The sequence below is a fragment of the Leptonotus elevatus genome, chromosome 3, assembly GCF_054856555.1.
Source record: "Leptonotus elevatus isolate MCC_2025b chromosome 3, RoL_Lele_1.0, whole genome shotgun sequence".
In the NCBI taxonomy this organism is placed as follows: Eukaryota; Metazoa; Chordata; class Actinopteri; order Syngnathiformes; family Syngnathidae; genus Leptonotus; species Leptonotus elevatus.
Genome location: NC_141241.1, coordinates 24,947,621 through 25,091,799, shown reverse-complemented (window position 1 = coordinate 25,091,799; position 144,179 = coordinate 24,947,621). Strand labels below are relative to the sequence as shown.

The 144,179-nt window shown below is 39.4% G+C and overlaps 4 protein-coding genes, 1 long non-coding RNA gene and 1 pseudogene across 7 annotated transcripts in view; 2 read left to right on the top strand and 4 right to left on the bottom strand.

The window, feature by feature from the left end:
* Positions 1 to 3,790, top strand: part of LOC147177529 (low choriolytic enzyme-like) — a 4,186-nt gene extending 396 nt beyond the window's left edge. The window contains exons 4-9 of the mRNA XM_086070539.1: positions 140 to 271; positions 840 to 960; positions 1,510 to 1,688; positions 2,166 to 2,247; positions 3,314 to 3,438; positions 3,663 to 3,790. Of these exons, the coding sequence (XP_085926665.1) occupies positions 140 to 271; positions 840 to 960; positions 1,510 to 1,688; positions 2,166 to 2,247; positions 3,314 to 3,438; positions 3,663 to 3,667 (644 nt within the window). The 3' untranslated portion in view covers positions 3,668 to 3,790. The remainder of the gene's footprint in view (positions 1 to 139; positions 272 to 839; positions 961 to 1,509; positions 1,689 to 2,165; positions 2,248 to 3,313; positions 3,439 to 3,662) is intronic.
* Positions 3,791 to 47,014: 43,224 nt separating this feature from the next.
* On the bottom strand, positions 47,015 to 55,569 carry LOC147177528 (high choriolytic enzyme 1-like). 2 transcript variants are annotated; one of them, XM_086070538.1, is made up of 11 exons: positions 55,512 to 55,569; positions 55,355 to 55,419; positions 55,225 to 55,258; positions 55,054 to 55,104; positions 54,207 to 54,251; positions 53,927 to 54,073; positions 50,669 to 50,789; positions 48,628 to 48,806; positions 47,543 to 47,624; positions 47,326 to 47,450; positions 47,015 to 47,218 (listed from the first exon to the last, which is right to left on the bottom strand). In XM_086070538.1, coding segments are annotated over exons 2-11 (840 nt in total). In that variant the 5' UTR covers positions 55,409 to 55,419; positions 55,512 to 55,569; the 3' UTR covers positions 47,015 to 47,216. The 2 variants fall into 2 exon arrangements, with proteins under 2 accessions (XP_085926664.1, XP_085926663.1); XM_086070537.1 differs by lacking the exon at positions 47,015 to 47,218 and having other exon boundaries at positions 47,318 to 47,450.
* A 21,947-nt stretch (positions 55,570 to 77,516) lies between these two features.
* LOC147177527 (high choriolytic enzyme 1-like) lies at positions 77,517 to 91,710 on the top strand (annotated as a pseudogene). The gene is made up of 9 exons (XR_015094373.1): positions 77,517 to 77,527; positions 87,703 to 87,788; positions 88,521 to 88,574; positions 88,731 to 88,880; positions 89,092 to 89,222; positions 90,583 to 90,761; positions 90,993 to 91,074; positions 91,339 to 91,463; positions 91,575 to 91,710. The product of XR_015094373.1 is annotated as a high choriolytic enzyme 1-like (transcript).
* Positions 91,711 to 104,547: 12,837 nt separating this feature from the next.
* Positions 104,548 to 108,687, bottom strand: LOC147177526 (uncharacterized). Its single transcript, XM_086070540.1, has 8 exons — positions 108,676 to 108,687; positions 108,498 to 108,583; positions 107,859 to 107,892; positions 107,727 to 107,780; positions 107,421 to 107,570; positions 105,064 to 105,145; positions 104,677 to 104,801; positions 104,548 to 104,564 (listed from the first exon to the last, which is right to left on the bottom strand). Coding segments are annotated over exons 2-8 (501 nt in total). The 5' UTR covers positions 108,552 to 108,583; positions 108,676 to 108,687; the 3' UTR covers positions 104,548 to 104,562.
* Positions 108,688 to 115,129: 6,442 nt separating this feature from the next.
* Positions 115,130 to 116,338, bottom strand: LOC147177525 (uncharacterized). Its single transcript, XR_015094449.1, has 2 exons — positions 116,130 to 116,338; positions 115,130 to 115,431 (listed from the first exon to the last, which is right to left on the bottom strand). It is a non-coding gene; the product is annotated as an uncharacterized LOC147177525 (long non-coding RNA).
* A 3,731-nt stretch (positions 116,339 to 120,069) lies between these two features.
* Positions 120,070 to 128,565, bottom strand: LOC147177524 (high choriolytic enzyme 1-like). The gene is made up of 11 exons (XM_086072228.1): positions 128,542 to 128,565; positions 128,392 to 128,456; positions 128,264 to 128,297; positions 128,093 to 128,143; positions 127,277 to 127,321; positions 126,997 to 127,143; positions 123,719 to 123,839; positions 121,684 to 121,862; positions 120,598 to 120,679; positions 120,381 to 120,505; positions 120,070 to 120,273 (listed from the first exon to the last, which is right to left on the bottom strand). Coding segments are annotated over exons 2-11 (840 nt in total). The 5' UTR covers positions 128,446 to 128,456; positions 128,542 to 128,565; the 3' UTR covers positions 120,070 to 120,271.
* Between the last annotated feature and the right edge of the window lie 15,614 nt (positions 128,566 to 144,179).

Below are 144,179 nucleotides of genomic sequence, written 5' to 3'. Positions count from 1 at the left end.
AGTAAACAATAAACAAAACAATTGTTTGATAGATTTCAGGATTTTCCGTGACGTGTTTTAAAAGTGGAAAAATGCAGACTAATTAAACGACCAATCTTGATTGCTTAATAGAAAAATGCTTCTGCTTGTTCTTTGACAGCTAAACATCTGGTACATGGTGACATTGCAATTAATCTGCTCAGGAATGCAGTCCCCTGCACAGCCATAGGATGTAAATGGCCTAAAACAGGGGATTATGTCTATGTGCCCATCGTTATCTCCAGTGTATTCAGTAAGTCTGTTGTTATTGTACTACATGTATTATGAGACAAAAAAGCTGAATATTGTCTTCAAGCAGACATTTTGAGGCATGATAATGAATTAATTGCCAATCCCTGCTCTAAATCAAACCACGACACATCTCGATACACTTTGTTATGTTATAATTGCAACAGCAGAAATACAGGTATCTAAATCATTAACAGATGAACCATTTGAACCCTGCCCATCACAGAGAGCAAGTGACATGGAGCTAGGAATACCATCTCTTGATTTCCCAAGTTAAAATATTTATGTTGTACCAACATATGAATAACTAATGTAAATATATATAATATTACAATTTGATACTCACCACATGCAAATCTCCAAGCAAACTGGTTGTTGGTAAACATCTGGAAACATCAGAATTTTCATTTATCAGTAGGTGGCTTTTGCAAGAAAAGGTTTGCACACCCCCGGTTTAAATAAAGGAGCTAACCAGTGAATTTTGATTCTGCAACTTAAAAAATAAATAAAAATAAACCATGTTATTATTTGTTATGTTTTATTTTGTTCTTGTTCAACATTTGACTCCACAGGCTCGCAAGAGCGCTCCATCATCATGCAAGGCTTGACTAGTTTCCACGAAAAAACCTGCATTCGCTTTATGCCGAAGCGCTGGTGGCAAAGAGATTACCTGCACTTCGTCTCTGGAGAAGGGTAGAGATATGCACACAGTACATTAACTGTAGATGCTATGTGTTGGTGGCCTTTTTAAATGTGATTGGACTCTAAAGCCCCTCTGTGCGTCGTTACCTTACAGTGGTGGAGGGGTTTGTGTGTCCCAACGATCTGAGGCTAGGAGCTAAGTTAAGTGCGACTTTATGCCCCTGGCAGGGTCACCAATGGCAAACAGGTCCTTGGTGAGGGACCAGACAAAGCATGGCTCACAGACCCTTTATGATGAAAAAGATTATTGGATCACGTTTTTTTAACTCCCTTAAACCCTTACATGAGATGTGTAAGAAAGGTTCCAAGACTACTGTTGTAAAAGATATACTTAAAATCTAGTCTTCCTCTTTGAAGTAATCCACCTGGGGTCAAACACACTTTCATAGCCTTTCACTGAACGAAGCAACCAGCCGGATCTCTTAGTGGATGCACGGGTTGACCATCTGGACCACAGAGAGGGCAACTTGGATAGGGGAAAACTCTACTGTAGTTTGGGTTTGAAACATATCTTTGATGACACATCTCCTATTTGCTCAGGTGTTGGTCGTTCCTTGGTCGCAGGCCGAATGGACAGCAAATCTCCTTGCAGAAAAATGGCTGTGTGTTCTTTCGCACTGTGCAGCACGAGGTTCTTCATGCTCTTGGATTCCACCATGAGCAGGTTCGGTCTGACAGAGATGATCACGTCACCATTAACTTTGAGAACATCATTTCAGGTGAGCCTTCCTGATATAACCTCAAAGAGGCCGTGTTTAACCACATTAAAGTACATCAAAGACAAAGTTTGCATTCAGAGCTAAACACTTCACTGCATTCAGTGTTTAATGATGCAACTAAAGTGTCGGCATACACTTTTGCACTCCCACAAAAACACTTAATAAGTGAGTGTTTTATTGTTGTTGTTTTATCTAGTTGAATTATCAATTTAGCATGATTATGTTGCGATGTGTTAATGTTGGTGAGTGTATATAAGGTATTGTATAATACCAACTTTAAGGATGCAGTATTATAGAAACGTTTTTTGAGAGAGAGAGAGAGAGAGAGAGAGAGAGAGAGAGAGAGAGAGAGAGAGAGAGAGAGAGAGAGAGAGAGAGAGAGAGAGAGAGAGAGAGAGAGAGAGAGAGAGAGAGAGAGGATTGTACTAGACAGCATCACCATTTCAATATTTTATTCCTGTCTCCTTTTGTGTGTAGATCATGTAGACAACTTTGTGAAGGTGGAGACGAATAACTTGGGTACTCCCTACGACTTTAACTCGACCATGCACTACGCCAAGTAAGTGTTTGGCAAATCTAAAATGAAATACTTTATCCATCTACAAAACGTATCAGGAATTCTGGCATAATTCTTCTTTCTGTAGAAACCCTTCAAATTTTAAACAATTACTGAGGAGTTATCATGCCACGCTCAAGATTGCATTAAAATGTTCAAGACCCAAATAATAACACACAAAGTTATGTTGACAGTTTTCTGGGATATAAAAGGAACAATAGAACAATAAATCTGGATTTCCTAATCTAGACCGCCCCTGTATAGATTTGACACCACGCCTCATGATAGATCAGGCATGAAAATAGAGTCCGTGGTCTTTATTTCTTTAAATAAAATTGCAAGGTGAAGCAATGAATCTACCCCAATGACAAATAGAAGTTATAATTAGCTTTATGTATAATTAGTAATTAATTAAATTAGAGAGAGTCCTTATAACATAAGGTGTACAAGTGTCTAAACATTTTTTTTAACAAGAACAAATATTCAGCAAAGGCGTGTTTCTGTGTTAATTTGTGGAATGATTTTGGAACTGACCTGAAAAGATGTCAGTCACTTGCTGAATTTAAACAATTGTTTAAAAGCAAAGTAAAAAAAAAAAACTTAAATCAGACATGAGCTGTTAAAATTGTATATATGCTGTCATTTCTTTGGATGTGTCGGTATGAGTCTAATGAAAATGGTATATGTGAGTAAGGGGATATGATTTATAAATGTATTATGATATATGCCTATGAATTTCATGTACATGTGTCGCTGGCAAATGTGCATTTGTATATATGACTAGATTTATACATTTCCTTTTGTTGAAATACATTAACCTTATAATTTTATCAACATAAAACAAATAAGTGGTTGACTAGATACGTTTTTAACTTCCTCCTACCCCTTTTGAACATATCAACTCTTTTCTCTCTTCCTAGTCTTGTTTTTCTTTTTTTACTTCAACTTATATTTTAAACTTGTAATGTGTTTTCTTTATGTTTATATGTTCAGTAATTCCATAAACCAAACTGCTTTTCATTCATATATATATCCAAAGCTGTTTATTTTGATATTATCTTTCATGCAGATTTTCCTTCTCCAAAAACGGACTACCAACCATTGTTGCCAAAAGTGATCCTGACCTTACATTTGGTCTTTCAAGAGAGATGAGCAGCAATGACATTGCACGTGTCAATGCGCTATATGGATGTGGTAGGTTTGAAAACCACAGTTTTCTTAAGTGTGATAAGTTGGTCAATAACCTTGCAGATAACGTAACTTCTCATCTAATTGCTTGTAATCTATCTAATCAAACTGAAATGTGTAGTAATCTGTGTTTCATCTTGTGTGCATTGAAAACGTGATATAGTAGTTTACATTAACAAGGATGTCGTCATTTGGCAATTCAATCATACATTCACACTTTTTTTTCCCAGGTTAAAAATAGAGGGATTGCCCATCAGATTCTCCCAAGTCTTTTTTTTCTCATCATTATTACACAAGATGACATCATCTGCCATGGAAATGAACTGAAGAAGGGAAATCTACGCTGTGTTCGCTGAAGTCGCGTTCCACTTTCTGATTAGCTTTATTATGCCGTTTGCTCTTTTCCTTTTTGTACACTGGCATAATACTGTATTTGCCAGGTAAAGGAGAGATGTGTCCGTAGGCTACATTCCTAAAATTATATTTGTATTTACTCAAACACTAAAAAACTAAGAAACTCTTTTAACGAGTGTATTTGTAACCAGGGTAGATAGATACAAGATACAGTTTTACTTAAAGCAACAGAAAGCTTAAAATGAACACTGGTGCCTCACTAGAGCAATTTAAAATGGCATCTTTTCTTTTGAAATGTTTTGATGTCCTTAGGCATATTTGTCCAACATTACAATAATTACATTTGAGTGATGTACAGTACATGGTGAATGGGGATGTTCGGAGAATAAAAGAAAATTGATGAGATGTGTTGTGTATTTTTATCAATGGTGCGTATTCCCTTCTCTAATCAAGCTGTGAAATTATGTTCAAGCAACAGCCTGGGGTTTGAACTCAATGTCATGTTCATTGTAATAATTACTATAGGGCTGTGCAATTATTTTATGCCACAATTAAAAAATCGACATAATCATAAAAAATAATAAAAGATTAATACTAATTTTGAGTTACTTGAATTGATATATTTGCACTTTTTTTTTTTTATGACTTATAAATCTTGTTTGGTCCAAAAGGAACTTGCATAATTATAGTGTTTAAAATAAATGTATTTGTCTTAATATTTTTTACATGTTTAAACATTTTCTTGTTTTTTACCCAAAAAAACAAATGATTGTATGAATCATGATTGCAATTATTACAAAATTAATAATTATTAAAGAATCTTTGTGCAGTTTGTCACTTTTTTACTCATGACTGCCACCTCTGGCCCAAAGCGTAACTGCAGCATCTGTATCAGGCTCGTTCATGGTGCGCGTGCGAGTACGTGCACGATCTTAAAGCGACAGCCACAGTTGACAAAAGAAACTGTGGAGTGTGCAGGGTTCCGCACACTACTATAAAGGCAAGATAAACGCTGATAGGTGCAGTCAGAGTAAAACAGTCAGGGGTCTTCGTGCTCATCTGAGCATTGGTGGAGCATGCATGATGTAGAAAAAGCTTTAAAAAACAAAACATAAACAAAAAAAACGATAGAAGTAAGCTTCTGAGCTGGTTGAAATGATACACTACTTCACACTACAGACCATTAAAAGATAAATTAAATCAAATGACTTTGGGTGTTTCCTGTGTCTCAAAAGCTGCATGAATAAAAAATGAAGTGTTCCATTCTAACTCAAATTGGAAACTACTACAGAATGTTTTGGTGTGTCATTTTCAGATGGCTCACGTGCACATCACAGAGAAGGACAGAGTGCTTTGCAGCAATATTGTACAGTACAATACAAGCAAATGTTGCACATGTCTTGGGATTCCTCTTGCAAGTAGTTGAGGCACACAAATCGCCTCAACTAATACTTAACCAAAAAAAAAAGTTTCAAGGTATCAAATTTAAATGGATTCTTAACTCATTGAGCCATTTTCATTAGTAAAAAGTAAGTATTTTGTCCAGTATGAATTTGATAACTACATTATTGTACTATTTTTACCACTTGCCATTGACTCAAGATGGCATCACCTATGCTGAGGAAGTAGGTAACGACCAATCATGGCTCATCTGTTTTCTGCGTTTGGTCAGCAAACTGAGCCATGATTAGTCGTTACCTACTTCCTCAGCACAGGTGATGCCATCTTCATTTGATAGCAAGTGGAAAAAGTCGTTTTTAAAGGTATTAATTCAACATGAAAAATAATAAATTCATCAAATACATTCAGGACAAATTATTAATTTATTGCTGCTGAAAATGGCTCAATGAGTCAAGTATCCCTTTAAGTTTGAATCTGAAGCAGAGAGTTGCTTTTTTTATTAGGCAAATTAGTTTGGGCTGCTGAAAATATATAATTAAAAATTGGGTATTTGTATTTTCTGTGCTTTCTGTTTCATCAAGTAAATACACTGAGTGATCCCATGCTGGCCAGGTATTTTTGTATTATTTTTTTTTAAATGTAGCCTTCAGTATAATATTAAGTTTAATTTAGAGCACTAGTTAACAGGATTTAGTGATCTTACAGAAATTATTGGTCAGGCTTATCCAATCCAAGTTGCTTTGATAGCAAAAAAATCTGAATACACTGTTGATCCAGATTACACCATTTGAACATCGTGGCCTAGTGTTTGTAATTGATGTACAGTACTTCTAAATGGACAGACACTTTGTATAATTTTTCAATTCTTCATTGTTCATTAATTTTAAAACCCATTCATTTCAATGATACGCAAAAATATATCACATCAATGTACTTTTAAATAAAAATAAAAAAATAATTATAAGTCTAGCAATTGCTAATTATATTACATAGGTCGTCCTGCAACAGGAATAGTGCTCAGTGGACTGCTGTTGCTTTTAAAAGTTGCTTTCTCCTAAAGGAATGAATGTTGAAACAAAAAATAAACCCTTAATAATCCTGATGTAGATTATCTTATTGGATGATACAATGCTGGCTGTGCAAACTGAGGCCAGTAAGAGAAGCCCACAGTATATTACTCTGTGCCTTTGTCCTGGAATGAATTTAAGACTTTCAAATTGGCCATGATGATCTCTTTGTTTTGTTTCAAATTAAAAGATGACAACAAATTTTATGCCAGTTGCTCCTGCTCTGACTTGTAGCACACACGCACGCACGACTGGGGGTGGAAGGCGTTTTCCAAGCGCCCATCCACAGTGGCCAAATGTACATCATCCACAAGTGGAGGTCTTTTTGCAGTTCCTTTGAAATGTGCTTTGCCCATGCCGATCTCCTGCATCTACATGATATGTAGACTGCACGGTTCTATCTCTGCGCTGAATTTAAAGAGATTGTGGGGAGCTGCTTCAAGGCGGTGTAGCGATTATTTGGGTTGCCGTAATGGCTTAATGAGAAATTTAGACGGTACTAAGGGGTGTTGTAATTTCCTTAGCAACCTCTGGGGCACCACGTTGACTTTGCTTGTTTGTAGGAGCAAAATAAACGATAAAAATCCTATTATCAAGTATTCATAATCTGAAGTTGCTACTTTAGTTAATCATGGAGTTCTTTGCTTTCATAAGAGAATTACTTATCCACTCAGTAAACACAAATGATTCGGCAGAAATTGAATTTCTAGACAACAAATGTATTTAGTAAACACATATATCAGTCACAGCCTAACCTATTAATGAAACGGAATAAAAATGTGAATCAAAGATAAAAAGAAAACTTTGAAATTGTACTTTATCGAAATAGTACAATATCGCTTTTATTTTTGCGAAAAAACTGTAATGAAAACGCAGCTATTGTCATATAAAAATTGTAACTCAGCAAATTTGCATCTCAATTCAAGTCGCCACCTATTTGTGCACAGCCAAAAACCAAACAAAAACCAGACGATGGCATAATGTGCACCCCTGAATACGCCCAAATGACATGATGATATTATCAATGCTGTGAAGGATTTTTATTTAGATTTTTACATGAAAACACAACAGATAGTATGATGGGTACCATAGCTGCCTCACATGATGAATAATTATTTTGGGTTGTGACCTTCTGTATGGGGTTTACAAGCAATTCGTCTTTCAACACACAAATCGTTGAAAATGACTACCTGAACAAGAAGTGAAGTGAAGAGTGAAGTCTAATCACTACCCACTGTGATGGAAAGAAGAAATGGAGAAATATTTTGTGGAGTGATGAAAGCAACATTTTTCTTTTTGTGTGCAGAAAGTTGGCCATTACAGTACACTGAAGAAAGTGGTGTTACAAGCAATAAATTGCAACATCAGAATGTTTCCCTCACTGTGTTCTTGGGCCTATTTATCACATTCGGTGGATCATGGATCAGCTTGCATGCATAAAAATATTTTGAGCAGCATCTTGGTTATACACCCACAAAAGCAAGTTATGGCGTGGTAAACTCAATCCCTGGACCTTAATCTAATAGAAATGTTTGGGGGTAAAAAATAAATAAATAATAAAAAACGCTGTGTCTGTTTCTCATCTTTATTTTCATGCTATGGTTTGGGAATTTTGGTGAACAGAGGGGTTATCATTAGACCAGCTAAAAGCAAGTCTAATTTGTGGTGCAGGTGGTGTGACCTAATTTTTGTGGAATTGATCGAGGTGCAGGCAAATTCTGAGCTTGGTGGATGGATGTCATCGTATTTCATTCATGAATATGACAACAGCGTGCATCGAACCCGCGTAATCATCTTACAAATTAACTGAACTGAATTGAATTGTTATTGGTGTTATTATTATTAATTCATTTATTTGATCAACGATCACATTGGAAAGTGATTAAATGCGCATTCCACAGCAGCAATCTGATCATCCTGCCTAACTTTACATCATCCACCCGAGGAGGTCTGCTTCGATTTTTCGCATGAACTCCAGCAAGTCTATTTCTGTTTTCACAATGTCAAAGGGTGAGCACGCTGATTTTAAAGTGTATGAGGGGAGTCACTTACGTTATCTGGCAAGCCCTCCCGCAACGACAAATTGTCAATTGTCAAATCATAATGGGTTTGAACAGGTAAGGTTAGATTTTTTTTTCAACAGAATGTTACATAGATAACACTGTTTGTACAATTAATACTGGTTTAGTGATTCACAAGAATGCTAAATCCTAATTAAATTACTCTAAATATTTGGGTTATTTTAGTTATTTTAAATTGTTATTAGGTGCGTTTGCTGAATTTTGCTTGTTTTGTAATTATTTTTCATTTTATTTTGTTCTTGTATGTTTATTACAGTTTTTGTTTTTGTTTTGTTTTCATTCTTTTTCATGTTCAAATAAACTCAGCCCAATACTGAATTGTCTTCTTTTTTTGAGAAAGGATCTAAAATATGGAAAAATGTATCTATGTTTTGATTTACTGTATATAATGCAATGTTTCCAACTGCTATTGTTTTGAACACTACGGCACCATTATTGCTTATGAACAAATGAGGTGACGTGGAATGCATACGCTATGACACCACATCCCATGACACGGAAACAATCACATTTGTTCTCAAACTCTTATATGGAAAGTTCAGTACAAGTGCCTCAACGCTGAATCAGTGACCGTTGGGCATATTATGCATATACTATAACCACTATTTGTTTGTATTTTGACATTATTAATGTTGTTTTTACATACAACAGAGGCATAATAGGCAGTTTGAAGCAAGAAGGTTTTGTTTGGACGACCTTGTTCTGGGGTCATCCAATTTGAAATCAAAGGAAAATATTCAAGGAAAATATGCATCATATAATAGTTCTTCCAAGACCTTAGCTCAGTAAACATTACATGACTAATTCTAGGTGTGTGTTTTTCTTTTTCTTTGACTTCTTTTTGCAAAACTTCTCAGTATTCCAACTGTGTATCAACACAAGCTTGTTTTCATTTGTTGACAAAATTATGGCAGTGTATTTTATTGTGCTTACATTTGATATTTGCTCAATCTTTTTTACACTTGTGTGGTTTGTGAGAATACTAAACAAAAAACAAAAAAATCCTGAAAACTCACTTGAGAATGCTACCCCGTAAAAGAAAATAATTTGACTGACAGGAAAGAAAACTACATATTTTTAAAAAAGTCAGACACACCCTTTTTTTGAGACAAATATTATCAGCAAGAGCTGAGCAGAGCTGAAACATCCAAGAATTGGGGCGTTCGCGACACAGGGAAACCTGCTCTCCACAACTGCATCAAAATGATTCTTGTTTTTTCCAAAATAGAAAATTTACTCAATCAGACTGCAACCATGACTGCAATTTTTTCAGTCATCATCCTACTGTCACTGATGGGCATTCATCCAGTAAGACCACAAAACATATTTTTTAATTTATATTATTTTTGGCTTAAACGCCATTTTTTAAATCTTGTGTTAGAGAGAACAAAGATAATCTAATGAAATGCAATTTGTTTCAGATCACATCCCAGGACGAAGACGGCCTACGTAAGTAAAACCTTGCTGAAATTGACACACAATCTTGCTGTAAATACACAAAGGCAGAAGTACTTGTTCTATTTTTATTTTAGGCAGCATTTGCTCCCCCAACAGAAAACCTAGGTGTCAGTCAAAGGATTGAAAAGGCAAATGTTAACACAAGTAAGAGAACAATATACACACTTCAAATTGACTAATTAATCAAACTACAGTGTTGTTTAATAGATTTGGGCAATTTCTAGCTCATATATTAAAAGTGGACAAATCATCTGACACATTAAAGCGCCTATCATGAGTGTTTGCAATACATGTTTCATCCGGTGCCTGTTTGACAGCAACACGTCTGATACATGGTGACATTGCCCCAAACGTTCAAAGGAATGCAGATCCTTGCACAGCCACAGGATGCAAATGGAGAAAATATGGAAAACATGTCTATGTGCCCATCAGTATAGGCTCTGAAGTCAGTAAGTTGCACATCCCTCTTTAAAAACTGTGTGTGCAAATGTTGTAAATTAGAGCATAAGAGAATTGTTCTTTTCATGTTTTCATACACAATCCCCAAAAGCTATATAATGCATACGTCAAGCTTTATCAAAGGTTTTACCCATCAACTGTGAGAATCTTTATTTTATTTTTTATTTTTTATTTTTTTCTAAAGAGTTCAGTATTGTTCATTCGGTAATGTCATCATCATTGCTCTTTTTTTTTATTATTTATTTTTGTATGTGGGTGAGTATGTGTATGTGCGTGCGTGCGTGTGTGCATTTGTTAGCTCACCAAAAACCTATTAGAAAAAATCCCATACCGTTCACCTAAACCAAACACCGCCGTCAGGAGACCCGAGGGGACCAAAGAAAACAAAGGAAAGTGAAATCCAGCACCGACCAGACACCACCCACCGGGCAACCCACCAGAATTCCTCCCCAACCCCCCCAACATCCAAACAACAACAAATCCAAAAAAATCAGGGAGACCTCAAGAGACCAAAGGAGAGACCGAGGACCGACCCAACGCAGCAGGACGGGGCACTGCAGGCCTACCAGGCACCCCACCGGTCCACAACCGCCGCCCCCCACACAACCCCCCCCCCCGCCCCCCCATTCACCCCCGCCATCCACCCCAACCCAGCCCCAGCCGCCCCCAGGCCCCCAAGCCCCCAGACACCCCCCACCCCCAGGAGGCGCACCCGCCCACCAAGCCCCCACCCACCCCACCGGGACCCCGGCGGGCATATGGGACCAGCCCGGCGGGGCGATAGGGCCCGCCCGAGGCGCCAGGACGCCCACCGGAGCGGGGCGGGCACAACACCAAACCCCAGCCACCCCCGCCGGCCCCCGGAGCACCGAGACCCGGGCCATGGATGGAGCCCCCGGCCCAGGGGAGGGGAAGGAATGCGTACCGGGGAGGGGGAAGGGAGGGGGGAAGGAGACGACAAGAAGGGCAGGGGGCAGCGGCAGGGCCGCAGAGAGAGGGGGAGAGGAGGAGGAAGGGTGACGAGGGAGAAGGGACAGGGAGGAGGAGGACGGGCGGGGAGAGGCGAGGAGGGAGAGGCAGCAATGGGGGAAGAAGGGGGAGGGGAGAGGGAACCACGGGGCACCCCGGCGGCCCACAGGCCCCGAACCGCGTCGCCGGGCCCAGAGCGACGGACCGCGCCAGAGCGGCGCCACCCCGGACACCAGGGAGAGCCCTGCAACGCAGCACCCCCCAAGAGACCCAGGGAACGGCCAAGACACAGCCGCCACCCAGAAGCCAACAGAGGGGCAGACCCACAGAGGGGCAGACAGAATTAACCCACTGGCATGCCGTGAATCCGAATATCAACCCCTGGTGCCCATCGGAGGCGAATCCGCTCGATCCCGCTGGCAGCAGCCGGGTTCCTGACTATAAAAACACAACCATTAGTTACAAATTGCCAAATACAGAAACATCAATGTAAGTTATCACGCTGCTGTAACCAGGTTTAGGTTAAAAAATTCTATATACGTAGACCATGTTTCTTTAAATTTTGATATTTGGTTTTTATTTGAGGCAGATATTTTTTCCATTAAAACATCATTTATGAGGAGGTTAGACCATTGGTCGATATTCAGACTGTGAGAATCTTAAAGGGACCCTGTACTTTGTTGAACATTGCCACTTACAGACAGTTCTGTACTTAAAAGTACAAAATACCCACAAGAAACAACACAGTAGGTATTTCAGGCTTGTTTTGTGTATCACAAACAATGTTATGAAGTTGTAAGTAGCACCAGCATACAGCAGTGCTTTAAGCTTCACGACAGGAGTCACAATTTGTTTTATTTAACCATTTATTTACCAAAATAGAAATGACATTTCAGCTCGTGTTTTTGTTGTTGTGGATGAAAACGTCATTTTGTTTTGAATATTACAGCATTGACGCATATGTAGTATGACTGACCTCAGTAGATGATTTTCATTTGAGTACCTCTGATATAGTCCATGTGCTGTTGTAAATAAAGTCAATTTTCCTATTAAATGTACAAACTGTAAATGTATGTACAGTAGACCTCTATGACAAAGACTGTGAATTGCATTATTTGTTGTTGCTAAGAGAACACTTTTCAGCAGTTCAGTATTTGTCTCCTCAGACAGTCAAGAGCGCACAATCATCATCCGTGCTTTACTGAGTTTCTACGAAAACACCTGCATTCGCTTTATGTGGAGGCGCTGGTGGCAAAGAAGCTACCTGCACTTCTTCTCTGGATCTGGGTAGGGTTATTCGCACAATACGTTTAAAGCTATAGACAGTATTCACTGATGTCACGGGATGACGGGATCTCACAAGTCAGCGCCATTTGGTGTGTCTGGATTTACAGTGACTGCTGTTGTTTTTCCACCAAATGTTATTTTGTTTTTGCTAATGTCATCCTCTCACGCTACTTGTAGGCCAATAAACAAGGATGGATGTGCGGAAAGTTTAGATCAGGAATGACGAGATCCGGTCCTTGAGGGCCCTGCAGGTTTTGGATATTTCCCTTCTTCATCACAGCTGAGTCATAATCAGCTCATCAGCAAGCTCTACATAAGCCCGATCATGATCCTGTTAATTGGAATCAGCTGCTGTTCGAGTAGGGAAACCTCTAAAACCTACAGAAATCGCGCTAACAACAAGCACCAGCATGTTTACAACAACAACATTCTTGACTCATCACTTATTTTCATACACTGATAACAGATTCAACTTTTGGGCTTCTGGGAAACGAAAATAGAGACCTTAATATTTATTTTTTCTTAGTAACAACACAATTTCAATGATAACAACTGCCAATAATTCAAATACATTCATACATACAATAATTGAACAATTGATATGAAATCAACCCATACATACATTGCAAATACAATGCCAAAAGTTTAACTTAAACTTTGAAAACACCAAATCCTATATTTATCTACTACTAAACTGTTTATTATGGGTTTGTAAACTTGATCTTACTGGAGAAACAGATGCAACAGACAGGAGCAGAACAGTGATAACAATTGGCGTCATGGTGTTGCTGTTGTCTAAAAATGAAGAAAAAACTGAAGGTAAATCGTTAAAAGTGTGTAAGTATGTGTGAGAGAGAATTTGAACACCCAGTAGGTGAATGCGATGTTAGTGTGTAGTGCTTTGAGGGCCTGTACAGGTGGAAAAGTGCAATACAAGTGAAAGACCATTTACTATTGAATCTCCCATCCATCATATTACTAAGAATTGCTTGGTGGAAAAATGATGGTTGTCTGCCACCATGCATTTTTAATTTGTAAGTGAATTTGTAAAACTGAAAGGGAAAAAACATCATTAAAGAGTTTCGTCTACTCTATTGTTCCAGATTGATACCTAAAATCATGACTAATGTTTTGGGCTGAAAGGAATTTGGTGCTCTACTGTAAGGTGTAATTTACTTGTCATTTGGAGAAAGGCTTATTATTTAGTTTTTTCCCGTGTTGTGCAGTTGGGCAATTATCACTTCGAGAAAATATAATATTCCCTCAAATCAAGCCCTTATATGGAAGTTTCCATGGTTTGTTGTAATGAATAATGACACTTGAGGCTGGAATGAATCAATAACAATAACAACTAAAGGTGTGTGTGTGTGTGTGTGTGTGTGTGTGTGTGTGTGTGTGTGTGTGTGTGTGTGTGTGTGTGTGTGGGTGGGTGGGTGGGTGGGTGTGTGTGTGTGTGTGTGTGTGTGTGTGTGATTCAAGTTATTGCACTGAGTTTTGCACTTTGCTCTAGTTGAGATGAATTATTCTGACGGGTTTATTGAACTTGTTTTATGCCTAATGTCTTTTGTATCGTATGCAAATTTATTTATTTTTACAATTGAAAATTAAACTTTAATATACTGTTATTTAGAGGTTAATAGTGGCTAATTCAAGTCTGAATGGACAAGTGTAAATTATAATAAATCAGTTAAGTCAACAAGGTGGTCTGAATGTTCATTTGCACTGAATGGAAAATAATTACATAAATGTCATGTATTTTGAATAATTATGTGTATTAGATAAGATAAATAAAATGTAATTCAAACAAGTATATGCTATTCATCTTGTATAGATAACCTGATTATTATGCAATTCAAACAATATACTTTATGTGTTTTAAATAAATACTCTCATTATTACTTAATTGGAGTAATTATACTTTATTAATACTAAATACATACATCTGAGAATTATGCATTTCAAATAAATAGGCTTTAATACACTAATGAATATGTACCACAAACGGTTTATTTGCCAGGTTTGTGTTAAAATTATGTAAAAATGGTAAATGCTAATTTGTCATGTTCCGTTCCCGTCTTCAATTCCGCTTATCCGGGGTCGGGTCGCGGGGGCAGCAGCTTTAGCAGGGAAGCCCAGACTTCCCTCTCCCTAGCCACTTCAGCCAGCTCCTCCGATGGGATCCCAAGGCGTTCCCAGGCCAGCCGTGAGACGTAGTCTCTCCAGCGTGTCCTGGGTCGTCCCCGGGGCCTCCTGCCGGTAGGACATGCCCGGAACACCTCCCCAGGGAGGCGCCCAGGAGGCATCCGAACCAGATGCCCCAGCCACCTCAACTGGTTCCTCTCAACGTGGAGGAGTAGCGGCTCGACGCTGAGTCCCTCCCGAATGACCGAGCTTCTCACCCTATCTCTAAGGGAGAGCCCGGCTACCCTGCGGAGGAAAATTTCGGCCGCTTGTATCCGGGATCTCGTTCTTTCGGTCACGACCCACAGCTCGTGACCATAGGTGAGGACAGGAACGTAGATCGACCGGTAAATCGAGAGCTTTGCCTTTCGGCTCAGCTCCTTCTTCACCACAACGGACCGATACAGCGTCCGCATCACTGCAGACGCTGCACCGATCCGTCTGTCGATCTCCCGCTCTAACCTACCCTCACTCGTGAACAAGACCCCAAGATACTTGAACTCCTCCACTTGGGGCAGGACCTCATCCCCGACCCGCAGAGAGCACTCCACCCTTTTCCGACTGAGGACCATGGTCTCGGATTTGGAGGTGCTGATCCTCATCCCAACCGCTTCACACTCGGCTGCAAACCGCTCCAGCGAGAGCTGGAGATCACGGCTTGAAGAAGCCAGCAGCACCACATCATCTGCAAAAAGCAGAGATGCAATGTTGAGGCCACCAAACCGGACCCCCTCGACACTCCGGCTGCGCCTAGAAATTCTGTCCATAAAAATTACGAACAGAATCGGTGACAAAGGGCAACCTTGGCGGAGTCCGACCCTCACAGGAAACGAATTCGACTTACTGCCGGCAATGCGGACCAAACTCAGAGTTTAATTTGTCATGTAATAAAATTAAATAAAACTTCAATGTTAGGCTTAAATATTTCTGTGAGTTACTTGGAACATAAACGTAAAATTATTGTGTAACAGTGAATTCTACGCATAATACAGGACAATTGCCGACCCAGTGCAAGAGCCCAACACAATCTGTACAAGTCTGCTTACTAGTACCTTCTACTTCATTCGGTTCCTTCTCCTCCACCTCCTCCTTCAATGAGGCCAACACACCTTCCTCTTCCTTCTCCTCCAAGAACGGCACCACCTCCTCATCACCATGACTTGAGTCACTCAGTCCTTCAATACTTCCTCCACTAGTGGCCTTAACAGCTGAAGTTTCTGTTGCTAATAATAAATGTATATGTAATTATAATAATGTTAACTATTGTCTTAAGACACACAGCAATTGATGTAAGAAAACCACACACATAAATATCTCTCTCACACGCGACCCCCCTCTCCCATCACACACACACGCGTGCTTATGCGAAAGTAATTCAGCTAATTTGTCCACATATCAATTAAAATGGAAGCATTGCTTAACTGCTAACTGTGTTGTGATCAAATCACAGATGGAGGTCTTCTTGATGATTTCTTGATGCTGAGCATTGCAACAACAATCAATCAATGATGCTCCATTACCAAATCCTTTGCATTAAATGTATGGACTATTTGGTCTAATATTGAGCCATATTAAATGTGCTTTCCACGGGGCCTACCTGTCGACGTGTTGCTGGAACCTGCCTCAGCATCTATGGGCCCCCTTTCTACACTAAAAAGCTTAGTCATTTTTTCACATTTGGTTGCACTTTCATGAAGCATTTATATTTTCTCCCATCTTATTTTTTCAGACCACCCATTTCCTTCACTTACTACACATAAGAGAATCTCTATACAAAGTTATACAAAAAAATTATGCCGCGTGGGATTTTTTTTTTTTAATACTCAGTTTAGAAATATTAGTTGGAATAAAGCATGGCTTGTTCCTTTTACGTTCTTCATTACAAATAAAATTAAGGAACTACATTTAAAAAATATTACATAATATTTACCCAACAAACATGTATGTTTCACATTTTGTAAATATTGATAACAAATGTTGTTTTTGTAAAGTTGTACCGGAAAGTGTAACACATTTATTTTTTTGATTGCCCTATTAGTGCTGCTTTTTGGAAGGATATTGAAAAACAAGATTATATTGGAAAGCAAAAACATTTTGAGTTTAAAAACAAAACATTGTCAGCTTTGGTTAACTTGTATGTTTTAAGGGGAAATTTCTATATCCATAAATGTACATTTTTAAAATTGAAACCTTTGTTCAAATTGTTTTTGATTGAAATGGAAAATTACTTTAAGTCTCTTAAATTTGTAACAAATAAGAAATATCATTTGATAATTAGTGATACTTAAATGTTTTTCTTTTTAAATTGTATTTTTTTTAATGTGATTCATGTAAATTGGATTGATTGATATTTGTATTCATTTTCTATGTTCAATAAATAGTTAAAAAATAGGATAGAGAAGCTCAAAGAGAGGTTGGTGCTATGTCATTTAAAGATTTGAAAACAAATAGAAGAAAATGCACAGGCAGCCAGTGGAGGGAGGCTAAAATCGGGGTAATGTGGTCCCTCTTTCGTGCACCATTTTGAACCATCTGTAGACGTGCTATAGAAGACTTGCTAACTCCAAATTACAGTGCATTACAAGAATCCAGGTGACTCGTGATAAAAAGCATGGATTAAAATTTGAAGGTGTTCATTTAAAAAAAAAAAAAGGCCTAACTTTAACAAGTTGCCTAAGTGATCAAAAGCTGGATTTTACTACGGCACCAACGTTCAACTGCTTTTAACCAAAATGGATTAATTCAGAGGAAGAAAAGTGAGGATGAGAGGAGGGAATCCATGTAGGACGAGCAGAAGATTGAGGTTGAGGAAGAACTGAAATAGGAGAACGTCCTCAAAGAAGAAGAGGACCAAATTTGTCAAATGCAACTTTGCCGTCCAACACTATTTGATAATGTCATCAACCTGCATTGATTGATGCTGAGAAAGGCCTTCCAACAAGACAATGGGTTTAAAAAAGAAAAAAGAAAAATAATCTAACGAGGATATTGCCTACGATGTTGATGAAATTTGCTGGTCAGATCTAACGAGGCTAGGGGTAAGGCAACCTCAGCCTTGCGTGTTTTAGAGGTCTCCTTTTCCAACACAGGTGATTCAAATGATCAACTCATCAGCAAGCTCTGGAGAAGCGTAGGAGAAGAATCCTCACCTATGTTGGAGGAAGGAGACATCTCAAAGACACAGGACTGCGGCTCTCTGGAAACAGAGACCTGAACTCTGCGATTTATTTGTATTTTTTTTAGGAGTAAAGTATTTTTATTTGTCTATTTTCTGGGCATACAGTGTTGGGACACATTTTGTTGTGATTGTCTAAACTGATTTTGGTATATGAAGACAAATTAATCCTATTTTCAATGGTGTGTAGCATTGATCTTGTGTTTGACTAAGTTACCATATTGTGTTTTTGTACTTTCTTTGTGTACTTCGCTTACTGTAACTTCTGAAAGTTGATTAAGTAAAGAATTGCAGTGTGTAACTGGTTCAAACAGAGTTCAACCTTATGACACGTGTGTATGTCATATGGCAACATAAGATGTTTTTTTTGTACATATGTTTAGAGTTTTGCACAGGATCTCAGATGTTCTGCATCTCATGTGCATGGTTCTGCTAATTGTGTGTAGTGTTTTTAAAATCTGAGCCCTGTTTTGGATTTCGTGCTTAAGCAAAATCGTAAAAAACTAATATCATGGCATGACAACGACGATATATTGTGGCAGTTTTAATATTGCGATATCACAATATTGGCGTTATCGTTACACCCCTATGGATGAGCGGTGCTCCCTGAAACAACTTTTAGGGATCAAAACATGCATTGACAAGCGAGGGACGAGAGCATAAAATGGTTTTATAAATCTCACATTTTTTCTGCGTACGTAAAGTTTGGGTTTCGTTCGTAAGTACTTTAGTACTTTTGCTCACGCACAGTTTTATAAATGAGGTCCCTGGTGTTACTGTGATGAACAAATGTTGCTGTGACTGTCTTACTGACAGCGTACGCTAAATAAGCAAATACCCAGGCATAAAATGAAGGAAAAAAATGATATTATGCTTTGCAGGATGATAAACCTTCTAATGGTTCTAATCCCGCAGTAAGAGAGCTCGTACCAGCCTACTAACTAGCCCAGTAAGTTTCATAGTTCACAAAGCAAAGAAGTGGCTCTAAATGTTTATTTTTCTCCACCATAAAGATTGTATAGGCTTGCACAAAATTGTGAAGAAAAGCTTGTGATCTTCACAGGCATGCAAAAAATGCTCGTCCCTCTGTACTATGTTTTGTTTATTCTAAGAGATGTTCATATAACTCATTGTAGCTCAACAGTGCCACAATTTACAGCATCCGAATCAAACAGCACATCTTTCAAAGTGATAATCATCATCCTGTATCTCTGTCTACTTGTGTAGTCATGAAGTAAGTGTCGGATTGAGGAAGAGAAAGGTGGCTTGATCTGCACTAGTGCACCACAGCCACTCTGCTCACTCTGCAGACATTGGAGCTAAAAGATCCTCCAAATGCCTTCGGGCTTTTTATTATGCAGATTCAGTGCAGCATATCGTTGTAACTTCACATCACCAACTCAAGGCCTGCTTATAATGTATATGGACTAAGAAAAAAGGGTGAATTATAAGTTCATTTTAAGGGTTTGTTGTATTTTATGTCTGGAGGCATAATTACAGTAAAAAGAAAGAATAATACTAATAAGGACTTGTATTCGGCTGTTCGGCTGTAAACCTGTTAAAGTTTTAATTTCTTATAAACAAATAATTAGGTCTGTGGAGTGTGTTAGATTATTAACATTGTTTTTCTGTTTCAATTTATATTTTAATTGTTTTTGATATTAGTTAGAGATGTGTAATGCCAAGTGTTTACCCACATCTGGAGTGGACTAAGATAGGAACTGAAGTAGTTGTATTTCACTCTGCTGACAGGACAAGATGAAAGGGGGGGAGTAAACTGTTTTTGTATAAGTAAGGGAGAAAGGAAAGAGGGGGCACACTTCTAGACCAGATGCTGTTTGAGCAAGGTTCTTAAGTGTCTTCAGAAATTCTGAAAATAAAGCTGACAAAAAATTTCTCCACGAGACTTCAACTTTGAGTTTTATTTTGAACACACAGAAATCATCACACCCGATATAAGCATTTTGACTGATCTTTCAAGGTCCACAGAAAATGTTCTGTTTGGACTATGGAAACACACATACTACCAATTGAACTTTCATCTTTCATTAGAAAAAAAAAGATTGTTTCTACCTTATTCCGTTCTTTAATATTCAACAATAGAAAATGGTTAGTTTCCCTCCGAATGCGCTTGTTTTGGACCAAAATACGGAGAAATCAAGCTTTTAGTGAAACGATATTATTTCATTGTTGCATCATCACACTATCACACATCAACACTCTAGCTCCACCTCACGTCTTCTACTGATGCCCACGGTGGGCGGCCCACCCAACCTTGTGCAAAGAGAGTCATCGCTGCCATCTAGGGGCCAAAACGAGTCATTATACTAACTAGATCTGCTTGATACTTTCAGCACAGCTGCCCAAGGCTTTCCTCCACCCGTTTCCAAAAAAACCCCCCAAAAACATAGTGAACGTCTTTTAACGTCCTCGGCGCCCCTCCGTAGGTTTTTACTAAACGTTTTATAACGTTTATGGCGGTCAAAGAGTTAATGTGCTTCCGGTTTATAGTCGGAACTTATTCTTGGATGCACAAGTTAAGAATGCTTCCGAGGTTGCAGTCGGAGCCATGCCGACAAACGTTGACGAAATATGAAAAAAACTATTGATTGATTGAATGAAAGGCTGTCGCTGGACAAAATGGTACGAGGGACTTTTGTATTTTCTTTGAATGGTGGGAGAGTCGTACGGAATTGTGAAATAAGTGGATCAAGTTATGTGAAATGCTAGAATGTTGGCTTTGGCCAGTTCCGCTAAAATAGCTCGGAGGGGCTTTGATAGAAGCTGGTAATGATACAGTGGCTGATTTTGATGCTATGATAACTTCTCCTCCAAAATATGCTGAACGGTTCACGGGTGATTTGTTTAAAGCTATTAACCCGTTTACTGAATTACCGTATAAAACTGCGGTTTGAATGCTGCATGATTTGCAGATAGCGAATTGATAGAACAAAACTGTTTATTGTTTTACAATGAATAAAGAGTGTGTGCGTATGTACTTGCAAAAGTTTGAGAAATTGGGAGACTTGTTAAGTAATCGTGTGTGACCTAGTTACCAAAGGTGGGGGCTACCCTGGTGGGTTGTGATTGTGAGTGAGAAATGGGGTATGGAGATTTTGTTTGTTTTTCTTCCATATCCTTAACTGTAAGTTTGGGGTTGGTTTTGAGTAAGATGAGACTGGTGTGATAATGGCGTTTGTTTTTCAAATGGGAATGTGGTAAAATAGGTTTTGCGATGTGATAATGCTAAAGATTTTTTTTTCCGCTCCCCCTCTGTCTCTAAAAAACAGAGAAAAAAGGGGGGGGCTGTGTGTGATGGGAGTTCTTCTCTTTTCTGGGTAAGAGAAGGATGATAAAAAATAAAATAAGTAACAGTATTTGAAGGATATTGCTGAGTTCTTGTAGAAGAATATTAGATTAGTGTTTTTTTTTTAGTGACTGTATTGACAGTCTTTTACACTATACTACTTTTGATGCAGACAATTAACTTGTTACCTTTCTCTTTTCGAGGCAAATGAATCAAGAATAATGGAAATATAATGGTATTTTGTATTTGAGCTATATTGAGTTAACATATTATACCTACATCTGTATAGCTGTGGCTAGATTTGAGATAGTTGAATAAGTAGTTATAAATGTTTTTGGAGTCGACATGATAATAATGATTTTTGATATTTGTTTTTTCTCTGAGTGTGTCATTTCAGAAACTGATGCTTAAGTTCCAAAGCAGATGGGGGTTTGATGACTATCTGCGAACGGGATGCGCCCAGCTCTGCTGATACGTTGTATTTGCAAGTATTTCTAGTGGCTATTTTGAAGGACATTCCCAAAAAACAAGTTATGGTTTAGTTGAAACATTTTTGAGAAAGCAGTAAATGAACTATCTTGCTATGATCCCCCCATCCTCTGTCTGGCATTTGAAGTGCATTGGATCAGGCGGGAGCATTCATTGAGTGGGTGAGCGCCTGGGAGGGCCGAAATGTGTCATCGGGTCCACGATTGCAGACAGCAACCTCCACCGTCTTGGGTGGACGTGGCAGAGATCAAAGAGCTTCACGCCGCAACTAAGTCATTCCTCTGTGACCAACAAACATGGTGCTCAATTTCCACAATGCCCAGTGACTATGTGCAAGCCTCATTACAGAGACATATCCCCTACGGCTGTTTTGCAGCCAGTGGAAATCTCAATGCCTGCTTTTGAACATTGCCTGACACAACCGCCGCCCTGCCATCTGCTGGCCAGGACTGAACATTGACTACTAAAAGCTGGTGGTCCGACTGGGATGCGACCCTTCAATCATTGATATGCTACACGGGTTGTATGCAAGGCATTTTTAATGTGTTGGATGGGGAAATGTGATCTATAGCAAGGTATTTCAGGAAATTGAGAACGACATATGTGAATTTGAAATGAGGGATTGGGAAAATTAATTTCAATCTTAGTTCCTCTATTTTATTATTGGGTTTAGCCTACTAAATTTTTGCCTATTTTCTTGGGAGAATCAGTTTGTGAATTGGTATAATGGGAATTTAACAAATACGATACGATACGATATACTTTTATTTTCCCCGTGGGGAACTTTTTCCTGGACTCCGTCCAGCTGCAGCTACAGTATAGAAAAAATAATAGAATAAAAAGAGCAGCAATAAGTAGATGACTTCCCAGAAGTCTTCACAGAAGTATATATTATAAATATATATTATCTAATTATATGTTCTATATACATAATATTGAACCATACATCTTATCGCACTGAGTTAATGGTATTTAACAAATAAAAGCGAGTTTGATGGTTAATTTTAGATTTTTTTTTTTCACAGCACTGTGATTTATGAATCCCAGAGATATTTTTTTGTGCTGTGTTTTTTTACGAGCCCAACTGCTCTGTAATAGAGGTGAGGTTGATTAGCAGTTTGAGAATAATTTTTAGTTTGCTTATATCTAGGAATATTGTTTTTAATTTTTGCTTTTGATTATGAACGTTTGTTTTACTCGTTGAGAGGGTAGATATTTGTAGGTTTTGTGTAATTCGTATCCTGAATTAGATTAATGTGGTTACCTCTATTTTTTCATGTCCCCAAAGTCCTCACATGCTAGTGTCTTAAATTGTATCTGCTTGTACTCATTTTTATTGCAGTGTCCTGCAGCTCTCTCGTTTACCTCACAATCTGATTTAGAGGGTTGTGTTATTTACGACGTCTTTTGCGGAAAGCTATAGTCTGGTATTCCTTATTTATGGGCCACAGGCTGTGTGTCTGGTGATCTTATCTTTGCAGTTTGAAAAGATCAGTGGATCTTTGTCAAAAGGAGGGAGAGTGAACAAAGGACAGTTCATGTTTAAGAAATTAACCAATGTAGACAAATTAGTAGATTAAAAACAAAAATAAAAACAAAATTAAAAGGTTATGGGGTATCGGCCTATACTCCAATTGACAGGGTGAGTCTGAATGTGATAATCCACAGTCTGAATATGAAGAAATCTACCAGAGGAAATCAAGCGGAAACAAAGTAAGTTTGAAGCAAGCGAAGACAATAATGAAGCATATCGCCAAATGAAGGTAATTATATTATATTATATCTTTTATCTCAGAAACAATTGAAAAATGTAATGTTTGGAGCCCAGTGTTTGCAAGACATTATATGATATGCTAGTAAAATGATTCCTTTCAGCATGGTGAAAGGCACATTCATGCAAATTTAGAACAGTAAATGTCGTGGTAAAAAATTACCTACTATTATATGTAATCTTTTTGAAAAATAAATATTTACAAGCTCTGTCTGTTGTATTAATGAATGAGCAAATGTCATTCAACTCAATCAAAGGCTGGGCTCTATTTCAATGTCACAAAAATAGATATGTTCCTGTTCCAACAGCGCAGAACCTACGGATCTTAATCAAATAACATTTACTAATCCCAACTAACAAAAACTATCAGGTGTTTTTTCTCCAAATAAAATTTATGCAAGTTTCTGAGTGACTAAATGAACATTTTTCGCTCTCAGGTTGATGAGAGAGAGGCTATCCGAAGTTCAAAGGAGGATGGAGACGACATTCCACAACTGGTCTACAAGGCTGCCGGAAACGTCCCAGGCTCAGCTATCTCATCAACTGATGATCATCAATCTTATCACCTTCGACTGGGAAAACAACGTCAGCTGATGACCCAGTGTCCGGTTCTGGAGCGGCCGTTTGAGGACATCAGTCAACAGAGATCAAATCAAGTGCCTTTTCTTGGGCAATCATTCCACGAAGAGTCACATTTTTGGGCAGAATAATCCCGGTGACAAATCAAAGAATTTAGGGAAGTCTACCCAAAAATTCTAGAAGAAGAGAAAAACTACCGTGACACTCTTCTCATTCAACAAAGAACAAACCAGAGATGACTTCAAAGCAAGATCATTTTTACATCCGCCGATACATTGCGACACTCTTTCTTGAACAACATTTAGTGTTAAACCTCACACATGCTATGCTTATTCCACTAAAAATCTTTTAATGTATAAAATTGTTTTTTAATGCCATATAACTGCTAAACTATCTCCTCTCCTGCTAAAGGGATGTTTTAATGATAACTATTTTCTCCCACACAACCATTGTTTAATGTTGCGTGTCGTTTGCGATTATGAAGATCTGGCTGGTATTTTCCTTTAAAAAAAAAAAAAATGTTAAAAGGTGTGTTGGACTCTGTAGAGTCCAAATGAGGGATGTTAGATTATTAACATTGTTTTTCTGGTTCAATTTATATTTTAACTGTTTTTGATATTAGTTAGAGATGTGTAATAATAAGACAACAGTTCATTCAGATGTTAGTCAATCTATAGTCTTTGTTCTCTTCCCTGGGGAAGTAAGGTTTCTGATTCAATCTAAATGAGGGGATGTCTGTAAATGCAATCAGAGGTCTGTCCATAAAAGTTCCTGGTGTGAGGGGGCGCCGGGGGCCAAGTGTTTACCCACATCTGGAGTGGACTAAGATAGGAACTGAAGTAAGATAATCAAGTTGTATTTCACTCTGCTGACAGGACAAGATGAAAGTGGGGGAGTAAACTGCTTTTGTATAAGTAAGGGAGAAAGGAAAGAGGGGGCACACTTCTAGACCAGATGCTGTTTGAGCAAGGTTCTTCAGTGTCTTCATAAATTTTGAAAATAAAGCTGGCAAAAAACTTCTCCACGAGACTTCAACTTTGAGTTTTATTTTGAACACGCATAAATCAAAGAAACGATTTCCAACAAGTGCCTGCCCACCAATCACGTATGAAATTACACAAACAAGTAAAATATCTGGGTTGTGTGGCCCTTTGGGGAAGTGTGTGTCAGTGTTGGGGAGGAGGGTGGTCTCTCTAGGGAACTGGTTAAGAGTGGAATTCGGAGTATGAAGTCCATCCTCATTAACGACCCACTTACAAGTTAATTGTTTGATTGACGCTAATATGCAAAGATGACACTCCCACCAAAAGCGAACGGTCGGCGGAAGCGGGGAAGTGGGGAGTGGAGCGTTCCCATCGTTAACATTGATGAGCCGTTCAAAAGACTCGATTCGTTCGTGAACGTCACATCACTAGTAAAACTGAACAATTACAGCAAATAATGACTTGTATAGGACAGGACATTGAATTGTGTATGCTACGTAATTGTGTAGATTCTAAAACAACATGCTTGCGGACGATATTGCCCAAGTGTATTCAGAATATTCACGAATCCTTCGGCGCTCTCCGACATCTTGAACGATAAAAAGTTCTCTCAGCTCAGAAACTCGGGTATCAAAATTAATTCCCAGTTCACCAGTGGAAAATACGACATGAGGGGGCCAAGGGGGCAATTTTCAACTCGACATGTGGTGTTTACCATAATTTCGATGACCGATGAAAGCAGTATATAGTATATATATATATATATATATATATATATATATATATATATATATATATATATATATATATATATATATATATATATATAATGTATGTAGTGCCTCCCGCCTCACTCCGACATCATCTGATCAATACACTTAAAGTGAAATTGATGAAATGTTAATCAACATTTGGAGTAGTGTTACATTTTGAGTGATTCCGCTTCACAAGGCATTATTATAGTTTGAACAGTTGTGCTAGTATAAAGAATGCTGTATCTGTCTTATTCCTAGTTGGCTTGCCTAAGGTCATACAAACACAGTTGTGAACCTACTGTTTAATGTTGCATGATAAAATTTAAGCTGTTCAAAGGAAGTTGCACAAAGGCTGTTAAAAGTTTTTTGTTTTTGTTTTAGTTTGCTTTGCGTTTTTAATACAATAAATGCCTTAATGCACGGGCGCAGATGGCACTGGGGATGCTGGCTCAGTTTCATGAAGACCACTATCCGTCCCCTCCACTTTCGAAGGGTTTGCTTGACACGTGTACGCCTGTGAGCACACGTTATGCTGCCTTCATCATACTCAGCGCGGCCTTTCCACGCTGTGGTTGATATTCTCCCAGGCTATAAGAGGCAGTAAAGAGTGTCTATGGCATATGAACAACACTTGACCCCATTTGAAGTAGAAAACAATGGGTTTTTTTTCTCAAATGGCTCTCCTTGGAGTGTCAAGAAAAATGGGACCTTCTTTCCTTGTTCTGTTCACAAAAGACTGCTGAGGCTCAAGCACTACACTGAAGGTTCATCTGATGTTCCACATGTCCCTGCTCAAGCCAGTCTGTACGAGCAAGCTCAGTCTTTCAGTCATGCCTCATCCTCTTCATCTAGTCGATGGTGAGCCAGTTTATACAATGAGGTCTATTTTGGGCTCCAGAAGAAGGAGTGTTCAATATCGGGTAGGTTCCTTGCTCCTGGATCATGAACCCATCCATCCTCCTTGGGATCCACGTCAATCACCATTCCAAGCCAGGTGGTCCGCTTGTTAAGTGGGGTGTAATGTCACATTCTGTGTTTTGTCCTACATGCAATGTATGTTCTCTCTGCCCTTAATCTAACCTGGGTAATTGGTGGGTGGAATTCCTGAGCCGCATTTTCTGTTTTGCTTTCCATAGATCTTTGTTTTGCTCCGTTGGTAGCGGCCTTCATTTCCTGCTCCATCCACCACTTTTTGGTAGTTTCGCATAACGCGTTTTTGCTTTTGTAATGACTTTTGTCATTCAGTCTGCAACAGTCTCCAAACATTTAGTCCTTATTCAGACTGCCAGCCCAAATCAGTTTTTTACCCCATCCAGATTGAATGTGGATGGTTCTTTTGTAGTCTGAACAGTCACAAAGCATATGAAAACAGATTTTTGCGGGACAGATTGAAACCACATGTGGGAGGTAGTTTCATATCCGATTTGGACAGGGTGGTACCAAAATATTTAACTAAAATGGGACATTTAAAAATGTGGATTTCCATCCATCCTCCGCTTATCCGGGGTCGGGTCGCAGGGGCAGCAGCTTTAGCGAGGAAGCCCAGACTTCCCCCTCCCCAGCCACTTTGTCTAGCTCCTTCGGCGTAATCCCAAGGGGTTCCCAGGCCAGCAGAGAGACAGATGCCTCTTTTCCATTAGCCCCACGCTACCACACCGCACTGCATGGAATGACACTACATGAACACTTCTCCAGGGTGGCATCCGAACCAGATGCCTGAGCGACCTCAACTAGCTCCTCTCAACGTGGAGAAGCAGCGGCTCAACTCTGAGTCCCTCCCGGATGACCGACCTTCTCACCCTATCTCTAAGAGAGAGCCCAGACACCCTGCAAAGGAAACTCATTTTGGCCGCTTGTGGGGAAGTGTCTGGGGGTTGTGGGCCGGTGGGGTGCATGGCAGGCCTGCCGTGCCCCGTTCTGCTGCGTTGGGGCGCGGGCCGTGTTGGGGTGGGGGGCGCTCCTGGCTCCTGGGTTTGCTCTCCGGCCGGTGGCCCCTGCGGGGCCCGGGGGTTGTCCTTTGGCGCTGCTGTGGCCTGGGGGGTTGTATTTGCTCTGTCCTGGCCGGGGTCGACGGCTCCCCTCTTTGGTGGAAGTTTTCATGCATGCCAGATCCACCACACCAGCATCTATCGAAATTCAAACACAATCTGCTTCTTCCTCTGGTCGTTGAATCGGTGGAGGCTGATGTCTGTGGATCTCACTCTGCTTCATCTATTCTTCTTTCCTTTCCTCAGTCTTTCCTTTGGTCTCTTGAGGTCTCCCTAATTTGTTGTAATTTAGATGTTTCTGGGGTTGGTGAAAGATTCTGGTTGGTAACCCGGTGGGTAGTAGGTGATGTCTGGTCGGTGCTGGATTTCACTTTTCTGTCTTTTCTTTGATCCTTCCTCGGGTCTCCTGACAACCTCACGACTCTAGCTGGATTCTGAAGTATTCGGTTTAGGTGAACGGGATGGGATTTTTAATAGGTTTTAGGTGAATTAATGAGTACACACTCACACGCACGCACATATGCACACACACACACACACCCGCACATGCACATACTCACGCACATACAAAAAGAAAAAGAAAAAGAGAAAAAAGAGAGAGAGCAATGATGATGACGTGTCGAATTGGTAAGATTACCGAATGAACAATACTGAGCTCTCTCTAAAAAAAAAGAAGAAAACAAAAAACAATATCTTTATGCAGACAACCTGTTTTCTGCAAGGAGATTTGCTGTCCATTATCCTGTCGGCCAAGGTACGACCAACACCTGGGACACAAACACAAAAGCAAGTTCAAGGTACAGTAAAAGCTTATGGTAAAGAGCTGCATGCTAGATATGATGGAGATGTGACGTTTTTGGCGGTACAAGCCTGATATTTGAAATCAATTAGTTGCGATAAGTACATATCTATCTATCTATCTATCTATCTATCTATCTATCTATCTATCTATCTATCTATCTATCTATCTATCTATCTATCTATCTATCTATCTATCTATCTATCTATCTATCTATCTATCTATCTATCTATCTATCTATCTATCTATCTATCTATCTATCTATCTATCTGGTAGTGCTAGTGATTAAAAAACAAAAACGGTATCTTCAGTGATGTTGATCTGTCCGTTCTGAAACCATACTGGCTGTCAGAGAGTAATTTGTGCTTTTCTATAAATTCATCCAAACGATTATTAAACCGTTTTTCTAGTATTTTTGAAAGTTGGGGAAGTAAGGAAATAGGTCTGTAATTAGTGAGGTGATGTTTGTTCCCAGTTTTGGACAGTGGAATGACTTTGGCTATTTTCATTTTGCGTGGGAATGAAATGATAAATTACAAATACATGTTAATGGTTTTGAAATTCCTTCAATTACTTCTTTCACTATTGTCATATCCATATCATTATAATCGGTTGACTTTTTGTTTTTTTAAACTTCTAACAATATCCAATAGTTCTTCTTTTCTTACTGCATTAAGAAACATTGAATAGGGATTTCTGTCTATAATATCCTCCACAGTCTTCTCAGTTGTCCCAGGATCCGAGATTTTTTATTTTTTGTTGTTGTTGTAAGATTCAGGTCCTATGCTTACAAAATGTTTTTTTTTGAAAACATCAGCCATCTCAGTCCTACTAGAAATTACATCTTCCTTTTCAATTCAACAATCAGGATAATAGTTTTGTCGAGAGTTAGATCTTATGATATTGTTTAATGTATTCCATATTACTTTAATATTGTTTTTGTTTTCATTTAATATTTTTCTATAATAATCTTTCTTACTTGCCCTCATAATATTAGTCAATTTATTTTTATATCTTTTATATTCATTTTCCAATTCTTTAGTTCCCAGTCTCACAAAATCTCGGTATATGGTATTTTTCTTTTTACAAGCATTTAACTCAATAATGTTTCGTATGCTTTATCCACATTTTTTTCTTGATATATTATCTCCCAATTTTGGGTCAGCAGCTCATTCTTAACTGCTTCTATTGTTTCTTTCGATTGTATTCTATGTTCTATTGTGTTTACCTGTTTGTCTGTTCTTGTACTTTTGATCATAGATAATAAAAACTGGTAGATGATCACTGATATCATTAATCAGTATACCTAATTCAGTATAGTAATTCTGGTGGGTCGAATTATCTTTGGAAAGAAGCCCAAACTGTACATTGTGTTGATGAATTCATCCATTATTTTATATCTATGTGGGTTTAATATATCAATGTTGAAATCACCACGTATAAAAACAACTTTGTCACTCATATTTGAAAACGTACCCTCCATCCATTCTTTGAAAGTTTCAGTATTTGTACCTGGTGCCCTGACAATAACATTCTTATTTTTTTCCTTGTATATTTCAATGGTTATGCATTCAATTAAATTGTCAATTACATTTGTCATATCATCGAAGACTTTGAATTTCAGTTTTCTCTCTCTCTCTCTCTCTCTCTCTCTCTCTCTCTCTCTCTCTCTCTCTCTCTACGTATATATATATATATATATATATATATATATATATATATATATATATATATATATATATATATATAGTCACTCCTCCGCCACTTTTGTTATTCCTGTTAATATTCCTTAGTTCATAACCTTCTAACTCAAAGTCCATCCCTTTTTGCATGGTGATCCAAGTTTCTGATATTACAATAATACTGAATGGTTGTGTGAATGTCTGTAAATATTTCTTAATGTGATTGAAATTGGCATAGAGGCTTCAACTGTTGAAATGGATAATAGATAATAATACTCTGATTAAACTGTTCGTCATTGTAGTAAATGCAGTCATTGTTAATACCGCAAAAAAGTTTATTATTTGGGTCTATGTTTTGTTGTAATTCCTGTGAATTGTGTTCAGCTAGTTCAAAAGTCCTCATTTCCATTGGTTTGTGATCGCCAACTGTATGCGTCAAGTTCAGAGCACTCCTTAATTAGGAAAACTTTAGCCTGTTCAGGGGTTCCATTCAATTTAATGAACACCCTACAATTGGATGTCCACGTAGCTTGGATCCTGTTTTGTTTCCGTAGTTGTTGAGCCTGTCTTGCTATATCAGAGTTTTTCTTTGTTAGATGTTCATTTGTGTACACATTTGTCCCCCTCAAATTCCTCCCTTGCTGGGCCAACACAGTTTTTTTTCTTTTCTGTTCATAAATCAGTATTACAGCTGGGTTTAGGCGCTTATCTTGACGGGACATTGTGTGGCAGGCTTCTATGTCTTTACTGTCCATGGAAATACCTTTGCTGTTCATATACCGGACCACTTGTTGCTCCACCGTCTCCAACTCCTCCGCGCTTAACTCCCCACCTGTCGAGACTGCCTTGGCGTAGGTACGCGGTTAAACATCCAGTCCAGTTATAATGCGAACATTTAGTCGTGTGTATTGCTCCAAGTCCGCCAAGCGATTTTCTAGAGCAATTATTTTCTTATCTTTCTCTTCGTTTTGTTTCCTCAATTATTTCACTTCAAGTGCAAGCCAGGTTCATGATGGTTGTTTGTTGTGTTGACATTTTCTGCATTTCTGTTGCCAAGGCATTCAAAGATTTTTTTTAAATCTCCTCCAGATCATCCTCAGCAATTAGATTAGCTTTCTTTGGCCCCATACTGCACAGTGTTGCTGCTAAATTCTGCTTAATTAGAGAGAGAGCGAGAGAGCGAGAGAGAGAGAGAGAGAGAGAGAGAGAGAGAGAGAGAGAGAGAGAGAGAGAGAATGACACTTCAATGCGTATGATCCATCCTGCACAAAATTAGCCTGGAAATCCATAAATCGGCATTAGTGGCGTAATTAGGGGCCGACTGACCATTGGGGATTTTGAAAAAATTCCGTACGGCCGACGGCAGTCTGTCCAAGGCCGATTTAGATCGGTGTTTATTATTATTATTATTTATTTATTTTTGCGCCCCTCGTATTTTACAATACACATATGAATTGTTAAATTAAATATATGTACAGCCAGCTCACTACTTTATAAATACAGGCCGACTCGCCGAGACGCTGTAAAGAATCATCAAGCCCTCAACGGCCACGCAGCCGCGCTCACCGGCTGCCACTTGCGAGGAAGACACATACGGCTGCCGCCTGGCGGACTGACTCGACTAGTGTGGTGTCGTTCACGTACGTTTCGTCAAAAAATAACGAATCTTTTCAGTGAACATGAGTGAACGGATCACTTACTGAAGTGATTCGTTCTTTTCTCAGTTCATTTGAGCTCAGCCACGCTCATGTCGTCAATCTTCGCGAACGACCAATCAGCAGCCAGCGTCAGTTACAGGCGAACGTACTCCCTTGCTATCAGCGAGTGAACGAGTATGGAGGTAAATATGGTGCAAAAGTAACTTGTACCTGTAAAAAATTTTTTTTTGTTGTATTAAAAATTTTGTACCCGTAGAAAAAAGTATACATTTGTATCTGTAAAAGTCGTGATTTGTACCTGTAAAAAAAAATTGTACCTGTAAAAGTCGTGATTTGTACCTGTACAAAAAAATATTGTACCTGTAGAAAAAAGTGTAAATTTGTATCTGTAAAAGTTGTGATTTGTACCTGTAGAAATTACAAACTACAAGAGCACCGTGATTTGTACTCGTAGAAGAAGAGGGCGGGCTTTGGAGGATTTGAGCGGGCTGAAGCTCAACCTCATTGGAAAAAAAGAAGTTTTAGTATGAAGGTAAGATTTATTGTACGATCATAGCTTGTAATCCGGTGCTAGCTAGCTCATCTCATGTTGTTAATTGTCACGAAAACTGAACACATTGAAGTCACGGTTTTTATTTCAAGATTTGAAGCCTACCAGTGTAAACATACAATAAATAGCTTGAACCTGTAAAGAAAAACAACCTAAAAATACCTCATAAACTGCTGCTTAGTGCTTAGATGTGAAAATTACTATAGAGCTACAGAGCCCTATTGAATGTTTTACAAGATAACCTAAACCTATAACCAAAAGTGGACAGTACTCAGCTACTTGTATTTGAGTAACATTATATTCAAGTATCTGTACTCTTACTATCATAATAAAATGAAAACAAAATAGGCTACTTGTTGCCATGATCGCTTTTGGCTACTGTTGAGATGTAACATTGAAGAATGAATATGTAGGTCAATTTGAAGTGCTTTACATTCAATCAATAATTAATAACACTATTAATGTGAAATACACTTTTAACACAAAACAATTATAACTTGTACATTTAGTCTGTCGGCTATTTATTTAATTTTTTTGCCAATGCTATTTCCCTTGTTTTATTGATAGCAGCAGTATTGCCTTTTTTTGTGAGTCTTGAATTCCTCATACAGCTCCGTTAATAACTTTTTTTCGTTTTGTGAGAAAAATACTGCTCTCGTTTTGCTGTCTTTTTACATAATTGATCGTAATTTCGCCTATTGACTCATCAGGGCTTCATGTCTACCCCGGGAGCGTGTACAAAGTGTTGGAAAACGATTCTTTGTTTTCCCGTGTTCACAATGTTGATTATCAAACTCAGACAATGAGATCGGTGAAATCAGGATTTATTTTCATAAGCTTATGGACACATGAAGTTGCAGCCAAATGCCGCCATTGTTTCCCCGCATGTGTGCCGTTCTTCCCCCGAGCAAGCCACCAGTATCCTCTCATGATTCTTCAAACCCCTCCCAGTCTTCTTCGTCCAATCCTCAGCCGTTCTTCTCCTTCCCCGACAGTCACATGATACATCAATACACTCACCAAACTTCCCCCTCCTACAATGATGTTTTCAGAGCAGACCTGCTGACGCCTAGTTTAAACAGAAATCTAATTAACACATTCGCTCTACTCTCAGTACTGTGAAGAGAAAAAAGCCCTCTTGCTCAACTGGTTTTGTAAAGACAAAGGAATCTATTTAACACATTCGCTTCACACCCCCACCTCACCTTAAATTCTCCCACAAAGACATGAGTAAATTAAAGCAGTTTTGTCCACTTCTAAATAGTAATATTATAAATCAAACAGTTATAATTAAATTAATTCATTTCAATCCATCTTTTGGACACGAAAGAGTCCAACATACAGAATAATTAATTGATTTTACAGAAAAATTCCAGCGGGGAATTTCATCATCTCAAACGGCAAGCGCAACATTAAGCAATGGTTGTGTGGGGGTAAGTAATTATCATTAAAATATCCCTTTAGCAGGAGAGGAGGTAGTTTAGCAGTCATATGGCCTTAAAGAACAATTTGATACATTACGATTTTTTATTGAAATAAGCATAGCATGTGTGAGGCTTAACACGAAATGTTGTTGTTCAAGAAAGAGTGTCGCGATGCAGCAGCAGATGGCGATGCGTTCCCACTTTGAAGCCATCTCTGGTTTGTTCTTTGTTGAATGAGAAAATGACTTCAGATTTGCAGAACCCTAGGGTAGATTGCCTGCAAATGTGACTTTTCGTGGAATGATGTCCCAATAGGGGCAGCTGGACACTGGATCAGTAGACGTTGTTTTCCCAGTCGAAGGTGATGAGATTGATGAGCCTGATATGGATCCGGCAGCCTTGTAGACCAGATTTCGTCTCTCCCTCACCTCCTGAGAGCGAAACATGTTCATTTAGTCACTCAGAAACCCACATAAATTTTATTTGGGGAAAAACACCTGATAGTTTTTGTTAGTTGGATTAGTAAATGTTATTTGATTAAGATCCGTAGGTCCTGCGCTGTTGGAACAGGAAAATATCTATTCTTGTGTTATTGAAATAGAGCCCAGCCTTTGATTGAGTTGAATGACATTCGCTCTTTCATTAATACAACTGACAGAGCTTGTAAATATTTATTTTTCAAATGGGTTTCATATAATAGTAGGTAATGTTTTACCACGATATTTACTGTTCTAAATTTGCATGAATGTGCCTTTAGCCATCCTGAAAGGAATATATCTCATCCCAGAAAGATCACGCCGGCCGGATCGTGAACACACTGGGAAGAGGCTGATATATTAATACTATTCTATCTTTTGCAAACACTGGGCTCCAAGCCACGTCCCCACAATGTAAATAAGCAAAAGCAGGTGTAATTGGAGACACCTCAGTGTGAGGACTTTGGGTCAAAGAAGAAAGAAAAAAAAAATAGATTTAAGACAACCTAATTAATCTATTGTAGGTGACAAATCACACAAAACTTCCAAATATCTGCCTTCTCAACGAGTAAAACAAACGTTTTATAATCAAAAGCAAAAAAATAAATAAAAAATTACAATACTCCTAGAATTAAGCAAACCGAAAATTATTCTCAAAATGTTAATCAACCACACCTCCTCTACAGATTAGTGGGGCTTTTAAAACCACAGCAAAAAAATAAATACAAATAAAAAGAGTAACATCTGTGGGATTCATAAATCAGTGCTGTGAAAAAAAATCAAAAATTAACCAGCAAACTCGCTGTTATCGGTTCCACTACCAAGATTTCAATCCAGAAGCTGGGATTTAAAAAGAAAATGGGCATAATTTAGTTGACCAAATCCAACAAGCATCAAATAACGAAAAATAAAATAATTAAGTTTGAACTAAATTTTACCAAATAACCTATCACAAATTCACATATGTTATTTTCAATTTCCTAAACTATAGATCACATCTCCCAATCTGACACAGTACAGAATGCAATGTATACAACCAGACCAAAATACGATGACCAGAGAGCTTTGAGTCAACAACTGGAGACAATATCCATCTTTGTCCAGCAGATGTCAGCAGCTGTGCAGGGCAAAGTTCAAAGCAGGCCTGGGCTTTCACTGTGTTGCTCCCAGGAAGAGTTCATCAAGGCAGAAGGAGGAGATTTCAAGATGTCTGCTCAAAAGATAGACTGGACATTATGCTCAATCCCAAAACAATGCATAAGAGTCATTGAACAGTCACTGGACGTGCGTATACACGGTGCACCATCCCAGATGCAGGCTGCGGCCACTTCACCCCTCCGAAAGTAGCTCTTTGTGCAGCTCGCCGCCCACTCATTACACCAAGCAGAGCAGGAGAACGCTGTCCGCAATCAGGAGCCCAATAGCCAGGTTAATCCAGCACGATTGTTGGGTCACCGAAGAAAAACACCTTTTGGCCAATGATTGAACCTGGTTGACACATTATACACTCGCAATAGACAGAGGGAGATAAGATCACAGCAAGAGAGTTCACTACCTGTATTTATGCATAGTATATATTTTTATTTTGTATAACTATAGCAAGTAGTATTACCATATGTTCATATCAGTATACCTTACTCTTTTTACATGACATGTTACCTCAAATAATGTCTAAAATGTGACACCTATCGATCAGCGCCCACATGGGTGTCCTAAGCCTCGGAACCGCCCACAAAATGGCCGACACCAAATTCTGGAATGAAACTCAGAAAGAGAGAACAAAGGTTAAAAAAAATTCACGCCTACGACTGAGTTATCAGGAAGTCATAGGAAATAAAAATTACAATTAAAAATTATTTATAAAAAAAACAAGTATTACTTCACATACAACTATAAAAGCGGACCTAATCAAATAAAACAATACGGATATCACCTGGTCCTAACATCCCCCTCGACAGCCATCTGCACAGCATGAAGTCAACTAGAAGCAGCAGACGAGTCCTGCAAACATTCATTAAAATAACAATCAGATGTTGCCTGACAAAAGATTACAAGTCTCCTTCTCAAAACAATAGCACACCCCCCTTATCTAATCCTACAGGCCATTTGGAAGCGGGGGAAATTTAAAACTGTTATAGACAGGAAGACATGGAGAACCTGTTCTTCAACATTCCTATCACACACTTTTTTGGGGACAAAGGGATGAGAAAAAAAACATATCTCCTTTCACAATCCTGACACAAAGAAAACCTGTTTTCCCACTGACCTATGCGAAAAGCAAACCCCATTTACACACCAGAACAAGCCTCCTCTTACCTCACATAAACAAAACATACAGTTAAAGACCGTGAGGAGAAAAAAATACAAACATGGCCACACAACCCTTTACACACTATCCCAGTTCCACTCTCCACTTTTCAAACTATTGCCGGCACATACACGCACACACATCCCAAGTAGAAAAACTCCCACAATAATCACACAATTGACCCCAGTCATTTTTCAACAAAAAATATTCTCTTCAAGTCACACCTCCTCCACAAATGCTGCTCACACACGCACGCACACCTATCACAGGGTCAAAACACACAGTATTGCAGTCAAATACACCTTCCATTCCTTACATTATTTGCACATTTATTATCACATGCAATACGTATACACCATTATCATTAATTCAGTGGCATCTCACTGGTGGTACCACAATTCAACAGGTCATATTTACCTCGCAACGTCGCTCGTTACTCCTTCCTTCACAGACATTGAACATACATAAATAACGAATCACGTGATCTCTCGATCGAACAAACAGCGGTACAAACACAATCCCTGCTGCTATCAACCAACCAATTAATTTCAAAAGCCAGGCTATGCAAGCCTGGCTTACGTTAGCCTTGATTAGACACGGCTGCAATGGGTTAGTAGAACGACTTGGCGCTTTATTCGGAGATGGTGTTCCCTCTTCCAGCCTCGCTTTTTTGCATGAGCCTCGCTTTCTTTAGCTGCGTTGATGGAATACCCCCTCGATCTTCAAATCAAGGTTGACCACGGCAATGGATGCAGAAACGGCTCTTCTGGACATCAAATAAAACATTTCAAATGATGCACAATCTTGTTTATTGAATGATACATGTTGTTATTTGATCTGACTATTTCAAATAACTCTCAATATGGATAAATTGTACTCCTTTAACATTTCAAACTCAAAATTGGAAGACGTTCAGAAAGCATAATTTTTCCCAAAGGTGATTGCAGTGAAATTATCTCAGAACAGTAACCAGTGTATCAAGGTTTCTCATTTGTTGGACTTCACAGCCACTTTGAAGCAGGTTTGATGTCACATGTTGGTAATCATTCCTTGATTTCTACGTGTTCAAATAAATTCAAAGTTGAAATCTGTGAACAAGTTTGCCAGCTTTATTTCAGATTCTGAAAGACACTTGGAGTTACTGCTCAATCATGCAGCTCACCCACAAATGTGTCCTTCTCAAAGTTCATGCATGCATATATACACAACTGTACCCCCACCCCCTGTCATTGGAAAAAAAGTACCATTTGGTCTATCAGAACATGTGACATTTCCTGTCAAAACAAGTCTACACACCCCCTCTCCTTATCTCAGGACATGGAGCAAACACTTCCTCTGTACCAGAAACCCCCCTAACACCCCAGATAGAGCATAGCCCCCCAAGGGATGAAAGAGAGACTTTGATCTTGTTTTGTCAGCAAAGAGAAATACAATCAGGCCATCTCCCATTGAGTTCTTTCAGTCTTTAACAGATGTGAGTTAAATTATTGGCTTCCTAGATAAACAATTGAACTCTGTAGCAGCTTCGCACCAGAGATTCCCGCATATCTGCCCTGTAGATTCCGACACCCCTTATTCAGATTAAGTCAGACACCTCACTTCCTTAGGGGGAAAAACAGACCACATTCTAACTAACATATGGGAACAGTTTTACATATCTAACTAAAATCAAAAACACTTTGAAGAATATATATTGAAACAGAAAAACAATGTTAATAATCCAACATTCCCTCATTTGAACTATGCTATAGTTCAACACATTAGATATTGTTTTTAAAGGAAAATGCCAGCGGAATCCTCATCCCCCTCATTCGAAGCAACAGGAGACATCCATTGATTAGCAAAAGCTACCATCATATGAGACGACTTATTTTGTACATCCTGTTTCTCAATCGCAGTGGTAATAAGTCTTTGGCAAAGTGAACGAATACATGGAATAAAACAACATCCACAAATCGTTAATAACGCAGTGAAAACAGCCGCAGATATCAAAATTGAGGAAATCAAAGCTTTATTACGGCCAAACACATTCATCCAATTATCCCATACAGAAGTATCTACACCGGATTGCTCTTTCATTTTCTTATTGAGTGTTCGCAGCCCTTCAATTGCAATTGTCAGACTTCCATCTGGAGCAGTATTGTTAGGAATAAAAGTGCAACACTGATCTCCAAACATTGAGCAAACTCCGCCCTTTTCTGCAAGCAACATATCTAGTGCAATTCGATTTTGGAATGTCATCAAAGATGTAGCGGCTAACTGGCCGCGTATAGCCTCAAAACCTGATTGAGTCCAATTTCCTAGCCTTTGTACATTATAATGTATATAATTAATTCTGTCTACGTTTTTGTTAATGGTGCACCACCAGCAAATTAGAGATTCGAATCCTGAGAGTACTTGATCAGTTAATTTGTACTCATCTGGCACACCTCTTGGTACTCCAATTGCATCAATGTAGGTGGGGACATTCTGCTCTTGCCAAGAATGTCGTTTGGTCCTCTGAACAGAAGAAGAAGGTTTTGGTTCCCAATTATCAATCATTTGTAAAAGGTCATCAATAGAGATTGGGTAGATTTGTACTGGCATGAGAAGGGTTATGAGAGCACAATACCCTCTTGTATTCAAAGGTAGTTTATCAAATATTCTGTTGTCGCCACACCACCAGTATATGTCCGTTCTGGATTTCGGTTGGAACTTCTGTCCCACATCTACTATTGACACGCACTGAGTGATGTGATTTAGTTCCCCCAATTGTTCTCCAGTACCTGTCATTCTTATACATGAAAAATTACCATTTGCAACTGTGTTTGAAAATATTGGTTTAGTTGTCTGCCAATCGACGAGGGGATACACCTTATCCCATTGAAAACATTTATCATTGGGGATAGTCTTATTCATTAGTTCCATTACACAGTGATCATCTATTTTAGCTGGAATGATTCTCAATAGAGGACGCGGACCTACACATACCACACAGTTATGTTTATCAGAGGCACGAGCCGCTTCATTTGCCAATGATAGCCAATTATTACTACCCCCTGAAAATCCAGTTGTAACTCGGAACCTCTCAATTGTCCCATCAATCGGTACGCTGAACGCCTCCACCCCGCTCTCCATTGTGTATTTCGTCATTTTTGGCTGTTCTAACTTACTCATCGTCTTATTCACGCATACTAAAATGGGAAAATATGGGTCATTTCCAGAGAACCAAGCCCACAACAGAAATCCAAAACAGGAGGCGTTATCAATTGTTGTATTAGGCGACCGTAAATTTCCTTCAGGAAGAACAAAAGTCATATCGAGTCGACCCCCTATTTTACGCAATGTTATTCTTTTGCTAAAGAAGATTGCTTCTTCACTAGATCCCGGACGCCAGTATCGTCCTTCCTGTGTTGTTATTAGAGCATTCCAATCTCGTTTTACATGTCCTGTCAAATACCACCAGTATTTTATCCAACCTCCCCCTCCAGTCAGTCTTCCCTTATTAAATCCCCTCAAGGATTTAATAGGAATTTTAACAGAAGTGTTGGTGTTTGGAGCAACTGTCACAACAATTGAATTATCATAAGCCCAGAATATGACCCAGGGATGATATGGAGAATTAATATTTCGCTTAACCCGATACGTTGTAGTTACATTCGAAGTTGAGTCAAGGGACTGACAGGAATCCCAAGTCAATATGAGTAGAAGGGTCGCAATACAGCAGAAGGATATGTTTTTCAGCTTTGAAGCCATCTCGTGATGAAGGTCGATGAAGGTCTTTGTTGAATGAAAAGAGTGTCGCAATAGTTCGTCTCTTCTTTAAGAATTTGGGGTAGACTACCCAAATTCTTCGATTTGTCACCGGGATTATTCTGCCCGAAAATGTGACTCTTCGTGGAATGATTGCCCAAGAAAAGGCACTTGATCTTGATCTTCGTTCAATAAGATTGAATGATGTCCTCAAACGACAGCTCCTGAGCCGGAGACTGGATCATCAGTTGACGTGGCTCCTAGATCGGGACATCCGATGATTGCAGGTTGGATTGTTGAGCCAGCTGGTTTCCCTGACGGCCTGGTGGATGACAGGTGGTACCAGGTGTCCCCCTTCCTATGCAAGCGCACTGCACAGGACGTTCTCTCGGTTACACGATGTGGGCCTGTCCACCTGGGGAAAGACCATTTTCGCTTAGTTACCTTCAACCACACATATTCACAATCATTTATTTCTAAAGGAGCAACTGGCCACTTTTTTGTTAGCTTAGAGAACGTAGACACTAATTGTTTTAGTACTGGAGGTTCTTCAATGTGTGACTCTTCCAGCGGCACATTTGGAGCTGGAAATGGTCTGTTTTTGTGACCTTCAAATGGAGTCCAGCCTTTAGCTGAGTTTAATGACATTCGCACATTCATTAGTGCAATAGGAAGAGCTTGTAGCCAATTCAAATTTGATGAGGCCAGTGCTTAAGCTAATTTTTCTTTTATGTTTCTATTCATTCTCTCAACCTGTCCTTGAGATTGGGGATGATATACGGACCCAAATGTATGTCTTAGTCCCAATGCTTTTTCTACTTCCTGTAGATGTTTATTTTTGAAATGAGTCCCATTATCTGATCTAATTTTCCTGGGAAACCCATGTGATGGGATGTAATGATTTATCAAATGTTTTACCACAACTTCTGCGGTTTCAGATTTGCATTGATATGCCTCCGGCCATCCGGAAAAGGAGTCCACAATTACCAACAAATATCGGTACCCTTCTACGGGCCTGATCATGTCAGTAAAATCCATTGAGATTATTTGTGCCGGGGCAGTCACTTCTGGATCGTGAGTGCCCTGGGGAGGTTTAGATGTAGGCATACTGTTAAATTTATTGCAAACATTGCAGTCCTGCAGTTCACTTTTAACAATTTGTCTCATGTAAGGATGCCACCAATTCTGCAGCCGTCTCATCACTTCTTCTGTACCCACATGGCAAAGTCCATGTGCTTCAGAAATCAGGTTTTTTAATTGCTTCTGTGATGGGATATATTTACCTTGTTTCTGCCATATACCTGCTTCATCCTTTTGTCCTCCTTTTCCCCAGCCACACACTCTGTTCTTCTGGACTGGCCTTTTCTTGCCACAGCTTAATTGTTTCCGTAGTTATTTTTTGTCCTAATTCACCTTCACTCACCATCAGTTGTAAGGTTGGGCTGTACCCTGCTGCATGTTTTGCAGCCCTGTCTGCGGAATCATTTCCCACTGACACAAAATCATTAGTTTTTGAATGACCTTTACACTTAATTATAGCTACTGCTTTAGGCAGAAGCAAAGCTTTTTTTAATTCAAATATGTCCTGATGGTGTTTGATAGGCGTCCCTGAAGCAGTCATAAAGTCATTTCTTTGCCATTCTTTCATGGCTGTGTGTATCACTACATGTGCATACGCAGAGTCAGTCAGAAAAACAATGTTAATAATCCAACACACACCATGTGCCACCATCTAGAGATGGATCAAGAAGTAGCTTTGATTGACTGCATGCTGGCATCTGTGCAAACAGAATGGTTGGGTCACCATATTCATACAATACAAAATTATCATAGCTTCCTAGCTGGGTCATTATCAAAACACAGACACTGACATTATACGTAATCGGTTAAACGTTTAGCTTTATCTTGTTAGCCAGAAAAAAAACGAAGATTTTGTCACATCTCAATATCAGAAATAGTGGTAATACTGATAGACACAGACATTGTTCATAAACATTCCATTTGCATTATTTTTATTTGGCTTCAGTGTTGAGGGCAAATGTGTATGTTTACAAGTGTTAAGAATGACCATTTGAATTTCACTGCAAAACTTGTTTTAACAACACATGGGATACTGTATGTACAGTATAAGCTTTTGAAATAAAAACAGCAAATATGTCATCATGAACTCACATCATATGAAAGGGCGTCGAGCTTAATATATCTCAGTTCAAGTATACAGGTAGTTTTTGAAGACATTAAAGAAGTGCAGGGACAAGCTATTGATTGTATGTTTACGCTGTCTCAGCTATGACAATACAAATGGCCCAAGTAAAAGTAAATACATTCAGGACAGAAAGTCACAGTCCAAAGGTAGGCTTCAAATCTTGAAATGAAAATCGTGACTTCAATGTGTTCAGCTTTCGTGACAATTAACAACATGAGATGAGCTAGCTAGCACCCGATTACAAGCTATGATCATACAATAAATCTTACCTTCATCCTAAAACTTCTTTCTTTCTGCCCACTTTGAGTGCTCTGCATGTCAACCAACATTTAAGCTGTTCCACACGGTGTTTGTATATTGAACCATGTTGAAATTTTCACGCCTGGGACGTCCTCTTCTTCCAAAATGACTCGTAAGCTGGTGTGGCTACTCTGTTTGTTTGGAATTTCGGACTTGTGCATATTAATAATAAAAATATGGCTTTATTTGAGTTCAACCCACTGTCGTTCGCTCAACCAATGAGGTTGAGCTTTAGCCCGCTCAAATCCTCCAAAGCCCGCCCTCTTCTTCTACGAGTACAAAGCACGGTGCTCTACAAGTACGAATCAGTTTTACACCATCTGTAGCAAGAGATTTGGTGCAAAAGTCACGTGACTGGACAGCATCAGAAAAAACACTTGTGACTCCAAGTGGCAACTTCTTTGACTACAAGTTCTCATTTCTACAGGTACAAATCCCGAATTTTACAGATACAAATGTCCACTTTTTTCTACAGGTACAAAAAAAATGTTACTGGTAAGATTTTTTTTTTTAATACAACTAAAACATTTTTTTTTTACAGGTACAAGTTACTTTTGCACCTTATTTACCTCCATAATCCGTGGGCGTTATTTTTTTTTGATTAAATTATTGTAATTTTTGCCCAAATCTGGCATTTCCTTTGAAGTGTGATAACTTAGTCATTTATGAATATTTTTTTCACTTTCAACCGCTCAAAATGTTCACTGGCATCAGACCTATCTATACATATATAGTTTAAAACTTTTTTTTTAATGCCCTCTATGGACAATAATAGCAGTATTATGCTAACAGCAAAATTAACTATGCTGTATATATATATGTAAAATAAAGGTCTAATTTGAATATTTCATATGACATATTTAGAGGCTTGAATAAGTCCATAAGTCATAACAATGTAATTTTTTTATGCATGCCCAGTTTTTCACAATGGCATTTTTCTGAATAGCACAAAACTCTTGTAATTTTGCCAAAATCAGGCATTTCCTTTGAAGTGAGATAACTTCGTCATTTATGAATATTTTTTTCACTTTCAACCGCTCAAAATGTTCAGTGGCATCAGACCTATCTACACATATATAATTTTTATTTGTATTTATTTTTTTAATGCCCCTATGGACAACAATAGCAGTATTATGCTAATAGCGAGACTAACTATGCTGTATATATATATAAAATAAAAGACTAATTTGAATATTTCATATGACATAGTTAGAGGCTCAAACAAGTCCATAAGTCGTAGACGAACGATTCGATGAACAAATCTTTTTAACGGTTCTTTTTAATGAACTGATTCTAAAGATTCAGTACACTTAAAAGAACTGTCATGCCTTTCAATAGACTCGACCAAGACAGCGTCTAACACCGTTCATGCTTTGTCGGATTGTCGCCTTGTGACCAATAATAAGCAGCGCTGGAGCAGCCAATTAACTACAAACACTAGCGCACAAGCCGCACCAGCCCCCGCCCCCTAAGTTGTAGGAGCTTGCTACTAGCAAAATATAGCTAGGGAAAGAAAAGAGAGAAAAATGTCAAAAAGAAAGGTGAGAAGGAAAAGGGTGATGCTGAAAAAATAAGATGGAAGAAAATAAAAATGCTACATGAAAGTGCAACCAAATGTGCAAAAATGACCGAGCTTTTTAGTGGAGGAAGGGGGCCAATATATGCGGAGGCAGGTTACAGCAGCACGTCGACAGGTAGGCCCGGTGGAAAGCACATTTAATATGGCTCAATATTAGACCAAGTAGTCCATACATTTAATGCAAATGATTTGGTAATGGAGCATTTGATTTGCATTCATGAAGTGTGCCTTACTTAATTTTGCATGGATATCTGCACCACTAGGTTGCATAAAGACCAGCGTGTTGCGAACTAAGGTTTTGTGTCGATGAAATTGATGAAATAGGAAGGCGCTAAGCCGTGTAATATTTTATATGTAAGTAACAGAACCTTGAATTTGCATCTCAAGTGGACTGGAAGCCAATTCAAGTTGCCAAGTATGAAGGCTGGAAGGTGTGAAGGCTTGAATTGCAGAGACAAAATGTTAATTGAAAAGTGAAGCCAAACGCTGCTTATCAATAACAACAAAATCATTAAAAAAAACCCATAGAAATTGGTAAATGAGGTGGGGAACATTTATTTTCCATCATTTTGACTGTTTTCCAAAATCTTCTGGCATCAGATCCACAAGTAGCCAATTTATCCTAAAAACGAGTCATTTTAGCAATCCTTATAGCCTATGTTGTTTTATTCCTGCAATCGGAGACACTGGTTTGGTCAGAGGTTGACAAGCAATACTGACTAGGTTTGTAGCTTTAGATTTATTTCTTCTCATTTCTTTGGCCAATTTGATGTCACTTTTAATCACAGGAATGCTACAAGCTTCCTTAGCTTTATTGGGTCCTGACTTATTCTGTGTCCACACATTGTTTATAGTGCATAAATAGTCTGGACCCAGACCATATCAGACAGAGACCTTTGTAGGCCCTCACTAGCACTGGTAAAATAAATGCATAAATAAATAAATATTATACATGGATATTATCATATTAGCTTTCCGGTTTTCTTGCTCAAGCACCCGATGTCTCCATACCCTCAGCCTATCTTTACCTCCAGCAAACTCAGTGGTTCTGATGAGACACTGGAGGTGCAGTTTCCCGCACTGCAGACCACAATCATCAATTGCCAGATCACCATAGACATCCAGCTCCATCTTGCCGGCATCTCCAGGATGTATGGCTCTCCACGAAAGATCTTCGTCTGGTTGGAGTGTCAAGGAAAATGGGCCCTCATTTCCTTGTTCCGTTCACAAAAGACTGCTGAGGCACAAGCTCCCGCCAACACTGAAAGTTCATCTGGTGTTCCACATGTCCCTGCTCAAGCCAGTCTCTATGAGCCAGCTCAGTCTTTTAGTCGCGCCTCATCCTTGGTACCTAGTCGATGGCGAGCCACTTTACACAATGAGGTCTATTTTGTACTCCAGAAGAGGGAGAAGGAGCGTTCAATATCGGGTAGGGCTGTTTTCCAGAGGAACGTCAATGGGTCCTCCGCTCCTAGAACTTGGACCTGTCCATCCTCAGTGAGATCCACGTCAATCACCCTTCCAAGCCAGGTGGTCCGCCAGGACTTGTGGGCTGTACTGTCACATTCTGTGTTTTGTATGTTCTCTCTGCCCATAATCTAAACTGGTTAACTGGTGGCTGGAGTCCCTGAACTACCTCCAATCAGCTTTGGCTGTTATTTAGATTTGACTCCAGATGAAGGATGGTGCCCTAGTATTGTATTGCTTGGCGTTTTGCTTCTTGTCATATAGGTATAGTTCCTTGGCATTATTCCTGTCACATCCTATTTCATGGTTTCTAGGGGTACTCAAGGTTTGTGTATTTAAGAACTGCTATAATTTTGTGTTTCTGTTTTGTGTACCAGAAATACATTTTCTGTTTAGTTTTGCATAAATCTTTGTTTTGCTCCGTTCGTACCGTCCTTCATTTGTCGCTCCATCCACCACTTTTTGTTGGTTTCGCACTATGGGTTTTTGCTTTTGTAACGACTTTTGTCATTGTTTGTTTTTGTTTGTTTATAGGAAAAAAAAGTCAGAAACATTAACACTTGCGTGTGTTAGGGTTTGTAGGCGTGGGAGGAGGACCCAAGTGCAGACACGGGAGGAAGTCAGAGTCACTTGTGAATCTTTTAATCAGTGAACATAGATGTGAGGAGCAGCGCAAAGGGGGTCGAGTCCTGGCAGGGAGTAAGCGATTCACAGGCGGGTTGAACTCGGCAGGCAGGCAATGGGTACGGCTTCAGCAGGTGCAGGAAATCTAGGTAGAGAATACTGATCAGAATGGAAATCTAATCAAAGGCAGGAAATACGATGACTGCAACTGGCTGCGTGACAGTTAGTTGATCTGGTGCTAAAGTGAAGTTCAGAGCTGGCTTTTGTAGACTGCTGATTGTGATTGTGTTCACCTGGCTCCTTCTCTAGCTGTGTCTCCTCCACCTTGCCCAGGAGTGAGATTCTCACACGCACCCCCCCCCCCCCACACACACACACACACAAACACACAGCAGGGAACAAATAGGCAGTGTTCATGGGGAGGAAGCGGGGGCCCTGACACCTGTTCCCTTAAGCCACAAAGCAATACAGAATGAGTCTTAAACAGCACATTGACATGTTTTATTTTATTTTTCATTTGCATATTTAAGTACAATTAAATTACTGGATACATTTTAGGAACAACTACCAATTGATTATTTTCAAAAGATATGCTGATTTGTTTATGATGTTGTGGTGTGACAAATATGCCACTAGAGACGTCGATACACGGACACCCTCTGTTTGTCTTGAAGTTTCTAATGAGTGAAAAAAGAAAGGAGAGAGCAATTAATGACTACATTTTCCAGCGAGGCAGACGTCACTATTGTTGGTTCGTAAAGTATCAGACAAGCGGTTTACTCACAGCACTGATAAAGTATGTTGACACGTTCAAAGTCATTGGCACTCATCTCTGTCGCAGTGCCAAACTCAGTAACAGCACTACTTATGGCAGTGATTGTTGCTAGTCCATTTTTGGAGAAGGCGTATCTACAAATGAATATATTATAAATAATTGTGTTTTTGTGATTAATATAAACCACCTGAAATATAATATTTACACACACAGACACTATACTCACTTGCTGTAATGCATCACAGAATTAAAATCATAGTCAGTGCCCAAGTTGTTTGTTTCCGCAATCGCAAAGTTGTTTTCACGTCCTGCATATAGGAGAGCACAAAACATAATATTTAAATACAATTAAGACACTTTCTGCGAAATAGTACACAAAATATTTAACCAAATAGGACATTCAGAAATGTGGATTTCCATCCATCCATCTACCGCTTATCCGGGGTCGGGTCGTGGGGGCAGCAGCTTTAGCAAAGAAGCCCAGACTTCCCTTTCCCCAGCCACTTTGTCTAGCTCCTCCGGCATGATCCCAAGGCGTTCCCAGGCCAGCCGAGAGACATACCCCCGATCCCATTACTTCCTCTTCACCCTGCACCCTTTGTCTCGTTTATTTCTCTCCTCTCCCTTCTACTTCTTTGGGGAGGCAAAGAAAAAAAATCCCTCTAGGAATTGGGAAGGTACTTTTGCTATCCAATCCGCTACGTCGTCACATCAAGCTGCATGCTGTTGTGACGTAACAGACGCGACAATCGCGAGTGTGTACCAAAACATGCAATTGTGCCAATTTTTTCTCCAGGGAGGCATCCAGGAGGCATCCAAACGAGATGCCCGAGCCACCTCAACTGGCTCCTCTCAACGCGGAGGAGCAGCGGCTTGACTCTGAATCCCTCCCGGATGACAGAGCTTCTCACCTTTTCTCTAAGAGAGAACCCGGACACCCTGCAGATGAAACTCATTTCCGCTTGTATTCGGGATCTTGTTCTTTGGGTCACAACCCACAGCTCGTGACCATAGGTGAGGGCAGGACAGTAGATCGACCGGCAAATCAGAGCTTTGTCTTTCGACTTAGTTCCTTCTTTACCACAAAGGAAACCAAAATGTAGATTTGATTCTGACAAAATGTATATATCTATCCATTCAATTTCTATTTTACTTTCCCCTATTAGAGTCATGGATTAATTGGAGCCTATCCAAGCTGTTGTGGCCGCCAACCAATCGCAGGGGGGAAAATTATATAAACCGCACTGCAATACAGTATGTTGTCTAGTACTTCCAGTACCAGTTCTATTTAAGCTATGTTGGTAGGCTGACCTGATATGATGTTCTCAAAGTTAATGATGATATTGTCATCTCTGTCGGATCGGACTTGCTCATGGTGGTATCCAAGTGCGTGGAGAATCTCGTGCTGCACAATGTCTTTGAACAGACAACCATTTTTCTGCAAGGAGATTTGCTGTCCATTATCCTGTCGGCCAAGGTACGACCAACACCTGGCACACAAACAAAAGCAATTGATGTCATGAGCTCACTGATTTATCTGAATTCCTGACTTTCATCAAAATGGATGGAAATATTTACACAATATTTCAAAATTGTAGGATCATAGACACCAGAGGAAGGCCCTAACCTATGTTTACCAGATCTTGACATTTGCGGGTATAATTTGGGATCAAATGTCAAGTGTGAGACTGAGCGTTCACATTGGTCAGATATCACAATGTGTCCCCTCGCACAAAATGGGGGCCCACCACGGCACAGAGAATGGAGCCCTACGCACAGTACGTAATCTGCGTGTAGGGAGGGGCAACTTTCAATACACTGATGCATATTTTGGAGAAAGCAAGTAACTTCCGAGCACAGCATAGACAGGCTAGCACTTCTGGTCAAGACTCAGCTGTCTACCTGCAATTTAAGGAGAAACACAGGTAGAGAAGAGAGCCATCTAGGGTAAAGTTGAGGAACTGTGTTCAAACAGAGAAATGGAGGAATGTGCTTCCAAAACACACCCATCCCCGTTGAAAATGTTGTCCTTTTGTTCATTCCAGAGAGATCCAATTATTTAGCCTTTAATTAATAGCAACCAATCAAATTGTATGTGCCTAATGAGGGTGGGTCAGGTGCCCTGTGAGCTGGGCAGCAGCCAAAGGTGGGGACCTTGGCGGTTCAATCCCCAGCTACAGAAGCTAGCTCTAAGGACATGGAATGTCACCTCTCTGACAGGGTGTCACCTCTCTGACAGGGAAGGAGCCCAAACTTGTGTGCATAGCCGGACTCGCCCCGACGCACAGCTTAGACTGGTACCAATCCTCTTAAGATTTCAGAACCTCAACACACATTTTCTGTCATGTCATTCATCCATCTATTTTCTATAATCTATACTATTTTTCACTAGGGTTGCAGATAAGCTGGAGCCTATCCCAGCTGACTTTGGGCAAAAAGTGGGATATACCCTGGAATGGTTGCCGTCCAATCACAGCAAAGATAAACAACAGGACCTACATCTATCAAACCAAGGATGTGAAAGGAGATCTACAGAAGGGGGTGAACTTGGTGAAGCAGACTAATCACATTAATTCCAAGAGAAGAAATATGGTTGCTTTTGTTAACTGATAAAATAAAAGCAAAACATTTTAAGTTCTTGGTTTATGTAAAAAAATAAAAAATAATAATAATTATCTTTGTGAAGTCACTATCAACAAGAAAGCAATGGGAACTGTAGCTTTATACTCTTTAAAAAAATAAATAAAAAAATAAAACTAAAAATTTAATATCGCCCCTGGCTTCTTTGTTGGTTTTCTGTATTAATAACATGTCTGTGTAGTGTTCACAATTTATTTGTGTATTGTTTAGAATTGTTCAATAAAGTTACATGGAAAAGTTATCTGACAAAGATAAAAAATCTTTTAAGATTTGAAAAATCTTTGTGTGTACCAGTTTTTATGTGCGCTATAGCGGAATCGATTGGTTTAGCAAAGGCAAATTAAGCTTGTATCCCACTGAGGGGCGAATGTTTGCAAGTGTTGCCGAAGGAAGCCAGCCAATGCACGCTCTGATCAGGGTTCGTTCATGATTTGCTAATGTTCACTAAACATTCACATAGCTCATTAATGGTTAAAGGAAATGTTCAACATGTTTAAAATTTCTTTGCAACAATAAATACATTCAAACTGTTTAGAGAACCACTAAAACCGTTTAGGGAACGTTAAGCGAAATAATTTGCTAGAGTCGCAAATATTCGCCTCTCAATGGGATAATTATACGGGCTTCAGGTGGCAGTGACAGAATTGAAGAAAACAAATCTTGACTTTCATTAAGTGACTGATTCTAAAAGAGATGTTTATGCCTGACTTACCCAGTGCCAGATATAAAGTTTATAAAGGACGTGTCAGATCTAGACTTTCGAACAAAGCGAATGCAAGTTCCTGATTGTAAGTCGTTCATGGCATCTCGTATTATTCTTCTTTCACGGCCATCTGCAGAGAAACACAGAACACAAAATGTGACACTGCTTGAAGTGGGTCAGTTCTTGGGCCAGCCTTTTTCCCCCCCACTGGGCCAGCATATCAGCACATCAAAATGTCATATAAAAAGCGATAATGGAATAATTGTTTCTTATTATTTTAATTATTTATTTATTTAGTTTGTCTATCTATAGAAGCCCCCCTTCCCCCAGCAAAAAAACCCCACTAGCAGCTGGTTGTGTAGTGTAATTAAAAACCCATGTGTATGTTTCTAACAGTATCTTGAATACATTTCTGTAAGTTGACCCTTACCAACTTGCACAGCTACAAACATCATTTGCAGATGTGTTATGAGGATCTTTTTAATGGAATAATTATAATTATGAGATGTCATTAATCAGTGAATAGTCACTCATCTATATATATTGCTTTAAAATGGTCCTGCAAGGGGTTTCTGAAGCGGGGTTGGCCTAAAATACATGCACTATTATACACTTTAGACTTGATAATATTATTATACTGAACCCCAAGCCAGGTCTACAGCCTTCAGTAGCAAGCCTCAGATAAAAGTATTTTCATTCATATCATATCAATTATTACTTTATACTTCAAGTGGAAGTCAGCTCCAAAAACTTTTCTTAATAATAATATGTTCTATGTAGCCCCACTAGTCTAAATGTGGTATTCTGGTTAATATTGTGTTAGTCGAGTACGAGTTAAGCAGCGGCTTCAGAAAACAGGTGAGCTGTAATTGGTCGTTGCCTGAGCCTGAGCAACTGTGATGTCATCTTCAGTCGACAGTAAGTGGCAAAATGGCTCCCCACTGAGATGGATAAAAACAGCTGGATTTTGCTGCATAACTCATACATACATGTACATATATTTTAAATAGCTATGTTTAACACCTCTTTTTATTTTCAGACCGATACGATTCTCAACTGTTGAGTACTCACAGATACTGATACCAGATACCGATACCACTAGTACATACAAATTCCCTCCCAAAAAAGACAGATCATTTTAAAGACAAATCTATAAATCTCAATATAGTATTTTTCCTTAAAATTGCATGACATCATTTTGTAACTCTCACAGCACATCCGTGTCTCATTCTGAAACAAACACACACAACACAGTATAAGACTTCTTATTCAGTGGTATTGTCAAGTGCCAATGTAGAAATTTGAGGATTTTGTCTGCTCCGCTGTATCTCTGAGGCAAATACTGCACTCTCTACTCCACTATTGTACAGTGCTCAGCATAAGTGAGTACACCCCCTTTGAAAAATAACACTTTGAACAATATGTCAATGAACACAAAAACAATTTCCAAAATGATGACAAGACTAAAGTTACATAACATCTGTTTGACTCATAACATGAAAATAAGGTTAATAATATGAATTAAAGAACACAATTTTCAGTTTTACTTGAAATAGGGTTTTGCAAAAATGAGTAAACCCTACAGAACGTCTCTGGAGCAAAGCTCAAAAATCCTAAATTTTAGGCCCCGTCCAAACGAAAGCCAGTTTCAATGTATCCTCACAAGTTTCTTACCGTTCAGGCCGTTCGTCTATACAATGGCGTGGTTTTGGAGCTTGACACCGATCACTTTTGAAACTGGGCTCCAGAGTGGAAAGATTTCAAAACGCGCCCCGTACGCGTCCATTTGGACACCATATGCAGGACACTCCTCCAGTGATGACGTAATGGTCGCAGCTCGATGACGACGCATTGTCGCAGATTGATGGAGTATGCGCCAATTCTCGCGTGTCTGCGCGCGAACCGTCAGTCTGTCAACAACATTGGCGGATAGCCGTGTCGTAGTCGTTTTGCGCAGCCTCCTTAGCTTGCTTATGCTTTTGCAGCAAAATATTTTGCTTCTTTCTTCCCACGTTCAACAAGTGGTGTTGTACTTGAGTCACCAGCCATTCTCACTTCTCCTTTTTCATGTTGTTTTGATACATGCAAAGCCATGTTTGTTCTGTAGATTGCAATAAAGTTAGAAAAAAAAGTGTCTTTCTTCGCTGATTCTTCTTCTACGCTTTCCGTTATTCCCCTGTGGCTGCGCTACAGCACCACTCCAGATTTGGCATATACATTACAGCCGTTAAACGTCCTCAGCGTCTTCTTTTGGACACACGCAAGTCTTGAAATGCTTCTGTATGTACGAGATTTGTTTGAGGAACTTTGCTTCCGTCTGGACGAGGCCTTAGACTACAAGCGTCTATAGGTCTCATTATTCATTACACAGGCGTCAAGCCGACAGTTGATTATAAATGGGTTTTACTTAAAGAAAAACTTTGACATTTGTTTTTGTATTCATTGAGATATTGTTTAAAACGTTACTTTTCAAAAACGGTGTACTCTTACGCTGAGCATTGTACATTATGTTGCTGGTTACATATTTCAAACCCTTCCTGCTCAGTGATAACCCCAAAAATGATTATTTAATGCTTAAAGTGAAAGAATATTCGTTTGTGGGGTGAATTCTTAAGACAAAACTTTAAAAAAGAAATCACTCTGGGCCAGTTTGAAAAAAGCATCACGACAAGCCTAAAAACACGCTGGCTGCAACTCACAGGAGAAACAAGTGATGCTACAAATATATGAACATTGTTTAAACTGTCCAACAGCATATGAAATCATTTAAAATGAGCTTAAATATGTCACGAAGCCAGGGTAGTGACGTACATGTGCCGGCTTGTTCTAAAAATAGCAACTGTCATGCGGGTGGTAAGCTGCAATGATAGCGGGCCCTCCCTCGCGCCCTTCCGCTTTGTTTTTGCGCATGCACATGCGCAGTAAGATGGACTGATCCATTAGTGGAAACTGAGGGTGGGCCCAAGAGACATATGATACAAGAAGCCTTCTGCTGGCATTTTAGAGAAATTATTTGTTTTAAAAACATAATTAATGTGCGTAAATAAGTAAAAACTGTATTGGCAATTAGTGAATGAGGAATTTTATGGGGCCCTTAACGTGAGGCCCTAGGCAACTGCCTAGGTTTGCCTAATGGTAAGTTTGCCTCTAGTCATGTTTAGACTAGTGATTTTACATATAACATATTTTTTTATCAAGAAACGTTTAGGTTGACTTCCCCTGTAACACTGAGGTTAACAGTTCAACGGTTGAGCTACAGTGACTTACTAAAACCGGAGAATCTGTAGGGAACCAGGACTTCGTTTCCAGTTTTAGGCCATAAACAGCTACCACTTGTGCAGGGGACAGCGTTACTCACAATGCCGTCATCATCAATAATGTCAGTCATAATGTCCCCATAGGTCAGGTGGGAGACTGTAGAATAACAGACGGTTAATGTTCAACCATTGTGGTTTGATTGATAACCAATGTCTTTAAATCAGTTAGTCGGATAACATTTCTATAACGTAAAAATCTCATAATGTATAACTACATTTTTTTTACTTACTTGAACCAGCAGGTGCACTATGAATCTCAGGGGTGTTAAATTGTTCTGAAAAAAATCAAACATAATGCATTACAATAAAAAAAAAAAGAAGAACTTCAGTATGAACCAAATTTTAATTCCGGTCGATTTTTAAATGATCCAAATCTGTATTTAGAATGTTGGTGCTGATGCACATTTGAATCATTGAGCCTGGACAAATGCATTAATGATGGACTAGATCACTGGTGTCCAAACTCGAACCTCCAGGGCCAGAGTCCTGCAGGTTTTGGATGTTTCCCTGCTCCAACGCTCCTGTTTCCAATGAACAGTAATAAAAGTGACTCTCCCATTTATGTTACATTTGCACTTTAGAGCTAGATTAATTAATTTAGTTGCAGTCTGCTCAATAAAAAGAAAACATTTTGAAAACTGGAAAAATTATTTTAGGCACCTGGTGATTTAGGGGTGTAAACATGCTCTACAGAACCCCCCCCCCCCCCCCCCCCGTGCCTTTCTGTCACAACTGAAGGATTCCGTAATCACGGCAAACCACAAATCAGGTTTACAGTATGTAAAAAAAAAAGTGATTAATTATAGGAGTCAATGAGCCAAAAATTTAGATTTTATCTGTTAATCTAGTGTAAATGTCATTTGCAATAATTTAGAATTTACAACATAGTGCCATTTTGAACTTGAATCCTGGTATTCGGCTCACTAGTGTTTATTTTTTAATGCTTCCTCTTTGATGTAGCACATCAAAAACATCTAAATGCCCCAAAATGTAAAAATAACACCAAAGGGTTTTTAATAGAGAAAGGGTTCATGCAGTAGAGTCCTACTTTTTTAAATTAAAAATAAAAACACTTACCTGAGAGCAAATTTGCATTTGCCTGTTCAATGTTGTCAAGAGTAGAGGTATCTTTTAAGAAAAAGAAAGAACAAATAAAATATCACAAAGAAGCACACAGACTTTCTTTTCATATTGTTTCATTGAATATTTCTCAACCTAATTATTATATTTCAATAGGATGTTACTCACTTGTTTTCTTTCCACCATTTCTATCTTTTGCGACCTGAAACAAAAAAAATCATCTTTTAAAATCACATTTTTAAGGCTGTTTGCGCACACAGTACACACACACACACACACATGCACATCATGATCTTACCGAAGAAACGGCCATAATAGACAGGAGGAGAACTGTGAAGGTAATTGGCATCATGTTGCTATTTCCTATAAAAAATAAAAAATATAAATAAATTAAAGTTCAGAGAGAAAGCGAGAACAACAAACAGGTGCAGTAACATAGACTAATTAAATTGTACCTGTGTTAAGTAAAGTTGTTGTATATTGATGTTGTTACTCAGTTACCCTTTAAAGGCTTCACAAAGGGTGTGCCCAAGGTGCGACGACAGCATTCAGTGCATTATTTGGACTCATTCCAGATGCTGAACATAATTCAAATTGACGGATGCTTCTGAAGTGGATTGGTTACATAACGTTTAGTTTGTGGCGTGGTACAGTCACCTGACTGACAGCATGGATTCAGTTCCATTTATGGCACATTTTTGCCGTGCGCTGCTGAAGCGATCGCTAATATTGCCGTGCAAGTATGCACACTCTATGGGCCCTATTTTCGTGCCCTGTGTAAGTCAAGAGCAAAGCACAGTCTAACTGTGCGCATGGGTTGAGTTTTCTTCCTTTTGGTATTTCCTAGACTTTTTACAGGCACTGTAGCAAAGGTGTTTGCATCATTGTGGCATGGAATGCAGCCGACACCCATAATTGAAGCGGATCTCCTCAGACGTTGGTGACAGCTCAGTGAATTTTTCTTTTCATATTAAGAGCGCTCTAATCTTTAACATGAAGTAACTTGGGAAATTCTGCACATTTTTAAATTGTAGACTATTATATTATTATAAATTATAAACTTTAACCCAGTTTCCACAAATATATTTGTACCTGTACAAAAAAAATTGTACCTGTACAAAAAAGTGTAAATTTGTATCTGTAAAAGTTGTGATTTGTACCTGTAGAAATGACAACTAGTCAAAGAAGTCGCCACTAGGAGTCACAAGTGTTTTTTCTGCTGCTGTCCAGTCACGTGAGTTTTGCACCAAATATCTCGCTACAAATGGTGCAAAACTGATTCGTGCTCGTAGAGCACCGTGATTTGTACTCGTAGAAGAAGAGGGCGGGCTCTGGAGGATTTGGGCGGGCTAAAGCTCAACCTCATTGGTTGAGCGAACGACAGTGGGTTGAACTCAAATGACGCCACGTTTTTATCATTAATATGCACAATTCCGAAATTCCAAACAAACAGAGTAGCCACACCAGTCTACGTGACATTTTGGAAGAAGAGGACATCCCAGGCGTGAACATTTCAACATGATTCAATATACAAACACTGTGTGGAACAGCTTAAACGTTGGTTGACATGCAGCGCACTCAAAGTGGGCAGAAAGAAAGAAGTTTTAGTATGAAGGTAAGATTTATTGTAGGATCATAGCTTGTAATCCGGTGCTAGCTAGCTCATCTCATGTTGTTAATTGTCACGAAAACTGAACACATTGAAGTCACGATTTTTATTTCAAGATTTGAAGCCTACCACTGTAAACATACGATCAATAGCTTGAACCTGTGGTTGGAAGAGTGTCTATAATCAATGATGTCTTTACTTTAAAGACTTATCGTCATGACTGGGATCTCAACAATTTCCACAACAATAGGCCATTGTCTGTGGTTGAAGTGTATGTAATCAATGATGTGTTTAAAGTCTTATCTCATGTCCGGTGAACTCCAGGTGGGCTGTTTGGATGGGGCGTTGTGGTACCGCCCCTTCAAGATAGTATAAGAATGTTGTGAGTCCGCTGTAACAACACACTTGCGAGAAGAATGCAGCAATTTGTCTGTAAACTTGCTTGTGTCCGGAATATTCTGTAAGAATAAACCCTTCAAAGGAACTGTTCACCGATTTCCAGCCTGTATTCAGATAATCAACATTCTCACTAACCGAAAGAAAACGAACACGCGAAGAAAAAGATAGGTTTATTCAACAAAATGGTGACTCCCGACGTGATTTCGGGCTGAGGTGTTGATCCAACAGACAGAACTTCTGGCGCCAAAGTTATTAAAGGTAAGAGAACTTTTATCCTCCTAGTTGATTTTCTGTCTGTTGAATACTCCGAGACCTGTTTTCACGTCATCTAATTTGTTACTAAATTGTATATGAGATCTAAGTGATCAGATATTAGTAAAGTCTAAAATACAAGGTTGTTTCGTTCCATTACGGAATCCTAGAAACAAGAAATCCTTGTTTTTGGATTTTACTAAGACATTAAATATACAAGGTGGTTTCGTTCTATATTGGTTTCGTTCTATTTTAGAATCCTAGAAACTGTAGAATCCTAGAAACTGAAGTCCTTGTATATGGGTAACGTTACAAAGAAATAAGCGCATAAGAAAGAAGAGAAATAAGAGAATAAGAAGTTCGAGTGGTTTTGATAAATTAAGGTTCGAGTGCTTTTGTTTGGTCCTAGTCAAGCACTCTTGAAATAAGAGGAATAGTTCGACCACTTCCGAGAAATTAAGACTCGGACACTTTTGTTTGAGAATTAGCAAGTGTCTTTGAATAAGGAAAGAGAAGGCCTATTAAACTGGTACCACAAAAGACGTCAATGAAGTAACAAAAATAAAATAATAAATAATAATAATAAATAAATAAATAAGGAAATAAGTAAATAAATAAAAACAAAATGAAGGTAGGGACAGTGTTTGGTTTGATTTGCGGCAAATACCAAACCATTCTGAATTAGTGTGCTTGGTGAGTAAATCAGGAATGCATGTGACTGTGCGGGGAGTGAGAAAGAACAGTTAAAAAAAAAAGGATGATAAGTGTTGCGAGAATGGATGTTTTTTTACAATGTCTTCAACTGTGTGTTTGGTGATATTTATGAGAGAAAAAGGGGGGGGGGCTGAACTGGTGGATTGTCTCTAGGGGTAAGGGGAGGGAGAATGATAAGAAAGTTGTGGAAATGGAATCCAGGTGCCCAACAATTTGTAAATAAAGGGCGGAATTAGCCTGGGAGTGAATACCTTGTTTATACTACAGCCTTCCCTGCTACGCAAACATGTTTTTGAGAGTGTCTGGGAGAGGGCTTGGACAGCCTGGTTTCTCACGCTCACAACTTTTTGCTAACGAATAAAAGACGGAGCGGCACACGGTCCGGACGGAGTCAGCTGTGGAACACGTACGATTGCCCAGCCGTTTTGCAGCTCGCTTCACCCGGACCATAGGCTTCCCGGTCTAGTGTCAAGGTAAGCGCTGATGATGATTAACGTTGTAGTGTATTGATTGCTGTTTGCGGGGAATAAAATACACCATTATTCTAGCAAAGCAAGTTGTGATTATTGCTGTTTGCGGGGAATAAAAGGTACAATCATTCTAGCAAAGCACAGGTGTTGATGACTGTCTGCGGGGAATAAAACGTACCATTATTCTAGCACAGTATAAAAGTGTTTATTGCTGTTTGCGGGGAATAAAAGGCACAGTTATTCTAGCATAGCATTTCAGTCTCTGTGTATTCATTTTTGCCGCCGACCACTCACGATCCTGCATTAAAATATAAAGGTGAAGTAGTGTTTTCCACAAAACAGCTTTACAAACCTTTCTCTCCCACTGATGTGAGTGTGTGTTGATGCAAAAACTTCCGCCTATGCAATCTGGTGGTGCCAATTGGCTTCAAGCAGTGCAGAGCGGTTACGGGACAAATGTTAATAGCAGGTGTTATCCGTGTTCTTTTTATATAATTATGTCAGCTTTTATAGTTGAACATTTTGTTTTTTTCATTAAAAAAAATATATATTTTTTTTTTCTCTCCCTGATAATTAGGCTCTTAGGCGAGAAAATTATTTCACTTTTGTTTCCCCTCCCTGAGTGTGTGGTTTCAGATCTGGTGTTCGCTCCCAAAACAGATGAGGAGGCCGCGGCTTTTGTTGATCGGGCCCTCACTGATTACACTTTGAAAATAGGACACGCCCCTACGGCCTCCAACTTGCATTCGCAAGTGTTCCGAGTAGCCATTTTGAAGGGCGTTCCCAAGTCTGTGGCACAGGACATGGAGGCCAATCCTCCGGATCTTCCCGGTGCTGAGGTTGACCGGTGGTTGTCACATCTTAAACATAATTTAAGGAGACATACTAAAGAAAAAGAGTCAGTTGCAAAATTTGAAAAAGCAGGAAAACACTCTTGCTGTGATCTCATCTCCCTCTGTCGATTCCGAGTGCATGTTGTATCAAGCAGGTTCATTCATGGGTCAAGGTGCGCCCCCTGGGTGGCCTAACATGTGTTTCAATTGTGGACGGCCTGGTCATTGGGCCCGCGATTGCAGACAGCGACCTCAAGCGTCTGGGTGGAGAGGCAGAGGCCAACAAACTGCACGTGGCTACAATCGAGGAGAGAGAGCAACCGCAGCAGCAACAAGGATATTCCCTGCATCCACATACTCAGTGACTGTTCACAGACTATTTTGCATTCTTTTGTGTTTGCACCTAACTGTCCAGTCAATCTTTTGGGCAGAGATCTCCTCATCGCCATATGCCCTCTCATCAAATGCAGCCCTGATGGACTTATCCTGGAATTTCCGGATGATAACACCTACTGCTGCTCTGCCTCCAGTGCCACCTCCCAGTTCCCGCTTGTTGAACATGCGCCACTGCCGACATCTACTGGGCAAGAGGGGATATTGACTCCAGTTGTTGGCTCAAAGTTGAGCACTTCTGAGCTCTCTGGTCACCGGTTCGTAACCTCAGATCTTATGATATGGTAACTGTTTGTATGCATTGCACTCTGTACTATGGCAGATCAGCGGATGAGATCTATAGCGAGGCATTTCAGGAAATTGAAAACAACATATGGGAATTGAACATGGGTGATTTGTTTACAGGCAAACCAGGTGTCGCCTTTTCGGTGTCCCTAAACAACTCCCACATGTCTCCTTGATGATCTTGCCTCAGCACACAGCAAAGGATCTCGGTCCGTTTGTCCTGGCATACACACAGGCCACTGATTGGCAAAATGTATTTGTATTTCCCGTCACTTAATACTTATTGGATTCATTCTAATTCATTTTTACCCACTTCCGTTTTGGAGCACCAGCTTCTGGATAGGCACCATGGAAGTGAAACAACCAACAGCGATTTTGCTGGTTACCTTCTTGATTTCTTTCCCACATCGCTGTGGTCCATGGATCCCACTGATGTTGGTCTCTGTAACGTCTCACCTGTTGTGTTTCAGATTAAACCAGGACAAATATATGTTCCCCAATACTCTGTAAAAGAGGCTGGGATCATTGGCATTTCGGAAACAATTGACGGTTTGCTCAAAGCAGGAGTGTTGTGTGATATTTCCGGCTCTGATTATAACATGCCTATTTTACCCATTGAGAAGAAAGATACTGGAAAGTTTCGCATGGTCCATGACCTGCGAGAGATTAATGTGGCCGTCTTAACTCCTACTTTTTCTGGCCCGAGTCCTCACTCGGCATTGTCTCAAATTGCATCAACCCAAACTCATTTCACTTGCATTGACCTGGCTAATGCTTTCTTTTACATTCCACTTCACCCTTCAATGAAGCAATTTTTTGCTTTCACTTGAAATGGTGTTTGCTATTCTTACAATCGCCTGCCTCAAGGCTTTGTCCTTTCACCTGGACTCTTCAATGACTGTCTTCGCCAGTTGCTGTCTCCACTTGAACTGCCCCCTGTTGTTCTCCTGGTGCAGTATGTGGATGACCTCTTGCTGGCAGCTCCATCTGAAACTTCTTGTTTTGAAGCCACCAGGTCTTTGCTCTTCATCTCCTTGAAACAGCATTTTTCCACTGCTGCAGCTCTTGCGATTCCTGATTACAGTCGCATGTTCTATCTGGATGTTTTTGAAAAAAAACAGCAGTGTTTCTGCTGTTCTTTATCAGAAGGGGGAGATAGGAAATGATTCGGCAGACAAAGCGGCAAAGGAAGCGGCGGGCTACAGCCCATCATTACAATTGAATGTGAGCGAAAGTGAATTAGGAGAAGGACAAGAAGTAACCACAGAAACAGCTGTTGTGGCAGGAAAAAGCAAGTCCAGAAGAAAAGAGTGTGTGGATGTCCAAAGGGGGACAAAAAGATGAAGCAGGTATCTGGTGAAAAGAAGGTAAATGTATTCCATCTCAGAAACAACTGAAAAATCAAATTTTTGAAGCCCATGGAAAAATGCCATGTAAGGTGTGGATGAAACACTGAGACGACTACACACCTGATGGCATCCTTTCATGAGACAAATTGTTAAAAGTGAACTGCAGGACTGCAGTGTTTGCAGCAGGTATAACAGTATGCCTACATCTAAACCTCCCCAGGGGCACTCACGATCCGGCCGGACGTGACTGTTCCTGGTCAGGGGGTTTCGATGGATTTCACTGACATGATAAAACCAGTGTCAGGGTACAGATATTTGCTGGTAATAGTGGATTCCTTTTCAAGATGGCCAGAGGCATATCCCTGCAGATCTGAAACAGCACGTATCGTGGTAAAATATCTGATTAATCATGGGTTTCCTAGAAAATTTTGATCAGACAATGGAACCCATTTCAAAAACAAACATCTACAAGTAGGAGAAAAAGCATTGGGGCTAAAACACACATTTGGTTCAATGTATCATCCCCAATCCCAAGGACAGGTTGGGCGAATAAATAGAAATATTAAAGAAAAATTGGCTAAAGCACTGGCCAAATTTGAATTGGCTACAAGCTCTTCCTGTTGCGTTAATGAATGTGCGAATGTTACTAAACTCAGCCAAAGGCTGGACTCCGTTTAAATGTCACACCAACAGACCATTTCCGGCTCCAACAGCTCCATTGGAAGAGACGCACGTTCCAGGACCTTCAGAACTCAAACAACTAACATTTATGTTCTCCCAGCTAACAAAAAAACAACCAGATGCTCCTTCAGAAATAAATGATTGTGAATATGTATGGTTGTAAGTGATGAAACGAAAATGGTCTAAGCCCAGGTGGACTGGACCCCACAAGGTGACGGAGAGGACATCTTCTGCAGTTCGCCTGCACGGAAAAGGTGATACGTGGTATCACATCTCCTCCACCCGACTGGCAAGGACACCGGCTGCAGCCATTGTCCCTGCACCAGGCAATCACCCAACAACAACCGAGAAGCAAGCCGGCTCCCATGGACATCATTCAACAAAGGTTCAGTTCACGGTATACGGATAGAATAATCCCGGTGACTCATCCTGGGACCAGGTAGTCTACCCTAAGGTCCTGAAGAAGCTGACAGCGCCCTCCAGCAGCAACCCAAGAACATCATCTCGAGATGGCTTCTAAGTGGGAATGCATCTCCATCTGCTGCTACATCACGACACTCTTTCTCATATTGACTTTTATGCCAATCTGGTATCTCTGGAAGCCCCTCAGAACAACCTTGAACGTAACCACAACACATCGTACTAAGCGAAGTATTGATTCTCCACAAACTCCCTGGCACCCCATGGAAGGGGGACATCCCTTAACTATCAACATGTGGTACACATATGCTTATTCCACTGCAAAATCTTTCAATGAATCTAATTGTTCTTTAATGCCACATACTGCTAATCAACCTTCTTTCACTGCTAAAGGGAGGTTTCATAGTTGTGCACTTTTACTTTTTGTTTTACTGATAAGATGATGATGTCCAATCTTTCCACACAACCCTTGCTTAATGTTGCGCCAGGCGTATGCGACAACGCAGCTAGTACCTTTCTTTAATTTTGTTTATTTTATGTGTCGGACTCTTTTGAGTCCGAAAGAGGGATTGTTGAGGGTCTTCTGCCCAGATTTAGTTATAACTGTTTTAATTTAGTCATAACTGTTTTAATTTCCTTATTTCCTCCGTAAGACCTTTGTGAGTGTTATCGCAATGTCGTCATGACTGGGGGACCTCATCTATTTCCACAACAATGGGCCATTGTCTGTGGTTGGAAGAGTGTCTGTAATCAATGATGTCTTTACTTTAAAGACTTATCGTCATGACTGGGATCTCATCAATTTCCACAACAATAGGCCATTGTCTGTGGTTGAAGTGTATGTAATCAATGATGTGTTTAAAGTCTTATCTCATGTCCGGTGAACTCCAGGTGGGCTGTTTGGATGGGGCGTTGTGGTACCGCCCCTTCAAGATAGTATAAGAATGTTGTGAGTCCACTGTAACAACACACTTGCGAGAAGAATGCAGCAATTTGTCTGTAAACTTGCTTGTGTCTGGAATATATTCTGTAAGAATAAAACTTTCGAAGGAACTGTTCAACGATTTCCAGCCTGTATTCAGATAATCAACATTCTCACTACCCGAAAGAAAACGAACATGCGAAGAAAAAGATAGGTTTCTTCAACAATGTCAACTGTCAAGTAGGGGGCTGCCTGTTTGAGACCACGGATAAAAAAAATAAAAAATCCTGAATGTTTGGTTTAGTTTTGTTTTTTCTGACTACAATTATATAGGACTGTACAATTATATAGATCATGCTCTAACTAGAGATTAAACAATTCACGATTTTAGTGCTGTCAAAATAGTGCGTTAAATTTTTATTAATTTAAAGTTCATTTAACGCCAACGACGGAGGTTGCCGCACTAACATTAAACTTTGATGTCAACTGTCAAGTAGGGGGCCGCCTGTTTGAGACGCGTTAAATTTTTATTAATTTAAAGTTCCTTTAACGGCACCATTTTTTTAACGTGCTATTAACGACCGCCCTGAATTTGGAAAGCCTCTACCGGAGGCATTCCAGTACACGTCAAAAAAAAATTGTAATAAATTTAATAATAATGCATATATTTGTGGAAACTGGGTTAAAGTTTATAATTTATAATAATATTATAGTCTATAATTTAAAAATGTGCAGAAGTTCCCAAGTTACTTCATGTTAAAGATTAGATAGCTCTTAATATGAAAAGAAAAATTCACTGAGCTGTCACCAACGTCTTACAAATACAATTATGTCATCTAGTGGCAGAAAAATTACCAACGCAAATCAGAATCACATCAGTACAGTACATCTTTTTAATTTTAACTCAATTTTATGAAATATTATGAAATTACTATATCAATGACAAACAGCCATATCTTAGTTTAAATTTTTTCCACTTTTATGTTAAGAGGATGAAACTTAGGAAAACAAATATTTTATTGTGCATAATTTAGAACATATATAAAATTTGTGATTAATCGTGAGTTAACTATTGAAGTCATGCGATTAATTACGATTATTGCGCCTCGCTGGGCGTTCCAGAGCTGCCACACTCCCAGCTCATCAATAGTCACATGTCACATGCGCGGACAACTACTACATCAGTAAATGGAGATCTTGCAGTTTACTTATATATATACACACTTTGCATGCACCAAGCTCATGCACGATCCCCAGTGAGTCCATTTCTGCTTCCGTAATGTCACGCTGTGTGCGCTTCCACCATCCCGATTTTTTGGGGAATGAGGGGATCCGCTTTAATTGTTGGCGTCGGTTGCATTCCATGCCACAATGATGCAAACACCTTTGCTACAGTGCCTGTAAAAAGTCTAGGAAATACCAAAAGGAAGAAAACTCAACCCATGCGCACAGTTAGACTGTGCTTTGCTCTTGACTTACACAGGGCACGAAAATAGGGCCCATAGAGTGTGTACATTCGCACGGCAATATTCGCGATTGCTTCAGCAGCGCACGGCAAAAATGTGCCATGAATGGAACTGAATCCATGCTGTCAGTCAGGTGACTGTACCACGCCACAAACTAAACGTTATGTAACCAATCCACTTCAGAAGCATCCGTCAATTTGAATTTAGTTCAGCATCTGGAATGAGTCCAAATAATGCACTGAACGCTGTCGTCGCACCTTGGGCACACCCTTTGTGAAGCCTTTAAAGGGTAACATTACTTTAATTAACACAGGTACAATTTAATTAGTCTATGTTACTGCACCTGTTTGTTGTTCTCGTTTTCTCTCTCAACTTTAATTTATTTTTATGTTTTATTTTTTATAGGAAATAGCAACATGATGCCAATTATCTTCACAGTTCTCCTCCTGTCTATTATGGTCGTTTCTTCGGTAAGATCATGATGTGCATGTGTGTGTGTGTGTGTGTGTTGTGTGTACTGTGTGCGCAAAGAAGAAAAAAGAGTGTGTTTACACCCCTAAATCACCAGGTGCCTAAAATAATTTTTCCAGTTTTCAAAATGTTTTCTTTTTATTGAGCAGACTGCAACTAAATTAATTAATCTAGCTCTAAAGTGCAAATGTAACATAAATGGGAGAGTCACTTTTGTTACTGTTCATTGGAAACAGGTGCGTTGGAGCAGGGAAACATCCAAAACTTGCAGGACTCTGGCCCTGGAGGTTCGAGTTTGGACACCAGTGATCTAGTCCATCATTAATGCATTTGTCCAGGCTCAATGATTCAAATGTGCATCAGCACCAAAATTCTAAATACAGATTTGGATAATTTAAAAATCGACCGGAATAGAATTTGGTTCATACTGAAGTTCTTTTTTTTTATTTATAGTAATGTATTATGTTTTATTTTTTTCAGAGCAATTTAACACCTCTGAGATTCATAGTGCACCTGCTGGTTCAAGTAAGTTAAAAAAATGTAGTTATACATTATGATATATTAGTATTTTGTTGCTTGTAGAGATTTTTACGTTATAGAAATGTTATCCGACTAACTGATTTAAAGACATTGGTTATCAATCAAACCACAATGGTTGAACATTGACCGTCTGTTATTCTACATTCTCCCCCCTGACCTATGGGGACATTATGACTGACATTATTGAGGAGCAAAGAAAGGAAAGTCAATTGAGGCACAAATCTAATGCCATACTGCAGCGGGTATCTTTTTACAGAAGTCTCTGTGAGAGCGTGTGGTGTACTCTGTGTTCTCATACAAGCCTTGCCCACATGGTTCTTCTCACTCTAAATGAACACAGCACGTCCCGGAAGAGGCTATTGATTGGTTAACATAGGGAACGATGTGAGGGTAACAGTCTGACAGGGTAGGACGGATTTTACTAGTATGGCTGTACTCAACACAGACACACAAACCCATCTTAGCACACACATACAAAACTCCGGTAACACACCGACCAAAACGCTGCAATAACAAGTGCGCATGAAACTGAGAGTGGAGGCTTTTCAGGGTGGAAATACAAGCACTACTTTGAATTATTGTGGATACAGAATGCTAAAAACATCGTGGTAAAATGTAAGTTATGTGCTGGACATAAAGAATTGTCTACAGCGACAAAGAGCAATGCAAAGTTATGAAAACAACTTCAGTCAGGTTTGAAGGCTCGAAAGGAAGAAAAAGACAGATGAGAGGAAAGGAAATTTGGAGAGGGGTACAGAGAGAGAGAATTGGAGAGAGGGGGAGAGTGAGAGGTAGAGAAAGAATACATGATACCACCACTAGTAATACTGGAGTAAAGCGTTTGGAGTATTGTGCAAGTCTTAAGCCATGTTTTTTTTTTTTTTTTTTTAAATACCTCTTAAATACCTCGGCACATACAGCAGCCTTATTGAAAAGCATCTCAATGTGCTTATTGAGGCTGAAAGCACTTTCTTATGTTCATCCATCTTTTTATTTTATTTAAAATGGCAAGATGTGAGGTAAATGTATATAGTTTTGTGAGTCTGAAAATAGTCTGTTTGCTTTGTCAATGTTGACGATGTCTTCAGTTGATTATTATTTTATTTATTTTATATTGCACAGCAACTTTTGTTTTGAGGGCAAGTTGATAAATTATAAGATAAAATTAAGATTCATAGCGTTTGGAAGGAGTTGTCTTTTCTCTTAGTGTAAAACAGAACAACTATATATATATATATATATTAACTTAAGGTAGTTACTTTAATAATTTAATACCTAGTAACCTAATTAGTTACTTTTTTTTAGAGAATTAACTATAACTATAACTCTTAACACTGGTCACATGTCCTGAGAAAGAGAGAAAAGAAAGGTACACTTACACTCTATATGGCGATAAGGCAACATAACATAACATCCATAGCAGAGGTGGGGGAGGTATGGTGGATCAAACCATTTTTTTAAAAGAAAGGGGAGTGTGCTGTATTTTTGTTGTTAAAATATTACGTTTCAACATCTAGCCTGTCGTTGTTATGTTGGAAGACCCAACAACGACCCACCTTCAATGTCCCGACTAAGGGAAAGTTGGTGAATTTGCAAAATCGCAGGGTGGTCAATTACTTACTGTAGCATTGATCGAGCCAAACTCCTGTGAACAACATAAACTTGATCAGGAATGAACAAACAAACACTTCCGGTCAAATTCCAGTGAAGGGTGGTAGTTTGTTTTACATTCATCGGAAAGTGGAAACGCATCAACAAGCTATTTTACATGTCTGTGACACAAAAGATAATTGCTTTTTGGATTATTTCATATAAGTTAATGAGAGTTGACACCACGGACAATACGAATGAATATTTCATATCAGGGATGGTCAACACCAATGTCCTCATTCAGAGTGGCACGCAATTAATTTCTGAAACTAAAATGGATTACTGTAGCTGACTAATTATAATTTGTAATAACAATATTTGCCTACAGATGACATGCAGTGCTCAAAGCAACCCCATTCAAATGGTCTTAATATAGACCTATGTATACCTACATAACTCATTCACTCCCAGTCATTTTCACAAAAGCAATCCCCTTCATTATCGGCTATTTTATTGGATTTTGACTGATTCTGCAAGGCTCACAGAATATTGTGTTCTATTGTTATAAAAACATAGAACCTGTAAAGTCTCTTCTTTCATCAGGAAAAAAAAGTATATGTCTAGCTATTTCCGTTTTGCAGCAATTAGCATTAGAATATAGCTAAGTTTCATCATTATTCACAAATCTATTTAGAATTCTGAGTAATTTAGGTTTTTTTCAACATGGCTCTGGTTTATTTCCTTTACTCTGCTGCCACCTGCTGGCTGCTTGTGTAATATCTGCCATTTCTTTAACCGTTCTTTGCAGTTGAGAGGCTGCATCAAAGCCTTCTGTATGCTCTCGCATAAAAAACAACAACAAAATGTATAAATACGTCTTTGAGACACCATTAAAATAGAATGGATTTATACGTTTTTTGGGAACAAATGAGTTCATTACCTTTGAGGTGGAACGACCTGTGTGATACACGGAAGTAATGCGGCCAGGCAATATGGAGTAGACCTACATTGACCTCTTGCTATCTCTTCCTTTCTCATCATTGCTGGAAATGTCATTGTTGTTATTCTATACGCCTCATTCTTGCGTCTCTTGGGACTTCCCGTCATTGATGGATGCCCACATTTTCGGCAAATGCGTTATGATGCGAAGTCTTGAAAAAATACACAGATTGAGCATCGACTGAAGCAGGCTTTCATCTGTAGATCCGGGCCAGTACAGACGGTAATTCTCAGTCCGTGAATTTTTTCGAGGCTTTGCGTCATAAAGCACTCGCCAAAAATGTGGTCAAACTGTCTCTGGTTTTAATAATTTTAAGCAACTTTTTGTACTGTCAATTTAATGTGACTAAACGGAACAAACCAAGAGTATAATCCAGAGTTTCATTTTCATCCACACATCGTCAAGCTCAGGCTTTACTGATTACGAACCTACAGAAGATGCTTTCTTGGGTGACAATAACTGATTATTTTTACAATCAGGTGGTTATTGATCCACCACAGCTTGTCTTTGTTTCAAAGACTGCAAAGCTCTTATCCTCAAAATTCTGCCACATTCCGATCAACCTTTCAAAACTCCCCAAATACAGTGGAACCTCGGAGTTTGAACGTCTCGGAACTCATACAAATCGGACTTCAACCAAAAAATCGGAGTAAAAAATGCCTCAGGGTTTGAACTCATTTTCGGAATTTGAACACCCAAACAAAGCAAGCTAAGCCGAACGTACCTTGAAAACGGGTAGCCGTGTGAAGCCGAGTGAAGACGAGTGAAGACGAGTGAAGCCGAGTGAAGCCGAGTGGCATTGTGGTAGTTGAGACAATGTACTGCTCCATACTTGCGAGTGCATTTTAATTTTTCCACGACAATTTTCTTCGCCATGGGCTGAAAGAAAGACAACAGTGCCAGTGGCAACAAAGAAAAACATACAGTGCTACGAACCACAGTGGAATTAGGAAGGAGATTATCGCGTAGTTGTAGCTACCGTGACTATTTCTGTAAATACTGGCACGATGACCCCTTTGGCTGTTCAACAACGTGCCTGACGTTAAACAACGCATGCAAGGACCGCTTAGTAGTTGTTAGAGTAGACAATATTAAGTATTGTACTCTTTGCGTGTTCAATTAACTGAATGGTGAGATTCTGTTGAAGAAGTTCCTTTGCAAAGGTAAATAATTACCAGAAGCTTCTGATCACACAAATGAAGTCACCCAAGCAGTGCTCTGTTCAAATGTGTGTCTTCTCTCCAGCCCACATCATTATTTATTCACAAAGAGGGTTCATAGAAAGTCAGCCCACAACACACCTGGTTACAACTGAATGAATACAAGAGAATCCGTTCCCATGGGTATAAATCAGATTAGAAAAAATACAATAATAATAAGCCTGACTCCCTTCCGACACAGCAGAATTCCCGGCCCTCCCATTAGATAACGAATGAATAGACAGACCCGTTGCTCTTTCTCATGAAAGTAACACAGACAAGAATACAATTCATTGAGCCTACACTGAGTCAACTAAATCCAAAACGGCTAAAATATAAATTAAAACTAAAAAACAATGTTAATAACTCATCATTCCCTCATTTGAGCTCTTGAGAGCTCAACACATTAAAACATTTTTTTTTTCAATGGTTGTGTGGTAAAAATAATTATCCTTAAAACATCCCTTTAGCAAAAGAGGAGATAGTTTAACAATCATATGACATTAAAAAACAATTTGATACATTTAAAAGATTTTTAGTGGAATAAGCATAGCATATGTGAGGCTTAACATAAAATGTTGTTCATTAAAAAGTGTCGCAATGTATCGGCAGACGAATATGTGTTCTTTGAAGCCATCTTGTGATGAAGTTTTGTTGAATGAAAAAAGTGACGCAATAGTTCTTTTTCTTCTTTAAGAATCTGGGGTAGACTACCCAAATTCTTCGATTGGTCACCGGGATTATTCTGCCCGAAAAATGTGACTCTTCTTTGAATGATTGCCCAAGAAAAGGCACTTGACTTGATCCGTTGACTGATGTCCTCAAACGGTGTCGAATGATGTTGAAACGGCCGCTCCAGAACGATCACTGGGTCAGCTGACGTGGCTCCAGGTCGGAGGTGATAAGATTGATGATCCAGTTGTGGAATTTCGTCTCTCCTTTCAACCTGAGAGCATCAGTTGATGAGATGGTCGAGCCTGGCAGCCTTGTAGACCAGATGTGGAATTTTCTCTGTGCAGAGAACTGCACAAGATTTCCTCACCAACCCCCTGGGGCCGTTCTCCTGAGTGCAGAAACTTTTCATTTTTAGTTTCTCATAAACTCACATAAATTTTATTTGGAGGAAAAAACCCTGATAGTTTTGTTAGTTGGGATTAATAAATGTTATTTGGTTAAGATCCGTAGGTCCTGTGCTGTTGGAACAGGAAAATATCTATTTTTGTGACATTAAAATAGAGCCCAGCCTTTGATTGAGTTGAATGACATTCGCTCATTCATTAATATAAGACAGAGCTTATAAATATTTATCTTTCAAATAGGTTTTGTTCAATAATAGGTAATTTTTTACCATGACTAAATTTGTTCTAAATTTGCATAACTGTGCCTTTCATATCTCTTATTCTCTTCCCAGAATCCCATGACCGGCCGAATCCTGGCATGCTGGGAAAAACTCACATATATTCATATTATCTATACTCTTTTGCAAACACTGGGCTCCAAACATTACATTTTTCAAATGTGATTCTGAGATAAAAGATATAATATAATATAATTACCTTCATTCGGCGAATATGCATTATTGTCCTTGCTTGCTTCAGACTTACTTTGCGATCGATTTCCTCTGGTAGATTTCTTCATATTCAAACTGTGGATTATCACTTTCAAACTCATCCTGTCAATTGGAGTGTAGGCCGATACCCCACAACCTTTTTAATTTCGTTTTTAAGTTTGATTTTAATTTTCTAACTCGTCTACATTGGTTAAGTTCTTAAACATAAACTCCCTCATTTGACAAAGATCCACTGATTTTTTCAAACACGTCAAGATAAAGGGAGGACAAAATAGAGACCTCATAACTCAAAAAACGTCATAAATAACTCAACCCTCTAAATCAGGCTATGAGATAAACAAAAGAGCTACAAAACACTATAAAACTGAGCATAAGCAGATACAACTTAAGACACTAATATATGATGACTTTGGGGCCATAAAAAATAGAGGTAACCATATTACTCTAATTCTCCTAGAGTCCCGAAAATTATTTTAAATGCCATTCAACCTCACCTCTTTTACAGATTAGTGGGGCTGAGGATAAAATCACACAAAATTTACAAATATCTACCATTTCCTAGATTTAATCAAACTAAAAATCATCTTCAAACTGCTAATCTTTCACATATTAGCGGGGCTCATAAAAAACACAGCACACAAAATATTTCTGGGATTTATAAATCACAGTGCTGTTAAAAAAAAAAAAAAACTTAGCCATCAAACTCTTAGTTAGTCTTTTACTTGTTACTACTCATTTTATTCTATTATTTATTTTATACTATAGCTGTAGCTGGACGAAGTCCAAAAAAGTTCCTCACGGGGAAAATAAAAATATATCATATCATAACATATTAATAAAATTCCCATTGTACCAATTCAGAAACTGATTCTCCCAAAAATATAGGCAAAAATTTAGTAGGCTATAGATTTAAATAAATTTTCTCAATCCCTCATTTCAAATTTACATATGTCGTTTTCAATTTCCTGAAATATCTTGCCATAGATCACAGTTCCCCACTCAACACATTAAAAATGCCCTGCATACACCGTGCAGCATTTTACTGATTGGGGTCGCATCCCAGTCAGACCACCAACTTTCTTAGTCCAGTCCCCCAGCAGAAGGCAGGACGGCAGCTGTTGTCAATGTTCAGGGCGGAGCTGTGTCAGACAAAGTTCGATGAGAGGAGACATCTCTGTAATGAGGCTTGTACACAGTCACTGGGCATTTTGGAAGGTGAACATCATGTTTTTCTTAGGCACAGGACGAGAAGACTGTTGCTCTGGGCTTTTGACCTTTGATCTCTGCCACATCCATTCAGACGCTGTCTGCAATGTGGATCCGATGACACACAGTCTTTCTGAGAGCTCACCTGATCAAAAAAAAATGCACACTCGTTGATACAATGCATTAAAAATGCCAGACTGAGGATATGGGATCATAGCAAGACAGTTCACTCCCTGCTTTCTCAAAAATGTTTCGTAAAAAACACAGCCTCTTTATTCTTTTTTTTTTTTCTTTTTTTTTTCAATACCCCTTCAAATAGCTACTAGCCATACAACGTATCAGCATCTGGGGCGCATCCCGTTCGCAGTTTGTAATCAGTGAAGGCCATCAAACCCTCATCTGCCTTGGAACTCAAACATCAGTTTCTGAAATGACACACTCAGAGAAAAAACAAATATTAAAAATCATTATCAACATGTCAATTTCAAAAACATTCATAACTTCTTATTCAACTATCTTACTTCCAGCCACAGCTATACAGATGTAGGCATAATTATATCAACTCAACATAGCTCAAACAAAATGCCATTATTTTATCATTATTCTTTCTTCATTTGTCCCGAAAAGGGAAAGTTAACAAATTAACCATCGTCATCAATCATTAAAATATAAAGACTATTAGCTCAGTCACTAAAAAAAAAAAAAAAAAAATAAAAAATAAAAATAAAACACTAATTTAATATTCTTTTTTCAAAAACTCAACAATATCTTTCAAATATTATTACTTATTTTATATTGTTTATCATTCCTCTCACCATTTTGACAAAGAAAAAATCCCATTACGAGGACACATTATGCTAACAGCGCACAGCCCAGCCCCCACCTTTTTTTTTCTAACCTAGAAACGGGGGGGGGGGGGGGGAGGAATCTTAACATTATAAATCGCAAAACCTATTTTATCATATTCCCATTAATAAAACAAACGCCACTATCACAACAGTATCATCTCACACAAAACAACACCAAACTTAGTTAAAATATTGAAGAAAAACAAACAAAATCCCCATATGCACATTTCTCACACACAATAACAAAAATAGCCCCCACCTTTTTAGAAGCTAGGTCACACACTCAAATGCATACGCACACACTCTTCAGTCATTATAAAATAATAAACGGTGTTATTCCTTCAATTCGTTGTCTACAAATCTTATAGCATTCAAACCGCAGTTTTATACGGTGATTTCAGTAAACGGGTAACTTCGAACAAACCACCCGTAAACTGCTCCACAAATGCTGGAGTCATTTTAACATCAAATTCAGCCTTTTTTCATTTCCAACAAAGAAAATACAAAATTCTGACATACCATTTTTTCCAGCGAAAGCTTTGTATACAATCGATCCATAGTTCGTTTTTTCATTGTTCATCGACGCTTTTATTTTTCGCTGAACCGGAAGCGCATTCAAGACAAACCATTCTATATCCGGGTCGAAATCGCCTCCATTTTGTTTGTAGTTTTTGATGTTTACTTTCGGTTTCAACACAGTGACGTCTCACTTTTAGTATTAATAGTTCAATATGTTAACACATATGGCCACACACAGACAGACATAAGAATTACGTGACCTCTCGTTTATACACAGCGGTTACCCAATCCCGCTGAGCTAAACTGTTCTCCATATATTGCAAAATTTCTGCAAGGCGCTTATTTTTTAAAGAAATTGTCACGTACCATCGAATTCAACCGTGGAACAAAAGGAATTCAAACGGGAATCCTGACCTCAAAACTACATATTGTAGAAGCGCCAACAAAATAAAACAAAAGTTACACGTAATCTCTCGATTGCAAATACAGTGATACAAAATCCAATCATCGCTGTAATCAACCTGGACCCCTCAATACTGTTCAATTTCAAACAGGCGCTTTTTCAAATAAAAGACATATTACGTGTACGAGAACTTTCACACCAAGAGCCATGAACAATTATGTTACTTGTCCTCAAATCCGGTCAAAACTGCTAAAAAAAAGCAGAGCGCATACCATAATCTTCGCGATCCTTAGTAGAAGAAAGACTTCTTACGTCATCCGGCAAACCCTTTTATTCAATATATATTATGGTCTAAGGATTCTTCATAGCGAGACGAAAACAAAACAAAACAAAAAATTAACCGCTATTTCTTCCTGTACAAAAAAGCTTCATCTCTTCGAGGCTGCATTTACGTCACTTTTAAACGCACCACTCCACGACGTGTTTAGTTCAATATCGTCGGAATTATCAACTCTCTAACGACATCAAACTATAACTTGTTCACACAGATCTCATTTAAAATTTAGACAGTTTGGGAGACGAAAAACCAGTTGCAGCGGACCAGACAGACACAACCTCTTCTACGTGGATAACAGTCTCCACTTACCGTACTTTATTTATTTAGGCCTAGAAGTTCCGCCCGTCCTTGAACGCCGCATCTAGCTCCACGTCCGTTCGGTTCAACGGAGAAGACCATTCGTTATAATTCAGCGTCGGCGGTCACCATTTGTTAGAGTAGACAATATTAAGTATTGTACTCTTTGCGTGTTCAATTAACTGAATGGTGAGATTCTGTTGAAGAAGTTCCTTTGCAAAGGTAAATAATTACCAGAAGCTTCTGATCACACAAATGAAGTCACCCAAGCAGTGCTCTGTTCAAATGTGTGTCTTCTCTCCAGCCCACATCATTATTTATTCACAAAGAGGGTTCATAGAAAGTCAGCCCACAACACACCTGGTTACAACTGAATGAATACAAGAGAATCCGTTCCCATGGGTATAAATCAGATTAGAAAAAATACAATAATAATAAGCCTGACTCCCTTCCGACACAGCAGAATTCCCGGCCCTCCCATTAGATAACGAATGAATAGACAGACCCGTTGCTCTTTCTCATGAAAGTAACACAGACAAGAATACAATTCATTGAGCCTACACTGAGTCAACTAAATCCAAAACGGCTAAAATATAAATTAAAACTAAAAAACAATGTTAATAACTCATCATAGTCTAACAATATGCTCAATGTAAAATACACAAACTCAGCACTGAACTAAAGCTAGCATTTAACATAGCATTTATCATCCACTGATGCCATCACAAAAAAGGTAAGGTATTTTTTATTGTTTAAAAACTGTACAGTACTGTAAATGTAAAAAACATAAATGGAAATTTAAAAAAGTAATTTTCTGTTTTTGGAGCATGGAAACAGATTAATTGCATTTACATTATGTCCTATGGGAACAAATGTTTCCGAGGTTGAACAATTCAGACTTTGAAAAGTTTGCAGGAACAAATTATGTTCAAACTCCGATGTACAGAGGTAATTAAGTTAAAGTACTGCTGATTGCCACACCACAAGTGGGGTGAAATTTGTTCTCCACATTTGACCCATCCCCTGAGAAAGCAGTGAGCAGCAGTTTGGGTCACACTCGGGAATCATTTAGTGATCTAAACCCCCAATTCCAACCCATAATGCTGAGTGTCAAACAGGTAATGGGTCCCATTATTATAGTCTTTGGTATCACCCGGCCAAGGATTGAACCCACAACCTCCTATTCTCAGGGTGGACACACTTTATACCACCACTGAGCTGGTATAAAGTTGACAGTTTAAATGAGGATTTGGACTTTTATGTGTTTACACCCCTAAACCACCAGGTGCCTAATATGAATTTTCCAGTTTTCGAAATGTTTTAATTTTATTGAGCAGACTGAAAGAAATGGTATGGTCTAGCTCCAAAGTGCCAAACAAATAAACAGGAGAGTCACTTTTGTTACAGGGTCATTTTTCAAATGCTGCTGGCATACACTAACAGTTGAAGCTGAGATCTTCCCTCTGACTCATTATTATCTTTTGTTCCTTATTATTAGTGCTTTTAGGCGATTACATTTTTTTATCTAATTAATTACTGGATGTTTTACCAATTAATCAAATTCATCTATTTTAATCTCATATCTGCTAAAGGTCCTCAAATAAAAACATTTTAATTCTAGAACACAATTGTAGTGCATGATTAATCAATTGAATACACAAAAAAGAAAATATTTGAAATCTACATTTTTATTGTTGGAGTGTGCTTCATAAATGAAAAAAATATATATTTAAACACATCAACAATAATGCCATGCATTATTTTAAAATGTAATCTAAACTTCCACAAGCTGAGGTTCGGTGTATGGATGGCATGAGATGAACTCATAATAGCTGTGGTGGTTTTGAGCTAAACTAACAAACTGGTAATTAGGAAAAGAAACTGGGGTCTCCTGTCTGCTTCAATTATCATTGGAAATGGTCGATGGTGAATGCAAAGAACAAGGAAAATAGGGCAAAATCAAGTCTATTCAGTGTCCTGAGAATTTCAGCTGTTCTGACAAAGGCTACGTTCATACTGCAGGACTTAATGCTCAATTCTGATTTTTGGGGTGAAAAAAGCATTCACATTATACGTCCTCAGTCTGTCTGCTGTGTGAACGTTATGGGACCACAAAGTGACCCGTATGCGCAGAAGAAGATACAGAGTCACTCACAACGCTATGTTAGCGGAATTAAATACGTATGGTCCAGCATGTCAGGACCACGGACTTTTATAAGTCCGTCGTCAGGGCTCATATTTTTACCATATATCTCCAGAGGAGTGATGCGGGAGGGGGTAAACACAAATACAGTGATCCCCCACTACTTCGCGGTTCACTGTATCACATATTTTTATTTTGGTCCATTCATGCTGCTATTTTTTATTTTTTGCCCTTTTTGGTGATATTTAAGCAAATAAAAACAGCTCTTTCATTCAGCGCAATCTATTACATGTTTTAAACAAAATATAGAATATTTATATATATAAATTAAGAAATGTGTACCATGATAAGGTTTGTTTTTTAAACATTTTTCTTTTTTTAAGTCAGTGTCCCATCACTGGTGAGCTATTTTTAGAATAGATTCCAGTTACTCTTACACAACTCATTGCTTTGCCCCTCAAACCCCTCCTCCTTGCACTGCACTGCAGGAACAAGTTAATTGAAGGCAATTAACTTCAACATGCATATTTACGCAACTCCAAACATGTCATTAAGGTGAGTACTAGCGGTTATTGAAGGGTGTGTTAGAAAAACAATTTTTTGTTTTCCCGTGTTCACAATGTTGATTATCAAACTCAGACAATGAGACGGTGACGGTGAAATCAGGATTTATTTTACATAAGCTTATGGACACATGGAGTTGCAGCCAAACGCCGCCATTTTCCCCCGCATGTGTGTCGCTCTTCCTCCGAGCAAATCACTAGTATCATTTCGTGATTCTTCAAACCCCTCCCCGTCTTCTTCGTCCAATCCTCAGCCGTTCTTCTCCTTCCCAGACAGTCACATGATACATCAATACACTCACCAAACTTCCCCCTCCTACAATGATGTTATGCAAAGATCAGATAATAATTTGAGTTGTTTTTCCAAAGCAGACCTGCTGACGCCTAGTTTAAACAAAGAGATCTAATTAACACATTCGCTCTGCTCTCAGTACTGTGAAGAGAAAAACCGCCTCTTCACCTTAAATTCCCCAAAGAGACATACTGAGTAAATTAAAGCAATTTTGTCCACTTCTAAATAGTAATATTATAAATCAAACATTTATAATTAATTAATTTATTTCAGGTGAAAAAAACCGACTTTAAACAGCAATGTGCAAAATCCACTTTTTTGAGCTTTTAGCCATGTTAAAATGCTATTTCCTCACCAAAAACATCACCAAAGTGGTGTTTTCCTCCATTCTATGAGAAATTCTAGTTCATTCTGCTCTCCAAGCACCAGCCCCTCCTAACCTGAGAAAATGAGCTGTTTGCACATTTTGACGTCATTACGAGCGGATCCACCCCCGCTCCGCCTCTGCGGACTAAACGCAGACCCACTTTCTCTGAGAACTCCATGGGATAATGACAAATGAATTCAAAGCAATCAATTATCCTTCACATTTGCAATGCCAAAGTGCAATGAAATGACAATTGGCCATCTTAAAATCCGTTCTGGCTGATACTTGTGGAAAACACAAGTAAAACTTTTGCCCTGCTGAACCTAACTGAACGAATGGTGTATTGGTTAGTCCCCTTGCCCTGTAAACCAGTCATTGCACAGCATGCGTGTGCATCTCCGCTCCGTCACCACAGCCGATTTGTTTCCATTCTATCAGCTTGTTCAAATTACACCGGCTGCGTGTGTGCTGCGAATCGATTGTGGACTAGCTGCGTCGTGCCGGAGCCCGCCGCACGGATAGACCTATTTTATATTTTTGCCAGACGACGCACCCATCGGCATCCGTCAAATGGCAAACTAGCACAGAACACAACGAGCGGGACAGGAAGACCGACGCAGTTTCAAAATAAAAAATCTGGTACATTTTCAAAATAAAATACTCGCTAGATCCTATTTCGCAATCATGTCAGCAAGGTGGATTATATATGACACGGCCCATCCTTTTAATTTGGACAACCTAAAAATTGATGCTCGTCTTTTTTTTTCTGTTTTGTCGTCCTCCCAAACATACCTTACTCTTTTTCTTTTTCTTTTTTTCCGAGAGCTCAGTTCATTCGGTAATTTTACCGATTTGACATGTCATCATCATTGCTCTCTTTTTTTTTCTTTTTTTTCTTTATATATATTTTTTATACATTTTTATTTTGTATGTGGGTGTGTATGTGCATGTGCGTGTGTGCGTGCGTGTGAGTGTGAATGTATTAGTTCACCCCACTCACACACCACTCATCAAAACCACAGAAACGTCTAAATTCCACCAAATCACGGAGACCTCAAGAGACCAAAGGAGACTGAGGAAAGGAAGGAAGGACAGATGAAGCAGAGTGAGATCCACAGACATCAGCCTCCACCGATTCAACGACCAGAGGAAGAATCAGATTGTGTCTGTTTCGATAGATGCTGGTGTGGTGGCGTGCATGAAAATCTCCACCAAAGAGGGGAGCCGTCGACCCCAGCCAGGACAGAGCAAGCGCAACACCTCAGGGCCCCCCAGGCCACGGCAGCGCCAAGGGACAACCCCGGGCCCCACAGGGGCCACCGGCCGGAGAGCCAAACATACCTTACTCTATCGTCTGCCATTGCTTTGTGACTACAAACATATGTGTGACATAATATCCGGTCAAAACGTGCAACGTGTATCCGGTCTTGTCGGTGGTTATTCGCAAAACCTGTTTCCATAGCCAAAATTTGAAGTTTTCCTTTTTTCAATACGCTTCAAAATCTTGAATTTTGGGCCGTTTTTCGAATTTCTAGCGTTTCCATTCGGTTTTATTTTCACATTTCTTGAAAATTCGAAACCCAACTATATTTGAAAACTCGAACAGTTATTGTACATATTGTAATCAACGTTCTGATTTAGTCCTGCAGTTCATTTTTAACAATTTGTCTCATGTAAGGATGCCACCAGTTACATAATCGTCTCATTTTTTCCTCTGTGCCAACATGGCACAGTCCATGGGCTTCAGAAATGAGATTTTTTAGTTGTTTCTGCGATGGGATATATTTACCTTCTTTCCGCCATATACCTGTTTCATCCTTTTGTCCGCCTTTTGCCAGCCACACACTCTGTTCTTCCGGACTGGCCTTCTCCTGCCACAGCTTAATTGTTTCTATGGTTAGTTCTTGTCCTAATTCATCTTCGCTCACCATCAATTGAAGTGTTGGGCTGTAGCCCGCTGCTTGTTTTGACGCCTTGTCTGCTGAATCATTTCCTTCTGACACAAAATCATTCTTTTTTGAATGTCCCCTACATTTAATCACAGCAACCGCTCTAGGCAATAGCAAGGCGTTTTTTAGATCAAAAATATCTTGATGGTGTTTGATCGGCGACCCTGAAGCAGTCATGAAATCATTTATTTGCCATTCTTTTATGGCTGTGTGTATCACTATATGTGCATACGCCGAGTCAGTGTAAATGTTTACAGTTTTGTCTTTTGCTATCTTTAATGCAGCTGTTACTGCCACTATGTCTGCTCTTTGAGCTGACTGTGGCCCTGTGAGTCTATCTGCCACTCTCAAGTCAAAAGTTGTTCCAATCATCTTTGTTACTGCAAAACCTGACTGGAGTCCATCATTACCCTTAAAACAACATCCATCAGTAAATAACGTCATTTCTGCGTCGTCTATTGGGATGTCGTAAAGGTCATTTCTCAGTGAGTTTTCTTCCAAAACACGCTGAGTGCAGCAGTGGGATTGTCCCTCCAACATGCCTTCTGCCATGTTAATTCCCTCATGTACAAACAAAATGTGAGGTTGTGTCAGGACTGATTCAATCTTTCTCTGTCGTCCCCCCGTCATAGTAAATGCTTGGCTGGTTACGTACTGCACTGTACTATGTGATGTACGTACTGTAAGCGGGTGATGTAGCACAATATGAGATGTTTTCTGAATCAAGCGAGCTAGTGCTGAAGCAAAAGCTGCACAAAGAGGATGACGCTGTTCATATTTCTCAAGAGGTGTTGATGCATAAAGACAAACATGTCTATTACCATCTTCCCCTTTCTGAAAAAGAACAGCCGACACACTGCTGGATTTTTCAGAAACATCAAGGAAAAACATGTTTTTGTAATCAGGGACGACAAGAGCCGCTGCTGATGACAAAAACTGCTTCAGCAGAACAAAAGAGTTCTCAGCAGCTTGTGTCCAATTTAGAACATGCGACAGGTTCCTCATTCCTTTTTCATTCACTAATTGTCTGAGAGAGTGAGTCAGTTCCGCAAAATCCGGAACATGATGTCTGGAGTAGTTACACAGACCCAGAAAAGCCAACATTTGTTTCACATTTGTCGGTTTGGGATGATGCAAGATGTCATCTTTGTGTGACGGAGAAATACCTGTTCCACGCTTTGATATAAGTCGACCCAAGAAGGAAACCTGAGGTCGGGCAATTTGGAGTTTGTCTTTGGAGCACTTCAAACCCACCGAAGCCAGGTGGCTCAAAAGGAGCCGTGTAGCTTGTAGGCAGGACTCCTCAGATGGTGCAGCTAGGAGTAGATCATCTACATATTGCACCAAAAGAACATCAGTAGGAAGTTGGAGAGTTGAGAGCAGCTGTCGAAGGGAAGCATTGAAAACTCCAGGAGACAAAACAAAACCCTGTGGTAGCCGGGTATAGGAGTAACACTCATCATTCCACGTAAATGCAAAATACTTCTGCATAGACTGGTGAAGAGGGATACAAAAAAATGCATTTGCAAGATCAATGCAGGTGAAATGTGTATGCAATGGAGTAATTTGTGACAGCGCAGAATGCGGATTTGGCACCGGGAGTGCAGGTGTCAAAACTTTAGCATTAATAGCTCGGAGATCATGCACCATTCGAAATTTACCAGTATTTTTCTTTTCCACTGGGAGAATAGGAGTATTATAGGTAGACTTATCAATTTTACAAAGGACCCCCGCTTTCAGCAAACCCTCAATTGTTACTGAGATGCCAAGTCGCCCTTCATTTTTCATTTTATATTGTTGCACCCAAACGGGGTCATGTTTCAATTCAAAAGTTACTGGAGCAACATTACACAGGCCCACATCAGTCGGGTCAATAGACCACAGTGCAGTAGGCAAGGTTCTCAACATGTCACCAGCAAACTCGCTGTCAGATGTCTCCCTTCCATGATGCCGATCCAAAAGTTGATGTTCTAAAACAGACATGGAGGCAAACAAGTCAGATTTAATCCAATAGGCATCAAGAGATTTGGAATACAATAAATCTGTGTGTATAGAGTGTTGCCAATCAGTTGCTCTTGTGCAGGCCAGGACAAATGGACCCAAATCTTTTGCCGTATGCCGGGATGACACCATCAGTGAAATATGAGGATGACATGCCAGCATAGATTCATCAGGTGGCTCCGCCATCTTGTACCATCGAGATTGTTCTTCAGTCAGATTAACAGAAAATGCCACGCCGGGTTTTCCTGCAAACAAATCACCGACACGCAACTCCCAGGCGTTGTCAGCAACTGTACTAAAAGCTTCACTGTATATCTCATCACTTCTCCTGTCATAGAATAATGTGCAATGCATACAGTCAGAAACCATCTCATGTGATCTTAGATTTCTCACCCAAGAAGACCATAGTTTCCAAAAGTTCTCAGCGTCCCTCCAGCCGGAAGAATCAGTGTTAACCTTTGCCCAGTAGATGTCAGCAGGGGTGCATGTCATGGCGTTTTGAGGCATCACTGCAAACTGGGTGGAGACGTTGGATGCGGATTCACCATTACAGTGATGAGTGTGTCCGTCTGGGAACTGAAGTGTAATTCCGTCCGGTCCACACTGGATCAATGGAGCAGTTTTTATGAGAAGATCCCTTCCCAAAAGATTCACAGGACAATTCGGAGCATAGACAAATTCGTGCAAAAAAGTCTGTGAGAAGCTCTGTGTGTGAATCGGAGATGTCATATGCAAAACAGTCTGTTCTCCCTTAAATCCAACGAGCGAAATACCATCCGTGGTGAGCGTACTGTCAGGTGGCAACTTCATAATGGTAGAATGTCGAGCTCCAGTATCTACCATAAATGAAAAAACAGTTCCGCCTATAAATATAAATATCAAATATCAAGTCAGAGATGACAACTTCAGGGAGTGGGAACAATTCGCCAAGTGCTCCAAACAGCATTAAATAATTATCACGTGATAATGCCTCACCGTCACTCAAAGATGACATTCCTGAATTAGTCAACAACACTTCGAGTTGAGACAGAGGACATGCTTGTGTCAAAAGCGTACGTATATCTCCTGCAGTTAAAATCTGCCCAGTCACCTCCCTCTGTAGCGACCGCAGCCAATTCCCCCCCCCCCGTCTGCATCGGAGGAAGTTTTTTTACAAGCACGCACAAATCAGATGGCAAATAGGGTCTGTATACAGTAGCCGAATTACCGGTGGCTGGATCCACCTTTGTCAACATGGGCGCTTGCAACACCCCTTTTGATCGGGTTACAATTTGTACAGGAGTAGCCTCTGGGAGTTTATCGGATGCGCTAAAGCCACGTTGTCTCATGACGTCACCAACAGCACAGGTCAGATCAGCTAACTGTTGTCGAATCTCTACAATTTGACAGCTCTTCGTCAATGCATCAGAAATTTCATTAGTCATATCACGTTCATGTCGTTGAAACAATTCATCACGTTCCGCCCTTAATAAGTGGTCTTCTTCTGTCAATTGGTCGTTCGCAGCCTCCTCAAAGCGAGAAAGAATCACACGCCATTTGTTACGAATAACCTGGGGCACTTCAGCGTGTCTAGTCAGTTCCAATTGAAAAGCACCCGCTTGGTTCAATTTTACTTGCGGAACATCCTTCATCATCAATATTTCGTTTAATTTACTCTCCAATTGTGTCACAGAAGCGCTTACGCCAGCTGCTAAGCCGTCTGCCGCGGCCTGCAAATTAGATCGAATAGGCCGAGAATTTATATCACATTTTCCACCATTCCAATCCACATCGAGATTACCACCATTCACCTTTAAAATCGGCGCTTGCAAATTCTGTGGCATTTGAACCGCAGTTTTGTACGGTAATTCAGTAAACGGGTTAATAGCTTCCACAGGAGCTGGAGTCATTTTAGCATCATTAGCAGCATTTGCTAAGGCCCCCCGAGCGTTTTTTACAGAACTACCCAAAGCCAACAGTCTAGCATTGCACATCAATTTATCCACTTTTTTTCGATTTTGTCTAACTCTCCTTCCATTCAGAGAAAATACAAAAGTCTGACGTACCATTTTGTCCAGCGAAAGCCGTTTTTTCACGCATGCAAATTCCACTGCTTTCATCAAAGCTACCAAACAAACAGTGGATGTCAAAGGTGGAAACCACCCTTTGTCACAGCCCGCCGTTGTCCAATCCATTATCAGCTTTTTCATTTTTCGTCGATGTTTTTCGGGCATTGCTTCTACAGCAACATCAAATGCAGTCTTAACTTGTATATCTAGACACAGATTCCGGCTATGAACCGGAAGCGCATTCAGGTCAAACCATTCTGTATCCCGGTCAAAAACGCCCTCCATTTTGTTTGTAGTTCTTTATTTTTACTTCCGGTTTCTATTCTACGCAAGTAGTATTAATATTTATCAATACAGTGACGTCTCACTTTTAGTTATAATAGTTCAATAGGTTAACACATATGGCCACACAACAGACACACATAAGAATCACGTGACCTCTCGTTTATACACAGCGGTTATCCAATCCCGCTGAGCTAAACTGTTCTCCATATATTGCAAAATTTTTGCAAGGCGCTCATTTTCAAAATAACTTGTCACGCGCTATCGAATTAAACCGTAGAACAAAAGGAATTCATACGGTAATCCTGACCCCAAAACTACAAAAGTAGGAGCGCCAAAAAATAAAAACAAATTCACGTAATCTCTCGATTGCAAATACAGTAACACAAATCCAATTATTACTGTAATCAACCTGGACCCCTCAATACTGTTCAATTTCAAACAGGCGCTTTTTCAAAAAACATATTACGTGTAAATGGACGTTCTCACCAAGAGTCATGAGCAATTATGATACTAGTCCCCGATCGGCCTAAACTGCCAAAAAGGCAGAGCGCACCATAATCTTCGCGATATTTAGTAAAAAGAAAGACTTCTTACGTCATCCGGCAAACCCTTTTATTCAATATATATTATGGTCTAAGGATTCTTCGTAGCGTGACGAAACAAAACAAATTAACCGCTATTTCATCCTGTACAAAAAAAAGCTTCATCTCTATAGGCTGCATTTACGTCACTTCTAAATGCACCACCCCACGACGTGTTTAGTTCAATATCGTCGGAATTATCCCAACTCACAATAGAACGACATCAAACTACAACTTGTTCACACAGATCTCATTTAAAATTTTAGACAATTTAGAAGACGAAAAACCGGCTATAGCGCCTCCAAACAGACAGAATTTCTCTACGTGGATAAAAATCTCCACTTACCGGAATTAATATGGCGCCAGAAATTCCGCCCGTCCGGGAACACCGCAGCCTGCTCTACGTCAATAATGCCACCATCCGTTAGAATTCAGCGTCGGGGATCACCATTTGTTAGAGTAGACAATATTAAGTATTGTACTCTTTGCGTGTTCAATTAACTGAATGGTGAGATTCTGGTGAAGAAGTCCCTTTGCAAAGGTATCAAAAGCTTTTGATGACAACAATTGAACTCTCTCAAACAGTGTGTTCAGATTGTGTGTCCTCTCTACTCCGGCACATCATTATTTTTTGAAAAGTGGGTGAATACGAAAAGTCTCCTCCCTTAGCCCACAGTACATTTGTTTACAACTCAGTAAATACCAGAAAATCCCTCTCTACTCCCTCTCCGAGTTCCCATAGGTATAAATCAGATTAGAGAAAAACAATCATACATCAGCCTGTCTCTTCCGACAGAGACAGGTACCAGACTACATACACTCCCTTCTAAATAGCAGATGGAAGGAACCCGTTGCCCTTCTCCTCTCATAAATCTGAGACAGATAAGAATGCAATACTTATTCATTGAGCCATACTGAGTTAACATAATTATATCTACATCTACACAGCTATAACTAAATTCAAAATGGTTAAAATATAAAGTAAAATAGTAAAAATGTTAACAAAGTTAACAAGAGACAAAGAGATTGTCATGTTTGGATTCTGTTTTCCTTGTGTGTCTTCCTTGGTCTTGTTAAGTGTGATCCATTCAGTGCCCTCAGCCACTTGTGTCTTGCCCCAGGTGTGTCTTGTTGTGTCGTTAGTGTCTGTGTATTTAGTCTGCTGTCTCCCCTCTGTCTGTGTCGGTTCATTGTCTTTTCCCCATGTCATGCTGCTCGTTTTTGCCTTGTTGTTTTCCCCATGTTTTGGTTCATGTTTTGGTTCTAGTTTTGGTTTAGCTTGTAATTTGGAAGATCACCTTTTGTTTGTATAGAAATGAAATCCTTCTTGTGACTGAACCTCGGCCTCCTCGCTCTGTCTTCCCGCATTTGGGTCCTCAAGCTCCCCCGGTCGTGACAGAATGAACCGACACAGACAGAGGGGAGACAGCAGACTACACAGAATACACAGACACTAACGACACAACAAGACACACCTGGGGCAAGACACAAGTGGCTGAGGGCATTGATTTGATCACACTTAACAAGACCAAGGAAGACACACAAGGAAAACAGAATCCAAACATGACAGAGATGATGTTATGTAATGCAAAACAAACCCAGACACAACTTTCCAACACCGGAATGACGCTAGCGCCTATTGTTTGCAAACATTGCAAACATGTTAACTGCCACTACAATATTCAATTTTCTCGAGGTGATAATTGCCCAACTGCACAACACAGGAAAAAAATTAATTATAAGCCTTTCTTCAAATGACAAGTAAATTACACTTGACAGTAGAGCGCCAAATTCCTTTCAGTCCAAAACATTAGTCATCATTTTAGGTATCAATCTGGAACAGTAGAGTAGACGGAACTCTTTAATGCTGTTTTTTCCCTTATAGTTTTTCAAATTCCCTTACAAATAAAAAATGCATGGTGGCAGACAACCATAATTTTTCCACTCAGAAATTCGTAGTAATATGATAGATGGGAGATTCAATAGTAAATGGTCTTTCACTTGTATTGCGCTTTTCCACCTGTTCAGGCCCTCAAAGCACTGCACACTAACATCGCATTCACCTACTGGGTGTTCAGTATATTACTCAAGGATACTTCGAAATGGGCAAACTGAGCCATGCCGCCCCACAATGACTTGTACAATGGAGTTCATGGCATAATTAATTTACTACCCTTAATGACAAAAGACATTCTCTGGCATTTAGAACCAATGACAACGCAGAGAATTCACCAATTCACAAAAATAATAATTGAAGAAAGAAAAGATCAATATATACGTATATACACAAGTATATATCATATATACACACACACACACACACACACCCCTCCCCCACGCACGCACACACACACGCACACACACTTTTAGTTGTTATTGTGTTGTTATTGTTATTCATTCATTCCAGCCTCAAGTGTCATTATTCCTTACAACAAACCATGGAAACTTCCATATAAGGTTTGAGGGGATGGAATACACAAGAGACACACCCTCTATCCAAACTATAAAATGAGATGAAGCACCAGTTACCAAAAGCACACCTGGCAGCACTGGTAAGACAAAATGACTCCTTTGTTACCTGCATTGTTTTGACTTCAAATTCTCTCTCACACATACTTACACACTTTTAACGATTTACCTTCAGTTTTTTCTTCATTTTTAGACAACAGCAACACCATGACGCCAATTGTTATCACTGTTCTGCTCCTGTCTGTTGCATCCGTTTCTCCAGTAAGATCAAGTTTACAAACCCATAATAAACAGTTTAACAGTAGGTAATTATAGGATTTGGTGTTTTCAAAGTTTAAGTTAAACTTTTGGCATTGTATTTGCAATGTATGTATGGGTTGATTTCATATCATTTGTTCAATGATTGGATGTATGAATGTATTTAAATTATTGGCAGTTGTTATCATTGAAATCGTGTTGTTACTAAGACAAAATAAATATTAAGTACATTAATATTTTTCAAACTTTTAATGCCAAAAAGTATTTACTGTTATGAAATAAACATTCATGATTTACAACGTGTGAACGTTCTGAACATTCTAATTCCATCTTTGGATCTATAGGATTTTTCTCCTGTTGCTTAATATGCCTTTACATAAAAATGAACGCAAAACCACTTTAGTGCCAAGAGAAATCCCTTTTTTTTCTTTCTTTTTTTTAATCTTCTGCAACTGGTCCGTCTTTTTCACTCAAGCTTTACCGGTAATGCCACTATTGAGACCTTCATTATGTTGTTACAATACACCAGAGGGATCAGTGAGCTGAATAACTAGGATGAAACAGCCATGAAAACAAGATTTAAAAACTGATTTAGCTTGTGTTTGTTTGTTTGTTTGTTTAAGGTCGCAATAAATACAAAAAGCAGAAATACAACTTGTACGTAAAATCATATGGAACTGTACAACTGTTATAGTGCTTCTTTGTGACTGCATTTTGTTGTCGTTATTTTTCCAGAAGAATCTGGGACTTTTGTGAAAATTGAAAAGGCAAACGCAAATGTTACCTCAAGTAAGTATTTTCATTTGAAAAATCAAACATGTCAATGAAAGGCAGAATTTTGCAGACATATTATGGAAATATTGACCTAATGACAGTTTGAACGGCACTGTCTGTGAAACATGACATACCTCACTGTCTGAATATTTGTTGTCTGTCATTCTACAGCCGCCCACCTGATACACGGGGACATTATGGTTAACACGGACAACGATGATGGTATTTTGAGGAATGCTGTCCCCTGCACCAGTGCGGGATGTAAATGGGCTAAAACCGGAAGCAAAGTCAAAATCCCCTATGAAATCTCCAATGTGTTCAGTAAGTTAAAAATGAATCGTCATTATTTGACAATTGTTTTTATATAAGATATTCCATTGATGAGCTCAAATTTTGTCCAATGTAAGATTTGCTTTTATGTCAAATACATTTTAGTTTAGTGTCAAAGTGATTCATCCTTAAAGGGTTACTTTATGTAGCACTTTGATCAATGAGTGTGTGTGTGTGTGTGTGTGTGTGTGTGTGTGTGCAGCCAGAAGTCAGAAGAGAACAATAAAAAAAAGCCCTGAGAGAGTTCAAAAAAGGAGAGCACACAACCTGCATTCGCTTTGTCAAGAAAACTGAAAATGATGAAAACTTTATATCTTTCATATCTGACACTGGGTAAGAATTACATAAGTATTTAGCAACTCTATGACCTTGACTAAACTCGTTCATGAAAGTTTTTATTTTGTCAATGCTATTGTTTTCCAGCTAAAGTGCACACAAAAAAGTCCTCCACTTTGAGTTGATGGACAAGAATTGCTCAACTTGGCATTGCAAATCATGCAGTTAGGATGCTGATTTCCATCACTCAACTTGATATTTATAGAACACTTTAAAACAACCACCGCTGTTTTTTCAAGATAGAGCCAAGGGGCAGCATATGCAATGAAAACAGCCGAGGCCTCAGAATTGAACCCTGCGGAACACCATACGTTGCATTAGACATGTGAAGTCATATTGCACATACCGATCACTTTCTTGTTTTGCTAACAACAGTATGAAGGGATTACAATAATAAAGAAGTCACACATTTTACAATCACAACAGTTACTAGTGAGCAACCCAAATTCTCTGCAGCACAGACAGGGTTATTACAGTTTTGGAATTTTAGTTAGTATTTATTTCATTTCAAGTTTTGTTTTTTACATTTACTCGCAGTTAATTCTAATTCGTTTTCAGGGTGGTTTTGTTGGTTATCATTAGTTTTATTAATTTTTTTAAAATGTTGAGTTTGAGTTTAGTTGTAACTGTAGTTAGTTTCAGTATTAGTTTTCATCTTTTTTTTCATGTGTATTACTTTTGCGCAATATTTAATAAACATCATGGTAAAATGAAAAAAAGTAACACATTTCTTACCTAGCGTCGCATTTGGACTGAGTTAAATGAAAAAGCAGGTGAGCCGAGCCATCAAAAGTCAAGCAGGCAAAATTGGAGCGACGTCATCTGAAGGTGTTTTTCTATTGGCTGATGCTAGATGACATTACTTCTGTGTGACACACTTTCAAACGTCTTTATTCCAGTTAATATTGAAATAAATATACTTAAAATCACATTTGAAATCATCCCCAAAAGCTCATATATTAAATTAATTACCAAAGCCTAAAACTAAGGACATTTTTTGACTTAATTTTAGTTAGTTTTCTAAAGAAAATGTAGTTTCAGTTCATTTGCGTTTTTATAAGAAGCATTTTCATTTTTATTTTATTAATGATATTGTTTTTGGAATTTTAGTTTTAGTTTTTTCGATAACTAAAATAACCTTGAGCACAGATAGGCCAAGCAATGTAGCGTGATCACCTGCAGCCAATGATGGCAATGACTGACTCACCAAACATCTGTGGCTCGAACAAACCCAAGTGAAGAACCATTGATTTAAATATAGTATTTTCTACATCCCCCTCCATTTTGCTGAAACTAAAGAATTCAGATAAGTCAATGAGATCATGACATCACTTGATTTTGTTTGTTTGTGTGCCAGGTGTTGGTCCTACCTTGGTCGACAAGTAAATGGACAGCAAATCTCCTTGCAGCAAAACGGTTGTGTGTTCAAAGGCATTGTGCAGCACGAGGTTCTCCATGCACTTGGATTCCATCATGAGCACGTCCGATCCGACAGAGGCGACAACGTCATCATTAATTTTCAGAACATTCAACCAGGTCAGCTTGTCAACATATCTTGTACAGAACTAGTACTGGAAGCACTTGAGAGCATATTGTAAAATGGCTCCGGAAATTTGCTGGTGTAAAGTAACCACTTCACGCTTACTGTCAATTGGATGATGGATACTTTTTGTCAGAATGGCATTCACATTATCATGTGTCTTACGTCTTACTGAAAGAATTTTAAATGAAGTTCCATGTTTTGTTTTGCTTTATCCTTGTATGCAGGTGTGGAAAGAAACTTTCAGATTGCAAACACAAACAATTTGGGTACACCCTATGATTTTGACTCAGTGATGCATTACGGCAAGTGAGTAAATCTGTCCAACCATGATCCCATCCATTTCTATGTACACGCCTTTAACTTGCTGTTTTCTAACATCCACTCACAACAGATGTTTGATCCATAGATAATATGTACATGTAATATATATTGTAATTTGTTATGTAAAATTTTAAAAAACATGAATGGTCATCTGCAATGGGATGCTAACATTTATTATTTATAATAATTTAATATTGTGGTGATGTAATTTGAAGACAAAACCCACACGTTAAATTGTGTTGTTTGTAGATATGACTTCAGCAAAAATGGCCAACCAACCATTGTTGCCAGAGATAGTTCTGTCACAAGTTTTGGCACTGCGACAGAGATGAGTGCCAATGATTATGCACGTGTCAACGAACTTTACGAGTGCTGTGAGTTAACACTTTGTCTAATACTTTATGAAGAAACACTTGCTGTAAAACACACGTCTGCTTTACTGGATAATGTAGCCTGTTAATTGCTTTTTTGTTTTTACCAATCAGAAACTTCATGACAGAGGTCCCATTGAGGTCACCAGTGATGCGTGCGTCACACGACAGCACATTGAAGGACTCAGCATATCATTTTTAACGCATTGGCACTTATTTATATAATGCAGTAATGTAAATATACTCGAATGAAAAAATAAATCAATACATTTTAAAGAAGTCATTGTGTGACTTTTGTCATTAAGGTTCCTTCTCATCATCCTTGTTTTTGTTTTACGTTTGTATTTGACTTTGTTTCATGTTGTGTCTTGTCTTGTTGTTCATGTCTTGTTCTGTTAAGTTTTTTGTTTCCACCTGTTCTCGTCAATCCGATCCCTTGTGTCTTTCAATCAGCTCCCTCAGCCACTTGTGTCTTGTCCAGATGTTCCTCGTTGTCTCATCAGTTTGCTTATATTTAGGCCCCGTCCGGCTTCGTTCCTCAAACAAATCTTGTGCACACAGAAGCGTTACAAGACTTGCGTGTGTCCAAAAGAAGAAGAATCAGCGAAGAAGACGAACACTTTCTTTTTCAACGTTATTGCAATCTACAGAACAAACATGGTTTTGTATATATCGAAACAACATGAAGAAGACGAACACAGGAGAAGTGACAATGGCGGCTGATTCAAGTACAACACCGCTTGTTGAACGTGGGAATAAAGAAGCAAAATATTATGCTGCAAAAGCATAAGCAAGCAAAGGAGGCTGCGCAAAACGACTACGACACGGCTATCCGCCATTGTTGTTGACAGACTGACGGTTCGCGCGGTCACGCGAGAATTGACGCATAAGTCATCTATCTGCGACAATGTGTCGTCTTCGAGCTGCGACCATGTTTTGTGGAAAACACTACTTCACTTTTATATTTTTATGCAGGATCGTGAGTGGTCGGCGGCAACAATGAATACACAGAGACTGATATGCTTTGCTAGAATAATCGTGCCTTTTAGTCCCCGCAAACAGCAATCAACACCTGGGCTGTGCTAGAATAATTGTACCTTTTATTCCCCGCAAACTGCAATCAACACACTTCAACGGTAAGCAGCAGAATATGATCATCATCAGCGTTTACCTTGACACTAGACCGGAGAGCCCACAGTCCGGGTAAAACGAGCTGCAATAACGGCTGGGCAATGGTATGTATTCCACAGTGGACTCCGCCCGGACCGTGTGCCGCTCCGTCTTTTATTCGTTAACAAAAAGTTGTGAACGCGAGAAACTCCCAGACACTCTCGAAAACATGTTTGCGAAGCAGGGAAGGCTGTTCTTTTGAAATAACATGTATGGATTATATATATGGGAAACAATCACTTTCCATACTGGTCGATTATGGGAGGGTCATCAAACAACAAAACTATAACAGGGGTATGGGTCTATAATGAACCCATTTTTGATTTGGACAAATGTGCCAGGTCCAATGCGTTTTCTGTAAATATTTTGAGGTTTCATGAGTCCAGGGGGTGGAATGAAGGGGAAAAAAAACATGGTTTGATATGTCCTCATGTAACCTCTTATATAAGGATATGTTGTTGTCCTGAACTGTTGTACGAATCCAGGTGCCCAACAATTTGTAAATAAAGAGCGGGATCAGCCTGGGAACTCTTCCTTGTTTATACTACAATCTTCCCTGCTTCGCAAACATGTTTTCGAGAGTGTCTGGGAGAGGGCTTGGACAGCCCGGTTTCTCGCGCTCACAACATTTTGCTAACGAATAAAAGACGGAGCGGCACACGGTCCGGACGGAGTCCGCTGTGGAACACGTACGATTGCCCAGCCGTTGTTGCAGCTCGCTTCACCCGGACAGTAGGCTCCTCGGTCGAGTGTCAAGGTAAGCGCTGATGATGATCATATTATGCTGCTTAACGTTGTAGTGTATTGATTGCTGTTTGCGGGGAATAAAAGGTACAGTCATTCTAGCAAAGCAAGTTGTGAATATTGCTGTTTGCGGGGAATGAAAGGTATAATCATTCGAGCACAGCGCAGGTGTTGATTACTGTTTGCGGGGGATAAAACGTACGATTATCCTAGCACTGTATAAATGTTGATTGCTGTTTGCGGGGAATAAAAGACACAGTTTTTCTAGCAAAGCATATCAAGTCTCTGTGTATTCATTGTTACCATCGACCACTCACGATCCTGCATAAAAATATAAAGGTGAAGTAGTTTTCCACAAAACACATACTACTCAACAAAATAATATAATATTTTGTTAATATCAAAGCAGGGATCACTTCCTATTTTTAGCACTTTTTTTGTAATCCATTCAACAACTGCAACAAAGTCAGACTGTTCTAATAAGATGATTTTATCAAAATTTTTAACAGCAATCTGTTACGTCATGTTTCAGCATTTTAAAAATACGGCTGGAAAAAAGACACTGCACTCTCAAAAGAGAATTGTTGAATCAATTTAAGATTACGAATTGAATTGTTGACAACTTAAAAAAAAAACTTCAACTGGTAAAACATAATTGAATTAAATTAGTCCAAAGTGAATATTGAGTTTAATTGTGTGTTATGTGTTCATTAAACTATTATATATTCACCTGAATTAAGTTAATCCAAAGTGACTCCAATCCAAATAATTAAGCTTAATGAACTCATAATTAATTCAACTTAATATATTCACTTTAGACTAACTTAATTGAATCATGTGTTACCAATTGAAGCATTTTTTTTAAATTGGTCAACAATTCAATTTGTAATCTTTAATTGGTTCAACAATTCTCTTTTTAGAGTGTGAATGTGACACAAGATCTCCATGACAACACAACCTTTCATGCAGTGCATGGGCCAGGTTTGGGCCAGTAGCACATCTTAAAATTTGATATCAGTTTGTCATGTATGGGCCAGAGCTGGGCCAGCAGCAGAGTTTTAATTTGAAATTGGTATGTCGTGTATGAGGTGGACCAATTTATTATACGTAAAGTAAGACAGCATGTGGACCAGAAGTGAGCCTTTTTCTGTTGTCAAAAACACACTGGGCCTGTGAGTACACACTCACACACACGCACACATGCACACACATACTCACGCACATACTAAATAAATAAAAATAAAAATAAAATAAAAATAAAAAAGAGCAATGATGATGACATGTTGAATCGGTAAAATTACAGAATGAACAATACTGAGCTCTTAAAAAGAAAAAAACACACTGGGCCATGTCAGGCGCATTCATGTTTAACCGTAAAGTCATGCCGTGTGTGGGCCGGACTCGGCCCGTGGAAACAGCCAGAGGAAACACAAGCATGCGGCCCAAGTATGAGCCGAATGAATTTTTCTACCTGGGGCCCCCCTCGTTCCCCATTGGATGAGATGGCCCAAAAAAAATTGTCACTGCCATCTAATGGCCATAGTTAGTCATTACAGTACATGATCAGTTTCATACTGAGAGCACAGCTTGCCAAGATATTGCTCTGCAAATTCCCATTAAAAATGTAGTTTTTGGGAATTCCTGTTGGTGGCGCTATACGTTAGGGTTGTAGTGCTGGGAATTTCCGAATCCGGTAGACGAAGAGTTAACCTCTAAAGCCTGGTTCACACGGCAAGATTTTAAAATTGTTGGCCGACTTCCAAACTGTGAGAGACAACAGGTGAAGAGAAAAAATCACGAGAGTAACAGTTTTGAACGTACCGTGTGTGGTGTGCAGCCACACTGCACAATCAACAGACCACACACAAGCAGAGTTCATTCATGAAAGTGACGGGAAGACTCGCAAAACCTCTCGAGATTAAACGTGACTTCTGAGTCAACACACATGCAGGACCAGTCGCGATACTTCCTGGTTTTCAGCCGATAAAGCAGAATAAATAGAAAAGCCGTTGTTTAAAGGAGTTTAAATTGGCTCTGGGTGGCGAGGCATCACTTGCCCTTGGTGCTGGCGGCAAGGGTTCGTGTCCTACCGGGAAACGGTACGTACGTTCATTTGTGCAGTATGTGTGTGCTTATATAAAAAATATAATGAAATAAAATTTTAAAAAGGAGTGTAATGGCTCAAGCACGGACTTTCTGTTGCGTCATGCTGTTTTTATTTTGGAATCCGCACCGGCTTTCTCGCTGGCTCGCTTTCTGATTGGCTTCGCATCACTGTCAACTGGCTGTGCATTGGTTTGTCCTTGGGGCACACCGCACATGGAGTGAAGTCGGGCCAAAACAATCTAATATGTTGAATATCCCCAATTTCAAGTCGGAGGTCCTTCGGAGCGCAGATATTGGGATGTGCCGTGTGTGGTATCAACACTTACGGCAAGATTATCTGTTAAGATTATCGTTTGCGAGTCGGCGAGTCCTTACGATTGTTGGGAGGGCCAATTCTCCTGTCGTGTGAACCAGGCTTAAGCTGAACAAAGAACTCACAAAATTGTTAAGGACTGGACTGTATTGTGCTATAAAAATTGTCAAGTATTGGCATAATTTATTCATACCCACTCAGGTTTCATCTATTCTTCCTTTGAGAAAGAATGAAAAAAATTGTCGCAGGTAACACGCAATAACCGGTCCCTTTTGGTGTCATTATGAATGAAAAACGTGTCACGGAAATACATGCATACATGTGCTCATGATAATAAATGCTAATAAATATTAGAACAAAATTTGCAGTATTATTATTATTATTGTTCACGTCGCGATGACTCCCGGCCGCTAGACACAAAACATTATGTCACTTTATGTTAAAAACAAAACAAAACAAAAAAGAAACACGACTGATTGTCACCTAAATTTATGAGTACATGGCAGACGTGGAAATCTGGAAATATTAGAACGGAATTTGCAACAATATGTTAGCTTTTTGTTTTTCGTTTCGATTTTAATGCCGCACATCTTTAAACAGAGCGCGCTCCGCCTCAACAAAAGTGCTCTCTCACTAAAGTGTTTGGGCGTCAGAATGAATTTATGACTGGGACCTTGGAACGAACTTTGCCGACACATTCATGACAAATTACGATGAATTACGACGGGATTACGAGCAAATGCGCATGTTGGTGAAACAATCGGTTCGCAAGGCAATTTCAAACATGTTAAAAAAATAATGGCGACAACTTCAAATAACTCCGAACACAAATGCTACATATTCCGACCAATTCCGAACCCTGTCGAACTCTGTCGAAATGCAACTTTCACAACGAGGAGATCGAAAAGGCTCGTCTCCTTTTCCCCCCAATTTTTTTTTACCTTCTCCCACATCGCTCCTCTGTAGATATGAGATCCGACGATGGGCATATAAAATTCTTTGGACTTGACACGCTGGACCACTGCGCGCGAACCGTCAGTCTGTCAACAACAATGGCGGATAGCCGTGTCGTAGTCGCTTTGCGCAGCCTCCTTTGCTTGCTTATGCTTTTGCAGCATAATATTTTGCTTCTTTATTCCCACGTTCAACAAGCGGTGTTGTACTTGAATCAGCCGCCATTGTCACTTCTCCCGTGTTCGTCTTCTTCATGTTGTTTCGATACGTGCCATGTTTGTTCTGTAAATTGCAGTAAAGTTGAAAAAAAGATTTGTTTGAGGAACGAAGCCGGACGGGGCCTAAATATAAGCAAACTGATGAGACAACGAGGAAGATCTCAAGGACTTGGAACGCAATTACGGGGCTGCTGACATTTTTCACCTTTTTCACCATCACATTTTTTTCCACCTCCCGCTTCACTCAATGTTTGCCGACGATGATACGGAGCAGGAAGTCGCTCACGAGATGCTGTGACTATCGCGAGACCTACAGCGAGACCAGAAACCCTAACATGGCGGCGCCCTGCTGCTAAGATAGAACTAGCTCTATTATACTAAACTAATCCAAATTTAACCATCATATATCTTGGCTTTTCTCTTCTCTCTTTCATCCGGCAGATCTGAAATACCACCCAACGTGGAGGACCTTGAACGTTTCATCGACGGATATTTTTACAGCTGCGCGATGGAGGATCCTTCCGTCGAGAAACCGTCGAAGAAACCTTCTTCGAAGAAGAGGAAAAACGACTCAGCGACGGACACGGACGACCTAACCACTACGGACGTTTCGGTCAGTGTGCTGGAGTCCATAAATAAAAAACTTGACGTCCTCGGCCTCATCCTCGAGGACGTCAAAGAATTAAAGGTAAGCCTGGAATTCGTCAGTCAGCAGGTAAGTGTCCTTCAACGGGAAAATGCCGAGCTACACTCTTCACTCGCGGCTGTTTCAGCCGAGCTGGAAACTATGAAAAAGGAGAATAAAACGCTAAAAGAAACAGTTTTAAATGTCCAATCCCGTAGTATGCGGGAGAATTTAATATTCTCAGGTATATCCGAGAATACCTCTGATAACCCAGAGGTTGAGATAAAAAAATTTATGACGACGTCATTAAAAATTCCTCAGGAGACGGTAAATAACATCTCTTTTGACCGGGTACATCGGCTTGGAGCTCGTAGAGGCAACAAACCCGTCCTATTATTGCCAAGTTTGAGCATTTTAAACAGAAATTATTTGTTAAAAGTAAAGGACGGGAGCTTAAAGGGACCTCATTTGGAATGAATGATCAATTCCCGAGAGAGATCAATGAGCGGCGAAAGGTACTGTTTCCTATAATGAAACAAAATAGGCAGGCGGATAAACGGACTACGATAGCCGTTGATAAGTTATATATCGATGGCCAACTATTCCGGAACCCCAATTCCACTCCCTGGCTGTTCTAATTGGCATTGGTGGAACTAAACTTAGTTTGATTACTAGGTGTATACATATACTGTATATGTGGTTATAAAACCAAAAATATGAATACTTATTATGTTTAGGCTATATTATGAATATAATATTAAAAAAATCTCGCTTGGGTTACTGGTGTATTGTTATGTTTAATCCCCTGTTAATTTCCTTCACTTTCACCTCCCTACTCGTTTTTATTTACTTACACGTTACCTTACACGTTACCTTACACGTTACCTTACACATTACCTTACACGTTACCTTATACGTTACCTCATATTTTACACAAACTATATAAATCACCTAACCACTTTGATTCTATCCTATAACATGCCAGTGGTGGCAAATGGCCTATACAGATATATACATAGGACTGAGTTTATATTATTTGTATGCATAAATTAGTTCTGGTTTCCTGGAATGTTTGTGGCGCTCGCTCACAGGCAAAAAGAATAAAAACTTTAGACCATCTCTTAAAATTAAAAGCAGATATTTGCCTCCTACAAGAAACCCACCTACAAAAATCTGAAGAAAAATTACTTATTGATAAAAATTTTAGCCAAGCGTACTCTGCCCCTTATAACAGTAGACAAAGGGGAGTCTGTATACTCATACATAAGAATTTACTCTTTACTCTAAATAATACAATAACAGACCCAGAGGGCCGATACATTATTATTCAGGTGACTATATTTAATAAAATATATACATTCGGTAATTTATATGCCCCTAATAATGATGATCCGGCCTTTTTCCATGAATTTTTCTCTAAGCTGTTTGAATTAGCAGCGAACTCTACTATTATTATTGGAGGAGACTTTAACACAACCTTAAATCCATTAATAGATCGTTCTAATAAAACAACATGTATAAGGCGATCACAATCTACAAAAGTAATAGGGGAATATATGGATGACTTTGGCCTCGTCGACAGCTGGAGACTTAAAAACCCAAATAAGAAGGAATTTACCTTCTTTTCCGCTGTGCACCGGTCCTTTTCAAGAATTGATTTTTTTCTTACAAATAATTCTATTGCTGATAAAACCGTTACAAAAATACATCCTATTATTATTAGCGACCATGCACCAGTCTCCCTTTCCCTACAAGTTGATTATACCTTTAAACCACCACCTACATGGCGTTTTAACATCTCACTACTAAACGACGCAGAATTTGACAAAATTATAAGAAAAGAATCGGCAGACTTTTTGGAAATAAATGACTCTCCAGACCTATCTCCAGATCTTCTCTGGGAAGCTGGGAAAGCAGTAATTAGAGGTAAAATTATATCATATTCATCTTATAAAAAGAAACAGGATCAAAAATTAGAAAAAGACTTGGAAGATAAAATTAAACAACTGACGGATGAGTGCGCAATAAACCCAAATAACCAAATATGGACTGACTTACAAAATACAAAAATACAGTTAGACGATATGTTAACTAAAAAGACAGAGTTTATAATACAACAATTGAGATACAACAACTTTGAATATAATAACAAATCAGGTAAATTTCTTGCAAACCAACTTCAACGTAATCGGGAAAAATCGCTTATAACGGCTATTAAAGGGACAACTAGTGAATGTACACAATCACCAGAAGAAATTAATCAAATTTTTTATAATTATTATCACAACCTATACTCAGAAACTAATAAACCTAACCCAGAGCATATTGAGGCATTCCTCAGTAGCTTAAATAAACCTCAGGTAACTACTGAATATAAAGATATGTTAGATGCACCACTTACTATAAACGAGTTGTACAGTGCTCTAGATAGTATGGTTATCCGGCTATATTTTTAAAGCACTTCTGGTCAATGCTTGCTCCACTATTCTTAAGAGTAGTAACAGAAATTAAAACTAATGGTCACATACGCCCACACATGAATACAGCAGCAATTAAACTTTTATTAAAGCCAGAAAAAGACCCCACCCTTCCATCAAGTTACCGTCCGATTTTACTAATTAACACTGATATTAAAAATTATCACTAAGGCTTTTACATCTAGATTAGAAACAGTAATCCCGACAATCATTCATAGCGACCAAACAGGCTTTATTAAAGAGCGTCACTCTACTAATAATATTAGAAGGCTCTTTAACCTTATTAGTATGTCACAGCGGCATGATAAAAAGGCAGTTATTATATCATTGGATGCAGAAAAAGCTTTTGATAAAGTTAACTGGTCCTTCCTCTTTGCTGTTTTAAATAAATTTGGCTTTGGGAAGTCATTTATTCACTGGGTGTCAGTATTATATGATTCTCCTAAAGCTACTGTTACTACTAATGGGATTATATCTAAGAGTTTTACTCTACAGAGAGGCACAAGACAGGGATGCCCACTGTCGCCTTTATTATTTGCAATATTTATTGAACCGCTTGCATTAGCCATACGCCAGGAAAGAATGATTCAAGGAATTCACTCTGGGGTAACAGAACATAAAATTAATCTATATGCCGATGATATTTTACTTTATTTAGAAAAGCCTGCTATTTCGTTAGGGGGAGTATTTAACTTAATAACTAAATTCTCACAGTTATCAGACTATTCTATTAACTGGACAAAATCAACACTTCTACCTATTACAGAAAATTCATGGAACCCTGCAAGCCAGGACCCATACTACTCATTTCCTATAGGTAATTTAAAATACTTAGGCATAAAAATCTCACCTAAATTAACTGATTTAGTTCATTTAAATTTCACTCCACTTCTGGATAGCATTTATAGTGACTTGGAGCGCTGGAATAATCTTCCTATTTCTCTAATAGGACGAATAGCCACTATTAAAATGAGTTGTTGGACTCAGCCGTTACAAAATTTTACTGGAAAAAAAAGAAGAAGCAAAGATTAGTCTATCTACTCTTCAGAAAAATAAATCCAAAGGAGGTCTAGAGGCACCAAATTTTATGCACTATTATATAGCCAACCAGCTACAATATATTATTTTATGGGCACAACCCAATAGAGATACTAACTGTTTGCTGGAACTAGAACAGAAGGATTGTAATAACCTCAGACTCCTAGATTTACTCTTTATTACAACATCGATTAAGCGACATAACTGCTTTAAAAATCCAATGATTTCCGCCACCCTGACTGCCTGGTGGAAGGCACTAGAAATGACAAAAGCCCAAGTGGAGCCCTGCGGGCTTTCTCCCCTATGGCATAACCCCGACTTTCAAATTAACAACCAATCGTTTTATTTGAATGTGTGGGAGCAGAAAGGAATTACACATCTCCACCATCTCTTCTCAGATAATATGTTTATATCATATACATCCTTGCTCCAAAAATACAAAATAAAAAACGGAAACTTTTTACATTATTTGCAAGTTAAAAGTATGATAAAGAAACAAATTCCAACACTCCAGGGTACGCTCCAACCGCCTGTTTTAGCTAAAGATATTACCAAGCTTTCTCCGACAACAACAAAAAAACTCTCAAAATATATAAGTTACTTTCATATACTGATAAAACGTCTTTACCCATCTCGAAATGGGAAACAGACTTGTCTATAGCTCCGGAATCTGTCTTTTGGATTCAAGTTTGTGAAAACGTTTTTAAAATGACAAAACACACAAATTTACAACTTATCCAATATAAAATTATTCACAGAACATACATTACTCAATATATGATGAAGAAAATGGGACTCTCAGACTCCGACATTGTTCTCCAGTGTTTACAAAACACTACAGACACTTATTTTCATGCTTTATGGTTATGTACTCCGGTTATGTGTTTCTGGACTAAAGTCTTAGAAAAACTTTCCGCTGTCTTGGACTGTAGGATACCGTTCTCTCCAAACTTGTGTTTGCTAGGTGACTTAACAACAACTGACTTACCACATAAACAATTTCAATCTATACTTGTAGCCCTTACTATCGCAAAAAAAACAATTCTTGTTAACTGGAAAAATAAACAAACTTTGAATATCGACCAATGGTCTAACCTCCTCATAAATCATATTTTAATGGAAAAAATATCTGCCTCACATAAAAACCAAATGTCAAAATTTAAAGAAACATGGTCTACGTACATAGAATTTTTTAACCTAAACTTGGATCTTAATTCTGCCTGTTAGCGAGAGCCACAGCAGCGTTATAACTTGCATTGATGTTTCTGTATTTTCTGTATTATTTCTGTATTGTAATTTGTAACTAATGGTTGTGTTTCTATAGTCAGGAACCCGGCTGCTGCCAGCGGGATCGAGCGGATTCGCCTCCGATGGGCACCAGGGGTTGATATTCGGATTCACGGCATGCCAGTGGGTTCATTCTGTGGGTGCTGTCCCCCCTGGCTGGGCGTGGGCGGGTCTGCCCCTCTGTTGGCTGCTGGGTGGCGGCTGCGTCTTGGCCGTTCCCTGGGTCTCTTGGGGGGTGCTGCGTTGCGGGGCGTTGCGGCGCCGCCCGTCGCTCTGGGCCCGGCGACGCGGTTCGAGGCCTGTGGGCCGCCGGGGTGCCCGGTGGGTCCCTCTCCCCTCCCCCTTGCTGCCTCTCCCTCCTTGCCTCTCCCCGCCCGTCCTCCGCCTCCCTGTCCCTTCTCCCTCGTCACCCTTCCTCCTCCTCTCCCCCTCTCTCTGCGGCCCTGCCGCTGCCCCCTGCCCTTCTTGTCGTCTCCTTCCCCCCTCCCTTCCCCCTCCCCGGTACGCCTTCCTTCCCCTCCCCTGGGCCGGGGGCTCCATCCATGGCCCGGGTCTCAGTGCTACGGGGGCCGGCGGGGGTGGCTGGGGTTTGATGTCATGCCCGCCCCGCTCCAGTGGGCGTCCTGGCACCTCGGGCGGGACCCAGTATCCGGGGGGCGAGCCCTATCGCCCCGCCGGACGGGTCCCATATGCCCGCCGGGGTCCCGGTGGGGTGGGTGGGGGCTTGGTGGGCCGGTGCGCCTCCTGCCCCCGCCCGGTTGGGGAGGGCCCCGCTGGTCGCTCCTCTTAACTCACTACACTAGGTTTGCACAATACACTTTTATAGACATATAGGGCACATAACACACTTTGGGGGGTGGGGTAGGGTGGAAACACCGTCTTCACCCTACAACTCCCCTCCAATTTTAATACACCACACAACTTGGGGGCTGCCGGTTGGTCGGGGGTGGGGTCGGGGCGGCTTTGTTGGGGGGGGGCGGTGGTGGGGGTTGCGGGGTGGGGGTGTGGGGGGTGTCTGGGGGATTGGGGACCTGGGGGCGGCTGGGGCTGGGTTGGGGTGGGTGTATGGGGGGCGGGGGTCGTGGGGGGTGCGGGGGTTGGGGGCCGGTGGGGTGCCTGGCGGGCCTGCAGTGCCCCATCCTGCTGCGTTGGGTCGGGGGCGCGGGCCGTGTTGGGGCGGGGCGCGCTCCTGCTCCTGGGTTTGCTCTCCGTCCGGTGGCCCTGGCGGGGCCCGGGGGTCGTCCTTTGGCGCTGCCGCGGCCTGGGGGGCCCTGAGGTGTTGCGCTTGCTCTGTTCCGGCGGGGGTCGACGGCTCCCCTCTTTGGTGGAGATTTTCATGCATGCCAGATCCACCACACCAGCATCTACCGAAACTCAGACACAATCTGTTTCCTCCTCAGGTCATTGAATCGGTGGAGGCTGGTGTCTGTGGATCTCACGCGGCTTTGTCTGTCCTTCCTTCCTTTTCTCGGTCTCTCCTTCGGTCTCTTGAGGCCTCCCTGATTTTATGTTTTTTGGATTTGTTGGGGTCTGGATGTTTCTTGGGTTGGGGAGGAGTTCTGGTGGGTGGTGTCTGGTCGGTGCTGGATTTCACCTTCCTTGGTTTTCTTTGGTCCCCTCGGGTCTCCTGACGGCGGTGTTCGGTTTAGGTGAACGGTATGAGATTTTTTCTAATAGGTTTTTTTGGTGAGCTAACAAATACACGCACACACACACGCACGCACGCACATACACATTCTCACCCACACACACACAAAAAAAAAAATATACATATATATAAAAAAAAATAATAATAATAATAATAAAAAAACAAATAAAGAGCAATGATGATGACATTTCCGAATGAACAATACTGAGCTCTTTATTAGAAAGAAAAAGAAAAAAGAAAAAAAAGAACAAGACATGAACAACAAGACAAGACACAACATGAAACAAAGTCAAATACAAACGTAAAACAAAAACAAGGGTGATGAGAAGGAACCTTAATGACAAAAGTCACACAATGACTTCTTTAAAATGTATTGATTTATTTTTTCATTCGAGTATATTTACATTACTGCATTATATAAATAAGTGCCAATGCGTTTAAAATGATATGCTGAGTCCTTCAATGTGCTGTCGTGTGACGCACGTATCACTGGTGACCTCAATGGGACCTCTGTCATGAAGTTTCTGATTGGTAAAAACCAAAAAAGCAATTAACAGGCTACATTATCCAGTAAAGCAGACGCGTGTTTTACAGCAAGTGTTTCTTCATAAAGTATCAGACAAAGTGTTAACTGACAGCACTCGTAAAGTTCGTTGACACGTGCATAATCATTGGCACTCATCTCTGTCGCAGTGCCAAAACTTGTGACAGAACTATCTCTGGCAACGATGGTTGGTTGGCCATTTTTGCTGAAGTCATATCTACAAACAACACAATTTAGCGTGTGGGTTTTGTCATCAATTTACATCACCACAATATTAAATTATTATAAAATAAATGTTAGCATCCCATTGCAGATGACCATTCATGTTTTTGAAAATTTTATATAACAAATTACAATATATATTACATGTACATATTATCTATGGATCAAACATCTGTTGTGAGTGGATGTTAGAAAACAGCAAGTTAAAGGCGTGTACATAGAAATGGATGGGATCATGGTTGGACAGATTTACTCACTTGCCGTAATGCATCACTGAGTCAAAATCATAGGGTGTACCCAAGTTGTTTGTGTTTGCAATCTGAAAGTTTCTTTCCACACCTGCATACAAGGATAAAGCAAAACAAAACATGGAACTTCATTTAAAATTCTTTCAGTAAGACGTAAGACACATGATAATGTGAATGCCGTTCTGACAAAAAGTATCCATCATCCAATTGACAGTAAGCGTGAAGTGGTTACTTTACACCAGCAAATTTCCGGAGCCATTTTACAATATGCTCTCAAGTGCTTCCAGTACTAGTTCTGTACAAGATATGTTGACAAGCTGACCTGGTTGAATGTTCTGAAAATTAATGATGACGTTGTCGTCTCTGTCGGATCGGACGTGCTCATGATGGAATCCAAGTGCATGGAGAACCTCGTGCTGCACAATGTATTTGAACACACAACCTTTTTGCTTGGCCTATCTGTGCTCAAGGTTATTTTAGTTGTCGAAAAAACTAAAACAAAAATTCCAAAAACAATATAATTAATATAATAAAATAAAAATGAAAATGCTTCTTAAAAAAACAAAAATGAACTGAAACTACATTTTATGTTTACAAAACTAACTAAAATTAAGTCTAATTATGGTAAAAAATGTCGTCTTCGTTTTAGGCTTTGGTAATTAATTTAATACATGAGCTTTTGGGGATGACTTCAAATGTGATTTTAAGTATATTTATTTCGATATTAACTGGAACAAAGACGTTTGAAAGTGTGTCACACAGAAGTAATGTCATTTAGCAGCAGCCAATAGAAAAACACCTTCAGATGACGTCGCTCCAATTTTGCCTGCTTGACTTTTGATGGCTCGGCTCACCTGCTTTTTCATTTAACTCAGTCCAAATGCGACGCTAGGTAAGAAATGTGTTACTTTTTTTCATTTTACCATGATGTTTATTAAATATTGCGCAAAAGTAATACACATTAAAAAAAGATAACAACTAATACTGAAACTAAACTACAGTACAACTAAACTAAAACTCAACATTTAAAAAAATTAAATAAAACTAATGATAACCAACAAAACCACCCTGAAAACGAATTTGAATTAACTGCGAGTAAATGTACAAAACAAAACTTGAAATTAAATAAAAACTAACTAAAATTCCAAAACTGTAATAACCCTGTCTGTGCTGCAGAGAATTTGGTTTGCTCACTAGTAACTGTTGTGATTGTAAAATGTGTGACTTCTTTATTATTGTAATCCCTTCATACTGTTGAGCAAAACAAGAAAGTGATCGGTATGTGCAATATGACTTCACATGTCTAATGCAACGTATGGTATTCCGCAGGGTTCAATTCTGAGGCCTCGGCTGTTTTCATTGCATATGCTGCCCCTGGGCTCTATCTTGAAAAAAACAACGGTGGTTGTTTTAAAGTGTTCTATAAATATCAAGTTGAGTGATGGAAATCAGCATCCTAACTGCATGATTTGCAATGCCAAGTTGAGCAATTCTAGTCCATCAACTCAAAGTGGAGGACTTTTTTTGTGTGCACATTAGCTGGAAAACAATAGCATTGACAAAATAAAAACTTGAACCAGTTTAGTCAAGGTCATAGAGTTGCTAAATGCTTATATAATTCTTACCCAGTGTCAGATATGAAGGATATAAAGTTTGTATCCTTTTTAGTCTTCTTGACAAAGCGAATGCAGGTTGTGTGCTCTCCTTTTTTTAACTCTTTCAGGGCTTTTTTTATTGTTCTCTTCTGTTTTCTGGCTGCAGACACACACACACACACTCATTGATCAAAGTGTTACTTAAAGTAACTTTTTAAGGATGAGTCACTTTGTCACGAAAGTAAAATTTATTTGACATAATAGCAAATCTTACAGTGGACAACATTTTAGCTCATCAATGGAATATCTTATACAAAAACAATTGTCAAAATATGACGATTAATTTTTAAAAATTAGCTTTTTTTAAATATATATATATATATATATATATATATCCTGATGTTAAATACAGTAGTATTATTCATGATTCTATGCAGTGTGCGGTCATCTAATTTGACGTTTCTGAAGTGGGATTGGTCTCAACACGTCCCATTGTTTATTTAGCGGGAAAGGACGCAATTGCCAGATACATCAGCTTATGGTAAGTTTCATCATTTATCACTTTTACACTTAACATTGAGGTCATAGCGCCCCATTACAAAGCCACTGCTGGGGTTCAAACCCTGTTTGGGTAAGGGGGGTGGGCTTTGTATGGATGGGCATCTAGTGTTCAAATCATGCCAAACAAATAATTTGACGGACTTTCTTTGGCGATCCCTGATGGGAACAAAAGTCACAACAATAACAAGTAAGGGTTACATTTTGACTTACTGAACACATTGGAGATTTCATAGGGGATTTTGACTTTCCTTCCGGTTTTAGGCCATTTACATCCCGCACTGGTGCAGGGGACAGCATTCCTCAAAATACCATCATCGTTGTCCGTGTTAACCATAATGTCCCCGTGTATCAGGTGGGCGGCTGTAGAATGACAGACAACAAATATTCAGACAGTGAGGTATGTCATGTTTAACAGAGAGTGTCGTTCAAACTGTCATTAGGTCAATATTTCCATAATATGTCTGCAAAATGTTGCCTTTCATTGACATGTTTGATTTTTCAAATGAAAATACTTACTTGAGGTAACATTTGCGTTTGCCTTTTCAATTTTCACAAAAGTCCCAGATTCTTCTGGAAAAATAACGACAACAAAATGCAGTCACAAAGAAGCACTATAACAGTTGTACAGTTCCATATGATTTTACGTACCAGTTGTCTTTCTGCTTTTTGTATTTATTGCGACCTTAAACAAACAAACAAACAAATAAAAGATAAATCAGTTTTTAAATCTTGTTTTCATGGCTGTTTCATCCTAGTTCTTCAGCTCACAGATCCCTCTGGTGTATTGAAACAACATAATGAGGCTCTCAACAGTGGCATTAACGGTAAAGCTTGAGTTAAAAAGACGGACCAGTTGCAGAAGATAAAAAAGTAAAAAGAAAAAAAAAGAAAAGGGATTTCTATAGGCACTAAAGTGGTTTTGTGTTCATTTTTATGTAAAGGCATATTAAGCAACAGGAGAAAAATCCTTTAGATCCAAAGATGGAATTAGAATGTTCAGAACGTTCACACGTTGTAAATCATAAATACTTTTTGGCATTAAAATTTTGAAAAATATTAATGTACTTAATATTTATTTTTTCTTAATAACAACACGATTTCAATGATAACAACTGCCAATAATTCAAATACATTCATACATACAATAATTGAACAATTGATATGAAATCAACCCATACATACCTGGCAAATACAATGCCAAAAGTTTAACTTAAACTTTGAAAACACCAAATCCTATAATTTTCTAATGCTAAACAGTTTATTATGGGTTTGTAAACTTGATCTTACTGGAGAAACAGATGCAACAGACAGGAGCAGAACAGTGATAACAATTGGCGTCATGGTGTTGCTGTTGTCTAAAAATGAAGAAAAAACTGAAGGTAAATCGTTAAAAGTGTGTAAGTATGTGTGAGAGAGAATTTGAAGTCAAAACAATGCAGGTAACAAAGGAGTCATTTTGTCTTACCAGTGCTGCCAGGTGTGCTTTTGGTAACTGGTGCCTCATCTCATTTTATAGTTTGGATAGAGGGTGTGTCTCTTGTGTATTCCATCCCCTCAAACCTTATATGGAAGTTTCCATGGTTTGTTGTAAGGAATAATGACACTTGAGGCTGGAATGAATCAATAACAATAACAACACAATAACAACTAAAGGTGTGTGTGTGTGTGTGTATATATGATATATACTTGTGTATATATGTATATATTGATCTTTTCTTTCTTCAATTATTATTTTTGTGAATTGGTGAATTCTCTGCGTTGTCATTGGTTCTAAATGCCAGAGAATGTCATTTGTCATTAAGGGTAGTAAATGAATTATGCCATGAACTCCATTGTACAAGTCATTGTGGGGCGGCATGGCTCAGTTTGCCCGTTTCGAAGTATCCTCGAGTCATGGGGCGTGTGTGTGTGTGATTCAAGTTATTGCACTGAGTTTTGCACTTTGCTCTAGTTGAGATGAATTATTCTGACGGGTTTATTGAACTTGTTTTATGCCTAATGTCAAGTTTTGTATCATATGCAAATTTATTTATTTTTACAATTGAAAATTAAACTTTATTATATTGTTATTTAGAGGTTAATAGTGGCTAATTCAAGTCTGAATGGACAAGTGTAAATTATAATAAATCAGTTAAATCAACAAGGTGGTCTGAATGTTCATTTGCACTGGATGGAAAATACATAAATGTCATGTATTTTGAATAATTATGTGTATTAGATAAGATACATAAAATGTAAATCAAACAAGTATATGCTATTCATCTTGTATAGATAACCTGATTATTATGCAATTCAAACAATATAATTTATGTGTTTTAAATAAATACTCTCATTATTACTTAATTGGAGTAATTATACTTTATTAATACTAAATACATAAATCTGAGGATTATGCATTTCAAATAAATAGGCTTTAATACACTAATGAATATGTACCACAAACGTTTTATTTGCCAGGTTTGTGTTCAAATTATGTAAAAATGGTAAATGCTAATTTGTCATGTAATAAAATTAAATAAAACTTCAATGTTAGGCTTAGATATTCCTGTGAGTTACTTGGAACATAAACGTAAAATTATTGTGTAACAGTGAATTCTACGCATAATACAGGACAATTGCCGACCCAGTACAAGAGCCCAACACAATCTGTGCAAGTCTGCTTACTAGTACCTCCTACTTCATTCGGTTCCTTCTCCTCCACCTCCTCCTTCAATGAGGCCAACACACCTTCCTCTTCCTTCTCCTCCAAGAACGGCACCACCTCCTCATCACCATGACTTGAGTCACTCAGTCCTTCAATACTTCCTCCACTAGTGGCCTTAACAGCTGATGTTTCTGTTGCTAATAATAAATGTATATGTAATCATAATAATGTTAACTATTGTGTTCTTAAGACACACAGCAATTGATGTAAGAAAACCACACACACACACACATAAATATCTCTCTCACACGCGACCCCCCCTCTCCCATCACACACACACACACACACGCGTGCTTATGCGAAAGTAATTCAGCTAATTTGTCCACATATCAATTAAAATGGAAGCATTGCTTAACTGCTAACTGTGTTGTGATCAAATCACAGATGGAGGTCTTCTTGATGATTTCTTGATGCTGAGCATTGCAACAACAATCAATCAATGATGCTCCATTACCAAATCCTTTGCATTAAATGTATGGACTACTTGGTCTAATATTGAGCCATATTAAATGTGCTTTCCACGGGGCCTACCTGTTAATACTCAGTTAAGAAATATTAGTTGGAATAAAGCATGGCTTGTTCCTTTTACGTTCTTCATTACAAATAAAGTTAGAGAACTACATTTAAAAAATATTACATAATATTTACCCAACAAACATGTATGTTTCACATTTTGTAAATATTGATAACAAATGTTGTTTTTGTAAAGTTGTACCGGAAAGTGTAACACATTTATTTTTTGATTGCCCTATTAGTGCTGCTTTTTGGAAGGATATTGAAAAACAAGATTATATTGGAAAGCAAAAACATTTTGAGTTTAAGAACAAAACATTGTCAGCTTTGGTTAACTTGTATGTTTTAAGGGGAAATTTCTATATCCATAAATGTACATTTTTAAAATTGAAACCTTTGTTCAAATTGTTTCTGATTGAAATGGAAAATTACTTTAAGTCTCTTAAATTTGTAACAAATAAGAAATATCATTTGATAATTAGTGATACTTAAATGTTTTTCTTTTTATGTTTTTTTTTAAATTGTATTTTTTTTAATGTGATTCATGTAAATTGGATTGACTGATAATTGTATTCATTTTCTATGTTCAATAAATAGTTAAAAAATAGGATAGAGAAGCCCAAAGAGAGGTTGGTGTTATGTCATTTAAAGATTTGAAAACAAATAGAAGAAAATGCACAGGCAGCCAGTGGAGGGAGGCTAAAATCGGGGTAATGTGGTCCCTCTTTCGTGCACCATTTTGAACCATCTGTATATGTGCTATAGAAGACTGGCTAACTCCAAATTACAGTGCATTACAAGAATCCAGGTGACTCGTGATAAAATGCATGGATTAAAATTTGAAAGTGTTCATTTAAAAAAAAAAAAAGGCCTAACTTTAACAAGTTGCCTAAGTGATCAAAAGCTGGATTTTTACTACGGCACCAAAGTTCAACTGCTTTTAACCAAAATGGATGAATTCAGATGAAGAAAAGTGAGGATGAGAGGAGGGAATCCATGTAGGACGAGCAGAAGATTGAGGTTGAGGAAGAGCTGAAATAGGAGAACGTCCTCAAAGAAGAAGAGGACCAAATTTGTCAAATGCAACTTTGCCGTCCAACACTATTTGATAATGTCATCAACCTGCATTGATTGATGCTGAGAAAGGCCTTCCAACAAGACAATGGGTTTAAAAAAGAAAAAAGAAAAATAATCTAACGAGGATATTGCCTACGATGTTGATGAAATTTGCTGGTCAGATCTAATTAGGCTAGGGGTAAGGCAACCTCAGCCTTGCGTGTTTTAGATGTCTCCTTTTCCAACACAGGTGATTCAAATGATCAACTCATCAGCAAGCTCTGGAGAAGCGTAGAAGAAGAATCCTCACCTATGTTGGAGGAAGTTGACATCTCAAAGACACAGGACTGCGGCTCTCTGGAAACAGAGACCTGAACTCTGCGATTTATTTAATTTATTTGTATTTTTTTTAGGAGTACAGTATTTTTATTTGTATTTTTTTTTGGGCATACAGTGTTGGGACACATTTTGTTGTGATTGTCTAAACTGATTTTGGTTATATGAAGACAAATTAACCCTATTTTCAATGGTGTATAGCATTGATCTTGTGTTTGACTAAGTTACCATATTGTGTTTTTGCACTTTCTTTGTGTACTTCGCTTACTGTAACTTCTGAAAGTTGATTAAGTAAAGAATTGCAGTGTGTAACTGGTTCAAACAGAGTTCAACCTTATGACACGTGTGTATGTCATATGGCAACATAAGATGTTTTTTTTATACATGTGTTTAGAGTTTTGCACAGGATCTCAGATGTTCTGCATCTCATGTGCATGGTTCTGCTAATTGTGTGTAGTGTTTTTAAAATCTGAGCCCTGTTTTGGATTTCGTGCTTAAGCAATCGTAAAAAACTAATATCATGGCATGACAACGACGATATATTGTGGCAGTTTTAATATTGCGATATCACAATATTGGCGTTATCGTTACACCCCTATGGATGAGCGGTGCTCCCTGAAACAACTTTTAGGGATCAAAACATGCATTGACAAGCGAGGGACAAGAGCATAAAATGGTTTTATAAATCTCACATTTTTTCTACGTACATAAAGTTTGGGTTTCGTTCGTAAGTACTTTAGTAATTTTGCTCACGCACAGTTTTATAAATGAGGTCCCTGGTTTTACTGTGATGAACAAATGTTGCTTTGACTGTCTTACTGACAGTGTACGCTAAATAAGCAAATACCCAGGCATAAAATGAAGGAAAAAAATGATATTATGCTTTGCAGGATGATAAACCTTCTAATGGTTCTAATCCCGCAGTAAGAGAGCTCGTACAAGCCTAACTAGCCCAGTAAGTTTCATAGTTCACAAAGCAAAGAAGTGGCTCTAAATGTTTATTTTTCTCCACCATAAAGATTTTATAGGCTTGCACAAAATTGTGAAGAAAAGCTTGTGATCTTCACAGGCATGCAAAAAATGCTCGTCCCTCTGTACTATGTTTTGTTTATTCTAAGAGATGTTCATATAACTCATTGTAGCTCAACAGTGCCACAATTTACAGCGTCCGAATCAAACAGCACATCTTTCAAAGTCATAATCATCATCGTGTATCTCTGTCTACTTGTGTAGTCATGAAGTAAGTGTCGGATTGAGGAAGAGAAAGGTGGCTTGATCTGCACTAGTGCACCACAGCCACTCTGCTCACTCTGCACACATGATATAATTGGACACAGAGGAGCTAAAAGATCCTCCAAATGCCTTCGGGCATTTCATTATGCAGATTCAGTGCAGCATATCGTTGTAACTTCACATCACTAACTCAAGGCCTGCTTATAATGTATATGGACTAAGAAAAAAGGGTGAATTATAAGTTCATTTTAAGGGTTTGTTGTATTTTATGTCTGGAGGCATAATTACAGTAAAAAGAAAGAATAATACTAATAAGGACTTGTATTTGGCTGTTCGGCTGTAAACCTGTTAAAGTTTTAATTTCTTATAAACAATTAATTAGGTCTCTGGAGTGTGTTATATTATTAACATTGTTTTTCTGTTTCAATTTATATTTTAATTGTTTTTGATATTAGTTAGAGATGTATAATACTAAGACAACAGTTCATTCAGATGTTAGTCAATCTATAGTCTTTGTTCTCTTCCCTGAGGAAGTAAGGTTTCTGATTCAATCTAAATGAGGGGATGTCTGTAAATGCAATCAGAGGTCTGTCCATAAAAGTTCCTGGTGCGAGGGGGCGCCGGGGGCCAAGTGTTTACCCACATCTGGAGTGGACTAAGATAGGAACTGAAGTAAGATAATCAAGTTGTATTTCACTCTGCTGACAGGACAAGATGAAAGGGGGGGAGTAAACTGTTTTTGTATAAGTAAGGGAGAAAGGAAAGAGGGGGCACACTTCTAGACCAGATGCTGTTTGAGCAAGGTTCTTAAGTGTCTTCAGAAATTCTGAAAATAAAGCTGACAAAAAAATTCTCCACGAGACTTCAACTTTGAGTTTTATTTTGAACACGCAGAAATCAAAGAAACGATTTCCAACAAGTGCCTGCCCACCAATCAAGTATGAAATTACACAAACAAGTAAAATAACTGGGTTGTGTGGCCCTTTGGGGAAGCGTGTGTCAGTGTTGGGGAGGAGGGTGGGCTCTCTAGGGAACTGGTTAAGATTGGAATTCGGAGTATGAAGTCCATCCACATTAACGACCCACTTACAAGTTAATTGTTTGATTGACGCTAATATGCAAAGATGACACTCCCTCCAAAAGCGAACGGTCGGCGGAAGCGGGGAAGTGGGGAGTGGGCCGTTGAATGGCTCTCTGTAAAGACTCAGTTCCCATCGTTCACATTGATGAGCCGTTCAAAAGACTCGATTCGTTCGTGAACGTCACATCACTAGTAAAACTGAACAATTACAGCAAATAATGACTTGTATAGGACAGGACATTGAATTGTGTATGCTACGTAATTGTGTAGATTCTAAAACAACATGCTTGCGGACGATATTGCCCAAGTGTATTCAGAATATTCACGAATCCTTCGGCGCTCTCCGCCATCTTGAACGATAAAAAGTTCTCTCAGCTCAGAAACTCGGGTATCAAAATTAATTCCCAGTTCACCAGTGGAAAATACGACATGAGGGGGCCAAGGGGGCAATTTTCAACTCGACATGTGGTCTTTACCAAAATTTCGATGACCGATGAAAGCAGTATATAGTATATATATATATATATATATATATATATAATGTATGTAGTGCCTCACCCCTCACTCTGACATCATCTGATCAATACACTTAAAGTGAAATTGATGAAATGTTAATCAACATTTGGAGTAGTGTTACATTTTGAGTGATTCCGCTTCACAAGGCATTATTTATACATATTTACCTCGCAACGTCGCTCGTTACTCCTTCCTTCACAGACATTGAACATACATAAATAACGAATCACGTGATCTCTCGATCGAACAAACAGCGGTACAAACCCAATCCCCGCTGCTATCAACCAACCAATTAATTTCAAAAGCCAGGCTTGGCGCTTTATTCGGAGATGGTGTTCCCTCTTCCAGCCTCGCTTTTTTGCATGAGCCTCGCTTTCTTTAGCTGCGTTGATGGAATACCCCCTCGATCTTCAAATCAAGGTTGACCACAGCAATGGATGCAGAAACGGCTCTTCTGGACATCAAATAAAACATTTCAAATGATGCACAATCTTGTTTATTGAATGATACATGTTGTTATTTGATCTGACTATTTCAAATAACTCTCAATATGGATAAATTGTACTCCGTTAACATTTCAAACTCAAAATTGGAAGACGTTCAGAAAGCATAATTTTTCCCAAAGGTGATTGCAGTGAAATTATCTCAGAACAGTAACCAGTGTATCAAGGATTCTCATTTGTTGGACTTCACAGCCACTTTGAAGCAGGTTTGATGTCACACCATGTGCCACCATCTAGAGATGGATCAAGAAGTAGCTTTGATTGACTGCATGCTGGCATCTGTGCAAACAGAATGGTTGGGTCACCATATTCATACAATACAAAATGATCATAGCTTCCTAGCTGGGTCATTATCAAAACACAGCCACTGACATTATACGTAATCGGTTAAACGTTTAGCTTTATCTTGTTAGCCAGAAAAAAAACGAAGATTTTGTCACATCTCAATATCAGAAATAGTGGTAATACTGATAGACACAGACATTGTTCATAAACATTTCCATTTGCATTATTTTTATTTGGCTTCAGTGTTGAGGGCAAATGTGTATGTTTACAAGTGTTAAGAATGACCATTTGAATTTCACTGCAAAACTTGTTTTAACAACACATGGGATACTGTATGTACAGTATAAGCTTTTGAAATAAAAACAGCAAATATGTCATCATGAACTCACATCATATGAAAGGGTGTCGAGCTTAATATATCTCAGTTCAAGTATACAGGTAGTTTTTGAAGACATTAAAGAAGTAAAGGGACAAGCTATTGATTGTATGTTTACGCTGTCTCAGCTATGACAATACAAATGGCCCAGGTAAAAGTAAATACATTCAGGACAGAAAGTCACAGTCCAAAGGTAGGCTTCAAATCTTGAAATGAAAATCGTGACTTCAATGTGTTCAGCTTTCGTGACAATTAACAACATGAGATGAGCTAGCTAGCACCCGATTACAAGCTATGATCGTACAATAAATCTTACCTTCATACTAAAACTTCTTTCTTTCTGCCCACTTTGAGTGCTCTGCATGTCAACCAACATTTAAGCTGTTCCACACGGTGTTTGTATATTGAACCATGTTGAAATTTTCACGCCTGGGACGTCCTCTTCTTCCAAAATGACTCGTAAGCTGGTGTGGCTACTCTGTTTGTTTGGAATTTCGGACTTGTGCATATTAATAATAAAAATGTGGCTTTATTTGAGTTCAACCCACTGTCGTTCGCTCAACCAATGAGGTTGAGCTTTAGCCCGCTCAAATCCTCCAAAGCCCGCCCTCTTCTTCTACGAGTACAAATTACGGTGCTCTTACAAGTACAAGTTACTTTTGCACCTTATTTACCTCCATAACCTGTGGCCGTTATTTTTTTTTGATTAAATTATTGTAATTTTTGCCAAAATCTGGCATTTCCTTTGAAGTGTGATAACTTAGTCATTTATGAATATTTTTTTCACTTTCAACCACTCAAAATGTTCACTGGCATCAGACCTATCTATACATATATAGTTAAAAAAAATTTTTTTTAATGCCCTCTATGGACAATAATAGCAGTATTATGCTAACAGCAAAATTAACTATGCTGTATATATATATATATGTAAAATAAAGATCTAATTTGAATATTTCATATGACATATTTAGAGGCTTGAATAAGTCCATAAGTCATAACAATGTAATTTTTTTATGCATGCCCAGTTTTTCACAATGGCATTTTTCTGAATAGCACAAAACTCTTGTAATTTTGCCAAAATCAGGCATTTCCTTTGAAGTGAGATAACTTCGTCATTTATGAATATTTTTTTCACTTTCAACCGCTCAAAATGTTCAGTGGCATCAGACCTATCTACACATATATAATTTTTATTTGTATTAATTTTTTTAATGCCCCCTATGGACAACAATAGCAGTATTATGCTAATAGCAAGACTAACTATGCTGTATATATATATAAAATAAAATAATAATTTGAATATTTCATATGACATAGTTAGAGGCTCAAACAAGTCCATAAGTCGTAGACGAACGATTCGATGAACAAATCTTTTTAACGGTTCTTTTTAATGAACTGATTCTAAAGATTCAGTACACTTAAAAGAACTGTCATGCCTTTCAATAGACTCGACCAAGACAGCGTCTAACACCGTTCATGCTTTGTCGGATTGTCGCCTTGTGACCAATAATAAGCAGCGCTGGAGCAGCCAATTAACTACAAACACTAGCGCACAAGTCGCACCAGCCCCCGCCCCCTAAGTTGTAGGAGCTTGCTACTAGCAAAATATAGCTAGGGAGAGAAAAGAGAGAAAAATGTCAAAAAGAAAGGTGAGAAGGAAAAGGGTGATGCCGAAAAAATAAGATGGAAGAAAATAAAAATGCTACATGAAAGTGCAACCAAATGTGCAAAAATGACCGAGCTTTTTAGTGGAGGAAGGGGGCCAATAGATGCGGAGGCAGGTTACAGCAGCACGTCGACAGGTAGGCCTGGTGGAAAGCACATTTAATATGGCTCAATATTAGACCAAGTAGTCCATACATTTAATGCAAATGATTTGGTAATGGAGCATTTGATTTGCATTCATGAAGTGTGCCTTATTTAATTTTGCATGGATATCTGCACCACTAGGTTGCATAAAGACCAGCGTGTTGCGAACTAAGGTTTCGTGTCGATGAAATTGATGAAATAGGAAGGCGCTAAGCCGTGTAATATTTTATATGTAAGTAACAGAACCTTGAATTTGCATCTCAAGTGGACTGGAAGCCAATGCAAGTTGGCAAGTATGAAGGCTGGAAGGTGTGAAGGCTTGAATTGCAGAGACAAAATGTTAATTGAAAAGTGAAGCCAAACGCTGCTCATCAATAACAACAAAATCATTAAAAAAAAACAACATAGAAATTGGTAAATGAGGTGGGGAACATTTATTTTCCATCATTTTGACTGTTTTCCAAAATCTTCTGGCATCAGATCCACAAGTAGCCAATTTATCCTTAAAACGAGTCATTTTAGCAATCCTTATAGCCTATGTTGTTTTATTCCTGCAATCGGAGACACTGGTTTGGTCAGAGGTTGACAAGCAATACTGACTAGGTTTGTAGCTTTAGATTTATTTCTTCTCATTTCTTTGGCCAATTTGATGTCACTTTTAATCACAGGAATGCTACAAGCTTCCTTAGCTTTATTGGGTCCTGACTTATTCTGTGTCCACACATTGTTTATAGTGCATAAATAGTCTGGACCCAGACCATATCAGACAGAGACCTTTGTAGGCCCTAACTAGCACTGGTAAAATAAATGCATAAATAAATAAATATTATACATGGATATTATCATATTAGCTTTCCGGTTTTCTTGCTCAAGCACCCGATGTCTCCATACCCTCAGCCTATCTTTACCTCCAGCAAACTCAGTGGTTCTGATGAGACACTGGAGGTGCAGTTTCCCGCACTGCAGACCACAATCATCAATTGCCAGATCACCATAGACATCCAGCTCCATCTTGCCGGCATCTCCAGGACGTATGGCTCTCCACGAAAGATCTTCGTCTGGTTGGAGTGTCGAGGAAAATGGGCCCTCATTTCCTTGTTCCGTTCACAAAAGACTGCTGAGGCACAAGCTCCCGCCAACACTGAAAGTTCATCTGGTGTTCCACATGTCCCTGCTCAAGCCAGTCTCTATGAGCCAGCTCAGTCTTTTAGTCGCGCCTCATCCTTGGTACCTAGTCGATGGCGAGCCACTTTACACAATGAGGTCTATTTTGTACTCCAGAAGAAGGAGAAGGAGCGTTCAATATCGGGTAGGGCTGTTTTCCAGAGGAACGTCAATGGGTCCTCCGCTCCTAGAACTTGGACCTGTCCATCCTCAGTGAGATCCACGTCAATCACCCTTCCAAGCCAGGTGGTCCGCCAGGACTTGTGGGCTGTACTGTCACATTCTGTGTTTTGTATGTTCTCTCTGCCCATAATCTAAACTGGTTAACTGGTGGCTGGAGTCCCTGAACTACCTCCAATCAGCTTTGGCTGTTATTTAGATTTGACTCCAGATGAAGGATGGTGCCCTAGTATTGTATTGCTTGGCGTTTTGCTTCTTGTCATATAGTTATAGTTCCTTGGCATTATTCCTGTCACATCCTATTTCATGGTTTCTAGGGGTACTCAAGGTTTGTGTATTTAAGAACTGCTGTAATTTTGTGTTTCTGTTTTGTGTACCAGAAATACATTTTCTGTTTAGTTTTGCATAAATCTTTGTTTTGCTCCGTTCGTACCGTCCTTCATTTGTCGCTCCATCCACCACTTTTTGTTGGTTTCGCACTATGGGTTTTTGCTTTTGTAACGACTTTTGTCATTGTTTGTTTTTGTTTGTTTATAGGAAAAAAAAGTCAGAAACATTAACACTTGCGTGTGTTAGGGTTTGTAGGCGTGGGAGGAGGACCCAAGTGCAGACACAGGAGGAAGTCAGAGTCACTTGTGAATCTTTTAATCAGTGAACATAGATGTGAGGAGCAGCGCAAAGGGGGTCGAGTCCTGGCAGGGAGTAAGCGATTCACAGGCGGGTTGAACTCGGCAGGCAGGCAATGGGTACGGCTTCAGCAGGTGCAGGAAATCTAGGTAGAGAATACTGATCAGAATGGAGTTCTAATCAAAGGCAGGAAATACGATGACTGCAACTGGTTGCGTGACAGTTAGAGTTGATCTGGTGATAAAGTGAAGTTCAGAGCTGGCTTTTGTAGACTGCTGATTGTGATTGTGTTCACCTGGCTCTTTCTCTAGCTGTGTCTCCTCCACCTTGCCCAGGAGTGAGATTCTCACACGCCCCCCCCCCCCCCCCCACACACACACACAAACACACAGCAGGGAACAAATGGGCAGCGTTCATGGGGAGGAAGCGGGGGCCCTGACACCTGTTCCCTTTAGCCACAAAGCAATACAGAATGAGTCTTAAACAGCACATTGACATGTTTTATTTTATTTTTCATTTGCATATTTAAGTACAATTAAATTACTGGATACATTTTAGGAACAACTACCAATTGATTATTTTTAAAAGATATGCTGATTTGTTTATGATGTTGTGGTGTGACAAATATGCCACTAGAGACGTCGATACCCGGACACCCTCTGTTTGTCTTGAAGTTTCTAATGAGTGAAAAAAGAAAGGAGAGAGCAATTAATGACTACATTTCCCAGCGAGGCAGACGTCACTATTGTTAGTTCGTAAAGTATCAGACAAGCGGTTTACTCACAGCACTGATAAAGTATGTTGACACGTGCAAAGTCATTGGCACTCATCTCTGTCGCAGTGCCAAACTCAGTAACAGCACTACTTATGGCAGTGATTGTTGCTAGTCCATTTTTGGAGAAGGCGTATCTACAAATGAATATATTATAAATAATTGTGTTTTTGTGATTAATATAAACCACCTGAAATATAATATTTACACACACAGACACTATACTCACTTGCTGTAATGCATCACAGAATTAAAATCATAGTCAGTGCCCAAGTTGTTTGTTTCCGCAATATCAAAGTTGTTTTCACGTCCTGCATATAAGGAGAGCACAAAACATAATATTTAAATACAATTAAGACACTTTCTGCGAAATGGTACACAAAATATTTAACCAAATAGGACATTCCAAAATGTGGATTTCCATCCATCCATCTACCGCTTATCCGGGGTCGGGTCGTGGGGGCAGCAGCTTTAGCAAGGAAGCCCAGACTTCCCTTTCCCCAGCCACTTTGTCTAGCTCCTCCAGCATGATCCCAAGGCGTTCCCAGGCCAGCCGAGAGACATACCCCCGATCCCATTACTTCCTCTTCACCCTGCACCCTTTGTCTCGTTTATTTCTCTCCTCTCCCTTCTACTTCTTTGGGGAGGCAAAGAAAAAAAATCCCTCTAGGAATTTGGAAGGTACTTTTGCTATCCAATCCGCTACGTCGTCACATCAAGCTGCATGCTGGTTGTGACGTAACAGACGCGACAGTCGCGAGTGTGTACCAAAACATGCAATTGTGCCAATTTCTCTCCAGGGAGGCATCCAGGAGGCATCCAAACGAGATGCCCGAGCCACCTCAACTGGCTCCTCTCAACGCGGAGGAGCAGCGGCTTGACTCTGAATCCCTCCCGGATGACAGAGCTTCTCACCTTTTCTCTAAGAGAGAACCCGGACACCCTGCAGAGGAAACTGATTTCCGCTTGTATTCGGGATCTTGTTCTTTGGGTCACAACCCACAGCTCGTGACCATAGGTGAGGGCATGACAGTAGATCGACCGGCAAATCAGAGCTTTGTCTTTCGACTTAGTTCCTTCTTTACCACAAAGGAAACCCAAATGTAGATTTGATTCTGACAAAATGCATATATCTATCCATTCAATTTCTATTCTACTTTCCCCTATTAGAGTCATGGATTAATTGGAGCCTATCCAAGCTGTTGTGGCCGCCAACCAATCGCAGGGGGGGAAATTATATAAACCGCACTGCAATACAATATGTTGTCTAGTACTTCCAGTACCAGTTCTATTTAAGCTATGTTGGTAGGCTGACCTGATATGATGTTCTCAAAGTTAATGATGACATTGTCATCTCTGTCGGATCGGACTTGCTCATGGTGGTATCCAAGTGCGTGGAGAATCTCGTGCTGCACAATGTCTTTGAACAGACAACCATTTTTCTGCAAGGAGATTTGCTGTCCATTATCCTGTCGGCCAAGGTACGACCAACACCTGGCACACAAACACAAAAGCAATTAATGTCATGAGCTCACTGATTTATTTGAATTCCTGACTTTTATCAAAATGGATGGAAATATTTACACAATATTTCAAAATTGTAGGATCATAGACACCAGAGGAAGGCCCTAACCTATGGTTACCAGATCTTGACATTTGCGGGTATAATTTGGGATCAAATGTCAAGTGTGAGACTGAGCGTTCACATTGGTCAGATATCACAATGTGTCCCCTCGCACAAAATGGGGGCCCACCACGGCACAGAGAATGGAGCCCTACGCACAGTACGTAATCTGCGTGTAGGGAGGGGCAACTTTCAATACACTGATGCATATTTTGGAGAAAGCAAGTAACTTCCGAGAACAGCATAGACAGGCTAGCACTTCTGGTCAAGACTCAGCTGTCTACCTGCAATTTAAGGAGAAACACAGGTAGAGAAGAGAGCCATCTAGGGTAAAGTTGAGGAACTGTGTTCAAACAGAGAAATGGAGGAATGTGCTTCCAAAACACACCCATCCCCCATTGAAAATGTTGTCCTTTTGTCCATTCCAGAGAGATCCAATTATTTAGCCTTTAATTAATAGCAACCAATCAAATTGTATGTGCCTAATGAGGGTGGGTCAGGTGCCCTGTGAGCTGGGCAGCAGCCAAAGGTGGGGACCTTGGCGGTTCGATCCCCAGCTACAGAAGCTAGCTCTAAGGACATGGAATGTCACCTCTCTGACAGGGTGTCACCTCTCTGACAGGGAAGGAGCCCAAACTTGTGTGCATAGCCGGACTCGCCTCGACGCACAGCTTAGACTCTGGTACCAATCTTCTTAAGATTTCAGAACCTCAACACACATTTTCTGTCATGTCATTCATCCATCTATTTTCTATAATCTATACTATTTTTCACTAGGGTTGCAGATGAGCTGGAGCCTATCCCAGCTGACTTTAGGCAAAAAGTGGGATACACCCTGGAATGATTGCCGTCCAATCACAGCAAAGATAAACAACAGGACGTACATCTATCAACCCAAGGATGTGAAAGGAGATCTACAGAAGGGGGTGAACTTGGTGAAGCGGACTAATCACATTAATTCCAAGAGAAGAAATATGGTTGCTTTTGTTAACTGATAAAATAAAAGCAAAACATTTTAAGTTCTTGGTTTATGTAAAAAATAAATAATAATAATAATAATTATCTTTGTGAAGTCACTATCAACAAGAAAGCAATGAGAACTGTAGCTTTATACTCTTTAAAAAAATAAATAAAAAATTAAATATCGCCCCTGGCTTCTTTGTTGGTTTTCTGTATTAATAACATGTCTGTGTAGTGTTCACAATTTATTTGTGTATTGTTTAGAATTGTTCAATAAAGTTACATGGAAAAGTTATCTGACAAAGATAAAAAATCTTTTAAGATTTGAAAAATCTTTGTGTGTACCAGTTTTTATGTGCGCTATAGCGGAATCGATTGGTTTAGCAAAGGCAAATTAAGCTTGTATCCCACTGAGGGGCGAATGTTTGCAAGTGTTGCCGAAGGAAGCCAGCCAATGCACGCTCTGATCAGGGTTCGTTCATGATTTGCTAATGTTCACTAAACATTCACATAGCTCATTAATGGTTAAAGGAAATGTTCAACATGTTTAAAATTTCTTTGCAACAATAAATACATTCAAACTGTTTAGAGAACCACTAAAACCGTTTAGGGAACGTTAAGCGAAATAATTTGCTAGAGTCGCAAATATTCGCCTCTCAGTGGGATAATCATACGGGCTTCAGGTGGCAGTGACAGAATTGAAGAAAACAAATCTTGACTTTCATTAAGTGACTGATTCTAAAAGAAATGTTTATGCCTGACTTACCCAGTGCCAGATATAAAGTTTATAAAGGACGTGTCAGATCTAGACTTTCGAACAAAGCGAATGCAAGTTCCTGATTGTAAGTCGTTCATGGCATCTTGTATTATTCTTCTTTCACGGCTTTCTGCAGAGAAACACAGAACACAAAATGTGACACTGCTTGAAGTGGGTCAGTTCTTGGGCCAGCCTTTTCCCCCCCCACTGGCCCAGCATATCAGCACATCAAAATGTCATATAAAAAGCGATAATGGAATGATTGTTTCTTATTATTTTAATTATTTATTTATTTAGTTTGTCTATCTATAGAAGCCCCCCTTCCCCCAGCAAAAAAACCCCACTAGCAGCTGGTTGTGTAGTGTAATTAAAAACCCATGTGTATGTTTCTAACAGTATCTTGAATACATTTCTGTAAGTTGACCCTTACCAACTTGCACAACTACAAACATCATTTGCAGATGTGTTATGAGGATTTTTTTAATGGAATAATTATAATTATGAGATGTCATTAATTAGTGAATAGTCACTCATCTATATATATTGCTTTAAAATGATCCTGCAAGGGGTTTCTGAAGCGGGGTTGGCCTAAAATACATGCACTATTATACACTTTAGACTTGATAATATTATTATACTGAACCCCAAGCCAGGTCTATAGCCTTCAGTAGCAAGCCTCAGATAAAAGTATTTTCATTCATATCATATCAATTATTACTTTATACTTCAAGTGGAAGTCAGCTCCAAAAACTTTTCTTAATAATAATATGTTCTATGTAGCCCCACTAGTCTAAATGTGGTATTCTGGTTAATATTGTGTTAGTCGAGTACGAGTTAAGCAGCGGCTTCAGAAAACAGGTGAGCTGTAATTGGTCGTTGCCTGAGCCTGAGCAACTGTGATGTCATCTTCAGTCGACAGTAAGTGGCAAAATGGCTCCCCACTGAGATGGATAAAAACAGCTGGATTTTGCTGCATAACTCATACATACATGTACATATATTTTAAATAGCTATGTTTAACACCTCTTTTTATTTTCAGACCGATACGATTCTCAACTGTTGAGTACTCACAGAAACTGATACCAGATACCGATACCACTAGTACATACAAATTCCCTCCCCAAAAAAGACAGATCATTTTAAAGACAAATCTATAAATCTCAATATAGTATTTTTCCTTAAAATTGCATGACATCATTTTGTAACTCTCACAGCACATCCGTGTCTCATTCTGAAACAAACACACACAACACAGTATAAGACGTCTTATTCAGTGGTATTGTCAAGTGCCAATGTAGAAATTTGAGGATTTTGTCTGCTCCGCTGTATCTCTGAGGCAAATACTGCACTCTCTACTCCACTATTGTACAGTGCTCAGCATAAGTGAGTACACCCCCTTTGAAAAATAACACTTTGAACAATATGTCAATGAACACAAAAACAATTTCCAAAATGATGACAAGACTAAAGTTACATAACATCTGTTTGACTCATAACATGAAAATAAGGTTAATAATATGAATTAAAGAACACAATTTTCAGTTTTACTTGAAATAGGGTTTTGCAAAAATGAGTAAACCCTACAGAACGTCTCTGGAGCAAAGCTCAAAAATCCTAAATTTTAGGCCCCGTCCAAACGAAAGCCAGTTTCAATGTATCCTCACAAGTTTCTTACCGTTCAGGCCGTTCGTCTATACAATGGCGTGGTTTTGGAGCTTGACACCGATCACTTTTGAAACTGGGCTCCAGAGTGGAAAGATTTCAAAACGCGCCCCGTATGCGTCCATTTGGACACCATATGCAGGACACTCCTCCAGTGATGACGTAATGGTCGCAGCTCGATGACGACGCATTGTCGCAGATTGATGGAGTATGCGCCAATTCTCGCGTGTCTGCGCGCGAACCGTCAGTCTGTCAACAACAATGGCGGATAGCCGTGTCGTAGTCGTTTTGCGCAGCCTCCTTAGCTTGCTTATGCTTTTGCAGCAAAATATTTTGCTTCTTTCTTCCCACGTTCAACAAGTGGTGTTGTACTTGAGTCACCAGCCATTCTCACTTCTCCTGTGTTAATCTTTTTCATGTTGTTTTGATACATACAAAGCCATGTTTGTTCTGTAGATTGCAATAAAGTTAGAAAAAAAAGAGTCTTTCTTCGCTGATTCTTCTTCTACGCTTTCCGTTATTCCCCTGTGGCTGCGCTACAGCACCACTCCAGATTTGGCATATACATTACAGCCGTTAAACGTCCTCAGCGTCTTCTTTTGGACACACGCAAGTCTTGAAATGCTTCTGTATGTACGAGATTTGTTTGAGGAACGACGCCGGCTTTGCTTCCGTCTGGACGAGGCTTTAGACTACAAGCGTCTATAGGTCTCATTATTCATTACACAGGCGTCAAGCCGACAGTTGATTATAAATGGGTTTTACTTAAAGAAAAACTTTGACACTTGTTTTTGTATTCATTGAGATATTGTTTAAAACGTTACTTTTCAAAAACGGTGTACTCTTACGCTGAGCATTGTACATTATGTTGCTGGTTACATATTTCAAACCCTTCCTGCTCAGTGATAACCCCAAAAATTATTATTTAATGCTTAAAGTGAAAGAATATTTGTTTGTGGGGTGAATTCTTAAGACAAAACTTTAAAAAAGAAATCACTCTGGGCCAGTTTGAAAAAAGCATCACGACAAGCCTAAAAACACGCTGGCTGCAACTCACAGGAGAAACAAGTGATGCTACAAATATATGAACATTGTTTAAACTGTCCAACAGCATATGAAATCATTTAAAATGAGCTTAAATATGTCACGAAGCCAGGGTAGTGACGTACATGTGCCGGCTTGTTCTAAAAATAGCAACTGTCATGCGGGTGGTAAGCTGCAATGATAGCGGGCCCTCCCTCGCGCCCTTCCGCTTTGTTTTTGCGCATGCACATGCGCAGTAAGATGGACTGATCCATTAGTGGAAACTGAGGGTGGGCCCAAGAGACATATGATACAAGAAGCCTTCTGCTGGCATTTTAGAGAAATTATTTGTTTTAAAAACATAATTAATGTGCGTAAATAAGTAAAAACTGTATTGGCAATTAGTGAATGAGGAATTTTATGGGGCCCTTAACGTGAGGCCCTAGGCAACTGCCTAGGTTTGCCTAATGGTAAGTTTGCCTCTAGTCATGTTTAGACTAGTGAGTTTACATATAACATATTTTTTTATCAAGAAACGTTTAGGTTGACTTCCCCTGTAACACTGAGGTTAACAGTTCAACGGTTGAGCTACAGTGACTTACTAAAACCGGAGAATCTGTAGGGAACCAGGACTTCGTTTCCAGTTTTAGGCCATAAACAGCTACCGCTTGTGCAGGGGACAGCGTTACTCACAATGCCGTCATCATCAATAATGTCAGTCATAATGTCCCCATAGGTCAGGTGGGAGACTGTAGAATAACAGACGGTCAATGTTCAACCATTGTGGTTCGATTGATAACCAATGTCTTTAAATCAGTTAGTCGGATAACATTTCTATAACGTAAAAATCTCATAATGTATAACTACATTTTTTTTACTTACTTGAACCAGCAGGTGCACTATGAATCTCAGAGGTGTTAAATTGCTCTGAAAAAAATAAAACATAATACATTACTATAAAAAAAAAAGAAGAACTTCAGTATGAACCAAATTTTGATTCCGGTCGATTTTTAAATGATCCAAATCTGTATTTAGAATGTTGGTGCTGATGCACATTTGAATCATTGAGCCTGGACAAATGCATTAATGATGGACTAGATCACTGGTGTCCAAACTCGAACCTCCAGGGCCAGAGTCCTGCAGGTTTTGGATGTTTCCCTGCTCCAACGCTCCTGTTTCCAATGAACAGTAATAAAAGTGACTCTCCCATTTATGTTACATTTGCACTTTAAAGCTAGATTAATTTTGTTGCAGTCTGCTCAATAAAAAGAAAACATTTTGAAAACTGGAAAAATTATTTAGGGGTGTAAACACGCTCTACAGACCCCCCCCCCCCCCCCCCCCCACCTTGCCTTTCTGTCACAACTAAAGGATTCCGTAATCACAGCAAACCACAAATCAGGTTTACAGTATGTAAAACAAAAAGTGAGTCAATGAGCCAAAAATTTAGATTTTATCTGTTAATCTAGTGTAAATGTCATTTGCAATAATTTAGAATTTACAACATAGTGCCATTTTGAACTTGAATCCTGGTATTCAGCTCACTAGTGTTTATTTTTTAATGCTTCCTCTTTGATGTAGCACATCAAAAACATCTAAATGCCCCAAAATGTAAAAATAACACCAAAGGGTTTTTAATAGAGAAAGGGTTCATGCAGTAGAGTCCTACTTTTTTAAATTAAAAATAAAAACACTTACCTGAGAGCAAATTTGCATTTGCCTGTTCAATGTTGTCAAGAGTAGAGGTATCTTTTAAGAAAAAGAAAGAACAAATAAAATATCACAAAGAAGCACACAGACTTTCTTTTCATATTGTTTCATTGAATATTTCTCAACCTAATTATTATATTTCAATAGGATTTTACTCACTTGTTTTCTTTCCACCATTTCTATCTTTTGGGACCTGAAACAAAAAAAATCATCTTTTAAAATCACATTTTTAAGGCTGTTTGCGCACACAGTACACACACACACACACATGCACATCATGATCTTACCGAAGAAACGGCCATAATAGACAGGAGGAGAACTGTGAAGGTAATTGGCATCATGTTGCTATTTCCTATAAAAAATAAAAATAAATTAAAGTTGAGAGAGAAAGCGAGAACAACAAACAGGTGCAGTAACATAGACTAATTAAATTGTACCTGTGTTAAGTAAAGTTGTTGTATATTGATGTTGTTACTCAGTTACCCTTTAAAGGCTTCACAAAGGGTGTGCCCAAGGTGTGACGACAGCATTCAGTGCATTATTTGGACTCATTCCAGATGCTGAACATAATTCAAATTGTTGGATGCTTCTGAACTGGACGTTTAGTTTGTGGCATGGTAAAATCACCTGACTGACAGCATGGATTCAGTTCCATTTATGGCACATTTTTGCCGTGCACTGCTGAAGCGATCGCTAATATTGCCGTGCGAGTGTGCACACTCTATGGGCCCTATTTTTGTGCCCTGTGTAAGTCAAGAGCAAAGCACAGTCTAACTGTGCGCATGGGTTGAGTTTTCTTCCTTTTGGTATTTCCTAGACTTTTTACAGGCACTGTAGCTAGCAAAGGTGTTTGCATCATTATGGCATGGAATGCAGCCGACACCCATAATAGAAGCGGATCTCCTCAGACGTTGGTGACAGCTCAGTGAATTTTTCTTTTCATATTAAGAGCGCTCTAATCTTTAACATGAAGTAACTTGGGAAATTCTGCACATTTTTAAATTGTAGACTATTATATTATTATAAATTATAAAATTTAACCCAGTTTCCACAAATATATGCATTATTATTAAATTTATTAAAAAACATTTTTGACGTGTACTGGAATGCCTCCAGTAGAGGCTTTCCAAGTTCGGGGCGGTCGTTAATAGCACGTTAAAAAAATTGTGGCGTTAAAGGAACTTTAAATTAATAAAAATTTAACGCGTCTCAAACAGGCGGCCCCCTACTTGACAGTTGACATCAAAGTTTAATGTTAGTGCGGCAACCTCTGTCGTTGCCCTGGGTGTTTTTTATGTACAAGTTTTTTTTTTAATCACTTATGGGCTACCATAGCTCTGGCTTATGACAGTTTTCGTAAATCTGAAGTGAATTCCCCCCGCCACCCACACACACACACACACACACACACACACACTCAGTCCCAATCATGTATTTTTCAAAACCTGCCGTGACGAGACAAGCTGACAACGAGAAAACAAAAAGCATCCAGGTAATGATAATAATGAGAGCCTTATTAATGATAATAATATGTTGGTATTGAGTAGAAGCCAGTATGTCATGTGTATGAAGTATGTCACATGCAGTGTTGGAACTAACGCCCTTACATTCGTTATGTTACATAACGAAACTACTTTTTTGCTGTAACTTCTAATGTAACTATGGAGGTAAATATGGTGCAAAACTAACTTGTAAAAATTTTTTGTACCTGTAGAAAAAAAGTCTAAATTTGTATCTGTAAAAGTCGTGATTTGTACCTGTAAAAAATAATTGTACCTGTAAAAAAATTTGTGTATGTGTAAAAAAAAAATGTATCTGTAAAAACTAATTTGTACCTGTAAAACTCAAAAAGTAAAAGTGGTGCAAAACTGATTCGTACTCGTAGAGCACCGTGATTTGTACTCGTAGAAGAAGAAGGCGGGCTCTGGAGGATTTGGGCGGGCTAAAGCTCAACCTCATTGATTGAGCAAACGACAGTGGGTTGAACTCACATTACGCCACGTTTTTATCATTAATATGCACAATTCCGAAATTCCAAACAAACAGAGTAGCCACACCAGTCTACGTGACATTTTGGAAGAAGAGGACATCCCAGGCGTGAAAATTTCAACATGGTTCAATATACAAACACTGAGTGGAACAGCTTAAACGTTGGTTGACATGCAGCGCACTCAAAGTGGGCAGAAAGAAAGAAGTTTTAGTATGAAGGTAAGATGTATTGTACGATCATAGCTTGTAATCCGGTGCTAGCTAGCTCATCTCATGTTGTTAATTGTCACGAAAACTGAACACATTGAAGTCACGATTTTTATTTCAAGATTTGAAGCCTACCACTGTAAACATACGATCAATAGCTTGTACCTGTAAAAATAATAATAATAATAATCTAAAAATACCTCATAAACTGCTGCTTAGTGCTTAGATGTGAAAATTACTATAGAGCTACAGAACCCTATTGAATGTTTTTGAAAGTGAAATCCAGCACCGACCAGACACCACCCACCACCCACTGGGCCACCAACCAGAGTCCTTCACCAACCCCAGAAACATCTAAATTCCAACAAATCAGGGAGACCTCAAGAGACCAAGTTGGACTTCACAGCCACTTTGAAGCAGGTTTGATGTCACACCATGTGCCACCGTCTAGAGATGGATCAAGAAGTAGCGGGGGATAAAAGGCACAGTTATTCTAGCAAAGCATATCAGTATCTGTGTATTCATTTTTGCCGCCGACCACTCACGATCCTGCATTAAAATATAAAGGTGAAGTAGTGTTTTCCACAAAACAGCTTTACAAACCTTTCTCTCCCACTGATGTGAGTGTGTGTTGATGCAAAAACTTCCGCCTATGCAATTTGGTGGTGCCAATTGGCTTCAAGCAGTGCAGAGCGGTTACGGGACAAATGTTAATAGCAGGTGTTATCCGTGTTATTTTTATATAATTATGTCAGCTTTTATAGTGTAATGTAACATTTTGTTTTTTTCATTTAAAAAAATATCTTTTTTTTTTCTCTCCCTGATAATTAGGCTCTTAGGCGAGAAAATTATTTCACTTTTGTTTCCCCTCCCTGAGTGTGTGGTTTCAGATCTGGTGTTCGCTCCCAAAGCAGATGAGGAGGCCGCGGCTTTTGTTGATCGGGCCCTCACTGATTACACTTTGAAAATAGGACACGCCCCTACGGCCTCCAACTTGCATTCGCAAGTGTTCCGAGTTGCCATTTTGAAGGGCGTTCCCAAGTCTGTGGCACAGGACATGGAGGCCAATCCTCCGGATCTTCCCGGTGCTGAGGTTGACCGGTGGTTGTCACATCTTAAACATAATTTAAGGAGACATACTAAAGAAAAAGAGTCAGTTGCAAAATTTGAAAAAGCAGGAAAACACTCTTGCTGTGATCTTATCTCCCTCTGTCGATTCCGAGTGCATGTTGTATCAAGCAGGTTCATTCATGGGTCAAGGTGCGCCCCCTGGGTGGCCTAACATGTGCTTCAATTGTGGACGGCCTGGTCATTAAGCCCGCGATTACAGACAGCGACCTCAAGCGTCTGGGTGGAGAGGCAGAGGCCAACAAACTGCACGTGGCTACAATCGAGGAGAGAGAGCAACCGCAGCAGCAACAAGGATATTCCCTGCATCCACATACTCAGTGACTGTTCACAGACTCTTTTGCATTATTTTGTGTTTGCACCTAACTGTCCAGTCAATCTTTTGGGCAGAGATCTCCTCATCGCCTTATGCCCTCTCATCAAATGCAGCCCTGATGGACTTATCCTGGAATTTCCGGATGATAACACCTACTGCTGCTCTGCCGCCTCTGCCTCCAGTGCCACCTCCTAGTTCCCGCTTGTTGAACATGCGCCACTGCCGACATCTACTGGGCAAGAGGGGATATTGACTCCAGTTGTTGGCTCGAAGTTGAGCACTTCTGAGCTCTCTGGTCACCTTCGATTCGTAACCTCAGATCTTATGATATGGTAACTGTTTGTATGCATTGCACTCTGTACTATGGCAGATCAGGGGATGAGATCTATAGCGAGGCATTTCAGGAAATTGAAAACAACATATGGGAATTGAACATGGGTGATTTGTTTGCAGGCAAACCAGGTGTCGCCTTTTCGGTGTCCCTAAACAACTCCCACATGTCTCCTTGATGATCTTGCCTCAGCACACAGCGAAGGATCTCGGTCCGTTTGTCCTGGCATGCACACAGGCCACTGATTGGCAAAATGTATTTGTATTTCCCGTCACTTGATGCTTATTGGATTCAGTCTAATACATTTTTACCCACTTCCGTTTTGGAGCACCAGCTTCTGGATAGGCACCATGGAAGTGAAACAACCAACAGCGATTTTGCTGGTTACCTTCTTGATTTCTTTCCCACATCGCTGTGGTCCATGGATCCCACTGATGTTGGTCTCTGTAACGTCTCACCTGTTGTGTTTCAGATTAAACCAGGACAAATATATGTTCCCCAATACTCTGTAAAAGAGGCTGGGATCATTGGCATTTCGGAAACGATTGACGGTTTGCTCAAAGCAGTAGTGTTGTGTGATATTTCCGGCTCTGATTATAACATGCCTATTTTACCCATTGAGAAGAAAGATACTGGAAAGTTTTGCATGGTCCATGACCTGCGAGAGATTAATGTGGCCGTCTTAACTCCTACTTTTTCTGTCCCGAGTCCTCACTCGGCATTGTCTCAAATTGCATCAACCCACACTCATTTCACTTGCATTGACCTGGCTAATGCTTTCTTTTACATTCCACTTCACCCTTCAATGAAGCAATTTTTTGCTTTCACTTGAAATGGTGTTTGCTATACTTACAATCGCCTGCCTCAAGGCTTTGTCCTTTCACCTGGACTCTTCAACGACTGTCTTCGCCAGTTGCTGTCTCCACTTGAACTGCCCCCTGTTGTTCTCCTGGTGCAGTATGTGGATGACCTCTTGCTGGCAGCTCCATCTGAAACTTCTTGTCTTGAAGCCACCAGGTCTTTGCTCTTCATCTACTTGAAGCATTTTTCCACTGCTGCAGCTCTTGCGATTCCTGATTACAGTCGCATGTTCTATCTGGATGTTTCTGAAAAAAACAGCAGTGTTTCTGCTGTTCTTTATCAGAAGAGAGAGATAGGAAATGATTCGGCAGACAAAGCGGCAAAGGAAGCGGCGGGCTACAGCCCAACATTACAATTGAATGTGAGCGAAAGTGAATTAGGAGAAGGACAAGAAGTAACCACAGAAACAGCTGTTGTGGCAGGAAAAAGCAAGTCCAGAAGAAAAGAGTGTGTGGATGTCCAAAGGGGGACAAAAAGATGAAGCAGGTATATGGTGCATTTTCACAAAAGCAATCCCCTTCATTATCGGCTATTTTATTGGATTTTGACTGATTCTGCAAGGCTCACAGAATATTGTGTTCTATTGTTATAAAAACATAGAACCTGTAAAGTTTCTTCTTTCATCAGGAAAAAAAGTATATGTCTATCTATTTCCGTTTTGCAGCAATTAGCATTAGAATATAGCTAAGTTTCATCATTATTCACAAATCTATTTAGAATTCTGAGTAATTTAGTTTTTTTTCAACATGGCTCTGGTTTATTTCCTTTACTCTGCTGCCAACTGCTGGCTGTTTGTGTAATAACTGCCATTTCTTCAACCGTTCTTTGCAGTTGAGAGGCTGCATCAAAGCCTTCTGTATGCTCTCGCATCAAAGCCTTCTGTATGCTCTCGCATAAAAAAACAACAACAAAATGTATAAATACGTCTTTGAGACACCATTAAAATAGAATGGATTTATACGTTTTTTGGGAACAAATGAGTTCATTACCTTTGAGGTGGAACGACCTGTGTGATACATGGAAGTAATGCGGCCAGGCAATATGGAGTAGACCTACATTGACCTCTTGCTATCTCTTCCTTTCTCATCATTGCTGGAAATGTCATTGTTGTTATTCTATACGCCTCATTCTTGTTTGTATTAGAGGCGGGCACTTGCGTCTCTTTGGACTTCCCGTCATTGATGGATGCCCACATTTTCGGCGAATGCGTTATGATGCGAAGTCTTGAAAAAATACACAGATTGAGCATCGACTGAAGCAGGCTTTCATCTGTAGATCCGGGCCAGTACAGACGGTAATTCTCAGTCCGTGAATTTTTTCGAGGCTTTGCGTCATAAAGCACTCGCCAAAAATGTGGTCAAACTGTCTCTGGTTTTAATCATTTTAAGCAACTTTTTGTACTGTCAATTTAATGTGAATAAACGGAACAAACCAAGAGTATAATCCAGAGTTTCATTTTCATCCACACATCGTCAAGCTCAGGCTTTACTGATTACGAACCTACAGAAGATGCTTTCTTGGGTGACAATAACTGATTATTTTTACAATCAGGTGGTTATTGATCCACCACAGCTTGTCTTTGTTTCAAAGACTGCAAAGCTCTTATCCTCAAAATTCTGCCACATTCCGATCAACCTGTCAAAACTCCCCAAATACAGTGGAACCTCGGAGTTTGAATGTCTCGGAACTCATACAAATCGGACTTCAACCAAAAAATCGGAGTGAAAAATGCCTCAGGGTTTGAACTCATTTTCGGAATTTGAACACCCAAACAAAGCAAGCTAAGCCGAACGTACCTTGAAAACGGGTAGCCGAGTGAAGCCGAGTGAAGCCGAGTGAAGCCGAGTGAAGACGAGTGAAGCCGAGTGGCATTGTGGTAGTTGAGACAATGTACTGCTCCATACTCGCGAGTGCATTTTAATTTTTCCACGACAATTTTCTTCGCCATGGGCTGAAAGAAAGACAACAGTGCCAGTGGCAACAAAGAAAAACATACAGTGCTACGAACCACAGTGGAATTAGGAAGGAGATTATCGCGTAGTTGTAGCTACCGTGACTACTTCTGTAAATACTGGCACGATGACCCCTTTGGCTGTTCAACAACGTGCCTGACGTTAAACAACGCATGCAAGGACCGCTTAGTAGTCTAACAATATGCTCAATGTAAAATACACAAACTCAGCACTGAACTAAAGCTAGCATTTAACAGAGCATTTATCATCCACTGATGCCATCACATCACAAAAAAGGTAAGGTATTTTTTATTGTTTAAAAACTGTACTGTACTGTAAATGTAAAAAACATAAATGGAAATTTAAAAAAGTAATTTTCTGTTTTTGGAGCATGGGAACAGATTAATTGCATTTACATTATGTCCTATGGGAACAAATGTTTCCGAGGTTGAACAATTCAGACTTCGAAAAGTTTGCAGGAACGAATTATGTTCAAACTCCGATGTACAGATGTAGTTAAGTTAAAGTACTGCTGATTGCCACACCACAAGTGGGGTGAAATTTGTTCTCCACATTTGACCCATCCCCTGAGAAAGCAGTGAGCAGCAGTGTGGGTCACACTCGGGAATCATTTGGTGATCTAAACCCCCAATTCCAACCCATAATGCTGAGTGTCAAATAGGTAATGGGTCCCATTATTATAGTCTTTGGTATCACCCGGCCAAGGATTGAACCCACAACCTCCTATTCTCAGGGTGGACACTCTACCACAAGGCCACTGAGCTGGTATAAAGTTGAGTTTAAATGAGGATTTGGACTTTTATGTGTTTACACCCCTAAACCACCAGGTGCCTAATATGAATTTTCCAGTTTTCGAAATGTTTTATTTTTATTGAGCAGACTGAAAGAAATGGTATGGTCTAGCTCCAAAGTGCCAAACAAATAAACAGGAGAGTCACTTTTGTTACAGGGTCATTTTTCAAATGCTGCTGGCATACACTAACAGTTGAAGCTGAGATCTTCCCTCTGACTCAAAGGTACAAATCACTGTGTTTTTGTTAATAGTCCCGTCTTTGTTATTTTTATAAATAAACTTGTTGTTTAAATCAGTTGTCGTTTTCCTTTACATGACTCAGTGTGACTAGAGAGATTGTCATTATGTGCCTTATGGAATACCTTGGAGAACATGACAGACATCTCATCAAATAATTTAATGTCACTTTGCATTAATCTACTGTAATTCAAGGACCATAATTTGTAAATTCCTTAAATTTAGGATTTTAGGTAAAGTGACATAGACTTTTGTTTGTTTTTCACCCAAGTGAACAGTCAGTTGTTGTAATGAGTGCTATGATAGAAGCTCTCAAAACATACACAGTGCATATCTTGCTGCTACAACATTAAAGGAATACTCAGACAATTTGAGAGTTATGTCCTTTCTATCATTGTCATAGTGGGTCAATACTGTCAATATCTTTTGTAAGTCCATACATTTATTGGCTGGCTTCCAGCTCTTAGCATTGCATCTTAGCAAAAATCATTGCAGTGGATAGGAGTCAGTAGCATAGCAACTTAATAAAAGTGAACTAAATAAACCTTACAGAAACCCTGAAGCTGCCGTCTTCAATTTAAAATCTAAAGATAAAAAAAACAAAAAACAAAAAAAACCAATTAATTCTAAAAATTTGACTCTTCTTCTGTTGTTTTAAAAGTTTTATATATGGAGCTGAGTTCATCCAGGGATGCAAACACTCTTATGTGACACTTGTTTTAAAATGACTAAAAAGCCCTCGTTTTTCGTTTGTTGTTGTTGAAAATATTTATTTTAAATGCACGTGCAAAATCACCAGCTTCGGGGTTTCTGTAAGTATGCTACAGACATCTATCCATTTCAATGATATTTGCTAAACTAAGCCGCGTTGTCTCACTATGAAAATAGTGTGTGGTTCATTTGCATTTCACCTTGGGTAATATAAAGCTTCGAATTATAACATTAATTTCACCTAGCTCTGCTGGAAGACGAAAAATTATTTCCCCCTTTCGCTATGCAATCAGGCAGTTGTTGACATCAACGGGTGCGTTGGGGTCTCCTGTCTGCTTCAGTTATCATTGGAAATGGTCAATGGTGAATGCAAAGAACAAGGAAAATAGGGCAAAATCAAGTCTATTCAGTGTCCTGAGAATTTCAGCTGTTCTGACAAAGGCTACGTTCATACTGCAGGACTTAATGCTCAATTCAGATTTTTGGGGTGAAAAAAGCATTCACATTATACGTCCTCAGTCTGTCTGCTGTGTGAACGTTATGGGACCACAAAGTGACCCGTATGCGCAGAAGAAGATACAGAGTCACTCACAACGCTATGTTAGCGGAATTAAATACGTATGGTCCAGCATGTCAGGACCACGGACTTTTATAAGTCCGTCGTCAGGGCTCATATTTTTACCATATATCTCCAGAGGAGTGATGCGGGAGGGGGTAAACACAAATACAGTGATCCCCCACTACTTCGCGGTTCACTGTATCACATATTTTTATTTTGGTCCATTCATGCTGCTATTTTTTACTTTTTGCCCTTTTTGGTGACATTTAAGCAAATAAAAACAGCTCTTTCATTCAGCGCAATCTATTACATTTTTTAAACAAAATATAGAATATTTATATATATAAATTAAGAAATGTATACCATGATAAGGTTTGTTTTTTAAACATTTTTCTTTTTTTAAGTCAGTGTCCCATCACTGGTGAGCTATTTTTAGAATAGATTCCAGTTACTCTTACACAACTCATTGCTTTGCCCCTCAAACCCCTCCTCCTTGCACTGCACTGCAGGAACAAGTTAATTGAAGGCAATTAACTTCAACATGCATATTTACGCAACTCCAAACATGTCATTAAGGTGAGTACTAGCGGTTATTGAAGGGTGTGTTAGAATTTTTTTTTTTTGTTTTCCCGTGTTCACAATGTTGATTATCAAACTCAGACAATGAGAGGGTGACGGTGAAATCAGGATTTATTTTACATAAGCTTATGGACACATGGAGTTGCAGCCAAACGCCGCCATTTTCCCCCGCATGTGTGTCGCTCCTCCTCCGAGCAAATCACTAGTATCATTTCGTGATTCTTCAAACCCCTCCCCGTCTTCTTCGTCCAATCCTCAGCCGTTCTTCTCCTTCCCAGACAGTCACATGATACATCAATACACTCACCAAACTTCCCCCTCCTACAATGATGTTATGCAAAGATCAGATAATAATTTGAGTTGTTTTTCCAAAGCAGACCTGCTGACGCCTAGTTTAAACAAAGAGATCTAATTAACACATTCGCTCTGCTCTCAGTACTGTGAAGAGAAAAACCGCCTCTTCACCTTAAATTCCCCACAGAGACATACTGAGTAAATTAAAGCAATTTTGTCCACTTCTAAATAGTAATATTATGAATCAAACATTTATAATTAATTTATTTATTTCAGGTGAAAAAAAACGACTTTAAACAGCAATGTGCAAAATCCACTTTTTTGAGCTTTTAGCCATGTTAAAATGCTATTTCCTCACCAAAAACATCACCAAAGTAGTGTTTTCCTCCATTCTATGAGAAATTCTAGTTCATTCTGCTCTCCAAGCACCAGCCCCTCCTAACCTGAGAAAATGAGCTGTTTGCACATTTTGACGTCATTACGAGCGGATCCACCCCCGCTCCGCCTCTGCGGACTAAACGCAGACCCACTTTCTCTGAGACCTCCATGGGATAATGACAAATGAATTCAAAGCAATCAATTATCCTTCACATTTGCAATGCCAAAGTGCAATGAAATGACAATTGGCCATCTTAAAATCCGTTCTGGCTGATACTTGTGGAAAACACAAGTAAAACTTTTGCCCTGCTGAACCTAACTGAACGAATGGTGTATTGGTTAGTCCCCTTGCCCTGTAAACCAGTCATTGCACAGCATGCGTGTGCATCTCCGCTCCGTCACCACAGCCGATTTGTTTCCATTCTATCAGCTTGTTCAAATTACACCGGCTGCGTGTGTGCTGCGAATCGATTGTGGACTAGCTGCGTCGTGCCGGAGCCCGCCGCACGGATAGACCTATTTTATATTTTTGCCAGACGACGCACCCATCGGCATCCGTCAAATGGCAAACTAGCACAGAACACAACGAGCGGGACAGGAAGACCGACGCAGTTTCAAAATAAAAAAATCTGGTACATTTTCAAAATAAAATACTCGCTAGATCCTATTTCGCAATCATGTCAGCAAGGTGGATTATATATGACACGGCCCATCCTTTTAATTTGGACAACCTAAAAATTGATGCTCGTCTTTTTTTTTCTGTTTTGTCGTCCTCCCAAACATACCTTACTCTTTTTCTTTTTTTTTCCCGAGAGCTCAGTTCATTCGGTAATTTTACCGATTTGACATGTCATCATCATTGCTCTCTTTTTTTTTTCTTTTTTTTCTTTATATATATTTTTTATACATTTTTATTTTGTATGTGGGAGTGTATGTGCATGTGCGTGTGTGCGTGCGTGTGAGTGTGAATGTATTAGTTCACCCCACTCACACACCACTCATCAAAACCCCAGAAACGTCTAAATTCCACCAAATCACGGAGACCTCAAGAGACCAAAGGAGACTGAGGAAAGGAAGGAAGGACAGATGAAGCAGAGTGAGATCCACAGACATCAGCCTCCACCGATTCAACGACCAGAGGAAGAATCAGATTGTGTCTGTTTCGATAGATGCTGGTGTGGTGGCGTGCATGAAAATCTCCACCAAAGAGGGGAGCCGTCGACCCCAGCCAGGACAGAGCAAGCGCAACACCTCAGGGCCCCCCAGGCCACGGCAGCGCCAAGGGACAACCCCGGGCCCCACAGGGGCCACCGGCCGGAGAGCCAAACATACCTTACTCTATCGTCTGCCATTGCTTTGTGACTACAAACATATGTGTGACATAATATCCGGTCAAAACGTGCAACGTGTATCCGGTCTTGTCGGCGGTTATTCGCAAAACCTGTTTCCATAGCCAAAATTTGCAGTTTTCCTTTTTTCAATACGCTTCAAAATCTTGAATTTTGGGCCGTTTTTCGAATTTCTAGCGTTTCCATTCGGTTTTATTTTCACATTTCTTGAAAATTCGAAACCCAACTATATTTGAAAACTCGAACAGTTATTGTACATATTGTAATCAACGTTCTGATTTAGAAATTGTTTGACATGCTTGACTAGCAACCAGTCCAGGGTGTACCCAAGCCTCTCGCCCAAAGTTAGCTGGGTTGGGCTCCAGCTCACCCATGACAGATGGATTGAATTTTTGCAGTTTTTTTCAGCAATTGGGAGGCAGTGAAACCATTTTTCATCATCTATACTTCTCATACAATTATTATCTCGCCACCCCCAGTGTCTCCGCTGTGGAAGAAACAGCGCAAGGCAGGCTGACAAGGTGCTCCTTGGGGAAATATCAGGATCCAACCTGAAAGGAAAAAAAAGATTAGACAGCAAGGGAGAAAGATGTGATGGGAAAGGAGGCAAAGGCAAGCAAGACAGACAGAGAGCGGGCTGAGGGGATGGTGTGAAATGGGATGGAAATGAAGTTCACGCAAAAGGGAAGGGTGCGGTGAGATTTAGAAATTGCGTTTTGATGGAAGTAAATACAGTCACTCTGCAATGGTGGCAGAAACACAGATTAAGACCATCATGTCAGCAGAGAGAGATGTGTGGTACTTGGATATATTTGATTCAGGGATGCCTGCCTCCCCTGTGCACACCACTCACAGATGCTGTTTTTGTACTCTCAGTGATAAACACTCCACATATTTTTGAGGTGCATTGACGGGCAACTGCACACTTGATTAAAAAAGGAGGACAGGTAGGTGCTGTGGCAGCAAACTGAACTACGCAATGGAGACTTCATCATCTGGCACTAACAAGATTATGGCCTCTTCAGGAATGTCCCATTGAAACACAATGAAAAATTTGCAAGCAAGCTGAGCTGTGTCTCACATTTTAATTGTGTTAATCACTAAGGAGAAAGGGGCCTGGCAGCCTGAGGCATATACAATAAATCCTTACAAGTAAAGTAATGTAATAATTGGTTGTTGCATGTACTTCCTGGATTGCCCCCCCCCCCCCCACACACACACACGCCCACCCCACCCTTTCTGCAGTGCGTGAGAGTCTCTGTGTTAATTGCTCACGTTACAACAACACAGCACTTTGGACACACCTACCGTGCACACCCTTTGGCATTTAGTGGGAAAGTACAGTGGCACGGTTTCTGTTTACATGCAGTCCATATTTGGGTTAAGGTCAAAATTCTGGTTTCCGGAGTATATACATAATCCGATCTAAACCACAAAGCACAGACGTCATTGAGCAAATAGACATAATTTCTGCTTTTTAAAGGACATTTCAGCCGTGATTTTTCACTCATAAGCTCCCTTTATGAATTTTTTAATCAGGAAAATGATAGACTGCATTTTCAATTTCATATTTTTTTTTTTTATAGAAATCAATAAATAGCTAACAAAAACAAAACAAAAAAACGCCCCTTCGTAATAGGGGGCCACACGAGTGCTATTTTTAGACCTCAAATTCGCGTGACATTAAAAGCGTGAACTGGAAGGGGTTCAAAATAGCACCCTTGCAGACGCCCCATTCTAGTGCTGGTTGTTTTTGTTCTTGTTTATCTCAGAAAAATGCAGAGTAAAAGCTGCTATGGAACTTGCAAAAACAACTCTAGACACTACGTCCACATACACAGTGTAATTGTTGCCTCATCCTAAACTCAACCTAACAGCCAACCAGTTCCCTACAGCGCATGCACAGAAGTGCAAGGTATGCTACTCTGACAGGCATGCTGTTTTGTCGAGACACCAGCCTTTTCGCTGGAGCTCCTCTGGTCCGAATTTTTCGACGTGCACGTCTAACAAAACTTGTGTCGCTAAACGTCTAAAAACAGAGACCAATCACCATATGCACATTCCTACTCTTGTCCACACCAACCTGTGAAAGTAAAAAACAACAATCAGCATGACATTTTCCTCATAGAAGCTCACATCATGCCAATAAAATCCTAAATAATGTGCCAATCGCATTTTTACTTTCACAGGTTAAGATGGACAAGAGTAGGATTGTGCATAATCATTATGCAATTTCCAGCTTCTGTGTGTAACCCGAGACCGGACCCCTGGTGAGGACGCTAGTGGTAGCCCACTATAAAAAGGCAGGCTTCCTGCTTGTCCCTCTCTTCTTTTTCCCTTTGCTCCCTCTTCTCTTTCCCTCTTGACGCTGGCTCTGTCTCACCCTCGTGGCTCCCCTGCTCTTTGGGGACCCCCTCTTCATCTGGCATGGCTGCTTGCAGAGAGTTAGCACACGGCTGGCGGGACCACCAGCACACGACTACCTCACGGCGCCATCGCTGCGCGACAGGCCCAGCAAAACACGCTGCTTTTGTCCCTGCCAGGCGCAACAGGTCGCAGGGCTTGGCCGAGACAGGCTCTCTAAAACCGAAACAAAACAAGCCCCCTCCAGCCGGCAGGTCGACTCCCGAGGGATTACTTTAGCAGTCCCTTGGCGGTGAGGCTCCTGTACCCATCCTGACGACTTCTCTCTCTCTCCTGAACTGAATCTTTTTCATCTGTTCTTCAATGGCTTGGCGAACCTCCAATCCAGGACCCTGTCTCCTCTTCTTGGCCAAACTGAGACCATCTGTAAGTGCAACTTTGAAAAGATTAACCAGATTGTATAAATTGGTGCCTCCAATTGGGTTAAGCAATTAGGTTAAATGTTGGGTCCCATGTTCGACTGATTAGGAAATTCCATCACCTCATTTAAGACCGTTTCTGTTTTCTTGTTTGTTTTTTTCTTTGATTATTTTATCATTTTAGTTCATGTTTGTAGTTCCTATCACAGTAGTTAAAGTTTTGCTTCTTTTAAGTTCCAAGTAGATTTTCCTAAATAGATTAGAAAATTAACGTGCACAAAATTAAAACCTGATTGTGTACTGTGTGTGTTTTATCAATTGATATTGACCTCTGAAGCTGAACAAGGGACTCACAAAATTGTTAAAGGGTATAACCTTTATTTTAATGACTGATTCAATGAGGTTCTCATCTGTTATTCTGATAAAATTATCAAAAATAAATGTGGTGCTCAGCAGGCTTGCTCAAAATTGATTAAAATATTAAATTTGAGTCTCCTTCAATTAATGAGTCAATTGATTATTAATTTAGTAATAAACAATCATTGATTTAATAAATCATTGAACCGATTCCCTTACATACTTATAGGTTGAAGGTGTCTCTCATTGATCTGGCTGCTCAAGAGATTGCAGCAGGTCAAATTTGGTGCCTGTAATTAAACATCACAATAGTTACACATCGATGGACTGCACCTCTGCTTTGTTGAATTTTTTTTTTCCGACTCTGAAATGGCACCAAAAGTGCCCAGACTGACAGAAGCTATTATTATTTAGATGCAGGAAATGAGCGGGCAGTAAATTCAAAAGGAACTGCAAGAAGTTGTGGATGATGTAGAGTTGGCTGCTGTGGAGACTGCCTACCACACCTGTCCATGTGAATTTCGGACCTGGTACATCCCTGGGTGTACTATACATGGTCTGGTTGTTGGTAATGTGACCAAAGATATGCAGTACGAAATGATGAAAAGGGGCATAGATCGACCATTTTGGGGGGTACTTGAGCTCCCCCATATTTCATTTTAGTATGCCTAATATTTTCACTATTGGTAGCAGTATTTTTTTTTATATTTAGTGTGAGAAGAAGAGCAAACATTAGTCTACCAGTTAAATTGTATTTAGTTTACCAAATAAAGGCTAGTTAAATTAATTTCTTATTCATACTGTAACTACATAATGCTAGGGAGGTTCAATACCACTTTTTTTTCAGACCAATACTAGAACGAGTTGAGTACTCAACACTTCAGTAGTCACCGATACCAAGTACTGATATCACTAGTCTTTTCGACACACACAAACACACCAAATAATAATAATAATTTTAAAGAATGACATATATTCCAATATAGCATTTTTCCTCTAAATTGCGTGAAATTTTCAATTTTCGAAATTTTCTAGTGTCGTTTTACCTTTTGTTTAATTTTATATAGAATATACAATAACAAATTATTTAGTTAGTTAAATTAATTAATAATCCAGTGGCCAGAAAAAGTCTGACAGATATACTGTATATAACTTGCATGTTAGCAAAAGTCTTCAATTACAAAATAACTAAAAAAAAAGTCAGACATACTGTAAGAGCCCAATGATTGA

Excerpts from the sequence above, each read along its gene's own strand:
- LOC147177526 (XM_086070540.1), bottom strand. The coding sequence starts at position 108,551 with ATGACGCCAATTGTTATCACTGTTCTGCTCCTGTCTGTTGCATCTGTT. Across the intron at positions 107,893-108,497 it reads CTGTTGCATCTGTTTCTCCA|GTCGCAATAAATACAAAAAG; the intron begins GTAAGATCAAGT and ends TGTTTGTTTAAG. Across the intron at positions 107,781-107,858 it reads AAAAAGCAGAAAGACAACTG|AAGAATCTGGGACTTTTGTG; the intron begins GTACGTAAAATC and ends TTATTTTTCCAG.
- LOC147177524 (XM_086072228.1), bottom strand. The coding sequence starts at position 128,445 with ATGATGCCAATTACCTTCACAGTTCTCCTCCTGTCTATTATGGCCGTT. Across the intron at positions 128,298-128,391 it reads CTATTATGGCCGTTTCTTCG|GTCCCAAAAGATAGAAATGG; the intron begins GTAAGATCATGA and ends TTTTTGTTTCAG. Across the intron at positions 128,144-128,263 it reads AAATGGTGGAAAGAAAACAA|ATACCTCTACTCTTGACAAC; the intron begins GTGAGTAAAATC and ends TTTTCTTAAAAG.
- LOC147177528 (XM_086070537.1), bottom strand. The coding sequence starts at position 55,408 with ATGATGCCAATTACCTTCACAGTTCTCCTCCTGTCTATTATGGCCGTT. Across the intron at positions 55,105-55,224 it reads AAATGGTGGAAAGAAAACAA|ATACCTCTACTCTTGACAAC; the intron begins GTGAGTAACATC and ends TTTTCTTAAAAG. Across the intron at positions 47,451-47,542 it reads TCTGTGATGCATTACAGCAA|ATACGCCTTCTCCAAAAATG; the intron begins GTGAGTATAGTG and ends ATTCATTTGTAG.